This window comes from Trichosurus vulpecula, chromosome 5, assembly GCF_011100635.1.
Source record: "Trichosurus vulpecula isolate mTriVul1 chromosome 5, mTriVul1.pri, whole genome shotgun sequence".
Taxonomy (NCBI): Eukaryota; Metazoa; Chordata; class Mammalia; order Diprotodontia; family Phalangeridae; genus Trichosurus; species Trichosurus vulpecula.
The window spans coordinates 152934698-153078876 of record NC_050577.1 but is presented as its reverse complement, the minus strand read 5'-3'; the positions used below and the strand labels follow the sequence as shown (position 1 = coordinate 153078876).

General features: G+C 36.1%; 1 protein-coding gene across 1 annotated transcript; it reads left to right on the top strand.

Annotated features, from left to right (window-relative positions):
* Window positions 1-25936: 25936 nt before the first annotated feature.
* LOC118851096 (membrane-associated guanylate kinase, WW and PDZ domain-containing protein 2-like) lies at window positions 25937-120982 on the top strand. Its single transcript, XM_036760649.1, has 5 exons — window positions 25937-26012; window positions 41588-41803; window positions 99670-99880; window positions 120450-120529; window positions 120972-120982. Exons 1-5 carry the CDS (start codon window positions 25937-25939, stop codon window positions 120980-120982), a joined length of 594 nt encoding a protein of 197 aa, XP_036616544.1.
* Window positions 120983-144179: the final 23197 nt, after the last annotated feature.

The window sequence follows — 144179 nt, the reverse complement described above, 5'->3', positions numbered from 1 at the left end:
CTACATTGCAGGGTTTGTAATCTCCTAAGTTTGACCTCCCAGGGTTCAATGGATGTAGATTAAAAAAAACCTATTTTTTATTTCAATGTAATTGGATTATTTTGTAGTCTTTTGCATTTTATTTTATGTATTTAAAAGCATTATTCTGAGAAGGGGTCTACAGACTTCACCAGATTGTCAAAAGGGGTCCAAACAAAAAAAGTTTAAGAATTGTTGCCCTAGAACTCTACTTGATAAAAATCTTTCAATGTGGCTAGCAAGCACCAATAACTCTTTTAGAAACACTTTCATGGCTGCTGTCAGCGTATTACGTCCAAGACTATGTTCTCTTGCTTTGTTGCTAAAGATTTCCCTTGATGGTGAATCAGAAGTCTTAAAATCAACTTGGATTACATTTTTCTTACTTAAGTCACTATAGATTACATGTAGCACTTTTATTTTGTTTGCTAGATTGTAAATGTGTTACAGAAAGAAATGAAATTGTTGCAGAAATAATTTTGCTTCGCAAAAACATGCTATTTCCTACTATCTTTGGTACTTCTAAATATCTAATTGATCGATGGTTTTTCCAGTATCTTTCTTGGTAAGAGTTGACTGTAAATGAACCATTTAATCAATTAATAGTTCCTACTCCAATAAAGCTCATATTTACTTCTAGAAAGACTTTTTGGCAACAAAAAGAATATAGGGAAAGACATATCTCTGTAACAGAGTTGTTATTGCATTCATTTCACTGAAATATGCCTATAGATGGTATTTGAAATTAAAAATATTTTCTTCTTAAGGATTAAAAGTAGGTAAGTTAAATGGCACTTGGAATTTTGCTCTGTTTTCATTTGTGTGCCGTATTTGGATTGAAGGAATATTTTCAGAGAGTATCAGATTCTCTGCCTCCATCATTAACTAGTTATGTTAACTTGAAGCAGATCAATAAATACACAGATCATAATACCTAATGAACTTAGTAAGGAAAATGACTAAAGTCTTCAGACATCTTTGTCATAACACTAAAGTTTCCCAGTAAGAAGGGATAAAGTCTTGGTTAGCCATGGATATATACACAAATTATAATTACTTCTGTCAGTTTCTTATACCCTGTTGTGTAACATTAGGAATGATGCCTTTACTTCTCCTTTGATCTCTTCTGGATATCCCTATGTATCCAGGCACCATTTGCTTTTTAATTTGCAGTCCCTATTCTAGCTTTTGGGACTTTTGGAAAAATCAGCTGTCTCACTTAAGAATTCACATAAGTGATAACATAGTTCTACCTTGGGAAATACTTGAGGGCCCAAAAATCAGTATTCCCTTGAAATAGCACAGTTCTGCAAAAGATGGTTAAATAGATGCTTGTGATAGATACAGGTTCTGTTGTTCCAAATCCTTCCTAGCCTTGTTTTTAGTACCACCTCTTCTATTAAAAAAAATTCCTCAGTTCAGTGGGTGAAGCACAGGCCTGGGATTCAGACACTGAGAGTTAGAATGCCTGATTTCTACTTAGTTATCTTAATAAAAAAAATTTTCAAAGTCCTCGGGATGTTACCCCAGCAAACTTCAGTTTGCTGACATTTGTAAAATACCAATAATCATACTAAACCACCCTAGTCACTGTATATAATAAATATTCAAAAAATGAAGCTATTAAAAGTGATGGAAAGTACTTTACAAATATAAACTGTTCTATAAACACCATTTCCCAGTTGTCTATAATCCATTTGTATATTATTTGATCTGGCATAATTTGCTATTTCAGATAACTTTGAGTCATCATAAATTTGGATATCATCCTTACCTGCTGGCTTTTAAATTCCACCAATTCTTATTTATTGAAATCCAATATTCATCCCAAAGGGTACTGAATTAAAGTTAAATGTGGACACTAGACAGGAAATTTCATTGTATCAGTAATTTCTGCCTCATTGGTATTAGATTCAGGAGATCTCATGTGATTAAATTACATTCTAGGGGGATTCTGTTGTTTCCCTACACATGAAACCTAAGAAATAACTTATTTAGGCGCATCTTTCACTGAACAGATATCTAATTAGCTAGTATCCCCCGCCCTCAGCATCTTGTCCTTTGGTATTTATCTGAAAATATGTCTCTCATATTATTTGCAAAGTGGAGGACCAGTCTACTGGAACTTCAACTACCTAACAAGTTGACAAATTGAGCTCAATGAATGTGGATCAAAATGACTGAGAAGATTTTGCTTCAAAGCAGTAGCCGTGAAGAGGAACCTGACATTTGATTATGGATACATGTGTAGAGGATATATATGATCTCAATTGCCTAACAATAAAGCCAAGAAATTCATGCTTCCTGTTTTCCTATGATAACAATAAATAATTTTTAAAGCCAGTTTAACTAAACTAATGAAATAGAATATGTTACCATTGAAAGAGTACTAGAGGAGCCATTAAGTCTATTCAAAATATTGTCTGATCATTGGATCAAAGGATCATAGATTTTAAAATGGAAGGGGTCATCTATATTGTACCAATTCAGACATGGTGTGATTTACCTTTTAGAGTATCCTTGCTGTGTTGAAGAAGGATTTTGAATTATATATTTTGCCCTTTGTAATAGAATATGTTAGTCTATGTTTCCCATATCTAAGAATATACAGGCGATTAAGGGATGATTTTTTGCAGCAATAAGTATTTTTGAATTATTTAAAAGGCAATGGAGTGATGTATGACAGGCATGTTAAGTAGGATACAGCATGTTATCGATGATGATTTTGCATGTGAGAAATGGTGCAAAAGATGCCTAAAAGGTATAACATGAAAAGGAGTTGGAATAGTTATAAATTCAGAATTAAAAACAATGGATGGGATGGAGTATTAAATTTATACCCTCAGACAGGCATACATGCGTTTCATATATGTATATATGGGTACATATACACACATATCTTTTAAGTACTACTGAGATTGTAATAATAATTGTATCTTCTAAGTTATGTGATATATATGTATGTCTTTCACAAATTCCTGGGTTTGATAACATGAATTTTCACAACTCTCCACGTTATTATAACTTTAGAAATGGTTGTCCACCAAAAAGAGATAAGTAGAGCTTAAAATTATCTACAACAGCTAAACAAAGATAGAGATTTTTAATAGTATTCTACTTATAAAACTTACTGATTACTCTTCACAAATTATTAGGATATACTTTTTATATTTAATTTATTTATTTTCAGTTTTCAACATTCATTTCCATAAGTTTTAAATTTTCTCCCCCTCCTTCCCCAAGACAGCATGCAATTCAATATGTGTTCTACACACACATTTCTATTAAACACATTTTCACATTAGTCATGTTGCATAGAAGAATTATAACGAATGGGAGAAACCATGATAAAGAAAACAAAATAAAACAAAAGAGAAAAGAGTTTGCTTCTCTCTGCATTTTGACTCAATAGTTCTTTACCTGGATGTGGATGGCATTTTCCATCATGAGTCCTTTGGAAAAGTTTTAGGTCCATGAATTGCTTAGAAGGGCTAAGTCTCTTAAAATCAGTCTTCACACAGTGTGGCTGTTACTGTGTATAGAATATACTTTTTAAAAACTACCATTGCATGACTATGGTTAAAAAAATTGCATGTCAAAGTTCTTTGCTTTCTATCAAGTAATTGCCCTTTGCATTCAATTTGGCAAAGATTTGTTAACCACTTACTATGTATAAGGCATTGTGTTAGGCCATGAGGATATAAAAATGAAAAAAAAATGCCACTTCCTTCAAGCAGCTTACATTCTACTGAAAGATTTTTTTTTAAAACTGAATATATAATTAAATACAATATAATTTGATGAAAGTGAAGAGCACCAGCCACTCTGAGAATCACAAAAGTTATCACTGCTGTAAGATAAACCGTGAAGGAAACTAGAGATTCTAATACACCAACATAAGGAGAGAATACAGTCCAGGAATAGGGCAGGGCCCCAATGCAAAAGAGGCAGAAGGTAGAATGCTCTTTTTGGAAAGAAGCAAGGAGAATAATTTAACTGGAGTTCTTGATGTGGAGTGATTTAAATAAATCTGGAAATGTTGGCTAAAGCCAAATTGGGAAGGACTCTAAATAATTATTGTGAGGAGTTCGCATTTTACTTTAGAAGCTAGGGAACATTGTTGATCAAAGGAGTAACATAGTCAAACCTACACTTTCGGAAGTTAACTCTGATAGGTATGGAAAGGATGGATTGGAGAAATGAGATTCTGGAAGCAGGGAAGCAACTGTAATAATCCTGGTGAGAAGTAATAAAGATCTAAACTGGGGTGATGTCCGTGTGAAGAGAGAAGAAAGATGTGAGATGCTAGGAAGGTAGAATGAACAAGACTTGGCAGTTGGTTGGATATTACCAGGGTTGGGGCGGGGGCAGAGAGAAATGGGAATCATGGGGAATTACCCTGAAGTTGCTAGCCTGAGGTTCTAGAAGGATAGTAGGTGGCATCCTCAATAAAAATAGATAATTATAGAGAAGTGATGAATTCATCTGGGAACATAGTAAATTCTATTATTGACATATTGTATTTGAGACGAAATTAAGACTAGATAAGTATAGATTTAAAAAAAAATTCTTTATTTTTAGTTTTCAACATTCGCTTCCCTAAAATTTTGAGTTCTAAATTTTCTTCCTCCCTCTCCCCTCCCCAAGATGGCAGGCAATCTGATATAGGCTATACATGTACATTCATATACATGTGCATTTAAGAGTCAAATGCATAGAGATGATAAATGAGCCCATAAAAGCTGAAGATCTCTAAGAAAAAGAAAAGTAAAAAAGAAAAGAAGTATGGGGAAGTGGAGAAGAGAAAGAGACAGAGAGAGAGTACTGAGAGCAGAGCCTTGGGGGACACTCGAGGTTAGAAGGTTCATTAAAGGAGCCTAAGAAGGATTGGTGAGATAGAAATGAGAAAAAACAGAAAAGAGTAGTGTCAAGAAGTCATCAAATCTGAGGAAGGAAAGTAGAGATGAGATATTTCTGAAAATAGCATCAGTAATAAGGCTGTACTTCCAGGACAATACTAAAATTGAATGAAAAAGAAATAATTTAGATACATTTTCCATACAATACTGAAAGTCTCAATATTGCTAAAGACAAAAATCTTGATTTATTTTTATCAGGATGTCTGCAGTAACATAAGATAAAATATTTTAAAACAAAGTTAAAATGGACTTAAAGTCCATGTAACATTGATCTCATTTAAAATGTCCATTGCAGTTCTCAGATTTGCAGTGATCTATGTATGTCTGGTAGCTTTGTTTTCAGTTTTGTGATTAATTTGTTATCTTGGCCTTGTTATTTGTAGTGTCTTCAAAGCTGCCAAAACTCTTTTCAGGGGAATCCCTACTGATCTGCTTAAGAGAATCAGCTCACCAAATGTGTGCATCAGACAACCCCAACAAAATCTATGTCATATTTCATTAATGAAAGGTGCCTTAGTGATAAAAACAAAACCTTAAACTGACAAAGGGGATGATTGAGACCTATTGGTAGTAATCTCTCCTTCTTCTTCCTCCATTCTTACTTCCTTCCCTATAACTTGCTCTCCTTTCTTCTCTCTCTCTCTCTCTCTCTCTCTCTCTCTCTCTCTCTCTCTCTCTCTCTCTCTCTCTCTCTCTCTATCTCCCCCTGCCCCCCATCCCTCCCTCCCTTTATTCCTTCCCTTCTTTCCTAACTTCCCTTTTCCCTCTCTCCCTCCTTCCTTCTCTCCATCTATCTTTTTTTTCTTTGTCTCAGCACCACCATTTCTCCCTTTCTTCCTCCAACTCTGTGTTCAGTGGTTCCCTTCAATTCTTGTTTGATACCCCTGGTTTCCTAAACTCATAATCGTATAATCATTGCTGTTTTGCCTCATAAACCTAATGGCCACTTGCTCGAGAAGGTTTAACTAATTATCACAGTGGCCTGTCTTACTGAGGGTGCAGACCACACAATGCTACCATTGAGCCTTGAACTAAGTCCTTTATGGACTCTGGGCAATAGCTCTCCCCAAATGAATTTTCTCCTCAGCTGGTAATTGTTTTGCAATCATCTTTGGGCCTCACTTCCATAACATTAGGAAACTAGTTCACTGCCATCTCCATCATCTTTCCAGGGTGTCTCACCAGGATACTAATATTTTAATAGAGACCTTGATAACATTCTTGCTGAATTATATAATTGTATATATTTGAAAATATTTTCTGTTGTTTCCCCACCCAGTCCTAGCAATTGTATTTTATGTGAAAGGGAATTCAACAAAATTATCTCTAGGCTTCTCATTCCTGCACAAAATGAGAGGAAAGGGGAAAGAAAGAAGGTGTGATCTGATATAAATATGAACAAAACACCCAACACCTAAGTGCCTAAAAAAGAGGAAAGTAAAACTACAAAGTAAGAGCAGCTAAGGGAAGAAAAGAAAATACGGAAATTCTGAGAATTGCATTTGGGGGCAGGGTAGAATCAGGAAAACAAATGCATTCACTACCACATTTGCCCAATAAGGCTCTCTCTAAATGCTCCCTCAATCTAATTTTGTTACCATTACTCTTTAAAACATTACCTCGTGGTGATTTGAACACCTATTTGCTTATGATTATCAGATCCCGCTGACAGTGAAAGGGTTCTGAACATATATATTTTGCTGCACCGAATGACATATAGGACAATTTTGCCCATTTCATCAAGAAACTGTGAAATATGATTTCAAAGTTTGGGAGCACTTAGAATGAGCTTAGCTACCAGTTTATAAATAACACTGACACCTTTTAATCATTTATTTTTCATTACCGTACATTCTGATGAGATGCTTGTGATTCTTTTCTACTGTTTGGATTAGCCAAACTGCTAAAAAAAAAAGTCACATGAGAGGCAAAGAAAATTCTGAGAGCTTTTGTGTGGTTATTGTTGCTAAGGCAACCACTTCCTTTTCATTTCAGTGTATGGGACATCTGTGTCACTTTGAGTCTGGCTTTCAGAAAGACAACTTCACAGCAGGCTGTGGAGGGTGATGAGTAGCAGTGAGAGAGGAAGGAGGAGAATTAATGAAATAGGAGGAATTAGTGCAAAACTCACTTGATTTATATAAGGTTCCTCTTAAAGACATTTACAAGTAATTTATCATGCTTTTTTATTTGAAGCAGAATTAAACAGTGCTTAAGTATGTATGTGTGTAAATGAAATTCTTTGGAACTTAGAATGTGCATTATCTCACCTTAAAATTTTGCTTCAATTTCTATTTCATTCATTCAACAAATACATATTTACTAACCTACTAAGTCATTCATTTCAGCAAAAGGGAGAGGGAATAAAGACCCCAGTCCTGATTACACCTATAATATACATTTATAGTATTTGCCATCACCCGGAAAGAAAACAATTGAACCAGTACTCATATTACCTCCAAAGTTCACACATGAACACCTTTCCAATGATCTCATTCATGTCTACGGTCTATCCTTAACTATTTCAAACATGTCAAGTCAAGAAGAATTTTATAAGCATCTACTATGTATCAGACACTGTGCTAATCTCTGAGAAAGGCAAAAAACAGTTCTTGTTCTCAAGGCATTAATAATTTTAATGGAGGATTGTCAGAGCTTCAAGACCCAGCTGAGGCCTTCTCCTTCATGAAGCCTCCCCTTCTCTTCACTAATGCATTTACATCATTCTGATTTGTTTTATTGAGGCAGCTAGTTGGTGCAGTGGAGAGTGGCAGGCCTGGAGTCAGGAAGACTCATCTTCATGAGTTTAAAGCTGGCCTCAGACATTTACTAAATGTGTGACCCTGAGCAAGTCACTTAACCCTGTTTGTCTCAGTTCCTCATTTGTAAAAAAACAAAACAAAACAAAAAAGCTCCCAAAAAAAACAAGCTGGAAAAGGAAATGGCAAACCATTCCTGCATCTTTGCATAGAAATCCCCAACTGGGGTCACAAAGAGTTGAACAAGACTGACATGACTGAATAACAACATTTCTTTTATAATAATTTTCATATTTGTCATTTTCCATATTCCACCATAAAGATTGTATCTTAGACATATTTGGATTCTTATCTTATATGTAGTAAACACTTCTAAATATTGAGTTTAGTGGCATCACCTGTCACCTCTACCTCTCTGATACTGACCTCAGGCCTTCATGTCAGTCTTACATTTCTACCTTGCTGATAGACATCTCCATCTGGGTTTCTGCCATTATCTGAAATTCCAACATTCTAAAAATAAAAAAATGAACAACCTCATTTAGATGCATCCCAGGATCAGGTAAAGTTCCATGTGCTGAGTTAAGAGACTTGAGTACCATGACACTAATGGCTTGACTTTAGACAAGTCACTTATCCTTGAATCATATTGATCAACAAATCTGGGTTGAATCGTATATGATCATCCAAGGTTTCTTCCAGATCTCAGTTTTTATAAATCTATTCTAATTGCTAAATGAATGATCCAGACAACCAATCTTGTGGGGAAAGAGTGTAGAATTTGTAGTTAGAGGTTCTGATTTAAAATTCTACCTCTTTCTCTAACTACCTATAAGAACTTTTCCCAATTACTTTTTCTCGTTGAGCATCAGTTTTCTTATGAAAATTCAGAAGAGAGAGACAACGGCAAGCTGTGGGGGTCATGCAAAAAGATTTCATGAGGAAGTTCTGATCTGTCTTGAAAAATGGATGGCTTTTAGATTGGGAATAGAAGACAGAGGTTACGAGTAAGGTTGGACATTGTAGATGGTAAAAAAGGCATGAGGAACAAGCTATATCCAAGCATGTTCCAGAGACAGTGTCTAGACCAATCTTGCTGGAATCTCCTATCCTCCTGCTCCTTTTGCTGTGCATTTCCTATCATAGTTGTTCTCCCCATCACAGTGCCTATCCAGTGTCAGGCAGGAGAGATGTGACAACACCTGTCCATGCCTACATCTTTTGTGGTCACAAGTATCAATCCTATCATCTTTTTTTAATGTAAGAGATGCAAATCTTTCCAAACCAGCTACTGACAAAGCTCCTGCTGCTACAATTTCTATAAAATGATATAGAGAGAAACAAGAAGCTATTTTGTCAACTTCCTCCTTAGAATGCATCAGGATCATGGACCTGAAGCTGATGCCTTCCATGCTTGCTTTTATTTTTATCCACTATCTCTTTTTGAAAAGTGTGAGATATGATATGACTGGACACTGGACTAGGAGGTGAAAATGTGTGTTCTTCTCTTGGTTCTACCTTTGAGTAGCTGTGTGACCTTGGAAAAATCACTTCAACTTTCAGTGTTGGTTCCTTCATCTGGATTATCTTTGTGATGAGGGAGATTTTCTAGGAATCCCAATGATGGAGCTGATAGTAAAGTGGATAGTGCTCTGGGCTGGAATCAAAAAGACCTGAGTTCAAATTCAGCCTCAGACACTTACTAGCTGTGAGTGCCCGGGGTAAGTCATTTGATCTCTGTTTGCTTCAATTTCCTCTACTGTAAGATGAGGAGAGGGCAAGTAGGTGGCATAGTTGATAGAGCACTGGGCTTGGAATCAGAAAGACTCATCTTTTTGAGTTTAAATCCTGCCTCAGACGCTAGCTGTGTGACCCTGGGCATGTCACTTAACCCTGTTTGCCTCAGTTCCTCATCTGGAAAATGAGCTGGAGAAGGAAATGTCAACCTACTCCAGAATCTTTGCCAAGAAAACCCTAAATGGGGTCAGAAAGGACTGGACACAACAGAAAAACGATTGAACAGCAAAAACAACAAAATGAAGATAGTGATAGTACTTACCTTTCAAGGTTGTCGTGAGGGTCAAATGAGATAATATCTGTAAATGTGCTTAGCACAGTGGCAGGCACATAGTAAGCATGATATAAATGTTCATTCCCTTCCATCCCCATCTGTCAAATAGATGTACTAGTACATCCCTGCCTACCCAACATGATAGTTGCCAAAGAACTGCCATATCTGCCTACCTAACTACCCAACATGGTAGTTGTAAATATCATGAGGGGGTATAAATGAAAATAGAGGCAGCCAGATGGCTCAACAGATAGAATATTTCGCCCAGAGTCAGGAAGACATAAATTCAAATCCAGTCTCAGACACTTACTAGCCGTGTGACCCTGGGCAAGTCATTTAGCCTCTGTTTACCTTAATCCACTGGAGAAGGAAATGGCAAACCACTCCAATATCTTTGCCAAGAAAACCCCATGGACAGTATGATCCATGGGGTCATAAAGAGACAGATATGACTGAATGACTGTAAAAATAATTTGAAAACTAGGGATTACTCTATGAAGGAGGCATCATTATTGAATATACAGGAAACCTTTTGGAACAACAGCTCAGAGATTATAAAAGAGAATAAAAGGTGTTCAATGGCTGTCACTAGGCCTCCTTGAAAAAACATCAGCAATAACGTTACTGATATTTTAGTATGCAGTGATGTTTCCCAAAACATGTGCTGGTATATGTATTAAATGCCCTGCAGTATCTACTTACCTGGTAGTAGTGAGTATGTCAAGGAAAGTTCTATATCAGAAACATAGATAACGGCGATAAATGCATTCACACTAACAGGTAAGGCTCAAAATACTTTTCCAGATGAACACTACAAAATGTTAAGTCTCCCATTTGTTGCCCACTAAAGTAGTTCATTGGCGGATGCTTTATTGAATTTTTATGTATAATATAAGGAGATTAAATTTCCTTTTTCTATAATGTTTATAAAGGTTAGCATGTACTTTATTTCTATGATCAAACAGTAGTATAAATAATGATGTATATTTGAACCATTTCAAAAAAGCTAAAGAACCTGTTTTTGGTTATACAAACACAAGATATTTGGCTACATTTTAATTGCATGTACATGTATTTCATAATTTATTGACATCTCCAGGGGCCTCATGTTGGCACCATCACAATTCTCACACCAATTTCCTCTTTTTAAGCTGCTTTGCAGTTGTCAGCTCATTATCTTGTAAATATTAGTTTTTTTTTAATTTCAGGTCAAGAAAATGTAAAATGATAATTGGAATCATCTTATAATGATGTGTGTATTGTTAATAGCTGTAATGAAATGTATAGAACTTGACTCTGACATGTTTGACTACATGGTAAATGTTAAGCAACTAATTGTCAGATACCTAAAAGATTGACAGTGGTTGATAAAATCTTGAGAACAATACTTTTTTTTTCTCAAATGAACATGTGAAAATGACATTATAGCTATGTCAAAAATGATGAGTTAACTAATTGAACCCCTTGGTGGTAGCTATTATTATCATTTTAATTTTAATGTATTTTGTAGTTCTTAAGGAAGGGCAGCAATTCTCCAATAGTATCAGTGTTTCACCCTTTGCTATTGTTACACAATGTTAATGATGGTGCTTCCTTCCTTATCCAGTCATGTGTCTCTAGGATGATATTATGCTGTTTCTTGTGTGTAAGTTATCAATGATAACATGCTGTAACTTACTATGCCCAATTCAATTTTTCACCCACAATTCAGATTCTTCAGCTCTTGTGCTGCAGTCCATGACTCAGAGCTATATTACATGAGGGGAGGACTATCGGTATTAAAAAGTTGAGTTTTATGTTTTAAGGAAAAGTTTGTTAGGAAGACATTAAAAGTGCTTCTCTGTTTCCCAGGAACAATCCAGCATATGAATTATTTTATTCAATACTCTAGCGATTGTCTAACAACATTGTCCCTTCATTTAAATATCTTTAGGATCTATTATTCAGTGCCCTTAAAATTTTGCCACATTTATGTGGACCTGCTCTGTATGTACCTAGTTCAATCAAAAAACTTTTTCACCTATTTTTAAAAGCTGTATTTCTGCTTTTTCATATAGCATGTCAAATACTGAGATGTTAGAGACAATATCATGTTTTCTACTGTCATTAATGAAGAAAATAGTTTATTATAGAAATGTTGATCCCTTTCATTTTTCACACTTCTTGTCCTCTGCTGGTTCCATTTTTTAAATGCTCTTGATATTATCTGGCTTAATTGATATTATTCCTAAGATTTCCCAAAACTTGCTTTTCTTTCATCATATCTTATTGTTTGATTCAAGGGTATTGTTTATAATCCTCTACTATTTTCCTTCTATATATTTGCAAATGAGTTTATATTCTAAATCAGTATTACCTTTGGCTTTCAAGTGTCTCTAACCATCAAGGAGATCAACTTTTTGCTGACTGAATTTTAGTATCTTAGGTCTTTCACTCTCATTATTTCTGATCTCTGCTTTATTATCAATTAGACTTCCAGAGGACATATTGATAATGATAGTCCATGTTGATATCTTTTCATATATCTATTTTCAATCAATACAATGGTTGAAAAGTCAAGTAGAGCTATTTTAATCATATGTCCTATCTTCTCTTTTTTATTATTCTGACTGTACAGAGAGGTGATTCTTAAATGATTCTCTCATCTGTAACTAGTCACTTCCATTACAGAAGCAATTTCAGTTTGGTTATGTTGTTCAAGGTTGACTATATCGACCACTTTCTGACTCTCTTTTCTGAAATTTTATTAATGCTATTCAATGTTCTATTCCATTGGTATTGGAATACATCCTTTCCTACCTACTATACGTGGTAAGTGTTTTCATATAAGAAGACCTTTTAAAAAATCATTTGTTATGGTAATTAGAGTGGGACTTTTTTTTACTGTTTTCTCCTTTGGAATGCTGAGGTAATCAAGTACCTTCGATGAGTTTTGCTTTTCAAATGTAATGGCAATCAAAGCAGACTTTTTATTTTCTTTGTTTTGGAGTGCTTCTCAGCACTAAGGAATATTTGATTGAATTGGGAGTCTTTGATGACCTGGTTACATCAAGGAAAAGCCTAGTTCCCCTACTCTGACCCTGAGCAAGCATTTAAGTCACAAGAAGGCCTGAGTCACATCGGTTTGAGTTGCATGGTTGTGACGCCCTTTGACCCTGAAGAAGTGTATATAAACTCAGAGGTTAGTGTTCTGCCTTTGGGGGCACACTCATTGAAAAGAGTGCTGGTAATGAGACTCTGGGCAAGTCATTAAAGCAGCCCCCGTCCCTGTCCCCAGCTTTGAAAGCCCGGATTTTTGGTGCTTTTCGAGGTATTCTCTGTAACTATGTATTGTGATTTGGTTAGAGAGAAATGTTGTTATGTTTATATTGTGTCTGTTTGTAATTTCTGTTCGTATTTGCTCTGAAGTTCAGGGTACTGGCTTTTCCCCCTGAACTAAGTAAATGGTGTATGTATGTTTAATTAAAGTAAGATAGTTAACCCTTTAAAGTTGCTTTCCTTAGAAAAGCAGATCAAAGAACATCTGCTAGCAGCCCTCTTGTGTGCTTTTGCTGTTGGTCTTTCACCTTCACAGCAGCTGCTAGCAACACTGTTCTTACATCATTCTCACTTCTTGAAGAAACTATTTATACAACATAGTTGCAAGGCCACTTTGTGTTATGTAAGTTCTTAACCTCTTTTGTTTCTTGATCCTGAATCATAGTACTAATATACTTTCAATTCTGCTCTCATACATGTCTTGAAAATGTGAATTTTGTTTCAACTCAGTTGATATGTTAGGGGATGATTTGAGCATGGCTCAGATTTTGTGTTTGCTTATTTCTGATTTTGTCTGTACAATGATTCACAAGCTGTAATCCTTCTGAAGCCACCTCTGTGAGAAAACTTGGGGTCTTTTTCAAAGTATAGTGCCACATTTATTGTATATCTTCTTTTGCTAGTACAAATTGTGGGGTGAGGAGGGCTGGTAAACCTCAACTCTTTCTCCCACTTATCACAGAGGCCCCCAGTCTCAGATCTGATGCCCACTGCTTTCTCCCAAAGAAACTTGACTTTGCCAACTCAAGCTCTCTGAGAAATTGGATGTAGTCCAAGCTACAAGCCCACGGCTTCAGACCCTATCATGATTCATTGTAATATATGTATTTCTTAATTATTTAACATGCATAAAACTCTACTTCCATTTCTATTAGATGCCGTTTTTTCATGTATCATTGATGAAGTTTTGAGTGTTGTGCCCCAACCCTATTTCTCCATAAAACCTGTGGGTTTTGTGGACAGTTTTGATATTTAGGAATGGAATATGCATTATTACATAACTGAGTTTATTTTCACCACCATTCTCTCCATTCCCTCTTTTTGGACTAAAAGGAATTAACATCAAAGTATATGTTGATTTTGGGGGGAGGATGTTATCAAGTTCTTCATGTAATTTTCCTAATTTCTCATCCCCTGCAGCATATATATATAAAAAGACCATTGCCTTTTGCCTTATGGTCACTATGAGCACTACAGGGGGAGATGAAAATATGTTTCTCTTTACCTTTGGGCACATGATGAAACCAGCTGCCTGTCCTTTGTCTGCCTCTCCAAGGAGAGCTTGTGAAAAACCTTCTAATTCTCAGCATTTTCCTTATCTTTTCTATAATGAGACTGCCAATATTGATAAGATTCCATTCTCTAGTAGTTTATTTACTCAATCACTTGTTTTCACATTTAGAATACCAGTGTTTAATGTTTTTAGATAGTCTAAAACTATGATTCTTGGCACCTTCTGCCTCCTTTTTGCTTCACTCCTACTGCAAAAATAGAAAGGGGCTTCAGGAGACTGAGGGCCATTTTGTATTTTTCTCGAGTTCATGAGTTGTCAGAATATTCAAATAGATATAGAAGTTCATCAGTTCACGAGTTCCCTTCATTGATTTCAATCACAACACATCCATGTCTGCCCAGCTGGTATAACCCTCATCTATGTCTTCCCAAAATTTCACCACGGAAATGGGTTGACATGGTTCAATGGTTAATCACCAGAATGCTGTTTACCTTGTAATGAGCCTCCCAGTACATAACTACCTTAGTCTTCAGATAGGAGATTAATTCTGGCACCTTTCTAGAATCGGTAAGAACTTGTGTCTGATGGTATAACTTTGCATGACCCTATTATTATTTGTGTGCCAAATGAGTCATTAGAGTGGTACTTTTGTGATAAATTCCCATATTTTACGTTTCACTGGTTTGATATATCACCAGCAGTACTTTAACCCTACATAGCACTTGCATAGTGCATAGTTGATTGGTTGATATGATAGGCTCTTCAAACAACATTTAGATTAGACAAGGTGAACTCAGTTTTATTTCACTATGATCAAAAGACCTCTCAGTAGAATTCTTTCAATGATGAAATCAAATTAATTTGATATGAATACTAGGTTAGGAATTCTTTTTTAATGATTTAATTATTTCATAAAAATAATAACTATGAAACTCCTTATATAACTTGAAAGTTCTTTATGACCACATGGCTGTGCATATCAGTTTTTTTTTTGTAAAATCACCATATTCATAAAGAGGGCAAACCTGACTTTTTCAATGTGTAGCACCTGGCATGGATGCTGGTTCCTGAGAAAGGGTTACTGTATTATGGTGACAAAGAGTTCTCTTAAATCAGGGAAATCTGAAGATTCTCAGATTGGTTCTCTGATCAAGCTCAGCCAGCTCTTCAGTCAACAGGATTCTGTGTCACCCAATAAGATTTCAGATTATGTTTATAGCAAAACAAATATAATGTATATCTTGCCCATATGCTTTTCCTTCTCAAACCAGAGGGGAGCAGTATAAAGCAACCAGTTACCTCTGACAGGCTTCATTTCTCTCATACCGAAGACAGACTAGAAGGGGCATAAGCTGAAACTACAGCAACATCAAATTCTTTTCCAAACAGCAGACTCCCACTGCTGTCTTCAACCTATCTTCAAAATGATACTTCAGTCATCAGCTTTTCTGTCAGCTGGCTGGTCCTGCTGTTGTGTTCTTCACTGCTCTCTTCCTGTGCTCTCAGGTCTTCTCCTGTTTCTTCTGAATTGTGTACTGCCTCTATTGAGATGAATCATAGCCTGTCGCAATCTTTTCCTTATGACGTAAAACTCATAATTCTCTATCATTTATGAAACCAACAGTTTATTTAGTCTTCCCTTTGTCATAGTTGTTTGATTTACCACTGTGATATCTTTCCAACTCTAAAAATAGAGAAATGTAAAACAGCTGAGGAACCACCAGACTCTGCACCCTCACTTATTTCCTGGCCTTCAGACAGTTCCAGTCAGTCCATTTAACTGCAGGGCAGTTTGCTTTCTGGTCTTCCTTACACTTTGTGTGTCTCCCCACATTTTAATGAAAAAACTGTTTCTTCACATATAGATTTTAGTATTTTGTTGTATAAAAGTTTTTTCCTGTCCCTTTAAACAATCAAATTGCTCATATGTAAGAGTGGTAGTAGTTTGTATATGTATTTGGACATTTCTAAAAGTTTTAATCAAATTTAAAATCAGTCCCCTAAATAATCTGGGTCTGATTCATTGCAATAGTGCTCAAACCTGTGTTTGCAGTTGTGATAGCAATAGCCTCATGCCTGACAATAGTACTGTAGATTTAGGAGCCTTTATGTAGTCTTTTTGGACTTCATTTCATTTTCTGTTTTTTAATAAACAGTTTTATAGGGCTATATGTTTCAAATGCAACAAATGTTTGAGGAACTAGGGGAGAAAAGAGCTATCTAAAATTTCTAGTTATATTTATTTGTATATTCATTTCAACAAACATTCATGCAGATATTCATTTTTATTTGAAATTTTGGAAGTTATTCGACTGAAGTATGATTTTTCTTAAATATGAGGAAAAGAAGACTTTTATCAGAACAAGGAGATAGAATAGTATATCCACCCCTCAATTGGGATTGGAAGGATAGAATCATGATCAGACACAAATATCATTTATGCTTGGCTTTGGAATGTATTTTGAGGATTCTTGTATAATGGGGATATCTGATTATTATGGACAATTATGCAAAACAAAAAAGAAACAACAAGGCAGGGAGAAAGGAAGGAAAGAAACAAAGAAAGAAGGAAAAGAAATTCAACCCTTTGTAACAAATATACATAGTCAAAAAAGTACCAGAGGTACAAATAAAGGCACTGATGTAGCCTGACCAGATCTTATTCTTCCTGAACCTTGTTCAGCTTCTCTTTGCAAACCTCATTATGCTGAGAATTCATAGCTCTGAATTTGGAACCTCTTTGTACTTGTCTAAGCAGAGCTGACTCATATTAAACCATACTTATGATAGAAAAGATGGCTATGTATTCTAGTTTCTAAAATCTTCCTTTAGATTATCCAAGGTACATGCAAATCATGTATATGTAGAACTACCCAAAAAACAGTTTGTTAGATTTTGTTTAAATCTGTTTTAAAAAGTTATATTCTGACACATGATGAGATTGTTCTAGCTCTGATGTCTTTTAACCGAAGTTCTTTCTTTAAAAGAGCAGGGGTACCAAATTTTTTCTTAGGGATGATTGTTAGGCAATCATTTTATGCCAATTAATCAATAAACATTTAGCTACTTGGTAGGAGGGAGAATTAGAATGACTTAAAAGCTGGCTGCCAGGAAAACCATCGATCCGAATAACATGATCACAGGGGTCCACAAAATATTCACAATTGATTTTGTTGAATACAGTCACACATTTTCTTTTCTTGCTCTCCTCAATATATCATCTCCCCCCAAACCCCCCTCCTCTTCTCTGTGACAAACGGAGAGAAGAAACAAGGAATTTGGAAGGGTAAAGTGAAACATTTCCCCAAAAAATGGTAAGCCAGCAATTTCTTACAGAAGACTAAAGACCAATAGGAAATATACCAGGATTTTCAATACCTTCCTCCCCATGAGATTTTATTTTTATTCCAAAAGTAGCAAACACCAAATAAAATGTTCATTTCCATATACACTGCAGTACAGGATAAGGGGATTGTACGTGAAACTGACAATCTCCATTATGTAGAGTTTGTTTTTCTTTTTTAGAATAGAATAAATTCAGCAAGTAGATTTGAAAGTTGTCCCATCCGTGATATTTTGGCCTTCCTTCTATTCCCTTCTCTGTATCTTTTTGGGATAGAGACCCAATCCCTAGCCGCTTTCTCTTTCTTCCTAGGAAAATAGAAAGGAAAGAAGGAAAGAAGGAAGGAAGGAAGGGAGGGAGGAAGAAAAATTCAAACCCTTATAACAAATATAGAGTCAAAAAAGCACCAGACATACAAATAAAGGCACTGATATAGCCTGACCAGACATTGATCAAAGGACAGATATGATTGCATCTTCAAAGACTCAAAGAATGAATAAAATTTAAGCAAAATTGGAAGTTCTTTTTAAAATGAAAGAAAAATTGTCATCGATCATAAATGAAGTAAAGATGTCTGAAATGATTTGACTATACTGGGAATTATTTACACACACACACACACACACACACACGTGAATGAGAGAAATAGGAGCCCAATACTAGTGGGAATACCAAAGTTATATTAATTCTATAAGAATAGCATCACCCCCTGAATGAGCTAAGGAGTACACAAAAATTAAATAATAGCAAAGAAAGACTTTTTATGTGTATTTTTATGTGAAAAATATCAGGACTATTGCTTGGGCATATATTGCATGTTAACAGATGACAGGGACAAAGTAGAACTGCTTTTTTCCCTTTCTGTTAAGTAGAATAATCTTAAAATATACATGTATAATGCATAATTAACAGGAAAGTGAAGCCCAAGAATTTTCAAGACAAACACAAAAAGAATGCCTAGATGCTTTCAATGAATTCAAGTCTTTAATCCAAAAGGAATTACATTATATTCCAGTTACATTCCCAGAGTGTAAAAAAGTGTGATGTGATCACTGAACTACAGTAAGAAGTTGATCTCTTCTAGGTCCTTCCAGCTCTAGATCCATTATCCTATGATTCTAAACTTTGTCAGTTAATGAAGAACAGGAGAAGTTTCTGGAAACTAAATGGGCAAATAATCCAGTTTTCCAAAAAGGTGGATTCTACAAAGTACAAGCCTTTGAGCTTGATGTTGATGCCTGGAAATATTATCAAACAGGTTATTGGGGAAATGGTTTAGGATCATGAGATTTAAGGCTAGTATGAACCTTAGAGATCATTTTGTAGCTAAGAAAATTGAGGCCCAGAAAAGATGTTATTTAGCCAAGGTCATAAACCTAGTGATTAGCAGACCTGTATTCAATATCAGGTACTCCAGTTGAAAATTTTAAAGATCTTCTTCATACTGTACTCCCTCTTAGAAAGGGAAAAATAGATAACGAGGAGAACGCAGAGGGTTGATAGCCAGAAATATTTTAAAAGACATGCTTTACATATACTGCAAAACCTCTAAGGTATGAGTTGGAGATCCTTAAACTGGATTCCATAGACCCCCCACCTGTAATAGTCCACAGATAGATTTCAGAGGGTCCCTGATATTGCATGGGGAAAAAAAAACTACATTGCTATTTTCACTAACCTCCAACTAAAAACTGGCAATTCAATTATTTGAAAACATCATTCCAAAAAGGCAGCCACAGACTTCAATAGACTTCTTTTGTTTGTTTGTTTGTTGGTTTTTTTCAGGGGGAAGGCAGGGCAATTGGGGTTAAGTGCCTTGCCCCAGGTCACACAGCTAGTAAGTGTGTCAAGTGTCTGAGGCCGGATTTGAACTCAGGTCCTCCTGACTCCAGGGCTGGTGCTCTATTCACTGTGCCACTTAGCTGCCCCTTTCAATAAAGTTCTAAAGGAGTCCATGGCACAATAATGTTAAGCCCCCGTATTCTAAGGTTTCTTGCACCATTATATTCTTTGATTCCTTGATTGTAAAGATGTTGCTATCTGATACAAGCTGAAAATCAGTTGGGATCACAGGCGTGGAAGTCAATAGAATATTATGACTCAGAGCATGCCAGAAGTCTAGCAAACAGGAAGTCAGAAAAGTAAGAAGGAAAAAAAAAATTAGGATTGTAGAATTATAGATTAAAAACAGGAAAGTCATATATAGAGACCATTTAATACAAGTCCATCATTTTACAGGTGAAAAAACTGAGGTCAAGTGAGGCTAATTGACTTCCCCATAAAGTAAATTGTGGATCTGGGATTTGCACATAAGTCTCATAGATAAAAATCCAGGACTCTTTCCACTGTCTTTCCCTTGGCTTTGAGAGGTGAAATCCAAGGATGTGAATGGATCTTGAAAGTCCAGTTATCGAAAAATAAAGTTCTAATGAAAAGAATGCAATTAAATGAATCTATGAGTTCTTGGTTCTCTGCAGTCTTTATTCCCTCTGCATAAGTGAAAACAGGTCTCAGAATCTGAGTCCACAGAAGTGGCATAAGCATTTATAACTGGTTAAGGAAAAAAGGCTCAGGAATCAAAGCTATTAGACTCTAGGAAAACACTCAGAGTAGAATAGAAAGTATATTCTTTTTGAGTCAGAGGGAAAGACAAAGCTAGATTAAGCATTGACTTGAGAGCTACTAAAATTAATGAGACAGATACCTGATTGTACCTATAGGTTTGTATTTCTTTTAATCATCCTCTATATTTAGTATCATATTTTAGACAGATAAAGCATTTATTAAGCATTTACTGTTATGTGACATTGAGCTAATCGTGCTTTAGTATATTACCCTAACAACAGCTAATATTTGTAAATGAATATTTTGATGGCTTAAATTTTAGATCCAAATGTCATAATTAAATGCAAAAGCATATACAATCCTTGTTTCTGTAATTTACAGTTATTATAACTCTACTGTTTAGATCATGAGGCCCAGCCCAGGCCTTATCATAGTCTTGATGGCATCCTACTTGAATTGTAAGCATAGTCTCTAAATACAAATTAAAATAACAGAACAACATTTGCTTGTTTTGAAAATCTGACATAGTACAAATAACTGTGAAGACTCTACAAGCTTGTGGGGGAAATGAGCATTTTAAGTTCATTCTCCTCAAGTTTATATGGTAAATGTGCACACAAATGTATAATTCTACATGACATAGAATTCATTCAAGCAAAATAATTGTACAGTAATGATTATCATCCCTAAGATTATATATAAGAAGTCAAAAGTGTAGCTCTCATGATTTATGTTTAAGATTAACTAGATTGTAATCTCCATGAGGGGCAGCTTGGTCATTCAGTGGATAGAGTGCCAGGCCTGGAGTCAGGAAAACTCTTCTCCCAGAATTTAAATTTGGCCTCAGAAACTTAGTAGCTGTGTGTCCCTGGGCAAGTCACGTAACCCTGTTTGCCTCAGTTTCCTCATCTGTAAAATGAGCTGGAGAAGGAAATGGTAAACCACTCCAGTATCTCTGCCAAGAAAATCCCAAATGGGGTCATGAAGTGTTAGACACTACTGAAAAATGACCTAATGACAACAAAGCTCCATGAGAGTAAAGACAATGTCTTACTTGAATTTTGAAAGTTTCCCGGTACCTGACTCAGGGTTCTGTATATATAGACTCAGAGTATTTGTTGAATGAATTAGTGAATCTTCTGTGCACATAACATATGTAATAGTTTTCCTATCTCCATGACACGCTATGTATCCCAAACCAAGCATAGTATTGTCAGGAAAATGTATGACCTTTGGGTAACTGTGACTATATGTATCTCTACTGGGGATTATTGTAAGGAAGTAATAAAGTTTACCTTATGGAGAATGTTCAATCATTGAACCTTTTCTATGTTAAAATGAAAGTATCAAGTCCCAAGGGCCATCATTGCTGAATTTCAGACTAAATAAGTTGTTAGCTTAGAAAAATTAATATATTTTAGATTTCCTTTGGGATATGATGAGTATAAACATTAAAACCAACACAGTAATAACAAAACTTTTCCAACATATTTCACTTAATCTCATATCAGCTAAAGTTAATTTAAAAGATTATATATCAATAAGCCTTCTACACAGTTTGAAAATTGGTCTGAATATTTAATTTTGAAACTGTTTCAAGTTTAGAGCAACATATAAATGATAGTTTGCCTTCCAGCATCATTAAGTCTTGTTTTAGCAATTTGCCTCTGGCTAATGACCCAGGTTATTCACATTAGCTTCTGTGGTTTCTCAAGCAAAGACTAGCTATTTGAAGTTTTTACCTGTAAGAGTGAGACTGTTTTACCATCTCTTACTTCTAGCAAATCCATGGTGCTGGTCTTTTCAATTCAGGTCCATTTATTCAATAGTATTTATTGTGGACACCCGCTATGAAAATGCCATTGTTTTAAGCACTGTAAGAATCCAAGAGTATTGTAAAACTGATCCCTGTTGTCTGAAGATTTTCAATATTATTGGGGAGATAAAACACGAACAAACTCATTAACACCTTAATTCTGAATGGTTTTATAAATATCACTTGGTTTTCTGTGGACAAATGATCTGTTATCCTGTTTTCATGTGCATTTGCCATATGAGCTAGTGGAGTGCCATGAAATGTTCTGTTGTCTTTGGATGCCCAATAAAATCAGCAATTCAAACTCCTTTTGTTTGTTTCACCAAGGGGAATCTCTGCACCCTTAGTTTCTTAGCTGCAATGTCTTTTTGCTTTTTTGGTTTCATTTATAGAAAGAAGGTTAGGTTGATATATCAAATTTCTCTTCTCTTTTCTCTACTCCTTTGTCACTATACCAATACTCATGTTTATTAAGATATTGTGTGGAAATAGTCAAAAGCTCTGATTCTTAGCACCTTCTGCCTCATGCTTAGTATTACTACAAAATCAAAAGTCAAGGCCACCACATATACATGCATGCATATGTGTGTAGACACATATGTACACGTATATGGGAGCAAAGGGGAGCGTAGGAGAGATGACCATCATACATATGTATGTGTGCATGCATATAGATTCATACAATGTATGTGTATACATGTATACATATACACAAGTGTATACTCATATGTGTGATTGTACCTATGTGCATATATATGTGTGTATATACCTATAAATATATATATAAATATACATATATATATATATGCATACACACACACACACACAATGGTCTTCACTCCTTTGCTTCCATACACACACACAGGTCTCTCTGAGGCAGCTGGGTGAAACAGAGAGCACTGAAACAGGAGTCAGGAATACCTGAGTTCAATTCTTGGCTCACATACTTACTATCTCTTTGACCTTAGCCATGTCACTTCACCTCTGTCTGCCTTAATTTCATCATCTATAAAATGAGGAAAATAATAACATCTCTCTCCCAGAGTTCTGAGGATAAAATGAAATATTTGTAAAGTACTTCGCAAAACTTAAAGCACTGCATAAAATCTAGCTTTTATTATTATTGTTTATATATGTGTGCATACATGCACAAATCTTATGCTACACAGATATATAAGTATACACATATGCATACACCATACATAATACATATACAATGTGCCCTGGAGCCAGCTCATACTGGCTTGCGAGACTCGGTTCTTACATTTGAAGTGCGAGCATTTACGTCTCAGAAACTGGCAAATGTTACAAATTGGGGTTTGATTTATTATTGTGTAGACTTAAGAAAGCCATGGGGAGAAGGTTAACAGTGCAGATTAAAATTTAAAATGTCATATATTTTTTCAGAGTCAGTTGTTAAAAATTGACCAGGACAACATCCCTGTTTGTATGTGTATATATACATATATATATATATATATATATATATATATATATATATATATATATATATATATATATATATATATATATATATATGTCTCACTATATGAACAGAAACTGAAAATGTTTCCATCTTTTCACTACTAAGAATATGAAATTGGCAGCAGGAAAGGAAACTGATAGGTTAGACATATATATATATATATATATATATATATATATATATATATATATATATATATGTACATATATACACATACACACATGTATACATATACACACACATATATAATATATATGTGTGTGTGTATATATATATAAACGTGTGTATATATTTATATATACACACACATACATATATGTTTCATGGATTGCCAACTCCCAAGAATTCATCACCAACAGCCAGCCCTCTCTGATGATCCTCTCTGTTCTCAGGGTAGCCTCTGGAGAACAGACATAGACTTTGGCTGAGTCCAAACTTCAAATCTTTCTAGCATGGTAGAACTTCTGTATATGTTCTTTGACTCTATGATACCTCTACCAAGTGTATATTTGAAGGAAGTCAAGGATGGAGTGAAAGGTTCCATGCATACAAAAATATCCATAGTGGCACTTTTTGTAGCAGCAAAGAAGTAGAAGGAAAGTGTGTGTCCATAGATTAGGAAGATGGAAATTGTGATATATAAATGTAATGGAACGTTATTGTACCATAAGAAATGATGATTTTGAATAATTGAAAGTAATTTAGGAAGACTTATATGGTTTTATACAGAATAAAATAAGCAGAACCAAGAGAACTCAAAGTCAACTCCGTGTTACTTTTTGTGAACAACAGCCCCTGCTTTCTTTGTGCTTTGGATTGTGTGAGGGATTGATAGAACTTAAGGGAGCTACAATACACAATTTGACATTTTTAAATTGTGGTATTATTTCATATATTTATTTTGGTGCAAGAGCTTATGCTACACCCACATAGGTTTAAAAAAAAACCCAGAGTGACCTCCAGGATATTTTTGACTTTGTAATTAAATTGATGTTTAAAGCATTCAATTGAGAACTACTATAAATGCTTTTAAAATTCATTGTAGAGGTAACTCTTGCTTCACAAAAAAATATACTATATGGTAAGTTGCTTCTGTTTGTCTTCTGTAAAACAATGACAGATTGTCAGGAAGTATATTCAAAAATAAATTTATTCATTTGTAATATAGATATTTGGTGAAAGGAAGAGCCCAAGTGGTAGCTTATCCTTAGAAAATGAGAATTTCTTTTCACCGAAGTGGGTCTTAACAAGTCATAGTATCATAGATTTAGAGCTTGAATTAACCTCAGGGGCCATTGAGTCCATCTCTCATTTTACAGATGTGGTAACTGTGGCCTAGAGAGCTGAAGTGACTTATTCAAGGTCACGCACCTGGTAAGTGTCTGAGGTAGAATTTCACCTCAGATCCAACTCCAAGTATAGAACTCTAGCTACTCTATTGCCTAGTTCAACAGTTAATAAAAAGTTATCACTTTGATATGAGTTTTATTACTGTAATAAATACTTTTTAAAAAGTGTAATAAATTTTTATTTAAACTATTCAGGAGTGATTTGTAACAGTTTATCACATAGAGTAGGCAATTGATAAATATTTGGTAGTTTTAAATGAATCTGGTTTTACAGACATATGGCAATATAATTGTAGTTTATGTATATTTGTGACTAGTACATGAGTAAGACACTTTTTTTATTTATCTCCTATATGAAAGAGATGATATAATAAAAAGAGTGCCATATTTTAATTCAAATATGTAAGTTTAAATCCTGGCTCTGCCAATTACAAGGTATGTAATTCAAGCACATAATAGATACATCAACAATCTCAGCATTTCTATCTTCTTATGTCTAAAATGGGAGTAGAAATGCTTTTGTTAGATACTTCACATGTTTGGAGAAATGCTTTGTAAAGTTATACACAAATGTGAGCCTGTAGACATTTAACCTACCATGGGCATGGTGGTACTACAAACCAAGCTGTTAGCAGGAAGCCAAAAATACATCTCATCTGGCTTAGTGTATCGCTTTGGCAATCTGCCTCATCCCAGGAATTATACACATAACAAGGAGCACTCCTAAAGATTCTGATGAAATCCACTCTAGGTTTATCTGGATAGTCTTGAATTTAAGAACCTGTTTTCTGGATAAGAACCAGATTAGCCGGATAAATGCATTGCTCTTAATCTAGCCCTCCAAGAGTCCCCCAGCTCTGGCAATTATGCTATCTCTACATAGATGCTCACTCAAGCAGCAGTGCTGCCAATTCAATCACAAAACTTTTCCCAGCTTTAATCTGAAGTGACCACTTATAAAAGGAAGAAGGCGATGAGATGTCCCTATTCACCTTATGGCTTAGCCTCTGTCCAAGACTGTTCACCTTGATACCTAGAGTAATTGTGGGTACTGCGACATGGATGCTTGTCTATTAAGAATTATGCTGAAACCCTCAACTGATTTTGTAACAGCTGTAGCACAGCTGTCTATAGGTAATAACTTTTAGTCACTACCAATCTAGGTCTGATTTGAATCTATAGGTGAAAAGCTCCATATTCCATTAGCAGTCCCTTGAGGTATCAAGTGCCCTAGGCAGAATTATTTGTGATTCATGAATCTCAGCACCTTGCCTCTAGCACTGTTTTCAGAATTTCCTAGTAACTTTTGCCACTCAAAGCACAGCAGAGACCACTGGTTATTCGTGATATGAATGCAATAAGTATCGGAAATATTCAGTGAAACTTTGTTTTTCATCTAAGCAGTATTTCCTATGACTGACAGAAAGCTTACTTAGAAAAGTAGCCACTAAAAATAACAAATCAGGAGAATGATAAATGCTGGAAAGGATGTGGGGAAATTGGAACATTGTTGCATTGCTGGTGGAGTTGCGAGCTGATCCAGCCATTTTGGAGGGCGGTGTGGAACTATGCCCAAAGGGCTATAGAAATGTTCATACCCTTTGACCCAGTAATACCACTTCTAGGGTCGTATCCCAAAGAAATCACGCAAGCGGGAAAAGGACCCATATGTACAAGAATATTTATAGCAGCTCTCTTTGTGGTAGCCAAGAATTGGAAAGCAAAGGGATGCCCATCAATTGGGGAATGGCTGAACAAGCTGTGGTATATGAAGGTGATGGAATACTATTGTGCCATAAGAAATGGGGATGATGCAGACTTCATAACAACCTGGAAAAACCTACACGACATAATGCTGAGTGAGCGGAGCAGAGCCAGGAGAACGTTGTGCACAGCCACAGATATGTGGATTCCGTGAGGACCAACCCTGACATACTGCGCTTCTCTCAGCAACCTAAAGGGGCAAGGACAACTCCAGGGGACTCACGATGGAGAATGCTATCTTCATTCAGAGAAAGAACTGCGAAGTTTGAATACAGACTGAGGCACACTACTACATGCTCGCCTTTTTCTGCTTCTCTTTTGTTTTGGTTTTGGGTTTTTTTTTTTTGTTTTTTTTTTGGTTCTGTTTCTTCTTTCTCATGATTCATTCCATTGGTCAAAATTCTTCTCCACGACTTGACTAGAGCATAAATTAATTCAATGCGAAGTTATACATGACAGTTATATGAGACTTCATGCCGTCTTGGGGAGGGAGGGGGGAGGGAGGGGAGAAAAACTGGAACTCAAAACTATGTAGAACCGTGTGTGGTAAACTAAAAATAAATAAAAAATTAAAAAAAAAAAAAAAAAGAAAAGTAGCCACTAAATTGAATATAAATCAATCCTTCATGGTTTTTCTATGACAATATTATTTAAAAAGAACGTTACTTAGCTTAAATTGGATGTCTATATTATTCACACATACAAATGGCACACATACATGCATACATACATGTACATTCCTGCTTGTGTGTGTGCACACACATACACATACAAACACACACACGCACAATTTGGTCCATATCTGTACTAATATGATCTCATCAATGTAATTAACTCTTGGTTAGGAAGTGCCCTCCACTAAGCCTTTGATTTCACGAATACTTGCTTATCTGCATTAGTGTAGGAGAAAGGCAACATATCCCTGTAGATGAAGGACTATTTTTAGAGTCAAGATCTGCCTACTTTCTCCCTGACTCTTCCTATGTCATTATTAACAAGACCCTTAGCCTCTCAAGGCAACTTGTTAAGATTATGAGATATAGAGAAGTTGCTGATCTATATTACTATTGGGAGTTTCCACACTGGTAGCGCTCCAAACTGATGAAATAACTTCAGACCATATTAAAGTCATATGACATGTACAGATTAGAAGATTGCCTATGAAATTGAATTTAAGATAGCTGTTTCCCTATATGAACAGAAACTGAAAATGTTTCCATCTTTTTACTACTAAGAATATGAAATGGGCAGCAGGAAAGGAAACTGATAGGTTAGACCTATAATGTTGTCTTCACTTAAAATTTTGGTCCTGTGGAGTAACTGCCTTAATTAATAAGAATTTGCCCTTTCAAACAGAGGAGAAAGTGCCTGATCCAAATGGCCTCATAAAAAGGAAATTGCCGAATGAAGTCATTACCCTAATTAACATTTATGCCTCCAAAGTTAACAGTATACCTTTTTAAAAAATTATGTCTGATACCTTCCTACTTAAATCATTCAGGAGTAGTTTGTAGTCTGAGTGCTGATTTTAATTGTCCTTTCAATATCAATTTAGACAGATCTACTAATAGGGTCATATTATGAGTCAGATGCCACCAGTAATCGAAAGAAAGTCATTGCAAAGCTAGGTCGAATAGATGTTAGGAGTTGTGAACAGCAAACTATCACGGCCTATTCATTCAGGAGTTTACTCATCTATTCAGAGTTTCTGCTGCTGTCTAAATTCATAAGAGGAATTGCCCACACACTAGATGCTATGGAATGCTGGATTAGGCTTTACCTTCTCAAGAAGAGTTCATTAAAGATGTGTACATAGTGTAGGGATCACATCTCATTACAACCAACTCCAAAGGGTTGTCCCTATTCCTTACTTGTAAGAGAATGTCATTGAATGGAACAATGCCAGAATAGGGCCATCTGTTTAACTTTGAGGATTTTTTTAACAGACTAAATATCATATGGGGCAGCTAGGTGGTACGGTGGATAGACTGTTGCGCATGGAGTCAGGAAGACTCATTTCCCTGAATTCAAATCTGGCCTCAGACACTTTGGCTGTGTAACCCTGGGCAACTCACTTAACCCTATTTGCCTCTTTCATCATCTGTGAAAAGACCTGGAGAAGGAAACGGTAAATCACTCTAGTATCTTTGCCAAGAAAACTCCACATGGGGTCACAAAGAGAAAGGCGCAACTGAAATGACTGAACAGCAAAATATTGTCTAAAGACAAAAGTGATAGAGTGTAGTAGAAAGGTTTCACTCTTGTATTTCAGTCAGGAGACCTGGCTTCCTTTAAGTCCCAACTAAATTCCCACCTTCTACAAGAAGCCTCCCCCAAGCCCTCTTAATCCAAGGTTGTTCTCTCTATTCATTATTTACTATTCATTCTGTTTATAAGCTTGCTCTGTATATACATACATACATACATATATATATATATATATATACATATACATATATATGTGTGTGTGTGTGTGTGTGTGTGTATATATATGTTTGCCTTCTGTCCCCTCTATTAGACTGTAAGCTCCTTGAGGGCGAGCATTGACTTGTGCCTTTTTTGGTATCCCCATCACTTAGCACTTAATAAATGTTTATTGATTGGTTAATTGATTACAGTGCCTTTGCTAATGATCCTCTCTGGTAACCTTAAGCAAATCACTTTATATCTCTCAATCTCAGTTTCCTCACTGGTAAAATGAGGAAGTTGAACTAGGTGATCTCTAAGATCTGTTTCCAGCTCTTGCCATTTTGTGAACTAGAGATATAATATAATTCAAAGAAATAGAAGGATTGTGAGTATATGGTTCTCATATAAGTCTGAAATCATTGTACTTTTTGAGATACAAGGTGTAAAGTTATCAGACTCTGTCTTTCTGCTATAGGTAAAACTATGTCAACCTTGTTGGAGGCCAGAGTTGTGGTAGAAACATTTTGTGACTGCTTCTCCAGGGGGAAAAGGTATACGTGACACTTTTAAGTTTAATCTGCATTATTTACATTTTTAATGTCTAGGCAATCAATAAGATAGGAAAATCCATATGATGTAACACTTGCTGATTTCTAAGGTGTAAACATTCACATTATAATTTAACAATTGGTTCTTATCAACTGGCTCCAGTACATCCCTGGTTGGCTATGACTATCCTTCGTTCCAGTTATTTTTATTCAGTCACCCAAATCCTAAGCTAAATTATTTGGAACAGGTAAATAAAAAGTTTTATTTCAATCAATCAACTTTTCTACTGGATGGATCTATCACTCCACATTTCAGGCATAGGTCAAGCAATTTTTAAGAAGTTTTTAAATGTTTAAAAAAACATCATTTATTCAGTCATTTGCAATCATGCCCAACTCTTCATTACCCCATTTGGAGTTTCCTTCACAGAGATACTGGAGTGGTGTCCTTCTCAAGCTCATTTTACAGATGAGGAAATTGAGCAAACAGGATTAAGTGACTTGCCCAGATAGTAAGTGTCTGAGACCAGATTTGAATTCAGAAAGATAGGTCTTCTTGACTTCAGGCCTGGCACTCTATCTCTTGTACCACCTAGCTGCCCCTAAAACATTACTGCTCCTTCCTGAACAATGAAGGAATTGAATGAAAAATGATTTATTAAGTGATTGATATGTGTAAAGCACTTTCCTAAGGGCTAGGGATACAAATAGAAGCAAGACAGTTCATGTTCTCAAGGATCTCATATTTTAATAAGGGGAAACAACATATGTAGAAGGGCTTACTGTGGCGTGGATGGCAAGGCCCTCTGGTCCTTAAGGCATAATAGCAATGGAACTGCTAAGATCCTAGTCCTTTATACATTACTCCTCTCTTTGTTTTTGATAATTTAAGTGTGAAAGATTATATTAGGTTGTATAAAAGAAGAATTTTGGAAATTCATCATTTTGGCCTCAGGTTTTAAAAGGTAATTATACATAAATTTTAAATATTAGTATTTAAACTAGAGGATTGGACTAGAAACAAAGACTGAGAGAGATTGTTTCCATGCACAGTTCTGAAAACTTCTTGAAGTTAAATCAGTTTGTTCCTCTTTGCCCATTTCCATAGGTCATATTCACTAAATAGTGAATAAATATTTTAAGAAGAAATTAACAATTGTTTTCTTATTTTGGGACCTGTTGCTATAAAAATCAAACTGATTCTACAAGCCTCTGAGTTTTGTCTTATTGAGGAGAAATTTTATCTCAACATCCCAAGAATTACTAGCATCCAGGCAGATGCCCAATTTCTTGAGCTGTGTAACTCTGAGAAAATCTGATTTCTAAATCAATCTAAATAATCTAAATAAATATAAATCTAAATAAAAATCTAAATTCTCTTAGATGGCATCTCCTCTTATATAAATGGCAGAAAAGCTAAGGTCCATAAAGCAACAAAATGTAGTGCCCATTATCCATGATGTCCCAAAATTCTCAGTACTATTTTAAGGTGTTTCCATTTTTGTCCTTTTCATTCTCCTTTATTTCCTCCCCCAGTTGTCTGTGTCATATGTTTTAAGTTTGCCAGTGGTAGGAACAAATTTTATTTAAATTCAAAGTTGTCTCACAGGACATTACCGAATGCTGGTAGGGAAAGAGAAAAAGGTGTTGGGTCAAATGAAGCATTAAAGTTTGAAAATTATTATCTCATTTATATGCTTTCAGTATATGCACACACATACACACACACACACACACACACACACACACACACACACCCTTTTGGGGGCCAACTGTGTGTTGCAGTAGATGGTGTGCTGGCCCTGGAGTCAAGAATACTCATCTTCCTGAGTTCAAATCTTACTTCAGACACTTACTAGCTGTATGACCCTGGGTAAGTCACTTAACTCTGTTTGCCTCAGTTTCTTCATCTGTAAAATGAGCTAGAGAAGGCAATGACAAACCACTCCAATATCTTTGACAAGAAAACCCCAAATGAGGTCATGAAGAATCAGACATAACTGAAAACGACTGAATAACAACATATATGTTTTTACTAAGGTAGCAAGAGAAAAATAGCATATGGCCACCATCTCCTGACTTATGAGTTGGAAGGAAAAATCAAAGTTTGAGCCCATCCTTTCTGGATTATACATGAGAAAAATGAGGTCCAGAAAGATTAACTTGCTTAAGATTATACAAATATTATTAATCATGGCAATACCATCCTTTTAATCACTCAGGTTGATAGCCTAATTATCCTCCTCAGCGTCTCACTCAGCCTACATTTGACAATCGGTTGTCAAATCATCATTTCTATCTTTGATGTCTCTGGTATATGTCCCCTTATTTCTGCTCACCAACCACCAGCCTAGTTTAGGCTTTCATCAATATCCTATTGGACTATTTTAGCACTATCCTAATTGATTTTATGCACCTCTAAAGTCTCTCCACTCCAAATCTTTCCTCAACACAGCTGCCAAAGCAATTTTTTTCTTTTTTCAACACTCAACTCAAATCCCACCTTCTGCAAAAGGGCTTTTCCCATTCGCCACAGTGTTTTTCCCTGTTTAGTTTATTTTTTTTTCTCTATGATTGTCTTCTACATACTGTGTATATGTCTCATATGTACCTCATTATTTATGTGTCATCGTGTCCATTCTTGTGTGAGGCCTTTGATGACAAGGACCGTTTTTTCCTTTTTAATTGTCTCTTTAATGATAGCATAGTGCCTGGTGCACTATGGTGCACTTATTAAATTCTTATTGATTCATCAATAGTGGCAGAGCCAAGATTAAAAGCAAAGTCTCTTGATCTCCCTCTTCTTTTTCTACCAGGTCACTATTTTGGAAAGCTGATAAGTTCATCATGTATATTTAGCATCACCTTTGTTTAATATCCTAACTCTTTTATCTGGTATAAGAGTTTTAGAGGTTAGGGGTTTTTTGGCAGACTTCTCTAGTCACAAACTAAAAATCAAATTAGGATTAATCAAGTATTTCCTTGGGTGCCATGCTTGCAAATCAGGGACAAAAGAAAGTCTGCTCGGTCTCCTAATTTCATAGTAATTTTACTGTCTCAGTTAATAGTACCTTAGGGAGAAAGAAGTTATATGGCAAACCATAAATGTTAGGCTAGAAAAATAATATTGTCCTTGAAAGGTTTAGTTTCCCTTATCAATTATTGAATAAGTAAATTTAATCAGGATGGCTATGTATGAATAATCTGTTGGGCATTGCACAGATGCTCAATTTTAAATTGGCCACGATTTCACTTCCACTTTTGTCAACTTTAGGCATAAAGGGACTCTCTGATTAATGCTAAACACATTAGGCACTTACTAACTTTTAAACAATGGCAATTTAAAAAGAGAATATTATGAACTAGTTAAATTTAATGAGAAATAGTCCTGATTGATTAGTAACTGACATTTTGGTTGTTGCTTTTTTTCTAGAAAATTATCTCAATATTCTTTTAGTTCAAGTTTTATTTGAGTTCTCATAGGAAGCATTTTCTCCCCTTCTGTTTAATCCAAAGTCTCCTCAGAATGGTCATTCACATTTAATTAAAAGTATTACCTAACACATGATCGCCAGCTATTTATAAAAACCTCATCAGACAGCCTTTTTGCTTTCTTGCTCTCATTTTTCTATGGAATATTTTTTATTGCTTCCTTCTGTACAATATTATGAACCTCTGTCCATAGTTCTTCAGGCACTCTTTTTACCAGATCTAATCCCTTAAGTCTATTTATCACTTCAGCTTTATATTCATAAGGGATGTTATTTAGGTCATGCCTATATGATCTGATGGTTTTCCCTACTTTCTTAAAGTCTGAATTTTACAAGTAGCTCATAATCTAAGCCACAGTCAATTCCAAATCTTGTTTTAAATGATTGTGTACAGTTTCTCCTCCTTTGACTGCAAAGTAAATAATCTTATTTCAATATTGACCATCTAGTGATGTCCATGTGTAGAGTAGCCTTTTGAGCTATTGAAAAAGAGTGTTTACTCTGACCAGTGAGTTACCTTGACAGAACTCTATTAGTGTCTTCCTTGCTTCATTTTGTACTGCAAGCACAATTTTGCTTGTTATTCCAATTATCTTTTGATTTCCTACTTTAGCATTCTAATTCCCCCATGATGAATGTGACATCTTTTTTTGGTGTTATTTGTAGAAGATGTTGTAGATCTTCATAGAACTGCTCGAATTTGACTTGTTCTGTATCAGCAGTGGGAACATAGACTTGTATTACTGTGATGGTAAATGGTTTGCCTTGGATTCAAGTATATAGCATTTATCATTTTTGAGATTATGCCCCAATACTTATTTTCTCACCCTTTTATTGAAAATGAGGGCTACTCCATTTCTTCTAAGGGATTCTTGCCCAGAGTAGTATATATAATGATCATCTGAATTAAATTCACCCATTCCAATTCATTTGAGTTTACTGACACCCAAGATGTTAATATTTAATCTTTCCATCTCCTGTTTGACCACATCCAGCTTACCTTGATTCATAGAGCTTACATTTCACATTCCCATGCAGTATTGATCTTTACAGCAACAGACTTTCCTTTTGACACCAGGCACATCAAAAGACAAAAATAGTAGGGACTTAACAAAGGTAATAGAGATTAAAAGGAGGTGGCAAGGATATACAGATGAATATGCAAGAAAGATCTTAATATTACTGATAACCACAATGGTGTGGATACTCTGAGAGCCAAACATCTGAAAGAATAATGTTGAGCGGACCTTAGGAAATATTGCAAACAATATGGTTAGTGGAGGTGATGGAATTCAGGCTCAGCTATTTAAAATCCTCAAACATGATACAGATAAAGTGCTGCACTCAATATGTCAACAAGTTTGGAAAACTCAATAGTTACCAATGGATTGGAAAAGATCAGTTTCTGTCCCAATCCTGAAGAAAGACAATGCCAAATAATGTGCAAATTACTAAACAATTGTACTCATTTTATATGCTAGTAAGTTTATGCTTAAAATTCTGCGAGCTGGACTTCAGCATTATGTGAACTGAGAATTACCAGAACAGGCTGACTTTTGAAGAAGCAGAGGAATTAGAGACCAAATTGCCAGCATTCTCTGGATTATGGAAAAAGCAAGGCAGTTCCAGAAAACATCTACTTCTGCTTCATTGACTACACTAAAGCCTTTGTGTAGATAACAACAAAATACAGAACATCCTCAAAAAGATGAGAATGCCAGATCATCTCACTTGTCTCCTGAGGGCCAAAAAAGCAAAAGTTAGGATTAAACATGGAACAGCTGACTGGTTTGAGATTGGTAAAGGAATATGAAAAGGCTGTATATTGTCACCTTATTTATTTAACTCATATGCAGAGTATATCATGTATAATGCCAGGAATTAAGGTTGCCAGGAGAAATATCAATAATCTCAGATATGGTTGTATCACTTCCTAGCAAATAGAGGGAGAAGAAATGGAAGCAGTGTCAGATTTTATGTCCTTAGGCTCAAAGATTACGGCAGATGACAACTGAAGCCACAAAATTAAAAGACGGTTGCTCCTCAGAAGGAAAGCTATGGCAAATCTGGATAGAATACTAAAAAGCAGACATCTCCTTGCCAACAAAGGTCTATATGGCCAAAGCTATGGTTTGTTGAGTAGCAATATGTATATGTGAATGTGGGTCTGTAAGAAAAGCTGAACACTACAGAACTGATGTTTTTGAATTGGAATGCTGAAGAAGGATTTTGAGAGTCCCTTAGATAGAAAGGAGATCTAATAATATTTGAAGAAATTAATTCAGACTACTCATTGGAAGGTCAAAAACTGAAGCTGAAGCTTAAATGCTTTGGCCACACAATGAGAAGACAGGACTAATTGCAAAAGACCTTGATACTGGGAAAGATTGAAGGCAAAAGGAAAGGAGGATGGCAGCAGATAAGATAGATAGATAGTCTCATAGAAACAATGAATATGATCTTGGATGGACTTTGGGAAATAGTGGAGTATAGAAGGCCCTAGCATGCAATCTCCCATGGGGTCTCTAAAAGTCAGATGTGACTGAACAACTGAACAACTACATGATCAGTAAAAATAGAGATTAAAGGTTATACCTACCTCACAAGGTGGTAGTAAGAATCAAATGTGTTAATATGCGTAAAGATCTTTATAAACATTAATATATTATATATTAATATTACATATTAATTAATCATATGTTAATATATGCAAACATATATATATGTTGCCTATTGCTATCATCATCATCATCGTTATCATCATTATTCTTTTGTAAATAATTTTCCCACTGAATTGTCAAGGCATCTGAAAATTCAAATACTACCTCCTTAGCCTAATGTACTGATATGCCTATTGAAATATAGTTTTTCATGAAACTATTATCAGTAACTAAACTCTTAACTCATTAATTCATTCTGATTGGTATATAAATTGTAATGGTAGAAAGAAAGTTTGGAAAGTTTCAAAGCATGAGATGTCCAGGAGGGCAGTTCTGGGCAATTTACCATAGAATGTCCTGGCCAGCCAGGGGCCATATAAGGATTGGGTAACTGGGGTCTATGAGCTGTAAAGGGGAGAATGAATCACAGAAAGGAAGATGAAGATACCATTAAATGTTTCTTCTTTCCCGGCTTTCAAATACTTAACTATATTTAAGAGTGCTCCTACTGGCTGGAAGAACAATCTCATATTCTGTCTGAGATAAATACAGAACATAGGAGAAGTAAAAACTGGGCTCATCAGGTCCTGGAACATGTGATATTCATATTTGTCTTTGTTTTAGGCTGGTTTGGACTTTAATTTCCTTTTTCACCTCTCCAAATAAAAGGTCAGAAGTTAATTTTGAAAAGGCATAGGTTCCTTCTAGTGTTAATGTATGGTCATAAAGTACTATCAATGATTTTTAACTATAAATACAAATATTGGACTTTCCACATTAGACTCATTTTATATATTACAATATTGGAGTAATACTAGTGATGCTGATACTGTCACAGAGCATAGCTGAAATTCAAATTGAAAAAAACATCTCACTTTATGTTATATAGTCTTCAGTAATCTGAAGCAGAAAAAGTGACTCAATTTGGGTTCCTTGGAAAAAAGAATCACTTTGCTAATTGTACTTTACCCTAAAATCTTCACTGTTAAAAGAGATTCTCTAGTTTCCAGCCTTATTAAATGAGGAAAATGTTTAAAAAGCTAGCCAGTTAAACTTATTAAATTCTCAAATGCTTCATATTGAAATCATTGCCTATTGGCATCAAAACATTCTCTGTGGCTCCTCTCTAGTTACTTTAGGGTTTCTCTGTATAACTTCTTTATGTGCTCTATTTGGAGCATGTGGGAAGTGTTCTGATCTATTCTGACAATGCCTAAAGGGAAGAGGCAACTACAGGAAAATTATCTGACTCCCTCTAAGTGAACATACCAACTACGCAGGCCAGTCTGCAGACACCATTTTATTTAGTACACAAAGATTGCTGGCATGCCTGTCCAACTTGGCTAGCTTCAAATAGTACTTGAATAAATGAATACTAAATTTGATTGACTACAGGGAACTCAGTGAGTACTTGCAAACACATCTAAGAAAATGTCAGCCAAATTAAACTATCTTGATGGTTTCCTTGAGGGTATTGAAGAGTATTGAGGGACAGTTGGATATGGTAGAATTCAAACTGTACTCTGTTGTGAAAACTACTGTAGAAACTCAACAAAATGGCCTATTTAGTTTAAAATAATATGATTGGGGGATTTTGTAGTTGTGGAGAGGTGGCTATTGAACTTGGGGAAAAATAGGATTTGTGACAGAAAAGTACAAGTTTTATGTATCTCGGTTAAAAGACATATTCTTTATCACAATTGTGGAAAAAAAAAACATCCTCCTAAGTTTCCATTTGGCGATGGGAAATAAGAAGTAGATAACATGGAATTATGGCCATTACCTATTGGGAAAGAATGCCACTCTATTAATCAATATTTTAAGTACCTATTATGTGCCATTATCAACAATTAATCTAATAGTGATTGCTCTCTCGTATGTGAGAAATAAAAGAGGAATTATTTTCAGGAAAACAGACAATATAAAGACATTAACTTTGAAGGTCAAATTGTGAGCATTTTGCTTTAAGGGTGCTTATGGCATATGACATGTTTAGGAAAGGGGTATATTCTAGAGGACCTCATTTCAACCTTAATATCATTCAAGAATATGTTGTTATAAAGTTGATTTGAATGAATTGGATGACATAAATATTCTTAAATCAATTTTTGTTGCCTTTTAGGGGTAGGATGCAGATTTTGCGGTAGGATGCAGATTTTCTTATTAAAGTATGTTAGTTTTGGGCACATTGTAATAATAATAGTGTTTACTTGATTTTCCTTAATATCACTAAATAGGATTCTTAAATATATATAGTGACATAATACTTTAAGCCCAAGTGGCTTTTCTTTCTCCTTCCACTCCTGCCATGGTTTAAATAATTTGAATAAGAATTTTCCAATCACAATTACAACTCATCACTTTCTCTTATATATTATTTTCATAGACACATACCTCTAAGAAGACCTGCTTGAAAGATTAAATTTCAAATCTTTCCATGATTCATTGGGTTGTATCCATAAATGAAACCTCTGACTTGGGTGAAAATGACTGTTTACTTATGATCTGGCAGGTTTTCTAACATAATTAATTATGATTGGGTCTGGAGCTCTGAATCTCTTCTCTCTGTTTAATGTCACAGTCTAACTCGGCAGGTGCCTTTGCGAATGCCAAGTATCTAACTAAGCATTTGTTCCGTTTATAAAACTGTAAAAACAAATTATAAAATTCTCAGCAACCTTGATTTCTCCATATACTGTTTCCAACACAAGGGTATATTTTCAAGTTATTTTGGGATCCCAGTGATAGGTTTGCTATATGTACCTCCCCAGAGTACCTGATAGGCAATCATCTCTGTTCTACTAAGCCATTATCCAAAATTGATTCCTTCTGCTTACTAAAATGGAAATAAAAGCACTAAGAATATTGGGGAGGAATAGGGGTCAAGACCTTAATCTGTGAAGAATCTTGAGGATAAGTATGTTACCTCTCTAAAATCCATCTCCACTTGAAGTGAACGTGAAATGATCTGCAGTTAATTTATATAAAGCTTACACACATTATTGCACATCCATAGAATTACAACTGCCTGCCCTAGCTACTTCTAAATATAACAATTCAGTAACAACGCATGTGTTCCTAGAGTAAAAACTTTGTTGTTGTTGTTTAGCAAAGAAACACTATTTGAAATAAATCAAATAGAAGTTGATAGTTATCGGAGGGCAGGAACTCTTTTATTTATGTCTTAATAAATATTTGTTCTTGAAGTATGAATTCAAACATGTTCTTCACATATTGAAGATAATAACATTATGCTTAAGATAGTCAATGTTTTCCTGATATAATATCACATTATAAGGACACAGCCATAAAATAGATAGTGAACTTTGGGAATAGGTCTTTGGTATCATTGTCCATTCAAGTGAAGTCTTAAGGAATTGAAAAACTGTGTAAGCTAAAATAGCAAAATATTTTGTCCCTGTTGCATTCATAACTAAAAGATGGTAGTGGAAAAATAAGCAGTGTGTCAGAAAACAGACTTAAAAGTGAATAAAAGCATGTAAAGTAAGTTCTAGAAAGGCAATAGGATTGTTTATTCTAAGGGAAAAAAAGACCAGATAATTTCACAATAATTTTTAAATAAATAAAAGGTTATTACTAGTCTTGAGACTCAAGGTCATTGAGAAAGATAATAAGCAACCACTTAGCTACTTTATAAGAGTTCAAGAAGCTAACACAATGTATGCCACAGTCAGAACCCAAAATAGATTTCAACAGGATAGCAATCAAACAGAATTTGATGAAATTAAATTCAGTGAGAATAAATGTAAAGTTCTGAACTGAAGTAAAACAAAATCAACTTTACCAAGTATATGATTGGGGAGCCATAGATAGACAGTCATTTGAAATAATGACCAAAGTTATTAAACTGTGTATACTCTTTGACCTAGAAATACTGCTACCAGACCTGTGTAGATGAAAGAAATAGGAAAATGATCCATGTGTACAAAAATATTTATAGTGAGTCTCTGTATAGTGGCAAAGAACTAAAAATTAATGGTATACCAGAAATTAGCAAATGACTTAACAAATAAATTATACAGTGTGAATGTAACATAATACTGCCATAGCAAAAGAAATAATAAAGGAGATAGTTTCAGTGAAACCAAGGAAGATATATGTGGGCTAAAATGATCAGAACCAGAAGAACAATTTGTACAATAACAGGCACTGTAAAATTAACTTTGAAAGACTTAAGAATTCCTATCAACTCACTGACTGACCACGATTCCTTAGGACTGATGATGAAACATCCTACCCATTTTGTTTTGAACATGGCCAATGTAGGAATTGGTTTGTTTGACTTTGCTTGTGCATTGTAAGAATTTTACTTTTATTTTTTCCTCATGGAGTGGGGTGGGGGGAGGGGGAGAGAGAGATGAAGCCAGAGGGAGGAGAAAAAGAAAAAAGAAAATAAGTCTTTGTTAATTGAAAAAAATAATTTAAAAGATGACATGGATAAATTGGAAAGTATCCAAATGATTTCTACGCTACTGCCATCCACCTCTTCCTGTGTTACCTCACATGATCCCTTCTTAATATGGGATGTTCCTCTATTGCCTGTTTTGTTTATTCTCTTCCTTTTGGATAAGGCGCATCCTTCCAAGGACACATCTTAGTTGACTGGTATCCCAGAAAACTTATGTTCTTTCCTTTAAAATTAATCCCAAACTTTGTATCATTTTTTTTCTGGAAATGCCTTATTTCTCCTTTTAAAGTTTAAGATACTTGAGAACAGCAGCATGTCTTCTTGACCCTTGTATTCAAAGCAGGGCTAAGCATATTGCCTTATACCTGTTAGGTAAACAATAAAAGTTTTGTTGAAGGGAAATGAGTTAAGAAAACCTTGAGTCAGCTGGACATCATTAGCGTTTTCATCTTGCTTCATACAAAGCTCAGTGGATATTTCTAGCCCATTTTGCATGGCAGTTTTTTTACATGCATGAAAATTACTAACTGTGAATAACTTTCTGTGGGCTGTGCCCATTCATGGTATTGTTAGCATATATAGTTTTCAGTCACTTCCTAGTGACATAAACTATTGACTGAGCTATATTATTTCTAGTCCAACAGAAGCATTGAAGATTGGGTTTAAATGTCAAAAAAGAAAAGGATGCTTCCTATTTTTTTTAATTCATCAGAACAGGTGTGTATTTTCTCTTGAATTTGGTGCTGTCTGTTGAAAATGTAAAGTTGTGTTCACATACTACCAAATGCTAAGTAGGAATATACAGAAAACTGGTGATTATTTAGACAAAATATAAAAGAGGAAAAACACTCTGCAGTATCCCAAAACATTTAATTTTCACATGAACATGACCCAGAGCTGAATGCTGGACAAAGCAAATTAAATAGCCAGTGACCTCTGAAAGCTTTGAAAATGTACATGGCCTGCCGTCTGGGAGAAGTAGAATATTATTTGATGTAGAAAAAAAATTCAAAACTAGATTCCAAAAGGACCACCCTCTAAACCCTCCCATTTTTCAATGATGTTATGATCATTTCATAAACAGCACAGATTATTAAGGATGTCAAACAATCAGATTTTTTGATGCTGTATACAATATTTGAAGAACACAAGGAAAAACTGGGAGATAAATTTTAACCTGCCCCAGGATGGGGAGTGAAAATTGAGAAAGTAAATCAGTGAACTTTTATTTCAGCCCTAAATCATAGCACAATTATCTTTAGTACCCATTACAATTTTCTGTCACTTTGTAGAGTAGGAAATAAATAGGTAATACAGTTACCCAACTTAGAATATGGCATGATGCCAAGAGAAGTAGGAGAGAGATATTCTAATGTGCTAAATTCTGGCCTTTTTGTGTTATTTATAGATAATTACTACGGTACCCCAAAGCCTCCTGCAGAACCAGCTCCCTTATTGTTAAATGTAACAGACCAGATACTTCCAGGAGCCACACCAAGTGCCGAAGGAAAACGTAAGAGGAATAAGTCCGTCAGCAACATGGAGAAAGGAGGGATTGAGCCCCCTGAGGAGGAGGAAGAAGAACAACCTGTGGTCAATGGAAATGGGGTAGTAGTAACTCCAGGTGAGTACTCATTTTAAAATCACTCATTCATTTTCCAATATTAGGATACTTGTGAGTGTTTGTGTGATGGAGAAAGACAGAAACCAAGTAGGGAAATAGTTAAAATTACTGTCTTAGAAAAAAAGTGAATACCTTTCAGGAAGAAAGGACATGGACCCAAATGGATAAGAATATGAACATGAACCCTTATTTGGAAATCGTGATATGTAGATTTATTCAGGATCTTATTTGGAAATTTTTAATTAGTGGGATTCCAGGGTTAGTTATGATTTGTTACTCTAATTTCATAGCTGAGTACTCCTTCCAATGCTGACTGCCATTTATCAATTTTTCATGAGTAGCTATGACCAAGAACAGTTTATTGGCCTGTTGCCATTCTTCTGAGCATGAACCCCTCTAAATTTAACTAGGCTGGCCCATTGATGACAAAAGTCTCTTTCTAGGACTGTACTTAAGGCCTTTCCAATTTTATAAGACCTACTAAAGTTTTTTATTTCTCTGACACTGACTTTGGGAAACCAGGGTCACCTTTATGCCAACATTAGTAAGAATTGGATGGAATGAAAAGAGCTGTAGGACATATTAAATAGATGCCCATTCATAAATAATTTGTGTGTTGATGAGAGTGAGGATTCAAGTAAAAAGGTGGTGTTGTTATTGTTCAGGTGTTTTCAGTTGTGTCTGACTCTTTGTGACTCCATTTGGGGTTTTCTTGACAAAGAGTTCTTTGCCATTTCCTTCTCCAGCTCATTTTAAAGATGAGGAAACTGAGACAAACAGGGTTAAATGACTTGCCCATGGTCACACAGCTAGGAAGTGTCTGAGCCAGATGCCCCAGATGAAATTTAAGATAAAGTCCAAGTGTCTTAAAGTCCAGAGGTATTAAATTAAGGTCCTGATCTTGCTTACTTAGAAATTGAGGTAATAGTGTAACTAACTGTTTTGACTCAGAGCTCAAATCTCAAAACATTAATCACTTCAGAAAGAATATAGGCACAAAAATATTACTTATCTCTATTTTATAAATTTATGTTGTGTTATAGGTCAATTAAAAGACATTACATAGAGAGCTAGTTTTGGAATAAAAAAGATCAGAGTTCAATACCCTGTATCTGACACATTCTGTCTGTGTGATGATGGGCAAGTCCCCCAAACAGTTAATGTCCCCAGATGATGCTTTTCTTTAAGAAAAAGGAAAGAATAATAATTTATTAAGTTCCTCTGTTAAGCACTGTGTATACATTATCTCATTGACCCTCACAGCCCCTTATAAGGTTGGAGCTATTATGATCCCCATTTTACAGTTGAGTAAACTGAGGCAGGCAAGTTAAGTGACTTTCTCAGGGGCAAACAGTAAGTGTCTTAGGCAGGAATTGTACTCAGGTCTTCCTGACTCTAGGCCCAGCGCTCTACCATCGCAACACCTAGCTGCCTCAAAGACTTTTATGACTCCTAAATGATAGATTAGTTGCCAGTGTACATTGGTGAGTTTCCATAACAGAAGTTCTTTACACTAATGAAATCTCAGGTGCTTACCCACCCACCCCCAGGAAAGACAATTAATAACTGGATTAGTTTATAGTTTTAAATGTGGCTATGTCTGTATAACACTGAAATATGGATGTTTCCATGGAAACATTATGTAGCAAACCATCTGTACCAATGACTGCATTTTTCACTTTTCATCCAAACGTGTTCACACAGTGAAGACATAACCAGCTTATGCTTCTGAACAAACAAGCAAAGTATTATATGTTGGGCTTATTACCAATCTATCATGCCACATATATGAAGTTAGAAATAGATATATAAATTGTGTTTTGTAGTTATTTTTTCCTCCTATGGGTGGCAGGCTAGATTAAAAGCTAAATGTCTCACTAAGGAATTGCTAACTAAACGAAATGCTGTTGTAATTTGTCCTTCATTCTCAAAAAGGACCATGGCATCAGGAAGATGATCCCATGACTTGCAAGTGAATTGGGTTTAAGTGAGGGAGGGCTGTGCAAGGTCACCAGCCTCACTTTCTCCTCCAGAGCCATCCAGATCAAGTGGCAAGATGTAGATCATGATGACTGGAGATCGCCCCCAAATAAAATGACTATATTCACTTAGTGAATGCTATTCTTTGTCAGTTCCACTCTTTAAAGCATTGCACTAGATACTAAAATTTCAAGATATGCAGATATTAGGCTCTTGAAATAATATGACCATGTATATCCAGCACAGCTATCACTGAATTTTCAGATGACAAAAGCTATATTGGATCATAGAATTTGTATGCAAAAATTTCACCTTAGGGTGGAACATTTGGCCAAATGGAATAACATAATACTTAATAATGATAACTGAAAAGTTTTACACTTGAGTCAAAAAAGTCGACTTCAGTACAAGAGAGGAACGGTGGCAAAATGACTGTTTAAAACAAGGTCTACAGATGTGATTATATGTTTAATATGAATGTATATGTAGAGCCTATATCAGATTGCATGCTATTTTGGGGAGTGAGAAGGGAAGGGAGGCAGAGAAAATTTAAAACTCAAAAGCTTGTGGAACTGAATGTCGAAAACTAAAAATAAATAATTTGATTTAAAAATAAAATAAAACAAGGTCTGGTCATTTTTAGTGGCTTCATCAAATCAATATGAATACTAGCCTGATTTAAACCCTCACCACCTCTTGCCTGTACTGTTGAAATACCTTCTATTGATATAAACCTTTAAACTCATTTCCCCATCGCAGCTCTCTCCACTCCTCATAGCTACCAGTGATTTTCTTAAAATGTAGGTCTGGCCATGTCATTTCCCTACAAAATAGACTGCAATGGATACCTGTCACCTCTAGGTTAAAATACAAACCCTTCTTTTTAGCATGTAAATGCCCTTCACAACTGAGCTCTGTCCCCCCCTTTCCAGTCTTATTATACAATACTTCCTTTCACATATTCTACGGACCAAACAACCTGACCTTGCTTTTCCTCACAGGCAACACCCCATCCCCTTTCTCCATACCCACGTGCGGATTGCTCTCCATGCCCAGAATTCATTCCCTCCTCACCTCTACTTCATAGAATCCCTGTTTACTTCGAAAATCAACTCAGATACACGTGATACCCTCTACATGACACCCTTCCTGATGTGCACTCCCTAATATTATCTTTTATTTATTTTGCAGTGTATCCATATATACACATATGTATCTTTGCATGGAGGTATATGTTGACTACCCCAATAGAAAGTAAGCTCCTTGAGGATACAGGTTCTTATCATTCCTGTCTTGCTATCCTCAGTACTTAAAACCTGACACATAGTATACAATTAAAGTTCAATGACCTATTGATCAGTTAATATGGCAGCCAAATGATCTATGGGTTGCATTAAGAAAAAGAGCTTCCTGGAATAAAAAGGTAATGGTTCCACTCTGCCCTGGTCAGACTACATCGGGAGTATCATATTCAGTTCTGAGTGCCACATCTTAAGAAGGGCATTGATAAGCTAGAAAGAATCTGAAAGATTTTGCAGTGCCTTATCATGTCATATTAAGGCTTATTAAAGAACTGGATATATTTATTTTAGCCTGAAGAAAAGTCAAATAGAATATAATAACTATCTTCAATAATTTGAATTATGAAAGAGGTATTAGACTGGTACTGTTTATCCTGGAGGGCAGAACTAGGATCAGTGGGTTGATACTTAAAAGTGGAAGTTCTGGGTTTATGTCAGGAAAACTGCTTAACCATGGGAGCTATGGAAAAATGGGATGAGTTGCCTTTGGAGGCAATGAGGCTTCCAAACAGAGTCTGATAACCATTTATCAGTTGATTTTTAATGGAAATTTTTCTGATATGCTGAGGACTGTGCTCCGTTTCAAATCTAAAATTCTGTAATTCTGTGTCTCTCTCAAGTCGTATATGGAGTGAGGCCAATGACCAAAAAGAATGTATTAATAGCAATTTATCTTAGATGTAAATGTAAAGTCAAATACAAATGTTGAATTTGTGAACATGGTACCAACTTGGATTTACTATTATAACTATTATGTCCATTATTTTACTTGTCAGTGCTGTAAAATTGACTTTATGCTTTGTAGAAAATGTCCAATTTTTCATTCATTGGCAAACACATAAAAGTGAACAATATATTTCTCTGTAGATGTATTGAAATTCCCACTTTTATATTATATTTTTTTGTGTATAAACAATTGGACAGCACAATAGTACAACAGAAAAAGAGCTGAACCCTTTTGGAATTATAAGACCTGATTTTGAATCTTAGTTCTGCCACTCACTTTGACATTTGTGAATTTTGGCATTTTACTTCTCTGGTTCTTGGGTTTCTTCATATTAGACACAATGGACTTTGAGGTTCCCATGTTTGGTGTCAAGAATGCCTAGGTTAAAATTCTGCCTCTGACATACTAGCTGTGTGCTTAGAGGCTTAACCCATACATAGCTCAGGCAAGCTCCTTTGACTTATTTAATAAGTCATAGACAGCGGCATTTTTTCTCCTCAGCCTTTGTATCCTCCCTCTATAGGTAGTGTATACTGATCTTCACTTTTTTATGACATAGACATATCAATCACAAAAAAATCCCACCAAACATCTCATTCATGCATAATTCTTTTTTAGTCTTTTGACACCTGTTTTCCTACTTTCATAATTCTTTAAATTGATTTTTCACTCTTTATATTTCTTAGATTATATCTATATTAGGACAATAACTCTCCTTTAGAATGTCTAATTCTATTTACATTACTATCAAAGTAAAGCCTTTAAAGAACCTATGTGTTTCATACCAACAGATTTTGTAAGAAAACTTCATAGAAGACATAGGCTCATTCCGTAGCTCTGAGTTAAGTCCTCCAATGGCTTTGATGGTTCCTCGGAAGTGTCAAGTTGACATTCCCAGACAAGGGTAGTCTCTTCAAGTAGTGTAGATCACTTTATTCATTCTTATTTGATGGTTGAGGTTCTACTCCCCACCTCAATTAAAGCAATCACAGAATACCCAAACACCTTAGATGAAACAATCCATCAATCAGTAGTATAAATTAGGAATTAAGAAGTTTTGCTACAACTCTACAACAGTGTTTGATGAAGACATTCGATTCGGGGCTATTGAATAAATTTAGTTTCATTTCTAAGTTTAAGCTTACCCTTCTAATGTACAACTGTATATGTGTGTGTGTGTATAATATGTATATGTGTATATATGTCTATATCTATTTGTATGTGTATGCATATGAACATATATACATATGTACACACATATACGTGTGTGTATTTATAAATTTTGTGGGAGAGAAGGTTGGAAGGTTGTTTTGTACTAACTTATTACTATACCATCCTAATAAGTAACTTTGCTAAAAAGCTAATAAATCTGGCTGACTAACTGTTAATGGATAGCACACTAAAGGTCTAGGGGCTTAGGACCTACAATAGTAGAAGTAGAGCTCCTCAGGATTATTCTTAGAACCCTTAGAAAATGATTGCAGTTTTTTGGGGGGAGGCCCAAAGTATATGCTGCATGCACTACTGGTATGAACAGTCATACCTGGAAAAATGAGTACCGTGCAAATGATTCCTATGACTAACAAGAATGATAGCAGTTCTGTAGAATTACTAAGGAAGGGAAGCATCAGGGTAACCCAAATAAACAGTATAATTAGGAGGCTTTAATTGGGCACACAATGGTTCATTAGAGCCAATACACTCATACCGTTATCTATTCCTAGTGAATCTTTCTTCAAGCCTCTGTATTCCCCAAGGTTCATTTCTCCATGCCTCCTTGCTCCTTTCTTTACATTCTCTCCCTCATTGATTGCATCCACTCCCATGGGTTCAACTCTCATTTTTATGCAGATAAGATCTATTATCTCCAGTCCTGACCTCTCTGAATCCTGAACTACAATGTAGTCCTACATTTTCAACTTCCTGCTTGAATGTATATGGTTCCATAGCATTTCAAACTTTTCTTTTTTGGATTAGGCCTGTTTGTTATATCAGCAGAATGCAAAACTCCCTGAATGAATTAAAATTAATCACGTCTAAACTTAACTTCATCCCTAAAAGCACTTATTCCTACCAACATCCATATTTCTGTTTAGAGCATCACCATTTAATCCACCTACAATTGAAATATTTGAGTTACCTTTTAGGAAGATCAAACACAACTACCAAAAATATCTAGCCCACCATAGATCACCAAATTAGACAATACTTTACATCCCACCCACCCCTCCACTATTCTTTTGTTTGCATTCTACCTCTTGCTTTAGGTTCAATAATCAAATCAATACTGCTATACTACTATTATTCCTAAAATGGGCACAACAGTTGACTGCCCTATTGATCAATTCACCATCCCTGTGACACACTAGATGCGTATATACATATATATTCATACACACACACACACACACACACACACATATGCAGTCTCCTCCTATACAAATGTAAGCTCCTTGAGGGTAGGAATTGTCTGGCTTCCATTTTTGTATTCCCAGGACTTAAGTACCTAGCAGAGAGCATATGTACTTAATCAATACATTTGTATTCATTCTTTTTTAAAATGTATTTATTTTTAGTTTTCAACATTCACTTTAATAAAATTTTGAGTTCTGTGTTCCCCCCCTCCCTTCCCAAGATGGCATGCAATCTGATATACATTACACATGTAAATTCATATTAAACATATTTACACATTAGTCATCTTATAAAAGAACAATCAGAGCAAAAGGGAAAAACCATGAGAAAGAAAAAAATGAGAGCGAGAGTAAATAGTATGCTTTGATCTGCATTCATACTCCATAGTTCCTTCTCTGGATGTGGATAGAATTTTCCAACATGAATCTTTTTAAATTGTGTTAGGTAATTGCATTGCTTAGAAGAGCTATGTCTAACAAAGTCAGTCATTGTATAATGTTGCTGTTACTGTATACAATGTTCTCCTGGTTTTGCACACTTCACTCAGCATCAGTTCATACAAGTCTTTCTGGGTTTTTCTGAAATCTGCCTGCTGGCCATTTCTTATGGAACAATGATATCCCATTACATTCATATGCCACAACTTGTTCATCCATTCCTCAATTGATGGGCATCACCTCAATTTCCAATTCTTGGCTACCACAAAAATAAAGCTGCTATAAATATTTTTGTACATGTGGGTCCTTTTCCCATTTTTTTGATCTCTTTACTATACAGAAGTGGTACTGCTGGATCAAAGGGTATGTACAGTTTTATAGCCCTTTGGGCATAGTTCAAAATTGCTCTCTAGAATGGATGGATCAGTTCACAATTCCAACAACAATATGTTAGTGTTCCAATTTTCCTATATCTTCTCCAATATTTTTCATTTTCCTATTTTGTCATATTAGCCATTCTGATAGGTGTGAGGTGGTACCTCAGAGTTGTTTTAATTTGTATTTCTCTAATCAATACTGATTTAGAGCATTTTCTCATGTGACTAGAGATAGCTTTAATTTCTTCATCTGAAAACTACTTGTTCATATCCTTTGACCATTTATCAATTGGGGAATGACTTGTATTCTTATAAATTTGATTCAGTTTTCTACATATTTTAAAAATGAGCACTTTATCAGAGACACTGGCAGTAAAAATTGTTTTCCAGCTTTCTGCTTCCCTTCTAATCTTTGTTGCATTGGCTTTGTTTGTGCAAAACCTTTTAATTTAATGTAGTCAAAATTATCCATTTTATATTTTGTAATGTTCTCTATCTCTTGTTTGGTCATGAATTCTTCTCTTCTCCATAGATCTGGCAGGTAAACTATTGCTTGCTCTCCTAATTTGCTTATGGTATTGCGCTGTATGTCTAAATTGCTTACGCATTTTGACCTCATATGCAGTGTAAGATGTTGGCCTATGCCTATTTTCTGCTATACTGTTTTCCATTTTTCCTAAAGTTTTTGTCAAATAGTGAGTTCTTATACCAGAAGCCGGAGTCTTTGGGTTTATCCAACAGTAGCTTACTGTAGTTATTGACTATTGTGTCTCATGTACCTAACCTGTTCCACTGATCCACCACTCTATTTCTTAGCCACTGCCAAGTAGTTTTAGTAATTGCCGCTTTATAATACCATTTTAGACCTGTTATGCCTAGGCCACCTTCCCTTACATTTCTTTTCATTAACTTCCTTGATATTCTGGATGTTTTGTTCTTCCAGATGAATTTTGTTATTTTTTTCTAGCTCTATAAAATGATTTTTGGTAGTTTGATTGGTACAGAACTGAATAAGTAAATTAATTTTTATTATATTAGCTGAGCCTACCTGTGAACAACTGATATTTTTCCAATAATTTAGATCTGACTTTGTGTGAAAAGTGTTTTATAACTGTGTCCATATAGTTCCTGGATCTGTCTTGGCAGGTAGACTCCCAAATATTTTATATTTTCTACAGTACCTTTAAATGAATTCCTTTTTTTCTATCTCTTGCTGTTGAACTTTGTTAGTAATATACACCAATGCTGATAATTTATGTGGGTTTATTTTATATCCTGCAACTTTGATAAATTTGTTTATTATTTCAAACAAGTTTTTACTTGATTCTCTAGGATTCTCTAAGTATACCATCATATCATCTGCAAAGAGTGATAACTTAGCTTCTTCTTTGCCCATTCCAATTCCTTCAATTTCTTTTTCTTCTCTTATTGCTAAAGCTAATATTTTTAGTACAATATTCAATAGCAGTGTTGATAATGGACATACTTGTTTCACCCCTGATCTTATTGGAAATACTTCTAGCTTATCCCGATTACATGTAATATGATGCTTGCTGATGGTATTAGATAGATGCTACTTATGATTTTAAGGAAAACTCCATTGATTCCTATGCTTTCTACCGTTTTTAATAGGAATGGATGTTGTATTTTTTTTCAAAAGCTTTTTCTGAATCTATTGAGATAATCTATTGAAATCATATGATTTCTGTTAAATTTATTGTTGATATGATCATTATCCTGATAGTTTTTTCTAATATTGAACCAACCCGCCATTTCTGGTACAAACCCCACCTGATCATAGGGTATTATGCTCAAGAGAAGTTGCTATAATCTCTTTGCCAATACTTTATTTAAAACTTCGCATCTGTAATCATTAGAGGAATTGGTCTATAATTTTCTTTATCTGTTTTGGCCCTTCCCAGTTTAGGTCAACACCATATTTGTATCATAAAAGAATTTAGTAGGATGCCTTCTTTGCCTGTTTTCCCAAATAGTTTATATGGAATTGGAATTAATTGTTCTTTAAATGTTTGGTAGAATTCACTTGTAAATCCATCTGCCCTAACAATTTTTTTTTCCTTAGGGAGTTCATTGATGGCTTGTTCAATTTCTTTTTATGAAATGGGGTTATTTAAGTATTTTTCCCCTTCTGTTAATCTGGGCAATTTGTATTTTTGTGAATATTCATCTGTTTCACTAAGATTGTCAGATTTATTGGTATAGATTTGGGCAAAATAGCTCCTAATTGTTGTTTTAATCTCCTCTTCATTGGTGGTGAATTCACCTTTTCATTTTTTTATACTGGTAATTTCACTTTCTTCTTTCTTTATTTTTAATCAAATTAACCAAAAGTTTACCTATTCTATTGTTTTTTTTTTTCATAAAACCAGCTTTTAGCTTTATTTATTAGTGCAGTAGTTTTCTTAGTTTCAATTTTATTAATCTCTCCTTTGATTTTCAGAATTTCTAATTTGGTATTTATTTGGGGATTTTTAATTTGTTCTTTTTCCAGCTTTTTTAGTTGAATGCCCAATTCATTGATCTCCTCTTTCTCTAGTTTATTCATGTAAGCATTTGGAGATATAAAATTTTCCCTAAGATCTGCTTTTGCTGCATCCCATAAGTTTTGATATGTTGTCTCATTATTGTTATTCTCTTGGATGATGTTATTGATTGTTTCTATGATTTGTTGTTTGACCCACTCATTCTTTAGGATTAGATTTTTTTAGTTTCCATTTAATTTTTAGTCTAGCTTTCCATGACCCTTTATTACATGTAATTTTTCTTGCATCATGATCGGAAAAGAATTCATTTAATATTTCTGTCTTTCTGCATTGGATTGTGAGGTCATTCATTCTTCTTTTGACTACCGTATGTTGACATCTCTAATTTACTGCTTTTTTGATGAGTTAGAATGTTGTTTTCTTTTATTGTATCCCCATTAACTAATGTAGCACCTTTCACTTAGTAAGGACTTATCTACAATTTTTATGTTTTTTCTTTCATTGTAAAGCTCTTCCAAACAGGGGCATTTCCTTTTATTTCTCCTAGTTTTTTGCCCCACAGTATCTGAGGCTATACATCTAGTGAATACTAATAAATGTTCTTTTTCTGAACAAAGAATACTACCTACTAGATAGGAGGTGTAAAGAGAATTAAATTTCAAGTCAATTACTAGTCTGGGCATTGCTAGCAACTTACTTTGTAACCTCATTCAAGCAAGCTTGTATGGACCACATTGTCCTAATAGTAGGAACAGGCACTCTAAGTCTTCCTCTGGTACTTATAATTTGTTATTATACACTTGTATCTTATATGATCAATATGGGGGCTTTTATTTTGTATAGAATATATGAATTTCCTCTTGTTACAATCTATAAAGGGAAATCACTCCACTTCAACATATATTGAACTATATATATATATATATATATATATATATATATATATTGTTTTTTAAAAGAAAATACAATTTTAGGTGATATTTGATAGAGAGACTGAGAATTCGGACAGTAATAGTTCTTGTGCCTAAAGGGGAAAAAAAGTAAGGATGCTGTGAAGCAACCTATTTGCACAGGGCATAGCACTGTACATGTGGGCATTTATGTGATTTGGAGGTATGTTGATTAAACCACATTAGTTTCCCTTTAAAGACTGTACCTTTCACAGAGATCTCCTGTTTTTTCTTAAAATGTCTAATCACTTTCAGTCTTGTACTCTACATAACATAGAAATTGTAAGTATGGGTTAAAGATTGAAATCACTGCCTTGAATATACAAAGATCTTTGTCCTCTGAGACATGAAAACTGAGTTGCGCTGAGGTTATGTTGAATTGTTAATGTTTTGTTATGTCACTGGTTAACTCAAGTTTTGCTCATTCCCCCCTACCCATTCTGTTCAATCAGCAACATTACCTTAACTCTGCTTGAAGCTTTCAGCGGCATCATTATTTTCCTTAGATCTAATAGATGCCTAATCAAACATTTATTTAAAAGAATATTCTTGGAGATGAAAAATCTCACTTTCTCCTACTTCAAAAACAACAGAAACATACTGCATATTCAAAAAGAAATGTTCTAGAAATTATGATAGCTGGTCCAGAATTTTTTCCCTCTATATCATGAATTATCTACTCTCACTTTCGAGTGAGTAATTCACCATTATACTGTAGTTTTTCTCTTCGCTCCTGGATGTTGGGAAACATGGTACAAATGATTAGAAATGCACATACATTTTAGAGGCAGCTAAAACTCTTTGTTAGCCCACAGAGAAAATGCCAGCAGAAACAGAGCACATGAGAGTGCCCTCTCAACAAAGGCAATACAGTAAGTATACAGAGCTGCCTTCTACAACCCTGCAGTCCTCAATCAGTGCAACTGAACTGCATCTCCCTGAGAGGAAACACAGTGTTCCTTATGAGATCACCCAGAGTCCTAAGTAATGATCTCAGTTCACCATTAGGGGCTGGCATCCAGATCCTGTGTTGCTTGGCACACTTACTGTTTGCGCATCATCAGTCCTAGTCCTGTGAATGAGATCCTGTCACAGGCGGAAGAATTATGTTCTCCGTAGTGAATCTCGCTGTTTTCCTGTGAAGAATGGCCTGCTCTGAGACCAACCCAAGCCCAGCCCTCTTCTGTGAGGAGCTCCTTTTTGTCACATCCCAGTCCCACGAATGAGCTTCTGATGTGTGCGTACCAGCCCTGCTCAGATCCTCATCATTTTCTGAAGAGCTTTATTTTTATGATCTAGTTCCAGGATGAGGAGAGTACTTAGTTCTAAGCCAGCACCAGACAGGAAAGGTATACACAGCTAACCCTTTTCCCAGTAGATTTTACATTTGGAAATTATGGGCACCCTACCTCTACTTTAAAGGAATATATTAAAAACTATGTCTAGGTGACAATTGTAAAAGTCTATGAAGATATCAGAGGCAGCTATAAAAGAAATAGGGACCTATTTTGGTAGCAGTCTTATTGATTTACAATCCAATGTCATATAGGCACTGTGCAGTATAATTTGTTATTGCTAACTCATTTTAGTCATGACTGCTCTTTGTAACCTTATTTGGGATTTTCTTAGCAGAGATACTGGAGTGCTTTGCCATTTCCTTCTCCAGCTCATTTTGCAGATGAGCAATTGAGGCGAACAGGGTTAAGTGACTTACCCAGGGTCACACAACTAGTAAGTGTCTGAGTCCAGATTTGAACTCATGAAGATGAGTGTTCCTGACTTCAAACCTGGCACTTTATCCACTGTGCCACCTAAACTAGAATCATTTCTGGAGTGCTATGGTAGCAGTGAAAAAATGAAAGATATAGTTATTTCATTTTGGTATTTGTTCTGAGTTGAAAAAATTGACTTGACTTCCCCTTATTCCCAAAATTGTCTTAAAACACTTTTATTGGGTGTGTGTATACATATGTGCATACACACATGTATAAAGATCTATACATATATAGTATTTAGACTTGCTACAGAATAACACACACATGCTCATTTCTGCACTTATTTTTAGAATTTACATAGTAAAAATGAATATGTTAATGGGTTAAGTAAATTATCTTTGGTTTGGATGATAATTGAACTTAGAGTCAGGAAAACCCGAGTTTGAATCCTGCCTTAGCTACTTACCAGACATGTGACACTGGGAAAACCACTTAATTTCTATCAACTTTCAGCTTCCCTGTCTATAAAATGGGGGTAACAGTTTATACCTTATAGGATTGTTGTGGGGATCAAATGAGATGATATTCAAGAAAGCATTGGGATTCTCCTCCTCACCTCAGTTCATGTAATCAGAGCACACAAAATGAGCTTTTATTATGTAAACAAGATCCACCTATATTATAAAAGGGTTATCCTTTTATGAGCTATGAACTCCTCTCTGAATCAAAAAGGGAACAATAAAATTACTCAAGGAAACAAACTGGCCAGTCTTTTGGGAGTCTTAGATAACTAAGCCCTGAGGGCATTCAAAGCTCCAAATGTTAGTTCATTTTCTAAGATCTCTACATAGGAGGGAGAAAATGATTTTTATTTCCTTTCACCTCCTTCCACCAGTCACGATGTATTGTAGTGACTTGATCAGAATGGGACACATTATTTACCAATTCATGAATTCCCTGGTTCAAGAGATCCCGATGTATAATTGAGGAAGAGAGATACATTTCTCCCAGAAACAGGGAGAAAAACACTCATAAAAGAAAGCAGATTTAAGGAACTATCCTTGATAACCTAAAGTTGACTAATGCAGGAGAAAGACTGTAGGGACCCAACTTGAAGAATCTGTGAGAAGGGAAGGGATTTCCAAGATTTCCAGTGTCAAGATTTGTGAGATGCCTTTGCCATATTTATCCTACATATATGCCTCACCACCATTATATTCTTTTTGGGCCCAATCTTCCCAAGGATGCTGTGTCTATTTATAGGAGAATGAACCCAGGTTTATGGAGGGAATATTTGGTAACTCCTCTTCTTACTACAATATCTGAGTAAACATCTTTGCTAAGATCTCATTAATTCTACTAGCTGATTATTAATTGGAAGTACATTGGTGCTTGTGACCTATACTCATAGGAATATTCACCTACTGGATTACCCCTAGAATTGGAGGTAACAGATACCACCATCTAGGAGCCCAACCCTTGAATACAAATTTGGGGAATAGCCCAGAAAGTAAGCTACATATGGGAAATACTTTGCAAGTCTTAAAGCATTATACAAATGTGTATTGTTTTATATTTACTCATGTTAAATGTTATTATTTATATATCATTATTGTTATATATTGGAACTCGAGTTTAAATACTTTTACACGAAATTGTTTAAGTAAACTCTACCATAAGACAAGTAGAGTAGTTAAAATCTTTGGGTCTTTCTCTGATGTTATTTGGATTTCTTGGTTTTAGGCTATATCTAAATTTAGACTTCCATTCTCTCACTGTGTTTGAATTCTCTCCATCTTCAGTTTTTTAGCTTTTATTTCCCTTCACAAATATGATTATAATGCTTGGTGTGAAGTTCCCAGCTGCTTTATTATCCAGCAAAGATTTGTTTTTGTTATTTCTGGCTCATGGATGGTCTTTCTCTCCAAAGGAAGGTCTCAGTGTATGCCCCTTCTTTACTGATTCCTTTGGTTGCCCATAATTGTTTGGAACAGAATTATTGACTTTTTAATCCCTAATTGACTCCATGGCTATCATAAAAAATTGTTCCCAATGAATTGCACTTAAAATGTTCTCATTAACAGCACTAAATGGGATCTTTTCTCTCAGGCCCTAATTTCCCTACTCATTTTTTCCTTGAACTCTGTAAAGTAGTGTTTAACATCACATTGTACCACTCCATTTCATTTTTTGAAGGAAAGAATACAAAATGACATCCACTAGCATTTTACGTGTTATTTTGATCTAGCTTTTTTCTCTATCTGAATATTTCTTAGATTCTTACCTTAGTTTTTAATGTCACAATATTCAGTGTAGTCTTTTTGGAGGGTTTCTGCTTTTATATAGCATACACCATCATGAAATATATTAAATATACTTCAAATATCACATAACAGAGAATTTTGGAACTGGAAGGATTCATCCTCTTTTGCTTTCATTTCCTCTTAAATGGAATGTTAGAAATTAAAGATGGGAGTATGGGATAGGAAATACACTAATTAAGTCATCTCATCTTTGTTACACTGAGAAGGAATAATTCCCTGAACTAAAATTTCTAGTGATTCTTTTCAATTTAGTTTTCTAGATCTCAAGAGATTTCTTTCCTTATTGTTTTCCTGACATAAAACACAAATTTTCTTTTCCAAAATCCCTACCTACATCCCCTTTATGACCTCAAACATCTTGTTGCCCATCTGAGTGTCAAATACCCATGAAAATCAATGTTAAGATCTTTTGTATGCTTTTACATGAATTAGTGGTTCCCTGGCTAGCTCCCAGGTAGAGTAAAACAGCAAGCTCACAATCATTGCAAGCATATAAAGGGTTGGTGGGCTGTATAAGGAATTGCCTGGTACCCTCAGCTGAGTCAGGCTGCCATCTCTAAGGAATTAGAAAGATAACTTACCAGCTAGCTTTCACTCTGCCTTTTTCCAATAATTATTTTTTTCAATATGTCTTTTGTCTTTTGCACAGTTTCAAGACACAAAGGAAAAAGAATTTGCTAACACCAAAGAACATTGTTCTGCACTTGTAATGAATGTTTCCCTCTGGACGCCAAGGAAATTTACTATACCAATTATGGGTATTACTACCTGCCCCTCTCTTTTATCAAAGGAAAGACCTGAAAGGCTCAAAACTATTAGAAAATTAAATTGACCCAGCAACCCATTGTTACTTCTCAAATGTGCTGAGGGGCAAGTTTCCAGAGCCCAAGTGTCTAATTATATGGATATGTAGAAGCCCCACAAAATAGATTGATGTTTCTCTTTCTTTTCTAGAAGTTTTAGGATAGCATCACTATGATTTGTTAACTATCCTGACTTCAATCAGAAAATTTCATCTTAGTCTCAAGTAGGAATCATGATGATGTCTTCTTCCCATTTTCCTGGAAGAGGACATGGCAACCAGGTTACTTTTTAGTGCCTGAAAGCACAAGGCTTTTGGTTTGTTCCCCGCTTGAATCAACAGTAAACAGATAAAGTATGCAAATACATTTTGTAATTTGAATAATTTCTATCTTTCTAACTGCATTATTATTATTATTTTGAATGATAATGAGTCTTGCCTAAGTATCAACCTTCAGGTATCAAGTTCTCTTTAAAAACAAGATTGAGGGGGGGGGGGGCGTAGCCAAGATGGCGGCTGGAAAGCAGGTACCAGCTTGAGTTCCCTGCCGAGTCCCTCCAAAAACCTATAGAAAATGGCTCTGAACCAATTCTAGAGCGGCAGAACCCACAGAACAGCTGAGGGAAGCAGGGCTCCAGCCCAGGACAGCCTGGATGGTCTCTGGGTGAGGTCTATCCCACACGGAGCTGGGAGCTGGGAACAGAGTGGAGCAGAGCCCAGCCTGAGCAGCGTGGATCAACCAGACCAGGAGCCGGGGGGAGCGGGCCCTGGTGCCCTGTGTCGGTGAGCTGTGGCAGTTGCCGGTCTTCTCAACCCACAAACACCAAAGACTGGGGAGATGGTTAGTGGGAAAAGCTGCAGGAGTGGAAGGAGTTCATGGTTAGGCTTCCAGCCCCGGGGGCAGCAGAGGTGGGGCAGCTACAGTTGCTGCTGCTTCGGGCCCCAGGCCCACCTGGTGGGAGGAATTAAATGGCAGATCAGAGCAGGAGTGCAACAGCCTGCTGAAGATCTAAGCCCAGTCCAGACTGGGGGTTCTTGGGGAAGGGGAAGTGTGGGTGTGTCAGAGCTGGCACCTCCTCCCCAAACATGGAACATAGAACTCGTTAGTCTACAAGCAGTCATTCCCCACTGAAAAACTCAAGGGTCAAGTTAGTTGGTTGGGAATATGGCCAGGCAGAGAAAGCACACCCAGATTCAGTCTCAGACTTTGGATTCTTTCTTTGGTGACAAAGAAGACAACAAAGTCATAGAGCCTACAACAAAAGCCTCCAAGAAAAACATGAACTGGTACCAGGCCATGGAAGAACTCAAAAAGGATTTGGAAAAGCAAGTTAGAGAAGTAGAGGAAAAATTGGGAAGAGAAATGAGAAGGATGCGAGAAAATCATGAAAAACAAGTCAATGACTTGCTAAAGGAGACCCAAAAAAATACTGAAGAATACACTGAAGAAAACAACACCTTAAAAAATAGATTAACTCAAATGGCAAAAGAACTCCAAAAAGCCAATGAGGAGAAGAATGCCTTGAAAGGCAGAATTAGCCAAATGGAAAAGGAGGTCCAAAAGACCACTGAAGAAAATACGACTTTAAAAATTAGATTGGAGCAAGTGGAAGCTGGTGACTTTATGAGAAATCAAGATATTATAAAACAGAACCAAAGGAATGAAAAAATGGAAGACAATGTGAAATATCTCCTTGGAAAAACCACTGACCTGGAAAATAGATCCAGGAGAGATAACTTAAAAATTATTGGACTACCTGAAAGCCATGATCAAAAAAAGAGCCTAGATATCATCTTTCAAGAAATTATCAAGGAGAACTACCCTGATATTCTAGAGCCACAGGGCAAAATAGAAATTGAAAGAATCCATCGATCGCCTCCTCAAATAGATCCCGAAAAGAAATCTCCAAGGAATATTGTTGCCAAATTCCAGAGCTCCCAGAACAAGGAGAAAATACTGCAAGCAGCCAGAAAGAAACAATTTGATTATTGTGGAAACCCAATCAGAATAATCCAAGATCTGGCAGCTTCTACATTAAGAGATCGAAGGGCTTGGAATGTGATATTCCGGAGGTCAATGGAGCTAGGATTAAAACCTAGAATCACCTACCCAGCAAAACTGAGTATCATGCTCCAAGGCAAAATATGGATTTTCAATAAAATAGAGGACTTTCAAGCTTTCTCAGTGAAAAGACCAGAACTGAATAGAAAATTTGACTTTCAAACACAAGTATCAAGAGAAGCATGAAAAGGTAATCAAGAAACAGAAATTGCAAGGGACTTACTAAAGTTGAACTGTTTTGTTTACATTCCTACATGGAAAGATGATGTGTATGATACATGAGACCTCAGTATTAGGGTAGCTGAAGGGAATATGCATATATATATATATATATATATATGTATATGTATATATAGGTGAATGTGTATGTATGTATATATCTATGTGTGTGTGTATATATGTATATGTGTATATATATATGTATATATATGTGTATATGTGTGTGTGTGTGTGTGTGTGTGTGTGTATATAAAAGAGAGAGAGCAGACACAGGGTGAGTTGAAGATAAAGGGAAGATATCTAAAAGAAATAAAATCAAATTAACAGATGAGAGAGCAACATACTGAGAGAGGGAGATAGGGAGAGATAGAATGGGGTGGATTATCTCACATAGAGGTGGAAAGAGGAAGCAGTTCTGTGGGAGGAGGGGAGAGGGCAGGTGAGGGGGGAATGAGTGAACCTTGCTCTCATCAGATTTGGCCTGAGGAGGGAATACCATGCATACTCAATTGGGTATCTTACCCCACAGGAAAGAAGAGGGAGGAAGAAAAAAAAATAAAAGGGGGGGAGGGCAGATGGGGGTGGAGGTAATCAAAAACAAACACTTTGGGAAGGGGACAGGGTCAAGGGAGAAAATTCAATAAAGGGGAATGTGTTGGGAAGGAGCAAAATATAGTTAGTCTTTCACAACATGAATATTGTGGAAGGGTTATACATGATGATACACATGTGGCCTAGGTTGAATTGCTCTACTTCTTAGGGAGGGTGGGTGGGAAGGGAAGAGGGGAGAGAATTTGGAACTCAAAGTTTTAAAAACAGATGTTCAAAAACAAAAAAAAAGTTTTTGCATGCAACTGGAAAATAAGATACACAGGCAATGGGGTGTAGAAATTTATCTTGCCCTACAAGAAAGGAAGGGAAAAGGGGATGAGAGGGGAGAGGGGTGATAGAGGGGAGGGCTGACTGGGGAACAGGGCAACCAGAATATATGCCATCTTGGAGTGGGGGGGAGGGTAGAAATGGGGAGAAAATTTGTAATTCAAACTATTGTGAAAATCAATGCTGAAAACTAAATATGTTAAATAAATTTAAATTAGAGAAAAAAAATAAAAAATAAGAAATAAATAAAGAACTTAAGAAACAGAAAATGAAAAAAAAAACCCAAAAAACAAAAAATAAGATTGAGCATTTTAAAAAGCAAATATGTCCTTCTTCTCTCTCTGGTTGCCTGTGTGCATCCGTGTGTGTGTGTGTGTGTGTGTGTGTGTGTGTGTGTGTGTTTGTGTGTAAAGGCCTATTCAAAAATTACTGCAGGCTAACAATAAAAGGAACAAAAGGGGAAATTATCAATAAAACATTAATGTTGCACCACTGTATTCCTGGAAACACATAATATTCATCCCTTTATTAACACTTCACTTTTCCTCCCCTTCCTTCCTTCCTTTCCCTTTTCTCCCTTTCCTCTTTTTCCTCTTCCCTTTTCCTCTCCTCTTTCCCTTTCTTGTTCCCCAAAGGAGGGCAAGTTGGAGGTTTTAGAAATGTTAGGTAATTCTGCTTCTGCACTTGAAATAGCCAGAGAAAAAAATATTTCCTTCCTCCCTCTGTGGTGTTGACCACATCTGCAAGATCAACACAAGACAAATATAAATGAGATGCTTTGATAATATTTCAGTGGATAAAACAGTGAGCCTGAATTCAGGAAGACATTTGTTTGAATTCAGCCTATAACACTTAGCAGCTGTGTCACCCTGGGCAAATCACTTAACGTCTGCTTGCCCTAACTTTCCTCAACTGTGAAACGGGGAGAATAACAGCACCTGCCTTCCAGCATTGTTTTTAGGATCAAATGAGATAATATTTATCAAACACTTAGCACAGAGCCTGGCACATGATAGGAAGTATATAAATGCTTATTCCCTCCCTCACTCTCATCATCCCCATTTTACATGGGTTCTACCCCTGATTAAACCCTTTCCTCACAATGCATTTATTTTAAAGTCCTTTGGGAGTGATACTTTCACTTTTTTGTAGAAGACATCTAGTGACTCCACAATAGTGCTCTTCTATGAAAGAAAAATCTGGTGGAAAATGAAGACTTAAGGAAAGCTTGATACGCTGCTGGTTTTAGAACAGGCACATCTCCATCACATATAATTTATCTTGGATGAGTTTAATGCCAGCATCACTGATGCAGTCCTTTAAAAATGAGACTCAAAGTCACGATTTTTCATTTCTCTTTTTTCTCTTAAATTCAGAATATGACAGAATGATGTAAAGTTTTCTAATTTTTTTTCTGAGATTATCCTTCTGTGATGACTACACTATTGCAATAAAATCCCCTGGCATCCTCAAAAGCTGAGTTTCTGTGAAGCATTAGAAAATTCCCAGAGCAAGTGCAACCCCAAACTACAGGTGTTTGACTAGAGAAGTCCCTCAGTGAATGGTAATTATTTCCTCATCTGCAGTCATCTCATTGACAATCAACTGTTGATAAGCTTATGCAAGGTCAAGTTTTGCAGAGATCTTCTCCCCAGCAGGAATCTCCAAGAGTTGATTGATTGCAGCCTCTTCTGAATGTGGGAGCTGTTGAAGTGCGTTATTAACATTGTACCGGTAATCTTCTGAAGCCTTATCTTATCGTCAGGATTAGGCCACCTCAAAACCCAGGAAGTTCCAATACCAGGCTCAAGGGCATCTTGTTTGATTAGCAGCTCAAGTTCATCTTCATGTTCTCTCTTTCTTAGGACAAAAAAGCACTTTTGTTGCTTTCTGGTGAACTGGTGCAAAGAATGAATCCAGATAGCACTGGCTCCTACTTCCTTAGAGAACACTGTGAGGATCCTATTGACTAGCTCCCCTTTTTGAGGTAGTCTATTGCTTTGAAAGCTTTGGACACCATTCCTAGTTGTGTGAACTACTTCTTCCAAGATTTTATTTTCGTGCTATTCTACTTTTCCCTGTCTTTCTGTAGGTGCTTTGTGTATTCTTATGTTGTTTTTTGTTATCTTCTCATTTTTTAGTCCTATTCAAATATTTGTGATCCTTTTGGGGGTTTTCTTGCCAAAGGTACTGCAATGATTCACCTTTTCCTTCTCCAGCTCATTTTACAGATGAGGAAACTGAGGCAAACAGCACTAAGCGACTTGCCCAGGGTAACACAGTGTCTGAAGCAATATTTGAACTCAGAAAGAGGAGTCTTCTTCACTCCAGGCCTGGAGTCACTTAGCTACCCCCCATCCTTTATGCTGTTTACCAATCTTATATAGTAATTATATAATATAATAGATATCATCAGCATATATGTATGTGTATGTTTGGATGTATACACACACACACATACATGTTTCCTCCCCCCAACAAAGTTTCTTAAGAGCATGGTCCGGGGGTGGAGAACCTGTGGCCTTAAGGTCACAGGTTCCGCATTCCTGTCATGCTCTTATAGGTTTCATGTTTTTCATATGATTTAAGGCAGAAAAATGATCAATATATTCTTTTTGAGCACAAGAAAGCTGAGTTTCAGAAAGGTGAAGTGACTTGCCTTAATTCCCACAAGTAATAAAGAGCTGTGATACATCTCTTCTCTTTAACCTCCAGCACAAAACCTACTGCCTTGGACATCAAAGGCAACTTCTAAGTATTTGTTGAAGTAAACTGAATTGAATCATAACTAGAGTCAACTTCTGTCTTTCATTGAGTGCCATTTATGAATGTCCTTGCAAATACTGCCATGTCTAAGGCTTCTTGGCATTTGCCATCCTAATAGAATAAAACTCTGATGTCTTAGTCAAAACTAAATAATCAAAATCATGTTATACTAAGTAATGTGAACCCTAATAGTCCTGGGCTTCCTATTAATACATTTCAAATGATGTACTGTCTCAGGTACTACTTTTTGCTGAGTCAATGTTCTGTGTCCTGGTAAGTTCAAATAAAAGGTCAGTTTAACTGTTCATGGCCACTGCTCTGGCGGGTCATATATTTGCCATATCTACTTTCATGACCCTTTTGGGTGTTCCTTTCTGCCTGAGTATGATGAACAGCATAGCATGTCTGTTAAAAAGCTTTTGTCTAAATTTCCATAACACTATGGTGTGGTTTTAGGGGCTATGATATTCACTGAAACTGTTTCACAAGTCAAGTTTGGTTGTATAGAGAGACTCCTGGAAGTCTTCAACATGAGTTCATCACACAAAACAGTTTGGAAACATATCAGAAAAGGAATCTCGGTGAATATATTGTTAAGACATATGGTGCAACTGCAGTATTTTTGCTAAACTTCTGATTCCTTTTTGACATTTGAATATCTGAACTATCTCTTATGGTGCTGGTAAAACAATTCCACTAGAACTGAGAAAAGATGGTGAACCTTCAAATCACCCATCATTATTTGTAGAGCTCTTCCTATCCTTCAGTATTCTGCCTGGACTCATTCCCCACTCGTTAGCATACTCCCACTTAATGCCTCTATCTTGGTGAGAATGAACTCTTGACTGATGAAGAACCAACCCTTCCTTCCTAACCTTTGCTTTCTGCTTTTTCATTTTTGTCCACCTCAACCTTACCTTCACCCACAATATTCCTCTCTGGATTTACATATCCCTTTCATTTTACCCACTAGAAATTAGGTTCTATAATTAGTAAACTTCCTTTTGGTTTAGATTCCTTTCTCTCTTATTCTCTCTTTCTTCTGGCACTCACTGAGAACAATCCTCCATCTCCCTCCACCCCCAAGACACTGCATTCCTGGCCATCCTTTACATCTCTGGTTGCATTTTCTCTCATACCCCATCTCCCCTCCTCCACCAACTTACTGGTCCCAATAAGGGAATGTACTCCTCGATCTCAGTGACACTTGAAGACTCTCCCTTTATCACCATCATTTAGAAACTATTCCTATTATGAGGTTTACTTTGTTTAGACTTATCATCCAACTCTGATCCTGTTGGCCGTTATCTTCCACTACCACCAGGAATGTTTCCTTCATTCTCAATAAGTTAAGTGCCTGGTTAATAATTTTTCTCTCCATTCCCATCCCTTGCCATAATATTAGGTGACTTTAACATATATACATATATACGTGTGTGTATATATATGTACACACATACACGTATATATGTATATACGTGTATATATACACACACACACATAAACATATATATGCATACATATACATACACATATATCTTTATATATAAACAGACATATAAGGATATAGATATGTAGATACACATCCTCCTCTGCACTCACATAGCTATCAGTATTGTTAAGGGATTCATCACCTCTCGCCAGGATTACTGCCTAGCCTCCTAATTAATCTCCCTGACTTGTGTCTCCCTATTCCAGTCCATATTCCACAGAGCTTCCACTTGAGGAAAAATGCTTTTCCTAAATCAAAGTTTGGATTAAATCACTTCAATAATCAGCAGCCTCATTACTCACTATTACCTTTAGGATCAATTATAAACTTCTTTTTTTAACATTTATAATCCTTTTCATCCTGGACCTTTTCTATCTTTATAATCTTCTTATATATTATTCCCCTCTACAGACTCTATGGTCCAATCAAACTGGTCTGTTTACTGTTCCCCAATCACAATGCTTCATCTCTGGTCTCTGAATATTTTCCCTGCATGTCCTCTATACCTTTAATGTTCTCCCTTCATCTTTCTGTCTCTTAGAATCCTCTGGCTTCCTTCAAGGCTCAGTTCAAGCAAGACTGTCTGCACTTGGCTTTTCAGAGTCCACAAGTTGCTAGCGCCTTCCCCTCAGAGCTACCTTATAGCCACTGCGTATATGTCTTATGTATAGGCATAGACACGTGAGTGTCTACATTTTTCTCTTTCATGATGATGTCAGCTCCTTGAGGATAGGGACTTGGCTATTTCTTCATATTCCTAGCATTTAGCATACTGCCTGGCATTTAATAAAGGATTAATAAATGCTTGTTTATGGATGAATTCCTCTAAATTATTAGTCCCTCTGGGGGTTCATGGGGCAACCTACCCATGCCTTATTCTATTAGAGTCTTGTCCATGCCCTCTTTTAAATTCTGTGCATTGGGTCTACATGATGTACGAGAGACAATTTTATGTATCTTTTTTTTTTTTACAAATTTGTGTATGATAATGCAATACCAATGCTGTCAATCTGTTATTCTAGTATCCAAATGGCCAGCCTATATTCTTTTCTCACCACACATCTACTAAATGATATTCTTTTTATGCCACTTTTTACATGCAACTAACAATAATAAGCTAAAGTATACCTACTATGAATCTTTCTTCTTAGCTATCCATATTTATGATTCTTTTGGGATTTTTGCTGTTTCATGATTCAGAATAATGGAACATTACTTTAAGAAAATTTACTATTAGAAGGATAGATTTTAGATTCAAAGATCATGTAGGGATCATTGAAAGTGCTACCCAGTTTTTAACATGTAGTACTGCCTGCTACCTTCCCCCAAATCAATTCTATACCCAGCTCATTACCCATCTACAGTGTTTGCTTGCCTCCTTGTCTACATAGCTGGAAGGACTTTGAGTGTTTTCCCATAGAGAGATGGTGCTGGTAGTTTAAAAAGTGATTGGGTGGTTATAGATTTAGAGTCAAAATGGAAAATTTTCATTAGAGGTATATTTGAACTGAATCTCTTAATTTACAGGTAAGAAAACTGAGGCTTTCCTGGGTAGCTCCTTTCCATTTCTGTGGCGATGGTGGCAGTGATAAAAAAAAAAAGTGGGTAGAGGATGCTAAAAAAAATATACAGTTTTAATATTGTGCCTAATCATTAACTGTTGTTACTTTAAATGTGAAATTCTCACCCTGTGAACTGACCTGCTAGTAGTAGGGGAAACATCTTTCATGAAACAATTGTTCATCTTGTTTTACAGTGCTTATTATTAGCATAAATTTAAAATATCACTACATGGATAATTTCAGCAACTGCTGTTAGGAAATGGGAGGAAGCATCTTCTTGTAACTATTCTTTGTGTTCAGACTGGTCATGATCATTTGAAAAAATTCAGTTTCTGTTGTTTTATTTTTGTTATTCTTTACATTTTCACTGTTCTGTTCTTATGTCTGTTGTTTTTCTGGTTCTTAATCCTTGACTTTGCGTTAATTCATGAATCTTTCCAAACTTTTCTGTTTTCATCATATTCATAATTTCTTACAGTATTTTAATTTTCCATCATATTCTTATACAATAATTCTCCAAGTAACTGGAAAAAATCTCATATGGCATTTCTTCCAAAAATAAGTGGTTGAAAGTACATCAGTGACTAAGATCCCATATAACCACTTTCTGATCTCTATAAATTTCCTTCATGAGAGTGATGTTCAATACATGTGTTGAAGGTGCCAGACACACACGCACACACAAACACACACACACACACACACACACACACAAGAAGGAAAAGACAGGTTAGCATCCACAATCATTTACTTCACACCTTATCTTAGCAATCACACAACTGAATATTTTAAAGAATAATTCCCTCAATTCTTGTCTTCAAATACTCCTTGAACACCATGTGCATTTCCCCATTGTCACCAATCACTCCCCATCCTGTAATATCAATATCTGTGTTTTATGTTATGTCTCCCTTGTAGACTATAAGGTCCTCAAGGAAAGGACAGTCGTTTTGTTCCAAACCAAAGCAGTTATTTTGATTTCTGAGCACCTAGCTCAGAATATAGTAGGCATGCAATAGTTTTTTTTTGGATTGGATTGGTCTAACTCAAGGATATCTGTCATGTCAGAGGAAAGAGGGAGGGGAGAAAAAGTCCCTCTATAAGAGTCACAACAAGTTTCCTGACTATCATTAAACTTATGCAAGCAGCCATTTTAAGCACAGATTCAACTCAGATCCTAAAACTGGGAGGTCATATTGAGTTTTACTACTCGAGGGTTAAGTTTGCATGTGGTTGACTACCTTTAACATATTTTCTGCTCTTCGCTAAAATTGGTGTTGTTTCATAACTTGCAGTAAGGCACTATAGCAGTAAACTTTCATATAACACTTTGTTTATTGTTACAAAACCCCATCCAAGGAGACACAGCAGCATACAGTTATGGGATCTCAAAAGGAACACAACACTAACAGGAACTCATTAAGAATAAAAACACTAGCATTGGAACAGAATGCTCCCTGGTATGTACAACCGTTTCAAATCATTTAATCTCACCCCCTGCCATAATTACTCTTTCTATAATAAATAGGGGTGAAATTATTTTTACTAAAGTTTTTTATATAAGGAATGTTGCCTATCTATATGAATATACTTTATATTTTTTCAGTAACACCCTAAGATCATTAAAGGTTGGATAGAATTCAGGAAATATGTCTATCAATAACAAACCTGTATCTTTTGATTCAGAGAACCCTCACTGCTAGGCATATATATTCCAAGGAGGTTAAATTTGTATTTATTGCCTAATACATACCAACACAACAGGATTTTTTGGTCATATCAAAGAGCTGGAAACATAATAAATGCTCATCAATTGGGGAACAACTGAACAAACTGTAAAAGAAGAATGTGGAGGGTGGAGCCCAGATGGTGGCTAGAAAGCAGGGACTAGCATAAGCTCCCCACTGAGTCCCTCCAAAAACCTATAAAAATGGCTCTGAACCAATTCTAGAACTGCAGAACCCACAAAACAGCAGAGGGAAGCAGGGCTCCAGCCCAGGACAGCCTGAATGGTATCTGAGTGAGGTCTATCCAACAGGGAGCTGGGAGCTGGGAGCTGGGAATGGAGCACAGCAGAGCCCAGCATGAGCAGATTGGACCAACCAGACCAGGAGCTGGGCAGAGAGGGCCCTAGCGCCCTGAATCAGTGAGCTGCAGCAGTTACCAGACTTCTCAACCCACAAACACCAAAGACGGCGGAGAAAGTTAGTGGGAAAAGCTGTGGGAGTGACAGGAGTTTGAGGTTCAGCCACCGCCCCCCGGGGCAGCAGAGGTGGGGCAGCTACAGCTGCTGTTGCTTCCGGCCCCAGGCCCACCTGGTGGAAGGAATTAGGTGGCGGATCAGAGCAGGAGTGCACACCCTGCTGAAGATCTAAGGCCAGTCTGGGTTGGGAGTTCTTGGGGAAGGAGGAGTGCTGGTGCAGCAGAGCTGGTGCATCCTCCCCAAACATGAAACATAGAACTCTCTAGTCTACAAGCAGTCATACCCCACTGAAAAACTCAAGGGTCAAGTTAGTTGGTTGGGAATATGGCCAGGCAGCGAAAACACACCCAGATTCAGTCTCAGACTTTGGATTCTTTCTTTGGTGACAAAGAAGACCAAAACATACAGCCTAAAGGAGTCAACAAAGTGCAAGAGCCTACACCAAAAGCCTCCAAGAAAAACAGGAACTGGTCCCAGGCCATGGAAGAGCTCAAAAAGGATTTGGAAAAGCAAGTTAGAGAAGTAGAGGAAAAATTGGGAAGAGAAATGAGAAGGATGTGAGAAAACCATGAAAAACAAGTCAATGACTTGCTAAAAGAGACCCAAAAAAATACTGAAGAATACACTGAAGAAAACAACACCTTAAAAAATAGACTAACTCAAATGTGAAAGAGCTCCAAAAAGCCAATGAGGAGAAGAATGCCTTGAAAGGCAGAATTAGCCAAATGGAAAAGGAGGTCCAATGGACCACTGAAGAAAATACTACCTTAAAAATTAGATTGGAGCAAGTGGATGCTAGTGACTTTATGAGAAATCAAGATATTATAAAACAGAACCAAAGGAATGAAAAAATGGAAGACAATGTGAAATATGTCATTGGAAAAACCACTGACCTGGAAAATAGATCCAGGAGAGATAATTTAAAAATTATTGAACTACCTGAAAGCCATGATCAAAAAGAGAGACTAGATATCATCCTTCAAAAAATTATCAAGGAGAACTGCCCTGATATTCTAGAGCCACAGGGCAAAATAGAAATTGAAAGAATCCACCGATCCCCTCCTCAAATAGATCCCCAAAAGAAATCTCCTAGGAATATTGTCACCAAATTCCAGAGCTCCCAGATCAAGGAGAAAATACTGCAAGCAGCCAGAAAGAAACAATTTGAGTATTGTGGAAACCCAATCAGAATAACCCAAGATCTAGCAGCTTCTACATTAAGAGATCGAATGGCTGGGAATACGATTTTCTGGAGGTCAATGGAGCTAGGATTAAAACCTAGAATCACCTACCCAGCAAAACTGAGTATCATGCTCCAAGGCAAAATATGGATTTTCAATAAAATAGAGGACTTTCAAGCTTTCTCAGTGAAAAGACCAGAGCTGAATAGAAAATTTGACTTTCAAACACAAGTATCAAGAGAAGCATGAAAAGGTAAACAAGAAAGAGAAATCATAAGGGACTTACTAAAGTTGAACTGTTTTGTTTGCATTCCTACATAGAAAGATGATGTGTATGATTCATGAGACCTCAATATCATAGTAGCTGAAAGGAATATGCATATATATGTTTATGTATATACATATATATGTTTATGTATATATACATATATATGTATATATGTATATATATGTGAATGTGCTTGTATGTATATATATGTATGTGTATGTGTACGTGTATATACATATATATATATATATATATATAGAGAGAGAGAGAGAGAGAGAGAGAGAGAGAGAGGACACAGGGTGAGTTGAAGATGAAGGGAAGATATCTAAAAGAAATAAAATCAAATTAAGGGACGAGAGAGGAATATATTGAGAGAGGGAGATAGGGAGAGATAGAATGCGGTGGATTATCTTGCATAAAGGTGGCAAGAGGAAGCAGTTCTGTGGGAGGAGGGGAGAGGGCAGGTGAGGGGGGAATGAGTGAATCTTGCTCTCATCAAATTTGTCCTGAGGAGGGAATACCATACATACTCAATTGGGTATCTTACACCACAGGAAAGAAGAGGGAAGAAGATTAAAAAGGGGGGGGGGATGATGGAGGGGAGGGCAGATGGGGGTGGAGGTAATCAAAAACAAACACTTTGGAAAGGGGACAGGGTCAAGGGAGAAAATTCAATAAAGGGGGATGGCTTGGGAAGGAGCAAAATATAGTTAGACTTTCACAACATGAGTATTGTGGAAGGGTTATACATAATGATACACATGTGGCCTATATTGAATTGCTTGACTTTTTAGGGAGGGTGGATGGGAAGGGAAGAGGGGAGAGAATTTGGAACTCAAAGTTTTAAAAACGGATATTCAAAAAAGTTTTTGCATGCAACTAGAAAATAAGATACACAGGCAATGGGGCATAGAAATTTATCTTGCCCTACAAGAAAGGAAGGGAAAAGGGGATGGGAGGGGAGTGGGGTGACAGAAGGGAGGGCTGAGTGGGGAACAGGGCAACCAGAATATATGTCATCTTGGAGTGGGGGGGAGGGTAGAAATGGGGAGAAAATTTGTAATTCAAACTCTTGTGAAAATCAATGCTGAAAACTAAATATGTTAAATAAATAAATTTTTAAAAAAAGAAGAATGTGATGAGATGCTATTATACTCTAAAAAGTAAAGATTAAGAAGAATACAAGGAGGCATAGGAGGACTTCTATGAACTGATACAAAGTTAAATAAACAGAACCAGAAAACAAATATGCAATTACTACAGCAATAGAAGTGGAAAGAAAAACAAAGTAAAATCAAAACTGAATATCATAAAATTATAATGACCAAGCTTGGCCTCGAAGAAGAGATATGAGAACTCATAATTCTCCCTTCTTTGGGGAGTTGGGAAATTATGATTGTAAAATGTCTTTTTGCTGTCAGACTTGGTTGATGTGTTGGTTAGCTTTCCTGGCGTGCTTTTTTCCTCTCTTTTTTATTCTTTGTTGTAAGAGATTGCTTTCTAAGTGGGGGAATAAGAGGGAGGAGGAATATATTGGAAAAGAAAGTGATGTAAAGATTTTAAACTTAAAAAAAATAAACCTGTCAATTCTTCTAGGAGGAAAAAGCATCTAAATTGTTTCATATGGTTTGTTACTGTCTTGGTCAGACTACACTGAAAGCTGTTTTGAAAATAAGTCCCATTAACTAGTTAGAGGAAAGGTAAAAATGAATAGCAACTTAAAAGATAACAGAGTTTAAGATGATACTTCATTCACTTGCAGTAGCTTCTTGTTAATTCTGAAAATATGGAAATAGATAAAAATGACTTCTAATATCACCATTTAAAAATCTTTGTTTTTCCCAGTTACACATAAAATGATTTTAACAATCTTTTTTAAAAAATTGTATTCCAAATTCTCTTCATCCCCATCCCCCACCAAGAAGGCAAGCAATTTGACATAGGTTATACATGCATATTCATGGAAAACATTTTCATGTAAGTAATTATGTGAAAGAAAACACAGAGAGAAAAAAAACAAGAAAAATTAAAAGTATCCTTGATCTGCATTCAGGCTCTACCAGTTCTTTCTCTGGAGATGAACAGCACTTCTCATCATAAGTCCTACAGAATTGTCTTGGATCACATTGCTGAGAATCGCTAAGCTATTCATAATAGATCATCATACAATATTACTGTTACTGTGTACAGTGTTCTCCTGTTTCTGCTCATTTCACTTTGCATTAGTTCATATAAGTTTTTTCATGTTTTCTTTTTCTGAGAGCATGCTGTTCATTATTTCTTAAAGCACAATAGTATCCCATCATAATCATATACTACAACTTGCTCAGCCATTCCCCAAATGATGGACATCCCCTCAATTTCCACTTTTTGCCACCATTAAAATAGCTACTATAAATACTTTTGTACACAAATGTCCTTTTCTTTTCTTTCCTTTTCTTTTTATCTCTTTGGGGTACAGACCTAGTAGTGGTATTGCTTGGTCAAAGGCTAAGCATGGTTCCATAGCCCTTTGGCCACAGCTCCAAATTGTTCTCTAGGATTTTTGAAACAGCACACAACTTCAAGAACAGTATATCAGTGTTTTAATTTTCCCACATCCCCTCCAATATTTGTCACCTTCACCCTCTGTCATATCAACCAATCTGATAGGTGTGAAGCCCAGAGTTGTTTTAATTTGCATCTCTCTCATCAATAGTGATTTCAAGCATTATTTTCATATGACTATAGACAGATTTGATTGCCTTGTCTGAAAACTGCCTGTTGATATCCCTTATTTCTACAAATTTTACTCTGTTTTCTACACATTTGAGAAAAGAAGTCTTTATGAGAGAAACTCTCTATAAATTTTTTCACATTAATGAATACCAATTATGTATTTCTCTCCATCTTATTTTCCCCCTGTTTATCCTATTCTCTCTCTCTTTTTACCTTGTCCGTTGTCAAGAGTTTGGCTTCTGACTTTTACCTCCCCCAAACTGCCCTTCCTTCTATCAGCTCTTCCTTTGTCCCCTTCCCTTCCTACTTTTCTGTATAGTAAGATAGATGTTCACACCTAACTGAGTGGGTATACTATTCCCTCTTTAAACCAATTCTGAGGGGAGTGAGGTTCATGTGCTCCCCTCCCCACTTCCCCCATTTCCCCCACCCCTGTAAAATATCTTTCAGGCTTCTTTTATGTCAGATACTTTATCCCATTCTACTTCTCCCTTTCCCTTTCTCCCAATGCATTCTTATTTCTCATCCTTTAATTTTATTTTTTTAGATAATCGTGCCATCCCATTCACCTCACACCTCTGCTTTCTGTCTATGTATCCTCCTTCTAAGTGTTCTAATAATGAGAAAGTATTTTAGAAGTTATAGATATCATTTTCCCATACAGGAATATAAACAGTTAATCTTATCAAATCCTTATAATTTCTCTTTCCTATTTGCCTTTTTACCCTTCTTTTGTATCTTATATTTGAAAGTCAAATTTTCTATTCTACTCTTGCCTTTTCATCAGGAATGCTTGAAAGTCCTCTGTTTCATTGAATGCCCATTTTTTCCCCAAAGGATTATGCTCAGTTTTGCTGGGTAAGTGATTCTGGGTTGTAATTCTAACTCTTTTGCCCACTGGAATATCATATTCCAAGTTCTCTACTCCTTGTAATGTAGAAGTTGGTAATGTTGTTGTATCCTGACAGTGATTCCACAATATTGAAGTGTTTTCTTTTTGCCACTTGCAGAATTTTCTCCTTTACCTGGGAGCTCTGTAATTTGGTTATAAAATTCCTGGAGTTTTTATTTGGGCTCTCTTCAGGAGGTGATCAGTGGATTCGTTCAATTTCTATTTACCCTCTGGTTCTAGAATACCAGGGCAGTTTTCCTTGATCATTTCTTGACAAAAAAATGATGTTTAGGCTCTTTTTTGATCATGACTTCAGGTAGTCCAATAATTCCAAATTATCTCTCCTAGATGCGTTTTCCAGGTCAGTGGTTTGCCCAATGAGATATTTCACATTTTCTTCTATTTTTTCATTCTTTGATTGTGCTTGATTGTTTCTTGATATCTCATAAAGTCATCAGCTTCCACTTGCCCAATTCTAACTTTTAAGGAATTATTTCTTTATTGAGCTTTTGTACCTCCTTTTCCATTAAGTCATTCTACTTTTCAAGTTCTTCAGCAATTTTTTTTGTTTATCTTACTTGATTTTTTTTAAATTTATTTATTTATTTTAGTTTACCACACACAGTTCTACATAGTTTTGAGTTCCAGATTTTCTCCCCTCCCTCCCCCCTCCCTCCCCAAGACCCCAAGATGGCATGGAATCTCATATACTATCATGTATAGACTTCGCATTGAATTACTTTATGCACTAGTCAAGTTGTGGAGAAGAATTACGACCAATGGCATGAATCATGAGAAAGAGAAACAGAACCAAAAAAAAAAAAAACAACCCAAAAACAAAACAAAAGAGAAGCAAAAAAGGCGAGCATGTAGTGCACCTCGATCTGTACTCAAACTTCACAGTTCATTTCTCTGGATGAAGATAGCATTCTCCATCATGAGTCCCCTGGAGTTTGTCCTTGCACGTTAGGTTACTGAGAAGAGTGCAGTATGTCAGGGTTGGTCCCTCACGGAATCCATATATCTGTGGGTGTGCACAACATTCTCCTGCTCTGCTCTGCTCACTCAGCATTATGTCATGTAGGTTTTTCCAGTGTGTTACAAAGTCGCATCATCCCCATTTCTTAGGGCACAATAGTATTCCATCACCTTCATATACCACAGCTTGCTCAGCCATTCCCCAATTGATGGGCATCCCTTTGATTTCCAATTCTTGGCTATCCAAAAAGAGCTGCTATAAATATCCTTGTACATATGGGTCCTTTTCTAGCTTGTGTGATTTCTTTGGGATACAACCTAGATGTGGTATTGCTGGGTCAAAGGGTATGAACGTATCTATAGCCCTTTGGGCATAGTTCCAAACTGCTCTCCAAAATGGCTGGATCAGCTCACAACTCCACCAGCAATGCAACAATGTTCCAATTTCCCCACATCCTTTCCAGCATTTATCATTTTCCTGTTTTGTTATTTTAGCCAATCTGACAGGATAGATGTGGTATCTAAGAGTTGTTTTGATTTGCATTTCTCTAATCAGTAGTGATCCAGAGCATTTTTTCATATGCCTATAGATAGCTTTAATTTCTTCCTCTGAAAACTGCCTGTTCATATCCTTTGACCATTTCTCAATTGGGGAATGGTTTGTATTCCTATATATTTGGCTCAGTTCCCTGTATATTTTAGAAATGAGGCCTTTATCAGAGATACTAGTTGCAAAGATTTTCTCCCAATTTCTGCTTCCCTCCTAATTCTTGCTGCATTGGCTTTTTTTGTACAAAAACATTTCAATTTGACATAATCAAATTATCCATTTTGCATTTTGTAATGCTCTCTATCTCTTGTTGGGTCATGAATTCTTTACTTTTCCATAAATCTGATAAGTAAACTATTCCTTGCTTTCCAAATTACTTATAGTATCAGCTTTTACTCCTAAATCATGAACCCATTTTGACTTTATTTTGGTGTGTGGTGTGAGATATTGGTCTATGCCCAGTTTTTGCCCTACCATTTTCCAATTTTCCCAACAGTTTTTGTGAAATAGTGAATTATTAGCCCAGAAGCTGGCTAAACTTGTGATTTCTCCTACTTGTGTTCCTATCCTATTCCACTGATCCACACCCTGTTTCTTACCAGTACCAGGCAGTTTGATGACTGCTGCTGTGTAGTACAGTTTAATATCTGTCCAGCTCAGTAAAATAATTTTTTGGTAGTTTGATTGGTATTGCACTGAATAGATAGATTAATTTAGGTAAAATTGTCATTTTTACTATATTAGCTCGGCCTAACCATGAGCAACTGATATTTTTCCATTTATTTAGATCTGATTTATTTGTGTGAAAAGTGTTTCATAGTTATGTTCATATAGGCCCTGTGTTTGTCTTGGAAAATAGACTCCCAAATATTTTATAGCCTTCAGTAACTTTGTATGGAATTTCCTTTCTATCTCTTGCTGTTGGGCTTTGTCAGTAATGTATAGACTATTGGGAAAATAGGTGAAGAAGGAGTCCTACCAAATTCTTTTTATAACACAAATATGGTACTAATACCCAAACCAGGTAGAGTCAAAACAGAGAAAGAAATTATAGACCAATTTCTAATGAATATTGATGCAAAAATTTTAAATAAAATATTAGCAAAAAGATTGCAGCAATTCCTCACGAGAATAATACACTATGACCAGGTAGGATTTATTCCAGGAATGCAAGGCTGGTTCAATATTAGGAAAACTATTAGCATAATTGACCATATCAACAACAAAACTAGCAGAAACCATATGATCATCTCAATAGACACAGAAAAAGCCTTTGACTAAGTACAACACCCATTCCTATTAAAAACACTAGAAAGCATAGGAATAAGTGAAACCTTCCTCAAAATTATAAATAGCATCTACCTAAAACCATCGACAAGCATTATTTGTAATGGGGATAAACTAGATGCATTCCCAATAAGATCAGGGGTGAAACAAGGATGTCCATTATCACCCCTATTATTCAATTTGGTACTAGAAACATTAGCTGTAGCAATAAGAGAAGAAAAAGAAATTGAAGGAATTAGAATAGGAAAAGAAGAAACTAAATTATCACTTTTTGCAGATGATATGATGATTTATCTAGAGAATCCTAGAGAATCAAGTAAAAAACTACTTGAAATAATAAACAACTTTAGCAAAGTTGCAGGATATAAAATAAACCCACATAAATCCTCAGCATTCCTATATCTTACTTGATTTTTAAAATTCTTTTTGAGCTGTTCCACGGCCTGAGACCAATTCACATTTTAATTTGAGGTTTTGGGTGCAGGAATTTTGACTTTATTGTCTTCTTCTGAGTGTGTGTTTTGATTTCCTTTGTTACCATAGTAATTTTCTATGGTCAGAATTTTTTTTGTTTGCTCATTTTACAGCCTACTCCTTAATTTTTAACTCTATGCTAAAGTGGCGATCTGCTTCCTAAGGGGAGGGGGCATTGTCCTAAGCTTCAAGTTATTTGTGCAGCTGTTTTCAGGGGTAATTCTGGGGACCTGTAAGTTTTCGGCTCTTCAAAGGTGATATGTTCTAGGGAGAGGTAAGCTTACTACTCTCCTGTATTGTGCACTGGTTTGTGAGTGACCACAAGCACTCTTTTCAGCCATGGAACTGTGACCAGAGTTCCTGTTCCCCTCTGGCTTGAAGCTCTGCTGTGCTAGTGCTCCTCCTTACACTGGAACGAAGACCCAGGACTGCAACCAAAATCCAAGTATAGGTAATGCAACCAAGTCCTGCCCCTGGTGCCAGTGAAAGGACCCCTATAAATCTCCTTCTGACCCATTATCTGATCCCCTTACCATCTGTGGGCCAAGAGGTCTGGAAACCACTACTGCTGCAACTGATTCGGTCACTCTGAGGCCTGCTTCTGGTTTTCTGGGCCTCTGTCTACACTGAACTACACTCCTGTCTCACCCTGGTCTAACAGACCTTTCCTGTCAATCTTCTAACTTCTATCTTGGGCTGTAAAATTGTTTCACTCCACCTTTTGTGGGTTCTGCTGCTCTAGAATCTATTTAGAGTCATCATTTAAAGATATTCGGAGAGGTTTGGGGAGAGCTCAGGCGAGTCCCTTCCTTTACTCCACTATCTTGGCTCCAACTCTATCACCATTTTTTGAGAGAAATAAGTTTAACTTATACCAAGCAGTCAACACAGGCAAGGGACCAAAAATCATATCATCTGGCAAATGCTTTACTTCTGTAATGGTAATCAAGGCAGGACTTTTGCAGTTTTCTTTTGGGATGCTAAGGCTATCAAGTGCCTTTAATGAGTCTCCCCTTTGTTTGAATGGGGCAGGTAAAGTGGGATCTTTTTGTTTTGGATTGTTTCTCAGCACTAAGGCAATTGGGAGTCATTGATATGTATGTGATATGGTGCTAGTGATTGAAGAACTTTCCCACACCCTAAATGGTAAGTTGGCCTCAGCCCTCAGGGTCCTGAACAGGGTATAATACCTCTGAGGTTGGTGTTTTGCTTTTGGGGGTATACTCATTGAGAAAGTGCTAGTGATAAGACTGTGCAAGCCATTGAAACAGCACCTGCCTGTTTGATAACCCAGATGTTGGTGCTTCTCTGGTGACTATCGTGATTTGATCAGACAAGATCTGTCTATTGATCTGTTTATAATGTATGCATGTAATTTCTGTTTGTATTTGCCCTGAAGTTCAGGGGGCTGATCTTTTCCCCCTGAACTAAGTGAATGATATGTATGTTAATTAAACTGAGATTGTTAACCCTTTAAAGTTGCTTTCCTTAGAAAAGCCGATCAAAGAACGTGTTGTCAGTCCTTCTGTGTGCTCTTCTTGTCGGTCTTACACAGCCACAACAGCTGCTAGAACCATTGTTGCTACAAATTCCTAGGGGGAAAAAAAGCACAAAGGATAGTTAAGGGCAGTATGAGCAGTATGGCTTGCAAATTATGGGAAAACAATGAAGTGGAAGATAAATTTGCAGATGATGTGATGTGAAGCTCAACTATCCTATGTTATACTAAGAGTCTGTATAGATGAAAATGGGAAGACTAGTTAAGCCCCAGAGGGACAAATCAAGTGTATTGGACAGAAGTTACAAAGAAGCCAATTTAGGTTTGATATCAGGAAAAACTCTGACTGGTTAGAGCTGTCCAAAAGTGGAATGACCAGACTTGGGAGTTAGTGAGTTCCACCTTCTTCGAGCAGAGACTGAACAATCGCTTATTCAGTATGACATAGTAGGAGTTCCTTTTGTGCATGGGTTAAATCGAATGTCCACTGAGATCTATTTCAACTCTCACATTCTGTGGTTCTGTAAAATAGTTGCAAAATGGAACAGTTTTGTCAGCATTTCTATATCCATCTATTCCAATAATGGATGACACTGGAATTATTACAATTATCCTATAACACTTCAGTACCCAGTGTACCACATGAAGAAATGGAATGGTCACTTAACAAAAATGAAATTGAGAAGAACAACTAGAACAGTCAGTGCACACAGAAGAAATATCTGCTGGAGTAAAAATATTTTTGAAAGCACTAAGGGATCAATTTTCATGATGCCTCAAAAAAAAGGTAGGATGTCAAAAGATTGGGGAGAAATCATGAATAACTTTGAATAAAAGGAGATTGAGAAGACATCAGCAATTACAGTACATATGTTGACTTTCTCATTTCTCTATAATCATCTTGAGTTTCATCTACATAGGTATGAAGAGGTGATATCCTTGATGAAAACATGAGAAGGGAACAGTTTGAAGAAAATTTTCTGTCAGTCAACAGCTTCACGTTTACAAATTAAGAAAGGTGTAAAGAATGCAAGACCCCATTGTGATGACAGCTTTTTAGTTATCAAAAGCAAGGGAGAAATGGGAAAAGCAAAATGGAGACAACAGGTTTTCCTCCAACAAAAGCAATCTGACTCCATTCTATGCTTCTAGAGTAATTGTACATTATTTCCCTCTGTGTAGTTCATCCTGAAGAGTAAAAGGTTGAGGGGTGCTCGGCACCCGAAATATTGATGCACCGGGTCCTGCCAAAAGAATTCGACTCAAGCCTTCTCAGCCAAGGGAAAAGACAAAGTTTATTAGGGATTCACCACAATGGGCTGTCTTAAGAAATTCCCCCTTGTGACCTGTTTCCACAAGTGGCCAGATTCAACCTACTGAATTAATTGAATCTGAGCACCTTCATGGAGGCAAGATGGAGATTATATACACAAAGATTGTAGGAGGGATTGAGGGGTGGTCTGGGGTGACTAGAGGAGGGGTTTAGGAAGGGTCTTGAGGGGAAGTCCAAGGAGGGCAGGGTGAGGTAATGGGATTAAGGGTGGGAAGTAGCTGAACAACAAAGGGCGAGGCTAGGTAGAGATTTGGTCCTAATGATAATGTGAGGCTTGTGGCCTTAGGGGAAGGCCAGATCCAGTTGGAAGATTCAAGGACAGTTCAAGGGGGCTCCCAGAGACTGTATTCCAGATTCAAGGGGGTTCCCAGAGACTGGGCCCTCATCAATCCTACAGGTAGACTGGTCTACTTGACTTTCCCAATAAATGACATCTCCTCTTTGTGCCTTTGCAAGTCTGTTCCCATGGAATTTTCTCCTTCCTCATCTCCATTTCTTAGAATCTCTAGGTCTCTTGGAAGCTCATTTCATGTTTCACCTCCTATATGAGGCCTTTTCTAATCCCCCATTTGTCAGTACTTTATCTCTCCTAAAATTAGCTTATATATTTATCTATGTAAATACTAACTCCCTCCAGTAGAATGTAAGATCTTTGATTGCAGGATCAACTTTCTTTTTTTTTTCCTTTGTATCCTCAGTGCCTGGCACAAAACCTATATATCATAGTAAGTATCCAATAAATGCTGATTAAATGGAATTTAATTGTAGGTTATATTAGATTCCTTGGTAGATGTGACCACAGAGGCAATTGTAATCCTTAGATTATCATAGGATCACAGGTGAGTTGGAAGGGACATGATATCAATGTCATGTGAGGCAGAAAGGGAGATGGATGTTGTCTAAAATTATTTGCAGTTTTTGTGAAAAATGTCCAAGATAAAGTCTAAATGCTAGAGGACTTCCTTATAGATCTTCTATTTCCTTCTTTGTACAAATGCTTTGTTTTTCGAATCTCAGAAAAAATAACCCATCCTTAGTAAGATCCACAGTCACTCATAAGACATCAAGTGAGATAACTATTAAGGTTTTTTCAAACTTAAAGTACTAGATAAATGCTGGCTATGAAGAGGTTTTAGGTTGAGGGGTGCTCGGCACCCCAAAATATTGACACACCGGGTCCTGCCAAAAGAATTCGACTCAAGCCTTCTCAGCCAAGGGAAAAGACAAAGTTTATTAGGGATTCACCACAATGGGCTGTCTTAAGAAATTCCCCCTTTGTGACGCCTGTTTCCACAAGTGGGCCAGATTCAACCTACTGAATTAGATTGAATCTGAGCACCTTCATGGAGGCAAGATGGAGATTATTACACAAAGACTGTAGGAGGGATTGAGGGGTGGTCTGGGGTGACTAGAGGAGGGTTTAGGGAGGGTCTTGAGGGGAAGTCCAAGGAGGGCAAGGTGAAGTAATGGGATTAAGGGTGGGAAGTAGTTGCACAACAAAGGGCGAGGCTAGGTAGAGATTTGGGCCTAATGATAATGTGAGGCTTGTGGCCTTAGGGGAAGGCCAGATCTAATTGGAAGATTCAAGGACGGTTCAAGGGGGCTCCCAGAGACTGTATTCCAGATTCAAGGGGTTCCCAGAGACTGTGCCCTCATCAGCTATAGTTATTGTTGTTATACATGTGTGTGTGTATGTGTACACACATATATCAACCTAGCAGTTTAATCAGCACAAACCACCTCAATAAAGTATGCTAATTGGTTAGATAGTCTATCAGTACGTATATCTTAAACAGATAATTTATATATCATTAAATGTACTGTTGAATGGGGGAAAATGATACACAAAAAGACAATGGAAAGTTGGGGCATATCCAGAGGCTATTCTGCACTTGGGGATAATGTTCATGAAGTTGAAACCAAGCAGAGTAGCTGAAGGAAGGAAACATTAAACTAGAAATCTGAAACACTCCTCAAGTAAGTGCCTTGGGCAAAAGAAACAAGAGAAATCAGCTGTTCATAGAATAGAATCTGCTCAATCTAATTGGCTTTCACTATCTTGGTATGGCAAAGGGAGCTCATGTCACAAATGTACAGTTTGGCTCTTTGGGCAATACAAAGAAGCTAGCCAGCTCTTCACTAAGCAGGATGCTGTATTAATCAATCATCACTTAGACTTATAGCAAAGCTGCTACATTTCATGTTTTCTTCCTCTGCTTTTCTCTATCAAACTAGAGAAGAAGTAGAAAGCAAACAGGACTTCTTGTGATGCTTCAAGTTTATCAAATTGTAGATGGTACTGAAGGACAGTACCTGAAAATGCTGCAAAGTTAAGCTCTCTCCGAATTAGCAGGCTCACACCTTATCGTCAGCTAATCAACAAAGCAATACTCCTCCCCCACCCCCCAGCAACCTTCCAGATGTAGCAGCTAAAGTCTTCCTGTGAGCTGACTATGCCTGCTGGTGTCCCTCTTAACTCTGTTTTTTTTTTTTGTTTGTTTGTTTTTTTCTGTATTCCTGTTAGAGATGCTTCATTCTTTTTAATGGATCAAATCACCTGTCTTGGTGGTCAATGACATCTTTCCTTTAGAAATTAAACTTGTGAAATGCAACTTTCTATCAGGAAATTAACAATCCTTACAGCCTCCAAATCTTTTGTTTGTCTCTATTTTAACTTATTAAGCTTTTAAAAAGTAACATGTAGGGGAAGCTAGGTGGTGCAGTGAGTAGAGCATTGGCCCTGGAGTCAGGAGGACCTGAGTTCAAATGCAGCCTCAGACACTTGACACACTTACTAGCTGCATGACCTTGGGCAAGTCACTTAACCCCAATTGCCATGCCAAAAAACAACAACAACAACAACAAAAAAGTAACATCCAAATAAGATGAGGAATCACAATATCTTGAAATAGCAATAATTTCTTTACTACAGTTCCTGGTATATCATAATCATTTAATAAATGTTGGCTGATGACTAATGTGGAAATATGTTTAATATGATTGTACATATATAGCCTATATTGGATTGCATGCCATCTTAGGGAGGGAGAAGGGAAAGAGGGGAAAAATTTAGAACTCAAAATCTCATAAAAGTGAATGTTAAAAACTAAACAAGTTTTAAAAAATAATAAATGTTGGCTGACTAAATGCCCTCGAACTGGTTTTCTCGGGCCATTCCTTTGAGGGGCAGTTCTCTATCCAGTTTTTAAAGTCAGTCTAGTCATTCAAATAGCATTTATTAAGTGCCAGAACTCTGTGCCAAGCTAAGAACAGAACTAGAAATGCTCGTGGTCACATACAAACAAATTCTATATGTGATAAATTGGAGATGCTCAACACAGAGAGGTCAGTAGCTTTAACAAAGATAGATAAAAGCTTTTTGCAGAGAGTAGGACATTAGGCAAGACTTGAAGAAAAACAGGGAAGCTGTGAGGCAGAGATGATGATGATGATGATGATGATGACAAGAGAGAAACAGAGACAGAGAGAGAAAGAGACAGAGAGACTATGTGTGTGTTCTAGTCATGCAGGACAGGTTGGAAAAATGCCCAGTGCTTGGAGATAGGTTGGGTTGTTTGAGATACAGCAAGGAAGCCAGTGTTACTGTACTACAGGGTATGTGGGAAGTGTATCAGATGTAAGGTGGATAAGTAAGAAGTACTGAAAGTTGATTAAACGGAGGATGACATGGTCACACTTGTACTCCTAGTCTGTGTCTCTCCTTACATTTAACCTAAAAGTTATGTTTCATCACAAGTGAATTTTATGCATTTTTCATGCCCCTTTTAGCAACCAAACTGTGCATATGAAAGGGGCAGCAACTTAAAATCTGTCACTAGTTTATTTGATCCTTTTTCTTTACATATAAGTTCATATTCTGACCTCAGAGAATTTTTCAGCAAGACAGTCCCATACAACGGGGAAAAAAGAACTTGCAATTTTAAAAATCTCAACCTGATATATTTAACTTGATGGTATCACTAAGGAAATGTATGCTTGAAAAAGGAGACGTGTGTGTGTGTGTGTGTGTGTGTGTGTGTGTGTGTGTTTGTGTGTATAAGCATATCCTCTTACTTTTTTGCAGACCTAGAGAACTGTGTTTGTGGAATGGTAACCATAATATCAGACTTTTTTCCAATATGTTGTTTAGTTTTGATGAATTTTCTTTTTCATTCTTTTTTTTTTTAAAATAAGGAATCAGAATCCTTAGATCAGAAGGGAGGGGCAATACACTTTAGGAAAGGTAGGTAATGTAAAACAAAGGACATCAGTAAAAAAGTAATTAAAAAAAGGAGATGGTCTAGTCATGAAGTGACAATGAGGGATAGGATGTAGGAGAGCCTCATTTATACCCATTAAGTGTTCAAAAAACCCTAGAAGAAGACTCTAGTTCATTCTCTCAGGAAGATTTATGGGCAGACTGAGATAAAAGTCACACAGGATGAAAAGCTATAGTTGGATATGGACTATTATTTTTTCTAGTGAACAGAATGCTCCAAATATTGAAGTACAAATTAACTTCATCAAAATATTAAGTAAGAAAAAAGTGGCAGTGGAGGCCCTTTGTTGTTATTTGAAAGGTTTCGAAGGTGACCATAAAAATACAACTTAATATGTCTTCATACCAATTGTGTAGATGCATTTCTAAAACATTTCTCCTTCGCCCCTGGTAGCTTGTTTCCTTTCCAGATACACACACATGCACACACACACGCATACATGAAATATGGAGAAACCATTACCAGAACTAATATCTTAAAATTTTTGTTAGTCTATGCTCTACTCTGAAAAAATAAAAGATTAATCCTGGACTTCTTTCAAAAAGTAAAAAATTAATAGATATTAAAATATGTTTTAGATAAAATGGGTTAAAATTGACAACCCTTTGTGGTTGATAACCCTCTTACTAGTTTTCCTAGAAGGATGTCAGTCAAGAAAAGATTAATCTTAATTATAAAAATAATCCCTAGAAGAAGAAAGGAAAAGAGATAGGATTGTTTCATTTTTTTTTCCCTCCTCTTGAGTTCAAAAAACTTAAAGCATGTATTGGTTTTCTCACTTTGTTTCCTTTTCTGACTGCTTTCCATACTTTTAATGATAAAGAGTGAAGAAATGCTTCAGAGAATAGTATTTGGTTTATTCACTGCCTTTTATCCTTAAAGTTTATGTAAGTCAAGAAGTTAGGTGCTAGCAGGGCAAGGACTATATAGGCAAGTGGAACATCTACTATATTTTTATATCTAATATGATCTTGAGATCAGCCAGATTTTTAAATTTATACAATACAAAATGAAAATTCACTCATTCCTCTACCAACAAAATATTTCAGCCCTTGTGTTAAGTCCAGAACTTTGAGCTCTCCCAAATTTATTAAAGGAACAATATATAATATTTAATGAAACTATTAGAGTGAAAGAGAAATTACATTCCATACTTCACTGCAATAAAACTGAATAAGATTAAATATGGTTTTATAGATTGCCTTTTTTGCTTTGTAAGATAGTGTAATACCTGGTTGGGACAAATATATTTCTATGGAGTTTGTTCAAAATATGATAGGCCATGTCCTATGAGAGGAAAAGGCATCTCTAATTTCCCCCTCTTTACTCTTTTTCCTCCAACCATGCTCAGGTCTCCTCTATCCTAAAAACAATCATCCACTTCGACACTGTTATTCACTAATCCTATATCCTTCATCTCTTCTTCCCATCACTGTTAATACTTTTTACAAATATCTACACCTTACTGTGCCATCATATTATACCCCTTTAATTGTTTGTTTTGTCCCCATCGTTGCTGAAATTGCTGTCTCCAAGGTTACTTCTGGCATCTTTGTTGCCAAATCCAATGACATTTCAGTCATCAACCTCCTTGAACTTCCTGAAGATTTGACAGTGAAATTATACTCATAAGAACATATTGTATACTCTTGATGCTCTTGCCTTTTGTGAATCTGTTCCATTTAGTTCTCCTGTTCAACTAATGACTACTTAAAAATCTTTTTCATTGATTTATCTTCTTTCTCCGGCTTCCTAAATATTGGTATCCCTTATTCTCCTTGACTATCCTGAAATTTTTGACAGTGTCAACCACCTTATCCTTCTTGATACTCGCTGCTCTTTCAGCTTCCTATCTTAATTTTATAACTGCTACTTTGAAGTACCCTTTTTTATTTAATCTCCAGATTTTGAGGTACTGGATGAACCTTAGACGCTATCTAATTCACAGAATCCTTGATCAAGTTTCTCCTCTATATGTCATCTTTGACCATTTCCCACCTAGCCTCTGCTTAAAGACCTTTAGTGAGAGAGAGAACTCATTACCTCCTATTGCTACTCACAGCACTTTTGATTGGCCACAACTCTGGAGACATTTCTTTATTATGTTGACCTAAAGTCTGCCTCCCTGCAACTACTACATATTGTTTCTACTTTTGTCCTCTAGGAGAGGTCTAATCTCACTTAAGTCCTGGACTTAACTCTTTGGAAGTACTTTCTTCCCCTGCCTCCTCTATTTCTTATTGGGTGGCCCTTCTTAAAATTTTTATTTTTAAGAAAGACATCTATGTCAGCCATCTCTTTGTTTCTCTGCAGCATGCATTGCTGTCTCTCTCAGACTTTCTTTACCGTGTCCCCTGACCTAATACCATCACATTTGCCTTGCTTCTGTATTTCAGCTTCCTTCAGGTTTTATGTAGTGGCTTCCCCCATTAGAACATAAATTCCTTGAAGGCAGGGACAGCCTTTTCTTCTCCTGTATTTTTATTCCCGGTAGTTAGTGCTTAAGTGCTTGTGGGCTGACTGTTGACTAGTCTCTTTTCTGAAAATCTTCCTACCTTGTCATTTCTGGGTTAATATCCTCAATTCTTTCAACAAGACAGTAACAGTTTGGTCACTGGGTTTTCCATCCCTCTTTTAGATATTCTACAACTTATCTTTATCTTTTCAAAAATGCCTCACTCAGAACTAAACAGAATAGTTATGCCTTCCACATCACCACTTTCCCCATTGAGGTTTCCATACATGGAACATCAGCAAGATAAATTAAATGGGAATTTGGGGGGAGTTTTGTAGAAACTGCAGACTACAATGCATAAAATATGTGTAGTACTAATAATATCTATAAAATTTATTCTTTTAATACCATAATAATTCAGATTTCTTCTCTGGTATAAGAGGAGGGACAAAAAAATTTTACTCAGACTTTGCAGATCACAGAGGTACCACACCTCTAACCCCAGTGCTGTGGAAGGGCTAATTGTACTCTAGATGAGGTCTCATTAAAATAGATTATAAAGGAACTATCAACTCCCTTGTTCTGAATACAACCTCTCTCTTAATGCAACCAAAGAGAGCATTAATATTTAACCACTGAATTCTATTCAAATGAGTTCAGTAATCATTATTAATTGATTAAACATTTATTTATTATATTGAGCTAAACTTCTAGAATTCTAAAGTCTAGAATTCAACCTTTTATATCTATATTTTATATAATGTTCAACTGTATTCAAATATGAAAAAATAATATAGTCTATCTACTAGGAACTCATAGTCTAATAGAGAGAAAAAATATATAGACAAATAAGCATTATACATATGAGAAATAATGTGATAAGGATAAATGGATCAGTAATCAAATTGATAAGACCATTATTTCTGGAAAGTGTATATCCATCAATTGCCCCATGGCTCAACAAACCATTCTTATGATGCCTCAGACACCTTATCTATATGTATTTTCTCCCCAGATAGAATGTAAACTTCTTAAGAGTGGGGACTGTCTCACTTATGTATTTGTATACCCAGATCTTACAATCAAGCCTGGCACATATTAAGTACTTATTAAATCCTTTTATTTCTTTTATTCATTCAAGGAGAGAATTAAACAATGATGAGTAATGAGAGCTTCAAATAACATTTTTTAAATGAAATTAATTAGCAGGGAAGAAACAAATGGTTCCTGATGTGATAATCATTCTTGAGTAAGATCACTATGTACAGAAAGGCCATTAAGTTGCTAGTATAAAAATAAAAATCAATACCAAATTAGAAAATAAAATTAAAATGAACAGAAATCTCAACTTGCAGCTAAAAAAATTAATGTTTTTCAATGACTTATCAGTGCTGGAAATGGGAAATGAACATTAACATAGCACAGAACCATTTTTCAATGAAATTTTAAGTAATATAAAAAATCACCACAGGTAGAAGAGTAAAAGAGACTAGAAACTGCATTAGCCAGCAAACACTTGATGCTCTTGCTGAGTACAGAGATATGGCCACTTAAATTTACCAACTTAGAATTCCAGTTTATTTGGAAAATATTATGGAAGAAGACTGGAAAAGATTATAATATTGTCACCTTATGAAATGGAAAGAAATGGTGAAGGGGGGAAAAGCAAGTTTATGGATAGCTTGATGTGAGTCCAGAGTCAGCCAAAGTGTTCTGAGAACACATTTGGATAAAACTGGAAGGACAACAAACAGTAAAAAATGAAAAAGATTTGTAAAGATTTTAAAAAGTTTCTTTAATAGGCTACATTATATGATGAATTGACAATTCTGTATTTATGTATGTAATACATATTATGTATTACGTGATTATGTATTACATTATTATGTATAATGAATTATGTAATGTTACAGAAAGAAGGTGATCAGAAAAAGAGGCATGCCGCATTAGATAACATGGACAGCCTGCATGGTTCATTAGCAGCAATGTCATGTAAAGAAATTTAGAAATGAGTTTCTAGCATGTCAATTGGACCCTTCATAGTAGATTCAAAGGAGTACTTGGACAGGAGCTGCCTTCCTTTCTTGACAGTTACTAGAATGTCAGACTAGCTCAACGCCATAAGATATCATCCTGGGATTTCAGGGAGACATTTGACAAAATTTATCATGCTGGCCTTTTGGATGAGTTGTAGCTATTTTAGCTACACAGTGGTACAATTAGGTAATTTAGCAATGACTAGATATAACTGGGTACAAAGAGTAGGAATCAACTTGGAGGGAAGTCTTTAGTGGAATACCCCAGGGATCTATCTGTAATTTTCTACTGTATTTAGTTTTTATCAATAACTTGGATAGGGATAAATAGAATTTATAGCAAATTTGCAAATGGCATAAAGAAAGATGAGATAGCTAATTGGATAAATGAGAGTTATGATCTCAGAAGATCTTGACAATTGAATAATAATTTCATTCTAATAAAATGAACTTTTAATAGTAATAATGTTAAATTTTGTACTTGCATTCAAAACATTCCACTAGATGAAGAAAGATTCAAGAGGCTATGGCTAGATTATGGTCTATGTAATAAATAAGTGAGGGTTTTAGTGTGCTGCAAGATTAATGAGTCGACAATGCTACATGATAGCCAAAAAACAGACTAATTTGATCTTATGGTCTTAGATCAAATTAACAAAGAATAGTTTCCATAATGCAGAAAATGATGGCAGCATTACTTTCTGCCATGGTCTGACTACGTATCTGCTGCATTGTACTTCATTGGTAATTCCATATTTTAACATAGCACCTATCATGGGTGGTGACACCCTCCAACAGGATCCTCTCCAATTCATAGCTCATAAACTCCCACTAATCAGTCAATAAGCATTTACTAAGATCTCATTGTATAGAAGGCACTATGCTAAGTGCAGAGGATAAAAAGAAAGGCAAAAAACACTATTCTTGTCATCAAGGAGTTCATATTCCAATGGGGAGGGGAATAACATGTAAGGAGCTTTGAACATATAAAATATAGACAGAGTAGATGGAATGTAAGTTCAGAGGGAAGGGACAAGAAAATGTTTCTGTTAGAGATGGGGTTTGAGCTGAGTCTTGAAGAGCCTCAGGGAAGTGAGGAGGCAGACTGTTCTAGGCATAGAGGATAGCCAGCGCAGAGGCATAGAATTAGGAGATACTATATAGAATCAGAAGATACTTTAAGAATACATAGAATTAGGACATGGAGCATCATGTGTGAAGAATAGAAAATAGACCAGTGTATCTGGATCTTGGAGTATATGGGGGGAATAAAGTAGAAGAAGATTAGAGAGATAGGAAAAGGCCAGATTGTAAAGAGTTTTAAATGCCGAACAGAGGATGGTACATTTGATCTTGAAGAGAATAGGGAGCCTCGAAAGTTTATTGAGTAGTGGGATGACTTGGTCAAACCTAAGCAGTTGAGTATAGGCTGGATTGGAGTAGGCAGAGCTTTGAGACAGGGAGACCAATGAGGCAATGAGGATTTGTGTTAGGATGGTGACTGAGAGTGGAGAAAAGGAGGTGTTCACAAGAAATGTTGAGAAGGTAGAAACACCAAGATGTTACAACAAATTGGGCATATGAGTTTTTAATCTCAGTGAGAAATTGAGGGTAACACCAAAGTTGTCAGCTCCAATGGCTTCCTTAAATGATAGGAGAGTTGGGAAAAGGACAAGGTTATAGCAGGATTGCCATAGTGACTTTTCTTGGACATATTGAGCTTGAGGTGAGCTCTAGATATCTGGTTCAAGTTGTTCAGAAAACAGATGGTTTCAATAAAATATACCAATGTGTTTATTTTTATTATGAAGAAATCACATAGTTCAAAGTAAAATAATTTAATAAGATGGTGTTTTTAATTAAAAATATTCATATTATATATTAAGAAAACTAATAACATTATGCCTCTCTCCTTAAACCTTGAATTCAACCACAAGTACCCAGTGTTAGAAGAATGGATGTGCACGGAGATTGTGCATAAGTCATATTCATGTATATGGAGAGAGAAAGACAGAGGTGGGGCAGGGGGGAGAGGGAGAGTACAGGGAAGGAAGGAGGAAGGGAGAGGTTTTAAATTCCTAGGAATTGTAACCATGACTTGCACCCTTTTTAAAGTATAATACTAAGCATACAGGAAATACTCAATACAACTTACTGATTAAATAATGATCATTGTTATTATAATAGACTTCATAATATAGAATGTCCTGTGGAAATTATACATGAAACTAACACTTCTCAGGTACCTATTTCTTTGGGGGAAATATAGGAGAAGAACAATAAGCAGACTTGGAAGGAGAAAACTTTATTATTTTTAGAAAACTTTGGTCTTTTGTTTCATTTTTTTCTTGTAATATACCCAAAGTCATTCTTAACTGGCCTCCAGTACAGCCCAAGGTGAATTTTTATGATTTCATAACTCTGAATCAATTAAATCCAGCTTGCTCCATTCACCTCAGTTCAACTTTGGTGTTCTTCTGCATGGTTACCCTTACACATTCCAAATGCTTACCAAAAATATATTACTCCATAATAAGTAGCTATTGTCAAGATCACAATCATAGAAAGTATTTAAAAATTCCTTTTTACATCTGACTAAAATTTCTAAAAAATATGATTTGAAAGTTGAAAGGACTATTTTCAATTGCTCCTTCAGAGTTTAAAAGAGTAACTTTATATAGCTGTAAAATAAAAATAGTGATGAGGTTATTTGGGTGTTTCCCAAGTTGGCTTATATTAAAGAAATTTCACAGGATTACAAATCTAACCTTTCTTTCTCCCTTCCCTCCTCCTCCTTTTCTATCCTTCTTGCCTTCCCTCCACCTCATTCTTCCTTTCCCTTCCTTTTCTTCCTTTTTATTTTCTTTCTTTATCTTCCTTTCTTTCCTCTTTCCTTTTTTCCTTTCTTCTTTCTCTCTTTTTAATCTTAGCCCTACCCCTTTTTTGTTGAGCTAGAAGAAAAGGAATCATAGACTGATGTTGGGGTCAACAGATAAGGTTATTTTCAGTAATTTTTTTCTCATAATTCCAAATTGCTCAGCAGAATGGTTAGACCACTTCACAGCTACGCCAACAGTGGAATGTTGCTTCTTCTATCTCCTGTTTATCACACACACTCAGTTACCACTTATTGATTCCATTGCCACAGTATCTTTTGAATCTGTCTACTTTTTTGCACCCACACAGACATTATCTTAGTTCCAATACTGCATCATTTTATGTGACTTTCTACAGCCTCTAAAATATTGTCAATTCCCATCTTTTGTCATTCTCTAATTTGCTGGGTCTGTATGGAATTCCAGGGCTGTTTTTATTTTTTTCTGTTATAACTAGTGGCTTTTTAGTTTCAAATAACATCCAAAATAATCTGATAGAATGTAAGCCCACTGAGGACAGAGCCTCTTTGATTTGTGACATTGTCTCACCAGTGCCTGTGTTGTTAGGTCTGAATCAGACTGCCCTTTTGTAATTTAGTTCTGGTATTGAAACAAAATGAGATAATCATAGGTCATTCAACAGTTAACAAAAAGAGATTTGCTTAGCCATAGCAGAGGAAGGATTTTCAACAAGGATATACTGTGAAGACACCACAAATTGATTGAGCTAAATTCACCTTATTTGCCTCTGGGTTCCCCATGATGGCTTGTCAGCCAAAGTTCAGAGAGGACCTAGAGCTCCCTGTTCCTATTTTTATTAAAGCAAAAATAAAGTAATGTCAGTTGTCCACATCTTTAGGCCCTTGACCCAATTAAATCTTGACAATAATTCCAATGAATTTTAAGGAAATGAACTAATCCAGTGCACATGGTAGGGTACTCTGGTAGATATTCTTCCTACTACAGTCTAGCCTGGTACCTGGCACATGTTAGGTATTTAATGTATGACTTAATAAATGCTTATTTATTGGGAAGCATGATTTATTAAAATAAATCATTGGTAATATCACTTTTTGATTCAAAGTAAACTCTTCAGTGCATTGTTGATACAGAAATGAGAAATATTGGCGTCATGGATCACATAGTTCAACTAACACATCATTTGGAACATATTCCTTTGATCTGTATAATCACTTCAATTCATGAAACACGTATTAATTTTAATACATTATATGCAAGGTACTCTGCTAGGTGCCAAGAATACAAAAAAGGAGGGAGGGAGGGAAGGAGGGAGGGAGAAAGGAAGGAAGGAAAAAGGAAGGAAGAAAGGAGAAGGAAGGAAGAAGAAGGAAGGGAAGGAAGGAAGGAAGGAAGGAAGGAAGGAAGGAAGAGGAAATAGTCCTACCCCTAAGGGGCTTACAAGTATAATGAGAACAAATATAAATAGAAATAACTTGGGGTAGCTAGGTGGTGCAGTGAGTAGAGCACCAGCCCTGCAGTCAGGAGGACCTGAGTTCAAATCGGCCTCAGACACTCGACACACTTACTAGCTGTGTGACCTTGGGCAAGTCACTTAAGCCCAGTTGCCTTACCTTTCCCCCTACAAAAAAGAAAAAAAGAATAACTATAATACAAGTTAGAAACTGATAAGACATAAATAAGATGAAATAGAATGCCATGAGAGACTTGAAAAGAGTAGGATCACTTCTAGGTGTGGACATCCAATTCAATAAATACTTATAAAATATCTATTATATGCAGCCATCTGTAGTAGATACTGGGAACACAAAAGCCAAAATGAAACAATCCTTGCCCTCAACGGGCTTACATGTACCAAATGATTTCAAGAAGTAATAACACAAACTGAGCTTCAAAGGTATAGGATAATTTCAGTAAGCAGAGAAGTTCAGAGCCCCTTCCAGAAATGGAAGACCATGCAAAAGCAAGGAGGTAAACAAGGGAAGGATGATTGGGGGATGGTTAAGTCAACTCAGTTTGGTTTGAGCAGAAAGTGTGTGAAGGTTAATATGTCAAATAAAAATATAAAGATAGATTAGAGCAAAGTCATTGAGGGCTCTGAATGTCTAAAGAATCATTAAGAGTATTTTTGTTTGGTTTTATCAGATATTTTTTATTAGAAAGATTGGTTTGGCAACTGTAAGTAAATTTTTTGGAAATGGAGAAACTGGAAGCAGGGAGGCCAATTAGAAGATGATTATAGTAGTCAAGGAGAAAAGATCTTCAACTAGGACAGTTGTAATGTAACTAGGGAAGATTAGCAGCTGTGATAGACATTGCAAAGATTCAATCAATAGGTCTTGGCAACTGAGTGTAAATGGAATGAGCTCAAACATGATCCAGAGATCTCAAACCTGGATGTGCCATATGGAAAAAGAGAAGTACAGTTAGAACTTTAATTGGCATATGCTCAGAAGATGGGAGGGTTTTTGAGAGATGATTAGTTTAACTTTTGCCTCTGGAGTTACCTAGGTTGAGCTGGAACTTTAGGACAGGAACTCAGGGGAGTGACTAGTGATCACTTAGAGATGATAGTTGAAGCCAAGCTAATGGATGAAATCCCTAAGGCAGCCAGGATAGAGACATGAAAGAGTTGAGAGTCCTTGGAAGAACAGAAGGATTCAGTGAGGAAGACTGAGACAATGGATTAAGAGGTTTCCTTAAAGAATGAATTATTAGGTTGGTTGTCCTTTATGCTCAAAGATGACCAAAATGACATCACTATGTCAGGGTCAAGGTACAGCGTGACCTGCTGACCTGATAGACTAATATGAGCTCAGAAGGCTTGACCATAGGTCATGCACAAATAATCTATATAAATTATTGGGACCAACAAGATGGAAGACTAGATATTTTCTCTGATCTCTGTGACTTCTCAACCCTGTCTAAAATAGAAATTATACACCAAAGATAAAGCAACTTCAGCTGTTTCTATGGTCTAGGGCAGGGCAAAGGTTAAAGGAAGGTTAAAAAATTATGAACTAACATCTATCCTGAACTTACTTAGCACCCCCTCTCCCACCTCCCATGCTACCTGTAATAAGGCTGCACTAGTGTACCTAAGGAATGATCATATAAGCTTGCAACAAAACCCAACCCCATACCTCAGTCCTACTTCCTCCCTCCAGTGCCATGGAGATCACGGTTCTAGACTATAGCAATAGGGCAGCAAAAAGACAGTATTCTGGTTGACAGCATTTCGTGCTTGAAAATATGCTTGTAGGAAAGCTAAAAAATTGGGAAAGGGGCAAGAGAGGTATCTGGGCTTAAAATGGAGCTCAACCCCACATTCCAGACACAACTCCTCCCACACCCTAAAACTCAAACTACAGAGTTCAGTCCTATAGCCCCTGTGCTTTCATGCTTGCACTAGCTGTACTGGTTCAGAAAAATGAGGAACAGAGGGAACGAGATAGGACACTGGAACAGGACGCAGGGGAGCACGGCGGGGGGGGGGGGGGGCAGAATATGCAGCACCCTCCTAAGCCTAAGGGAAAGAGCTCAGCATCCAGTTCTGTCAACAGCATTTCTATATAATAACAAAATACAAGAAACAAAAACAGAAAAGGAAATTCCACTCCAAATAAATTTAAAATGTATATAATATCTTGGAATCAATCTACCTTCCAATGCATGAAAAAGAATTGGACAGATTCAGTTACAAAGTGCTCTTTAAAGGAGTGAAGAACAACTTAAACAGCTGGAGGAATATTCAGTGCTCATGGGTAGGCCATGACAAAATAATAAAATAACTACAATACCAAAGTTAATTTATACGTTTAATACTATGCCAATCAAATTACCGTGGCAGGGGATACTTTTAAAATTTGATCATATAATAAATTCTTTTGGAAAAACCAAAGACCTAGAAAATCAAGGAAATGAAGAAAAGAAATAGAGATAAAGGAAAAATAATACTTCTAGGCCTCAACTATATCATAAATCACCTAGGGAAAATTTTTTCTTATTGGTTAAAAACTGCTGGGAAAAGTGAATAGCAATCTGCCAGAAATCAAGCTTAGACCAGCATTGATAGTATATTCTACAACACATTCTAAAAGAGTATGCAATCTTAATATTAATATCAGTCTATTTAAAAAAAACTAGAAGGGAAATAGATCATATACCTCTCATGACTGTGAGTAGACAAGGTATTCTTAACCAAAAAGAGAAAGTGACAATGACAGAGAATTTTAGATAGACAGATGGATATGTAGATATAGATATATAGATATCATAGCTTTGATAATATGAAACTGAAACATTTCTACACAGATAAAATTAATGTGCCTAGAATAAGAAGGGAAACAGTTGAATGAGGAAAAAAGATCTTTGTATCAAATTTCCCTGATTAAGGTTTGGCATCTAAGATATATAAATAACTAGCAAATCTTTTATAAATATATACATCATAGATATGCATGTGTGTATGTATGTGTATATTTATATAAAATATTATATTCATGTATGCGTACATGTGTGTGTGTATATACATATATTATATGATATATACATATATATTATATATATATATTATATATATATCTATATATATATATCATTAATAGCAATTTACCAGTAGATAAATAGTCAAAGGATGTGGAAAACCCGTTCTCAAAAGAATTTCAAAGTATTTACAACCACACGAAAAAATGCTCCAAATCACTAATAAGAGAGAAGATATCAAAGAACCCTGGGATTGCACCTCACACCCTGAGAATTGGAAATGCTGACTAAAAAATGGCAATAGTCAAAGTTGGAGTGGTTGTAGGAAGCTACAAGAACTTGTGAGTGTATTGTTAGTACAGTTTCTATAACCAAAAATTGTTGTAGAAGATAGCCGTACTAATACATTGTTGGTGGAGCTGTGAAATAGTACAACCTTTCAGAAAGGAATCTGTAATTATGCAAATAAAGTGAATAAATTGTTCTTTGAATGAGAGACTTCATTTACTGAGCTTATATCCCAAGGAAGGCATGGATGGTAACAATAAAGACCCCACCTACAATAAAAATATTTATATCAGAAATTTTTGTGATGGCAAAGAACTGAAACAAAGTGTATGCCTGTGAATTGGGGAATGGCTAAATAAATTGTAGTGCGTGAATGTGATGGAATAGTTCTCTGCCACAAGAAATATCAACATGTGATGAATTCAGAGAAGCATGGAAAGATTTGCGTGAACTGATGCAGAGAGAAGCAAGCAGAGCCAGAAAACAATCTATGCAATAACTAAAATAATATGGAAAAAAACCCACACACCAAAAAATCAGAAGTGAATATAACAAAATTATAAAGATCAAGCATGACTCAAACAAAGATACGAGAAGACACCCTCAACCCAATCCTTCATGTTCATGAGAAGTAAAGTGTTATATGTTGCACATATTTCAATTTTTTTTCAGTGTACTGATCAATTATGCTGATTTTTTTACTCTTTAAAAATATTTTGTTTTATGGGATGGCTTTTTAGTAGAGGGATAGGGAGGGACACTGGCAATAACTGTATAATATGAGAAACAGAAACCAATAAAATTTATTTTAAAAAAATTATCAATAGAAAAAAATAAATAATTGATTTTATCACTGCCAAAAGGGGGGCTTGAGAAGTGAAGATGAATCAGAATAGAGATAATCTTGTTAAAGAAACCAAGTTATCACAGCAGACAAGAAAGTATCAAATAGGAATAACTTGTAAATTATTCAGAAAAATCAGGCTTGATTAGGACTGAGAAGAAGCATTGGATTTGGCAATTGGGATTTTACTGGCAACCTGGGAGAATGTATCTCTATAGACAGTGAGAGTAGAAGCCTTACTGTAGGAGATTGAAGAATGAGTCTTTGTTGAGTTAATATTCAGTGAGTATAGATTATCTAAAAATTTGGAAGTAAAGAAAATGATAGCCTTAGCATGATTGATGGAATGTTAATATATAGTATTCACTACATATACATATCGTATGTGGGTATAAATAAGAAGAGTGTTTGTAAATAAAAAAAGGGCACTAGAGAGGTATTCAGCATGAGAGAATTAATCTAATGCTATAAATTATTGTATCAAAACTAAAGGAAAGTACATAATGATAAAAATTGCTAGCATTTATATAGTGTTTTTAAGGTTTGCAAAGAACTTTACAAAAATCTTTTTTTATCCTTGAAACAACCATGAAAGATAAGTACTTTTATTATCCCAATTTTATAAAAGATGAAACTAAGGCTAACAGAGATTAAGAGACTTGCCCAGGGTTACACAGCTAATAAGTACCTAAATCTGTATTTGATCTCAAGTATTTTTGACTCCAGGGGCAGCTCTTCTGTACATGGCACCACCCAGCTGCCTTTTTCATGTAACTATTTGAATATATAAACTGTCTGTTTGATACTTAGTTATTTTAGCACACTAATAGCCCATTGGTCTGAAAAGATAATTCTTTTGTTCTCTCCTCAGGATGTCAAGGCACAATGGCTTGCATTTGTAGATAGAGGTTATGATTTACTGGAAGAAAGAAAGTATGAATGAATGATGAGTGACAGAATGATGATGAGTGAATGAATGGAAAGGTCACTACCATGGAGTATTTATAGGATAGGAAAACATGTTTTAGTCATCAGTAGGTCTCAGAGATGACAATAAAAATAAATACAAAATAATACTAATTCTTTAAAATATTGATTTTTTTTCAAGTGGTACCTTATTCTATGAGCAATACATCACAACCAGACAGTGGAATTCCTTACATTTGCTAAGGTAGAAGCTATATGCACAGCCAGCTACAGGGTCTGATCACTTAGCATCACAATTCACTGTTTTCATGGGATGGTTTTTTTTTTCCTTTATAATAGGGAAAATAATATCCTGACAAAGGTTACATCTTTTCCTCTGGAAAATTTCCATGTCAGCATCCTGGATGGGTGACTGATAGGTGGGGGAAAAAATGGCACAAACCATTAAAAGAGGATAAATATTTGATGCTATGCCTTTCCGTAATTTTGATAGTTTCTACCTCAGATGTCCATAAACTGCATAAGACAAAAGAATTGGTTTTTATGGGTGGAGGGGGGCAGAATAATTTCTACTACAGCCTGAGAGGGTCACCTTTGGCTACATATTGTAATCATATCCTAAAAGAGTTGATGTCTTAAGGGCAAAGAACTTAGAAACCTTAGGCATTTTCATTAGCTGCCATGCATTTTGCTAAGTCTACAGGAGAGATAATTGAAGAGCAAACTTAAAAAAAAAAAGCTTTTTCGTTCTTGTGTAGTTTGTGTGCTTTTGTGTGTCTTTTTAGGCAGCTGGATTATAGTAAACTCATATTAAAGTTTCAGGTTTCTTTTTTATTTCTATTTTCAATCTAGCTGTGATTTTATTGATTTAGAGAACTCTTTGGGTAGAAACTCCCTCCACTTACTAAAGACTGACAACTTACCTGGAACATAATCTTAAATAGTTGCTTAGTTTTAGAGGCCAGCATTTAACTTGGCCAGCAACATATAAATTGTACATCTCAGAGGATGCACTTGAACATGAGACTTTACTGATTCCAAGCTTGTCCTTTCTCTACTATGTCATGCTGTCTTTCTTATGTTTCATTTAAAAAAGCCCTGGCTTTATAGCCAGAGGACACAGGTTCAAATGCCAGCTCTGACACGTTAGTTATGTGAATTAAGGAAAGCAATTTAATCTCTCCGACTTCAGTTCCTTCATGTATAAAATCATTGAGTCAGACTAGCTGACCACTGAGGTTCCTTCCAGCTCTCCATCCGTGAAACTGTTATCTCTGAGTGCCACCAACAGGTCACATGTGTCAGCAAGTTACCAGTGGGTTGGTTACCAGGCAGATGTAGTGGAATTATTAGTAGGGCTAAAATTGGGGAAGGTAGAAAAGAACAAGAAGATTTTTTTTTAAAAAAATGGTATGAGAAAGTGGAGAAAAGATGAGAGAGGAAGACATCAATGTAAAAGACAAGAACAAGATGATATTGTAAATTATCAATGGAGTACTGATCTGGTAGATTTAGAACGAAAGAAGAGAAAGAAACAAAAACTTTTACAGCTATTGTACAGATTTTTTTTCAATCTACAGAGTAAACCATTTTTCCTTCATTATAAAACGGACAAGGGATATTTCTTTTTTTGTGCTGTTTTCCTTAGATATGGAGAGGAGGGAGAGAAGACAAAGCCAGTGAGCTTAGGCCCAAAGACGCTTTCCTTGCCTGTCCCTAGACTCATTTCCCACATGCATTTGGGAAAGATCTCCACAGAACAAACTAAACTTTTTTTTATTATTTGTGTTCTTCTCTCCTAGAATCAAGTGAGCAGGAAGACAAGAGTACCGGTGCCTCAGGTGAGATGCCCTCCCAGCCTTATCCTGCACCAGTATACAGTCAGCCTGAGGAACCAAAGGAGGAGATGGATATAGCGAAGCCGACTAAACCTGAAGAAAATGATGAGTTGGGCCCATTGCCTGATAATTGGGAGATGGCCTATACAGAAAAGGGGGAAGTCTACTTTATTGAGTGAGTCTTATATATTTGCTTTCAACTTTGCCTTCAAAGGATCATGGCAATAGATGATAGTGACCGACCAGTATTGTGGAAAGGAAACACTTAATTCCATTAATTTTATGGGTTTCATGCCAAAGGATTATGTGATAGGACTAGTATGGGGAGGGTGAGAAAAGGGCAAAAAAATCAGTGGGGAATGCAGGTAATTTTTTCAAGATTCATGTTACGACTTTTTCTAAAAGGGCGATTGCCGACACAAGCTCATTAAATTAAGAGGATGATAAGTAGCATAAAAATGTGTACTAAAGTAACTCAGCATAATGAAAGGAAAATAACAGTTTTTGTACCAGAAAATTTGACTCCACATCTCCCTTAGCCACTTCCTAGCCATGTGAACCTGGACAGATCATTTAACTTGTCTAAGCATCAAATGCTTCATCTGTAAAATGAGGCTGTTGTTTTTACTACATACTTTTAAAAGTGTTGCTAGGAAATCACTTTAGAAACTCTAAAGTGTTATCAAAATGTGAGCTAATTCCATGTGATCAGCTTCTGGTGACCCGTTTTCCTTAGATATACTGGAATTATATTTTTTGTTTCCTCAAGTTGTTGAAAAATGGGAAAAAAAAAGAAACAGTGATTATGAGCCTGTGCCAACCTAAAGATAATTTCCTTGTTTGTCTCTAGACGTGTCATTTCTAAAATGTTTCTCATCACTTCTAAAATGCATAGACTCAACACCACTGCCTGATGAGAACTGAGGTCAATTACTGAGCATCTTTGTCTCTAAAATACAGATAATCACTTGTTGAAAATTGTACAGTGGATATTCCTTTTGTGTATACATTGCAGTAGATGTTCATTGAGGTCCCTTTTCAACTCTCAAATTCTGTGATTCTGTGATTCCGATAAGATCTTGTGTTTAATACAAATGCATACAAAATTATTACCAGCCAAAAGAAAATAATAATCTTAACCACATGACCCAGCAATGAAACATTAAGAAAATATTTTGTTTTTCCTCATGCTCTCTCCTACCCTTCCTTTACTTTATTTATTTCCATTTGTTTCATATCAAAGTCTATGATACTATCTTGATTTATCAAAATCATTCAGAATGCTAATCATTTAGCATGATGTAGCAGAAATAAAAATCATACTTTGTCTAGAGACTTGGGTTCTAGTCCCTGCTCTACCACACACTGACTAAATTACCTCAGGCATGTTTCTTAAGTAATCTGGACCTCATTATCTTCATCATAACTGCCTTCAGAATAGAGCTATTTTGAAAACTTAATGAGACCATGTATATATAAAATATTTTGCAGTTCTAAAGCACCATACAAATCAAAACAGTTATTGGCATTATTTGGACCAAATTTGTGATTTCAGTGTTATAGGAAATGTGAGAAAACTCCTTATATTAACACAGATTTTCACCTACCTGCCACTTGTGATCTTAGTCGTTTAGAGGACTGAGAGGTTAAGCAGCCCACCCACATTCATGCTATTACACTATATGAGAAGCAAGACTTGAACCCATGTCTTTTGCCTCCTAGGATTTTTGTCATTATTCCATGGTGCTTATTAAGATTGTTTTCCTAGTGTTTCTTCAAGTTAATGGTCATCCTATGCATTCTCTTCATTTTTTCCTACAAATTCCTGAATTATTCATGAATTTAAACATAACATTCTTTTGTACCCTTTACTCAGAATTCAAACTTCCCAGGTCTTCATCTTGCTCTTTTTTTTCCAAGGAACTTGGGAAAAATGAGGATTTCTAATGCATCTCTTAAAACTAGTAAGTAAAAACATAGTATGCATTAGCATATAAGAAAGAAGAAAAAGTGAAAATACCATAAATGAACACCAAGTATTGTACTCTGCAGGGTATGCAAACCTTAAAAAAAAGAAAAAGTGCTGAAGCAATAGTGTTTACTGCTAACAAGGGGAATAATATGAAAATTATGACTCCTCAGAAATTATTTGCAAAATTTAAGGACCATATAAATGTTGTTATTATTAATATCTTCTTTTCTTCTTCTTCACCCTAGAGCCTATACTATAACACTTTGCCTGGCCCATATTAAGTGCTTATAAATGCTTGTGGTTTTGTTTGGCTTCAATTGGATAATAGATTTTATTTTCATATTTTAGAGAAACCCACATACTCTTACATTAGTTTCAACCAGTATCCACACATATACTAGACAGATATCTACTTATTAGTTATCTAGAAACATAAATTACTGCCTCTCCTTAAACAACTTCAAAACCATGATCCTGGTAATAAATTCCCAAAAGCCCTCTGAGACTAAGATGAGTTCCATGGACCAAATATAGCCCATCTAATTTACATAATTTCTTAGCATACTTGAACTAGTAGGACCATAGGGCCTAACCACCTACCACTCCAGTTTTCTAACTGTTGCTGGATGTCATTCTTGCATCAATTAGTAATTGTAATGGAAGTTGAATATAATTAATTACATAATTAAGTTCACATAGCCTACACATATATGCATCTCTGTTCATAAAGCCCATTACCAAATTACTTAACGTGTCTTAATGGGACAACAATAAGCGCCAGATTAGAACATTGTAGGCTAAATGTCATAGAATTAAAGAAAATTTAGAGCTGGGAGTGATCTTAGACATTACTTAATTCAACTCCTTTGTTTGACTAATTAGAAAACTGAGGTCCAGAGAAGTTAAATTTGCCATAACCAGAAGAGGAAATTAAGGAGTTGCTATTAAATTGTGCTAAAGTAGTATAAAATCACAGCAAAAAAATGGATGATGAATAAATGCGTCAAATTTAAAAGCTATCTCACAGATTTTTTTTTACAACAGACCTTTCTAAAGGCAGTCTGTTATTCTAAATTTCATCATCAAATTCTCTGTCAGATTTATTAAATCTATGAACCCCACATTTTTCATCCAGTAACTTAAGACAGCAGGGTATAATGAGAAACACACTGGATCTAAATTCAGAGATTCTGAGTTCAAATCCTCTTTCTGACATTTGCCAATCATCTGTGTGGCCTTGGACAAGTTACTCTACCTCCCTGGGCCCCAGTTTCCTCATCTGTTAAATGAGGAGGTGGACTCAGTGGCCTCTCAGATCTCTAATCTGTGATTCTAAGATGCGACCCTTTAATCAATGACAAGACGGTTGCAGGAATCACGATAAATAACCAGTAATGTTCAAATTAGGTAAAAAGAGATATTTGATGAGGATAAACAAGCACATCGACTTTGAGAGGCAGCAAGATATAGTAGGCGAAGATACAGTAAATACAGATACAGATATAGTAGGGGAGATACAGGAATTGACTTTGGTTCAAGGTATGAGTGAATATTATTCATTTTGTCCACTATCATCCTCAGGTAAACAATTTCATTAAAATGCACTTAATTGCTTCATATCACTAAAGATCCTCACATGTGCCTCACAATGTTTTTTTTTTTCAGATTCTTCCTTGTTCCTTTGTATCTATATTAGTACAAATAAAAATCTATTTTTTTAAAAAAATCTCTGAATTAAAATACAATTCTTTAAAGCAACCCTAAAGTTGCAAGACACAAGCATTATTGCAAATAGCATGAAATTACATTGGGCAGCTAATGATACAGTGAACAGAATGCCAGCCTAGAGCCAGGAGACCTGGATTCAAATATGGCCTCAAACACTTAACTGTATGACCTGGGCCAATCAATTAACCCTATTTGCTTCAGTGCCTCATCTGCTGACCTGGAGAAGAAAAATGACAACCATACCAGTCTCTTTGCCAAGAAAAACTCAAATGGGGTCATGAAAGATAGGACATGACTGAAATGACTGAACAAAAAGTTACTTGTCCTGAGCCTAGTGACCCTACATTTGTATGAGATTGTGCTGGCTACCAGAGAGAAAGACATGTATAATATTGAATCAGCATCTATACTTTCTGGGTTTATATAAATTGGAGTGTGATTGGGGAGTTGTTCTCAAAGCACCTCTTGGTAACACACTTTGTTACCACCATATACTCTCTTTTTGGAACTTCAAAATATACTTTTCTTTGGATCTACAAAGATATAGTAAAAGGGCCCTAGTTTCCATGAAAATATTACAGTATTACAGCATAACAAAATAGAGGGAAAACCATTTTTTCACCTCACAGAAAATGAAGAACAACAAAATAGTCATGGTAGCTCTCTCTGTCATTTGAATGATAAAATCATAAGCCAAGTAAGTCCCACCTTCCACCAAATAGTGTATATAGGTCTTTAGCCAATAGAAGCTTCAGGATTACTCTAAAGGTTTGGACCACAGTGTAGAAAGAAATTACCTTATGGTTGCTAGGGTCTTCTGTCCTGTCCAATGAATTCTATTTCTACCACAGGATCCTTTATAGCCTCTAAACTTACAGAATTACCCTAGGAGAGAATCAACCTTAGCTATGGACTAAACCTAGAAGGAAAATTCGCTTGGCTTGTGCAAAAGGCAATGCTCTTCCTGTCGGACTACCCCACATGAATGGTAACAGGGGGAGAAACCAGGTTCACTGTGGGGAGACGGGGCTCCTGAGCATATACTCCTCATTGTCACCGGCTACACTACTTGGGAAGTCTCTGACTGACTTCTCCACCATGCCCCTGTGTCTATCCTTACATCTCCCACATGTATCGCACCTCGATTTCCAGCTTCTTTCTATGTTTTTCCTTCATTAGGTTGAAGCTACTTGAAGGCAAACTCATTTCTTTTTTGCCATATTTGTATCCCTAGCACTTAGCCAGTGCGTGGTACACTAATAGGTGCTTAATAAATGTTGCTTGATTAATAACATTTGCAGTTTCTATCTCAAATATATTTATTAATGGATGAACTTGGCAGGTTGTCTATCCAACCTACATATTGGAATCTGGATGAATTTTCATCTGCTTTTTTTTCCTTGTGTGAATAATTAAGCCATACACTCATAAGATGTTATGGATATCACTAGAAATCTCTGCAACATTCCAGTGCTTGACGTGACCAGCGTAGTATTTATTCTCACCCAGGAACTTTGCACTGGATCTCTTTCATGATTTTGTTGAGCAAATGTCTTCTTGCTTTGTTCCTTACTTTGTTTTAATAATCAAAGGGTCATTAAACAACATTACTTGTTATATCTCTTAAATCCCTAATATAAGATACGAGATTATTTACTAAAAGGGAAAGAGAATGGAGATTAAAGGAACAAGGAAGAATCTGAAAAAAAAAAAGCATTGTGTGGCACATGTTGAGGAATTCTTTAGTGATATGAAGCAAATTAAATGCATTCTAATGAAACTGTTTACCTGAGGATGACAGTGGACAAAAGGAATAATATTTCTATGTCTCCCCTACTATATCTACATCCGCATCTACTGTATCTTCCCCTACTATATCTTACTGCCTCTCAAATTATTGTCCTTTTTTATGTATGACACTTAAAAAGATTTTTATGCATGTTCTTATTTTTTAAAAAGAAATGAATGCTACATACTGTATTCAGGGTGTTCCAAAAGTCCTAGTGAAGTTTAGAATGTAAGCTTCTTAAGGGCAGAGACTGTCCTTCTGCTTCTATTTGTATTCGGAATGCTTAGCACAGTGCTGACACACAGTAATCTTAAGAAATGCTTGTTGACTTGTAATGGCTATTAAAGCTTTCATAGCTTAAAACTACACTGACTTTTGAAACACCCTATATTTTAACAAACATAAGGATAATAAAAAAAGTTGTCTGTGTGTTTTTTTTCAGCAAGGTATCACTTTATTATTAATGCTGTTATTCCCATGCAAAGCATTACTAAAACCGCAGTAGTTGTACATTTATTCACTAGTTAGTAATGATTATAATGATAATAGCTCATATTTATTTAAAACTTCAAGGTTTCCAAAGCACTTTACCAATATTATTTTGTTTGATCCTTAAAATGTCCTGGTGAGGTAGATTGCCATTATATACCTGGCATTCCTAGGTGATAAAGTGGGTAGAGAAACTGGCCTGAAGTCAGAAAGACCTGAGTTCAAAACCAGCCTCAGACACTTATTATACTGTGTGGACTCTAGGTGAGACATTTAACCTCTATTTGCCTCAGTTTCTTTAACTGAAAAATGAAGAACATAAGAGCACCTACCTCACAGGGTTATTGTGAGGATTCAAACGAGATAATATTTGTAAATGCTTGGCTATTACATTGGCTGGCACGCAGTATACACTGCTTCCTCTATTTCACAGTTCAAGGGTTCTATTCAAGGATTACGTAGAATAAGAGCAGCTAAATTATTTGCTCAGGGTCACATAACTTAGTAGAAAGCCTGAGAAGGCTTTTGAACCCTCCTTCCTGAGTGCTCTTCATATGCCACCAAGCTTTCCATGTATAACCACTTGTAATGCTCACACTTTTGGAAGCAATTTAAAATAAAATCAAACTAATTTATTTCTAACTCAAGCAAGCACATATTTATTAAGTTCCACATTCAGAACCATTTCCGTGATTATGAAGACTACAGATTTATTTTATAATTTACATGGGGATGCTTAATGGAATAATGTCGATACTTAAGGAAATACAATTAAATGGCTATATAAAATTCTTCAAATAATTGAGTTGCTAGATGCACACATGAATGTACCTTTCCAAAACAGCCATTAAAATTGTAAAGGGTCTACAAAAGTTAGTTAAAAACCTTTCTTCAAAATGAAAAAAAAGTTAGAAAATTAAACAAGCTTCCACATTGCTCATGGCATACAATACTTTGTGAATCAGATAACCAAAATGTCGTGATTTCAAGGATGGGATTCTTTATACTGAGTCTTGAAAGGAAGACATCATGGGGTTAATTTGGATTGACATGCTCTGGGGATTCTGTTAAATTACTTCTGTGTTTAGAAGTGAGTTTAGTTAGTGACCATAAAAGAGACTGTTACTCCTTGCCTTAGTGGAGAACAAAATGACAATAAGAACCTTGTTTACCACAATTTCTCTGACTGGCAGTGAACACTATGCAACCTTAAATAATAGATAAAAAGCAAACTTTTAAAGCTAAAAATTAGATTAGCCAAAAAAAAGTCATGGTTGTAGAGTAGTGTAGGTTGTTTTTTTTTTAATTTTTGTAAGGTTGAATTTCCTTTTTAATTTAAATTATAGTCCAGGTTACTTTTATCTTCATTATTTACTTACTCTCCAAACCTTTCTGGGAAATAAAATTCCCAATTATATAAAGTGTTACATTAGCAAAATGGAAGGCACCACTTTAGTACCTGTGGAATTTTTGCCTAGATAATGCAAAATTAATTGCTCAGTTGAGTCAAAAAATAGACAAATCCTTTTGTTCAATATGTTTTAGACTAAATAATGGGTTATTAAATATACCCTTTTACCATCACTCTAAATAGGGTAAAGGGTATATCCATTTGTCTATTTAATACATACTATGTCTTCTTTTGCTCCTTTCCCTTTGATTCCTTGGACATTTAGATGGCACAGTAGATAAAATGCTGGCCTTGAAATCAGGAAGTCTTGAGTTTGAATCCTGCCTCAGATGTTTCCTTAGCTATGTTACCTTAGTGAATCACTGAACCTCTTTCAGCCTCAGTTTCTTCATTTGTATAATGTACGTACTTCTCAGAATTGCCATAAAGATAAATAGAGTGCTTTATAACCTTAAAGCATTATCTGACTGCTACTTATCTCTCCTTCCCAGCTGTCCTTTGTTGTTCTCTGTTTCTTTAATCATCTCTTCACATATTGCCATTGGTATTATCTCTTTTGCCTCTATTCTTCTTCGGCCATTTTCCAAAATGCATGGTCCTTCACATCTGTTCTTTTCTTTCATCAACTTCCTTCACTTCTTCCCTTCTCTACCCCTACCCTATACAGCTGCATGTCATCATTGGTTAGACAATATTCACCTTCCATGTACTTGGCTTTCCAATGTGTTTGGTTGTATTTGTAATTGTCTAATCTAATTGTAATTCTTGCATGGGATACATACCTTGTTGAAGTGCCTTCAAGGCTGAATTTTGTTCTATCACATCAGATGGCTATTTGAAATCAATAAACACCTCAGTACCTGTTTTGCCCACTACTCTTGCAACTCAGGTGTGTGATCATAAAGGTATAAGCTATTAAAAAATATATATCCCTATGTATGTTTTCATCAAAGATACCCATCTTGCTTGCCTAGCTTATTTTCTTAAGAATATTATAGAGATGACAAATGGGGTGTTTGGGTCAATACTTGCTGAGGTCTTCTCAGTTACTAGCAGTATTACATAATGAATAGAGGACCAAAGTTGGAGTCGGGGATACTTGAGTTTGAAGCCTGCCTTTGATACCTACTAGCTGTTTATCTTTAGGCAAGTCCCTTGGACTTTTTATGCCTCAGTTTCTTCATCGGTAAAATGAGAGTAATAATAGCATACACCTCATGGGTTGTTGTTGAGATCAAATAAGATATACACATATATGTATTTGTGTATACATACATTTATGTATACATGTATATTTATGTATATACACATATATGTGTATGCATATATGTGTGTGTGTGTGTGTGTGTGTATCTTTGCAAAACTTAAAGCACTATATAAATGTCATATATTTAATGGATAGATCTTTGATCTTTATTGTTCTTTGGGAAGCCATGCCTCTTCCCTTTTGAGTTGAGATATCCTGAAAATGGCTTTTTGAAAGCCTTTTAAAATTGTGTCACTTCTAGCATAGACTTTTTCCTGTATGCTCATTGGTCTGGCTCAGCTTTCCTTCTCCACTTCATCTTCTACAAGGGCACTTGCTGCTACTTCCTCCTAAAGTATAAACAGGTCATGAAGTGATAAAGTTCAGATATAGCAGCTCTGTGACTGTTGTCTGTGAAGACACATTATCATAAAAACTCTAGTAGATCTATTCCATCTTGGGCTTGTTATCCTGCTCCTGGGTTTGACTGTACATATTCACAGAATGATCTGACTTAGTTGCATCTTATGGCCAGTGGTCTGTAGGCTCATTTTCTCTTTAGCTTGTTTGCATTGTTTGGTGAAACAATAACTGCTCATTTGGGAGCTTGGAAGGGACTTGAGAGATCATTTGAACTCATACCTTTTTAATTGTAATATTTTATTTTTCCCAATTAAATGTAAAAACAATCTAAACCTTTTTTTATAATGTGGAGTTCCAGTTTCTCTCCCATCCTATCTCTCCTCTCCCATCATTAAGAAGGCAAGCAATTTGATAAAGGTTATACATTTCAACATTAGTTATATTATAGAAGAAAATGTATACAAAAAATAAAAATAAAGTTTTTTTTAAAAAAATATGCTTCCATCTGCATTCATACTCCAGCAGTTCTTTCTCTGGAGGTGGATGGCATTTTTCATTAGAGGTGACTAAGAATTGGCTTAGGTTATTGTATTGTTGAGGACAGCAAAGTCATTTACAATTTATCATCGTACAATATTGCTGTTACTGTGGAGTGTTCTCCTGGTTCTGCTCACTTCATTTTGCATCAGTTCATGTAAGTCTTCCTCAGGTTTTTCTGAAATCATCTTGTTCATCATTTCTTATAGCACAATAGTATTCCATCGCAATCGTATACAACAACTTGTCTAGCCATTCCCCAATTAATGGGCACATCCTCAATTTCCAGTTCTTTGCCACCACAAAAGAACTACTAAAAGTATTTGTAGATATCAGTCCATTTCATTTTTATGTCTTTGGAATATAGGTCTAGTAGTGGTATGATATTTCTTGGTCAAATGGTTTGCACAGTTTTATTGCCTTTTGGGCATAATTCCAAATTGTTGTCCAGAATGGTTGGGTTAGTTCACAACTCCACCGACAATGCATTATTGTTCCTATTACACCACACATCCTCCAACATCTGTTGTTCTTTTCTATCATGTTAGCCAAACTGATAAGTGTATCACACCTTTCATTTAAGAGGGGGGAATAGATAAGTGAAAGGACTGATTGAAAGTGTCCACAGAGTTTATAAGTGAAAAGGCCAGGTGTTGATTCCAAGTCTGATGCCATATTGCCTCTCATTTTGTTTATACTCTAGATTAGTGTGGTCTAGAGTTGGCATGTTTCTCTTCTTGTCAAGAAAATGATTAGTTTCTGCACCTGAGGATGACATGAGATCAATGATGTTGATAGTACCTACCTCAGAGGATCATTATGACCATCAGTCAGTCTGTCACCTATCATTTATTGAAGAATCTACTCTGTACTAAATGCTGGGATACAAACAAAAAAATTTAATAGTCCTTATTCTCAAGAAAATAACAATCTTCTGTGGAAACCAGAAAGCAAACAACTATGTACAAACAGGATAGACACAGAGGTTATCAACTGAGGGAGTGTATACTGGCATTAAGGTGGATAGGGAAATGATTCTTGCGGTGTATATGACTTTAGCTAACATTTGAAAGCAGCTAGGGAGGTCGAGAAGGTGAAGATGAGGATGGAAAAACTTCCAGGCATGGAAAACAACAAGTAAAAAGACTTGGAATTGAGAGAGGGATGTCTTCTTCAAGGAACAGCAAGATTCCTGGTATAACTTAGCCCTGTTTGCCTCAGTTTCCTTATCTATAAAATGAGCTAGAGAAGAAATAGCAAAACACTCCAGGATCTTTGCCAAGAAAACCCCAAAAGGAGTCATGAAGAGTCTAACATGTCTGTAATCAATGGACAACAATAAGAAATGGAGGGTGAGAGGAAGAGAAAGACTGGGGAGGGTAACTAAGGTTTAAGACTAGAAAATTAGATCTACTTGGGGGGCAGAGCCAAGATGGCAGCTGGAAAGCAGGGACTTGCTTAAGCTCTCCCCCAGGTCCCTCAAAAAACCTGTAAAAATGGCTCTGAACAAATTCTAGACCTGCAGAACCCATGAAATAACAGAGGGAAGCAGAGCTCCAGCCCAAGAAAGCTTGGATGGTCGCTGGGAAGGGTATATCACATGGAGCTGGGAGCTGAGCAGAGCAGAGCTCAGCCATGGGCTGCCCCTGCACCAACCAGACCGGGAGCTGGGCGGAACAGGCCCTAGCAACCTGAATCAGTGAGCTGTGGCAGTTACCAGACTTGTCAACCCTCACACACCACAGACAACAGAGAAGGTTAGTGGGAAAAACTGCTGGAAGGGAGTGAAAGGAGTGCACAGTTTGCCCCAGCCCCAGGGGCATGGAAGTGGTGCAGCTCTGGGGCAGCTTCCGGAGCCACAGCTTCAGTTGTTTCTGGCCCCAGGTCTACCCAGTGGGAGGAATTAAGTGGCGGGATCAGAGCAGGAGTGCAGAGCCTGCTTGGATCTGAGTCGCAGTCCTGGTTGGTGGTTCTTGGGGGAGGAGGAGTGCTCGTGTGGCAGAGCTTGCTGTGTAGAAGTAGCTCTGAAAACAGCAGAGCAGCCCCTAAAGCTTGGGACAAAGCACACTCTACATGCAGTCATACCTAGACAAAAAAGCTTAAGGGTCAAGTAGTTGACTGGGAACATGAACAGGCAGCAAAAATGGACTCACATTCAGACTCAGACTTTGGAATCTTTTTTTTTTTTGGTGACAAAGAATAACAAAACAGACAGCCGGAAGAAGTCAACAAAGTCAAAAAGCCTACATCAAAAGGCTCCAAGAAAAATACCAAATGGTCTCAGGCCATGGAAGAGCTCAAAAAGAATTTGGAAAAGCAAGTAAGAGAAGTAGAGGAAAAATTGGGAAGAGAAATGAGAGTGATGCAAGAAAACTATGAAAAACAAGTCAATGACTTGCTAAAGAAGACCCAAAAAAATACTGAAGGAAATAACACCTTAAAAAATAGACTAACTCAAATGGCAAAAGGGCTTTAAAAAGTCAATGAGGAGAAGAATGGCCTGAAAGGCAGAATTAGCCAAATGGAAAAGGAGGTCCAAAAGACCACTGAAGAAAATGCTACCTTAAAAATTAGATTGGAGCAAGTGGAAGCTAGTGACTTTATGAGAAATCAAGATATTATAAAACAGAACCAAAGAAATGAAAAATGGAAGACAATGTGAAATATCTCCTTGGAAAAACCACTGACCTGGAAAATAGATCCAGGAGAGATAATTTAAAAATTATTGGACTACCTGAAAGCATGATCAAAAAAAGAGCCTAGACACCAACTTTCAAGAAATTATCAAGGAAAATTGCCTCGATATTCTAGAGCCAGAGGGTAAAATAGAAATTGAAAGAATCCACTGATTGCCTCCTTAAAAAAGATCCCCCCCCAAAAAAAGCTCCTAGGAATATTGTTGCCAAATTCCAGAATTCCCAGATCAAGGAGAAAATACTGCAAGCAGCCAGGAAGAAACAATTTGAGTATTGTGGAAACACAATCAGGATAATACAAGATATAGCAGCTTCCACATTAAGGGATCAAAGGGCTTGGAATATGATATTCCAGAAGTCAAAGGAATTGGGATTAAAACCAAGAATCACCTGCCAGCAAAACTGAGTATAATGCTCCAAGGCAAAATATGGATTTTCAATAAAATAGAGTACTTTCAAGCTTTCTCAGTGAAAATTTGACTTTCAAACATAAGAATCAAGAGAAGCATGAAAAGGTAAATAAGAAAGAGAAATCATAAGGGACTTGCGAAAGTTGAACTGTTTTGCTTACATTCCTACATGGAAAGATCATGTGTGTAATTCATGAGACCTTTCTTAGTATTAGGGTACTTGAAGGGAATATACATATACATAGACAGAGGGCACAGGATGAGTTGAATATGAAGGGATGATATCTAAAACATAAAATAAAATTAAGGGATGAGAGAAGAATATATTGAGAGGGGGAGAAAGGGAGAGATAGAATGGGGCAAATTATCCCATATAAAAGTGGCAAGAAAAAGCAGTTCATTGGAAGGTAAAAGGGGGCAGGTGAGGGAGAATGAGTGAAACTTGCTTTCACTGGATTTGACTTGAGGAGGGAATAACATACACACTCAATTGGGTATCTTACCCCTCATGAAAGTAGGGGGAAGGGGATAAAAAAGTGGGGACGATAGAAGAGAGGGCAGATGGGGGAAAAGTAACCAAAAGCAATCACTTTTGAAAAGGGACAAGGTCAAGGGAGAAAATTGAATAAAGGGGAACAGGATAGGAGGGAGCAAAATATAGTTAGTCTTTCACAACTTGACTGTTTATGGGAGTGTTTTGCATAATGATACATGTCTGGCCTATGTTGAATTGCTTCCCTTCTTTGGGAGAGTGGGTGGGGAGGGAAGAGGGGAGAGAATTTGGAACTCAAAGTTTTAAAAGCAGATGCTCAAAAAAAAAGTTGTTTTTGCATGCAACTGGGAAATAAGATATACAGGCAATGGGGCATAGAAATCTATCTTGCCCTACAAGAAAGTAAGGGCAAAAGGGATGGGGGAAAGGGGGAGTGGGGTGATAGAAGGGGGAAGAGGATAGTCAGAATATGTGCCTTCTTGGAGTGGGGGGAGGGTAGAAATGGGTAGAAAATTTGTAATAAAATCTTGTGGAAATCAATGCTAAAAACCAAAAAATATCAAATAAATCATAAAAAAGACTAGAAAATTAAGAAGGCAGTGGATTATAAAGGGCTTTAAAAGTTAAATAGAGGATTTTATATTTGATTCTGGAGGTAAACATAGGGACCCACTAGAGTTGTTTTGAATAGGAGAATGAGATGGTCAAACAAGATAATGTACATGCTTTAAAAACTGTTACCTGTTATACAAATGTCAGCTATTGGTAGAAATGGTAATGATGGAAGAAGCATATGATACAGTGCTGTTGGGTTGGCTTGGAGTTAGGAAAACATATGCTTGAGTCTTGCCTCTGACTCATACTAGCAGTGTGGCTGTGGACAAGTCACTTAATTTTCAGTTTGATAGTCAATTCTCTATGATGGGAAATTGCCAAGAAATTACATATAGATCTGTGGTTGGAGTTTGCATACCAGGAGGTCTTCATACTGATGAATTTTAAGCCATAGCCATACGCATGTATGTACATACATGCATACATACACATGTTAATAATAATAGAAGCAAATATGGCTTGAAAATATTTGCATAAGCAAATTGTGTACAATTTTACCAGAAGCCTCATTATTGGCTGTTGATTGATCACAGGTGACTGAATTCACAATCGATCTCTCTTCAGGTAGCTGTGTAAATTAAAAGGGACACAAAAGGTATTGTTTGAATGTTATTACCTCATGTGGCTAAGAAGAGTGTGGAGTTCTTGTATGTATAAAATAATTACCCAATGGTTTTAATTTCAATATCTTAAGATCTAATCAATACCTACCACGTTATGATCATCAAAATAAAGGCAGAAAAAAAATGTGTTTTCTCTATTTGTCTCTAAGATCCAAGTTACCATTATGAAAGAAACTTTAAAACACATAAACCTTTTGAGAAAATGTATCAATTAATGCTGTAATAGCGTCTGAAAGAACTTGTGTATCCCGTGTGCAAATGATAATGTTTTATCTAATACAGTGCTTTTGAGGCCAATCTTATTTCAGTCTATTCTTGTAGGATTTTTAGCATGCTAGAAATTTAATTTACCTATAGCATCAGAGAACTGAACATTCAAAATAAGTATTTTCAGGCATTTTCATATAACGTATGGATTATCCCTGTTTATGAGTCTATTCTTATTTTCCAAGTGAAACCAAAATACAAAAGACCATATCTATCTGTCTGGATTCAAACATACACATATACATATCTATATCTGTTCTCCTTCCCAGCTTATCTATGCATATTCTAAGAATGATTTGGTTTACCTGGGATCTCATGACTCTGTTTTTCTCTGCCCCCCCCCTCTCTGTTTCTCTCTACCCCTTGCCCCCCTCTCCTTCTCTCCCTCCCTCCATATATATGGGTGTATATAAAATATACATATGTACATATAAACACATAAACATATTTATGCATATGTACACACATATATTATGGGTATAATCGGTACCTGACACAATTCATTTTACATCTTAGTACATTGTAACAAATGTTTGTAAAATTTATGAATGAACACTCTCATTAGCAAAACTGCAATGGATTAAATAGTTTACAATTATTCCTGCAATAATGGAAACAATATATTACTTTGTGTTCCATTAAAAGAATGCAGAAAAGGAAAAGAAAGAAAGGAAGCTTATGCCTGAAAATCAATGTGATTTGCATAGGCTTCATATTAGACAAAATATTTCACCAATTTTTAATAAAGTACCTTTACAGCTTGAAAATGATTTAAATATTGATCCTATTTTATCAGGATAAAATAATTCTCTAACATGATTTTAGCTTCATGTATTTTCCTATGCCCTCTTTACACTAATACATAATAAATGCTAATTGAATTGAATTGTGAATATAAGCATACATGTAATTTTACATATGCATGAGTTTAATTTAGTATTTTAATGTAAAATTATAATTATAAAGTTGGTAAATTTTATATGGTTTCATGTTTAAAAATTTTATTGATATAAATGGTATTGACTGAACAGGAAACATAATTGGTACCATATAGAATATTTAACAAAAATATGACCAAATAAAAAGGGAAAAAGACACGAACCTCTGATTTTAAAAACTTGTTTACAAGGAAAGGTGAGCATACCTGCTCACCAATACAAGTGTTTTGGACCTTTTTCAGTACACTTCTAGACTGCCAGTAGACCTTGCCTTATAACAAAGAAAAATAGTTAAGCAAAAACTACTATGAAAGTAACTAGCTTTGACAGCATATAAAGTACTCTACACCTGCTGTCATCCACTTTTCTACCAAGGAAAGGGAAATGTATTCATCATTTTCTCTCTGATTCTGAAATTGTTCATTACAATTAATCAGCAGCTGTCTTTAAGTGTTGTTTCCTTTTACAATTTCCAAGTAATTCTGCTTATTATTTTTCTAGTCCTGCTAAGCACATAAGAGTCTTCCCATGTGTTAGTTTTTTTTTTCTAGGTTCCTTATATTCACCTTTTTTTTTTCCTTGTGGCACAGCATGTTCCACTAAATTTATATATAGCAATTGGTTCAGGCATTCACTATTCAGTGGGTACCTACTTTCTTACAAATAGTTTATTATATTTATTTTACTATACCTGAAAGCACTGCTATAACTATTTTGGTATATATTGGACTTTTTGTTATTGACCTCTTTGTATGTTTGCCTAGGAGTAGGATTACTGGGTCAAAAGTCATATACATGTCCATTGACTTTTCTTGAATAATTCCAAATTATTTTTTAAATGGTTAGAATGATCTACAGCTCTTCCATCAATATATTAGTATGCCTGTCTTCCTGTAGGACCTCCAGTATTAATTTTTCCCATCTTTTGTCATTTTACCAGATTACTCTATCTGAGGTATTGAGACCTCTGTTCTTTTCATTCTTATTCCTCTTGTTCATAATTTCAAGATTTTCTTATTATTCCATTGTTGATAGTTTGAATTTCTTCTTTTGAATGGTCTTCATATCCTTCGACCATGTATCCACTGGGGATCTAGTGCTCTTTCTATGGGATCCTATTCTCTCCTCTGAAACCATCTTCTATATAATTTCCATTTAAAAAAAAACTCTTAACAAGCATTATTATGATATCATTGGTGCTAATTGTGTTCCAAAATTCTTGGAAAGTATTCTTCCATTTCCCACCTGGAATAAGAAAATAGCTGCTTTGCACATTCAGACTATAGAAATTGTGTTTGTATTGCTGCTTCAGGAGCTGAAATTGGAATACAAGATTATAACCTTAGCATCTTATTTTCCTGTCACTTATATACATCCCACGCAACTTGGTTAGTTGTGGAAAATTTATGTCATGCATCTGGGGCTATATGCAAGCAGTGCAAATGGAAGAAATCTGTCCCTTCCCAAAAGGAGGGAGGACAATGTGCTGTAAGCAAATTGATCAAATTCTACACATTGTTCCCTGCCTACATTTTAATATAGTTCTTCTTAAACTGAATTGTTGGATTTCTAAAAGGTGGTGGCAGTGGTTGTTGTTGTTTTAAAAGAAGATAAAGACAAACTAATTCTACTGTATCCCAACCACATTATAAATATCTCCTTTGTAATGTATCTTGCAGGAACATGCAAATTACAAGGGTGGTGAGAGCCACAATTGAGAAATGGTCTTCTGTGTCTCCAAGAATTAACGATTACCGTAGGTAGCAACTGCTCCCCACAGATCATCTTAAAGAAGTTGTGCTAGGACTTCATCTGTCAAACCGTACTAAACTGACAGATTGTTAATTATAGTCCATCCCAAAAAGCCACTAAAATTAAATGCCTCATACAAACTTGCAAAAGCTAGAAATTCACATTCTATAGTAAAGTGTCCGATATTTTAGCACAATGGAGGTGCCACACAAGAAATGTTACTTTGACCCCCTGTTGCAGTGGCTCAGTAGTAGTCATACTGAATCGTGGACACATTCACATTCATCTGAGATGCTTAGAAGGTACTATCCAGTAACGTGAAGAGAAGGATGAGGAAAGAAGCTAGTCTAGGTGAAAAAAAAAAAAGATTGGCCTCCCCCTTGTTAAATGCTTCTGGCTTAAATGAATCTTGTACTAAATTTTTATAGGTATTCTGTTTCTAATTGTTTTTGTGCCCAGAATAATGAAGTAGATGAGAAAATAAAGCTATTTCCCTATTTATGTAAGGAGAAGTAAGGAAGTTTGGGATGGGCTGATGTTTTAAGTGTGTGTCTTGTCTTTTTTCCTTCAGCATAAAAAGCTTTGCAGGGCATAAGCAAGATTGGAAAGGCAGGTCAGATTGGAATGCAAGTGCCTCTCCATACCAGTCCTTTTAAAACTAGATGAATAAATAAATGCTGACTGATTACAATAGACTGTAAGGTCGTTGAGGGCTGAGACAGTTTCGTTTTTGTCCCTTGCCTTTCTTGTCTTCCCAGCACTTAGCAAAGTACCGGGGACATAGCAGGCAATAAATCTTTATTGATTGACTGATTGACTTTATACACACACACACACACACACACACACGCACGCACACATTCTCACACTCACACACTCACACATGCTTAATAAATGCTTTTTGGTTTGTTGGCTAGGGGAAACATTCTAAGGACCTTTCTTCTATATTGCTATTTGTACTAATACAGTCTTCAGTAGGACAATTCCAAAAAGTTGTGAGAAGCCCTTCCTGAGCAATCAATTTCTGATTTCTGTAAGATGAAGGAAAAAGTCCAAAATGTAACTCCTGCCACCCCATTTAGAGGGTAAGAAATAAGGAAGGCTTCTGCAAGAGCAGTGATTAATGCGTCCTTCAGCTAAAGAGCTTGAGCTTTTCCTTCTGTTTTACTCTACAAACCACATTAAGATATCATCCTGTGGAACACAGTAGGTACTTAATAGATAATTGTTGACTTCATTCAACCAGTCTGTGGAGGCAGGAAGTACAATCCCCTGCCCTATTTCCTGCTATTAATGATGAAATTGAGCACCAGAAAAGAGAAGGGACTTGGCCACAGCCACATAACTGATAATTGGTAATTAGTGAATGGCTGCAAAGGTCACATGGACTTTTGCTCCTGTTCTTTGTCTCTGGAATCAGGGAGGGGCTACACAAAGCTAGATTTAGTGTCCTCTACAATTGGGGATTTGAAGATAATGGGAGGCCCTCAAACATCTTCCCTGCTGGCTTACCATGCTGCTATCCTTCCCTCATTTCTGCTTTGAAATTCTCCTCATCAAGGTAAGAATCATCACTTTTAGAAGAAGACTTTTGAAATGCCCATGTCATGGGAGAACTTCTTGTCTCATAATAGAACAAAGGATTTAGAAAATTACTGAATCTTAAATGTACAAAGAACCTCAGGGGCCCTCTAGTCCAGCCTGTACCTGAACAGCAACCCCTTCTGTAACATCTCTGGCAAGCAGTCATCCAATCTCTGCTTGGATAACCCCATAAAAAATTTCCTATCTCCATTTAGAGTGATAAAGAACTTTGGACTTCATCTAATACAAGGTCCTTATTTTACACATTGTGAAAGAACAACTCAAAGGGATTAAATGACATTCCCAAGGTCACCTTTAAGTACTAGAGCCAGGATTCAAACCCAGACTATCTGACTCCCACTCTAGGCCATGACCTCATATTTGAACAATGGTTATGATACCAGAGGGGAAAATTCTAATGGAAAAGAAAGTGGCGTTCAGTCCTGAATAGCGACAAGTTTACTTCATGGTTTTTGCCAGAGGATTGAGATCTTTCTCCCTTGCAAACTACCATCAGCTTTTAGGTGTGATGGGCCTTCCCTCTACCCCCACCAGCTAGATACAAGAATTGACAAACTATGGTATAAAAAGCATGCTAACTTCATAGGCTGTACAAAATGCAAATAACAGGTGAGATTTGGCCTTCAGGCTTTAGTTTGCCAACCCCTTAGTTAAAATATGGGTCTACAACTTTTTCTTCATGAGCTGGTAGTGATCTTCTTCGAAGTCTGTGTTGGAGGTTGAGAAAGCCATAGGGAGGAACCGAGTAAGAATGCACTGCAGACCTGTTAGTGGTTTTAGAATATCTAAAACTGGTAGAGACTTTGGAGGGCATCTGGTACAGCCCCCTTATTTTATAGATAAGGAAACTGAGGCCCAGAGAAATTAAGGGACTTGCCCAAGGTTGCAAGTCACAAAGACTACATTCTCTGCTTATGCAATCAAAGGGATAAAGGTTATCATAAAACTAACAACAGGTAATTAAGTGACAGACCTTTGCAACTTCGTAGGTGTTTGACTTCTGTTTTATCTTTAAATGAAAATGTATAGTTACTTTCAGAAATGGTCTATATGAAGTGAAGATTTTTAAAATTCCCATTAGAAACTCTAGGCATTTTTGTTAAGATTTTTTTAATTGGCAGAATACTTTCCTGAAGGCAGGTTCTATAAATTTAGAGGTTATTGCATTATTAATTCCTGAAAGCTATCTTCTAGGAATAACCAAATAAAAATATTTTTCCTTCAAATTAAATATCTCTCACTTATCCTTTGACTGGTTTTAGAAATATTTAAAAGAAAAATAGCTAAAGGTTGCTTAATGAAATTGCTATTAATCATTATGGGAGAGAAAGCCGAACTTACAAGAACACGTTCTAATTTACATCACTTTTGCTATGCTTTTGCCAGCACTGCTGTTAAAGGGTAACAAACAAGTATTTATGAAAAGAGCAAGTTTGTGATTAAAATAATTCTTTTGCAAAACTCAGAAAACAGTATCAGAGTATGCGAACTATGCGCTTCCAACTGGAGAACCCTGTATTTGTAATAAATTCCTTTTGCTCTGGATGAGTTCTGAATTTTCAATGAGGTTAACTTGGCAACATTCTAGTTGATTTTAATAAAAATAGCTGCTTTGAGGACAGGGAGCTGAGGTTGCCAAATTTACAGCTGCCTTGAACAATTACTCTTACACCTCCTTCAGGGCTACTTAGAACCAGTAAGCAAATTAAGTGTATCGATTGCAATTTTTTTGGACTAACCTTTTTTTTAAAGGAATAAACTTGATTCCTTTCAGTATGTGTCTGTTCAGAGTGATCTCTTTTCTTTTCAGCCATAACACAAAGACAACATCATGGCTGGATCCACGACTTGCGAAAAAGGCTAAACCTCCAGAAGAGTGCAAAGAAAATGGTAGGTTATTAAGTTTTTCTGCTGTTTCTGGAATGAATTTTTAAAATTTTTGTCATTATTAAAAGCACACTTTACCTCAGGAAGGAGATCCTGTAGTTACTGTTGGGAGATAGATAAGAAACTCGGCATTTCAAGGATGCCATGTGGTTGGGCTTTTTCTCTCTGATGATACTGTGCTGAATATCACACCCGGGTGCTCTCTGTTGGTTGTGTTTGACTCCTGGACTGACTTCTCCACCTACCACGAAGGACTTTTGTTTGCAGAATGTCTCTCTGGGGACTCTGATCTTTGAATCGGAATGAGATATGGTGTGTGTGGAGAACCAGCATGTGTTTGGATTATGAATAGGATTTGATTTATTCTTAAAGGTATAGTACTTTACATACCAGTAGTTTAAGAGTGAGCAATAGTAATATTTGTGTCTTTAAAAATGTTTAATAGGCAACTTATAAATGAATATAAAATACCAGTCAATATAAAATACCAATAATATCATGCCAAACTTTTGGAATTACAACCCAAAAAATGATGAAATAGAAATAAGATTGGAAATATTTTAAATAAATCTTTTTTTCCTCAAAAAACAATATTATACTGGTAGTTACAGCAATAAAATTGACATTACTCTTTTCCAGATATCAACTTGATTTTTTTATAAATTAAGTGTTTAAATAAAAGTGCATGTTTCTGATTAAATCTACATTATGAATTGGAACCAAAATTCAGAAAAAAATATTTTTCTTTGTGTATATTATTATATTTCCAAAAGTTTATTAGTGTATTGGCATTGTTTTTGCTAAAAAGCAACTGTTTTGTGGACCTAAGGATAGTTTTCATCAGTTTTGAGTAATTGATGAATGTAGTCTTTGTTTATTTGATCAGCCAATTCTATTTTGCATAGATAAAAGACTAACACTGATGATATTTGTAATTATTCAAAATACTGGGTCACTTGTTTGTTATGGGGTCATTTCATACTTAGAGAAATAGCTCTGCTTTAAAGAGTTCCAAATTGTAAGAAACCTTTTCATTTTAGAAGTAATCCTTACTTTCTGAGAATCTACACTAATTGTTCTGTGCTTCCTCATGTTGTGTTCAGCTTGTACATAAGCTAGGACTATTAATGAATGAAAGCATGGTTATGTATATATTTGTGTGTAAATTCATATATAGAGACACTTATTTATATAAAAATAGTTTGCTTTTTTTCCCTAATGACATGCTTGGCTACTTGACATTATGGACTTTTAAGAGTGATTAGGCTGCATTGGGGTAATATAATTGTATATGGTGTTGTCATTTGTGATGGTATGTAAATTTAAGTTACCTTAGTTGTTGTATCTTAGAGTTACTTGGATCATAGTAATTACTAGTTTTTCCTTATAAGACTAATTATATTATTTTATGGTCCATTGATATTAAACTCCTCAAATGTAGTTTATTGACTTTTCTCTTGTCTGAGTTATTCATCTCATAATTCAAAGTTCTGAAAGTTAAACTTGAAGAAGATTCTGGGGAAAGATATGAGCAGCAAGTATATTTGACACTCCTTAATAGATAGTTCCTAATTTTTTGATGTTTATACTAGCCTTCTCCCTCAGAGAGTAGATACCTGATGCCAGCATCCTGTGTACCATACTGCATAGCTAGAATCCTATAGTTTAGAATGTAAATTAATTCCATTCATTGTTCCTATTTTGATTATTGTTTACTTTCATTTTCCATAAAGTAAACAACTTTGGATTGTAAAGTATGTGCTTAAAAAAAAACAAAAGGTCAACCAAAGGTAGCTGGCATCCTGTTAGACATAATTGGAAGGAGGCTGAGAAGCTTTGTGGCATAATAGAAAGGTCATTGTACTTGGAATCAGAAAATATAGGGTCAAATTCTAGTTCCGTCACTTACTATCAGGTCTTTGGGTTATGGATTATGAAATAACTCTAGGATAAGGAGTAGTAAGGCTTGTCTGGGAATAAAATATAGAAAATTCAGCCTTTTCCATGCCTAAAATTGTTGCAAGTTATATAGAGACAGAGGTATAAGCATGACATTATATATAAGTATCTTGGCAGCTACATGGCACAGTGGATAGAGTACCATGCCTGAAGTAAGAAAGTTTCATCTCATGAGTTCAAATCTGGCCTCAGACACTTACTAGCTATGTGGCTCTGGGCAAGTCACTTAACCCTGTTTGTCTTAGTTTCTCATCAGTAAAATAAACTAGAGAAGGAAATGGCAAACCACTCCAGTATCTTTGCCAAGAAAACCCCAAACAGGTCATGAACATGACTGAAATGACTGAACGAGAACAAAAATATATAAGCAGATATAATGTCACATATAAGTATATATGTACTTATATAAGAATATATAAAATATATAGTCACATTTAATATTTTACAAGGGGAAATATCACAACCATTGACTTCTCACAATGTCCCTATATAATAATAAGACCAGCAGATATCTATAGATTGCAGTTTTGCAACTATATAATACAAGGCATGGAGATATAGTAAAAGAGAAAGGAGGGATCAACTAATATAATCCATGTATAAACTTGTTGACCTTACAGGGACCAGGGTTGTGGGCAAACATTGTCTTATGACCACACATTGGACTAATATAATATGTAATATTCTTGTGGTTACAATGGGGAGGGAAAATATTAATGGCTCAATGTAACACAATGTCATTATTGCAAAAAAACATACATTATTAAAAAGTACTGACCACGAGTAAATAGCTTCACCTTGATATAGAAATAGCCACACACATATAGCTGTGTAAAGACATATACAACCTACTACCTGAAATACTAAATTTTAAAAGTACCTATGATTCAATGTTGAGTCAGCTTGTGTCTGTACATTTTTTTGGTTTGGGGAACCTAGAAAAATGGAACTGGCAAAAGTGTTTGGTTTTATGAGTATCTTCATGTACATGCTAGTCCCTGACTGTTAGCATATTTGTGTAATGGCTCCTTGGAGATGTCATGGAAATGCAAATGTCACCATTTTTCAAAACTACTTCATAAATTAGATCTGACTGGAAAGATCATATTAGGTTTCCGTTCTCATGAGAAATTTCCATTTTAATTTTAGTTCTGATTTGCTCTATTCTGAGGTCCTCCAGCATCAAAATTGTTCCTGGGTCAGGTAAAGCCAATCCATTCTTCTTTCTCGGGAAAGTCCTACAAGTAGTCAGCAGACTAGAAACATTCAAAGGCCCACTCCTCTCTTAAAATCCAGATAGAGCCACACCTTTCATCATACTCTATCTGTGAAACAGGTAGCACACACATATTGTTAAATTTGACAAAAACTGTCATCCTAGTTCAGTTTTCTTGATATTACTAAAATCTTCCATTTTTCCTTCCAAACTTCATGTTAATGGAAAGGTAGGGCATAATGTGATAATAGATAAGTGGAAATTTGGGTTTTTCAAAGAAGGATGATTGTCTACTGAATAGGACATGACTTTTATTGCATACTTAATTGGGTTCTGGTTGTTTCCTAAGTTAATTCTATGAAACTGACAGTTAAATTAAGGGATAAATAGCTTCCTTTTTGCAATTAAACTTCTCTTTTTAAGACAGCCTGGGGTATTAAGGTAGCTTTAGTGTAAGCCTTTATAAAATGTCTTGGTGAGGGAATCTACTAGAATTTGAACTATGCCGAACTTGCTCTACTAATAAGAAAACTACACTAGAAATTAGTTCTGTGGTTCATGGGCCAGCACTTATTGTTTTTCCCCTTAAAGAGTGGTTATGGTCTAGTTTCTTGCTTAATTCTTCTTGCATATTAGCAATCCTAATTTCACAAGAAGATTAAATATGGTCAAGGTAATTTCACATTTAAATAGCTTTTTTCTAATCTTTTAAGCTTGGTAAAGTGGTATTTGTGAAGCACCTTTAAATTCCCCCATTAGGAAGAGTAAAGTAGAAGATGAGTCACAAATGTTTAGCTATAGAAGTACTCTCAAAGGGTCCGTATTCATTTCAATTCAATTGGCTATTTACAAATAAAAGTTAATTTATGATGGCTTTTTTAGTTTTCGTATTAGTTTTGGCTAATATGGCAAAAATAATTTCTCAGTACACTGGTAAAGAGAAAGAAATTCCAGGGTTAAGCAATTTTCAATGGCCACCATATGGATAACTCATATTGTAGTGTTTTTTTTGGTCCACCTACTAGATTTTCTACTACTTGGCAGAATTCACTCTGATTGCTTAAACTCTGGTTCATCTCCTACTTCCAATTGGTGAATATTTCAAGACAGCAAAATAATTTAGAGCCATGGCTGTTCAAATAAATTTGACTACAGATGACTATAGTTTCATATTATTAACTCAAAATTCAAATATTACTCACTTTTGTACTATAGATCATTTTGTCATATTTGTGCCTCTGTTTCTTCAAGATGACTCTCATTCTCTCACTCTCTAGCTGTCTTTCTCTTCTTCCCTCCCTCCTTCTCTTTAACTCTCTCTCTATATATTTAATATTTATTTGAAATTCCCATGCAATATTTATATCTATCTCATTTTATTTGTGGTTTCCACTAGACATTTGCTTCTCTGAAGCTGAAAGAGATCAAGAGGTCACTGGGCTCAGTTTTCAATGCATAGTGGCAAAACCATTCCCTAATTCTTTCTTTAAGGCAATTTTTGGTAGAATTGATCAGCTGTAGTTAAAATTTGAAGGCCAAAAAAATAGTAAGAATATTTGAGGTAAAAATATGTTTTTTTCAAGAGCAGGTTTTTAGTATTCCCCCAGAATTGGGTTGGGAGAGAATGAAGGATAAACCATATGGTTATTCCACAGTTTCTCCTTTTTTCTAGTTCTTCATGTTTTTGAAATAAACTAGTTACTGTTCTTTTATTATTAAACCATATCACACAGTAACACATTTTATGTTTGTAAACTAATAAAGTATTTAAAGCTATACAGTGTATTAAAACATTGGATGTTTTTCCCATTTTCTCGGTGTTTTTACTTTTTTAAAATAGGACTTCCCCAGTGACTTCATAATTTCCATCTATGGTTTATCTCTAGTTCCAGCCAGTCTTTCTGCTGGAGAAATTGCTATACCCAGAGAGTACATGTTAATTTTACAGCCACAGCACTTGAGTTCAAATACTGCCTCTGACACTTATTAGCTACGTGACGTGCCCATGCAAACTGCTTAAGAATTCGGAGTCTCAGTTTGCTTATGTATAAAAGGGTCATAATCATATTTGTTTTACAGAGTGAGTGTGAAGAAAGTGTCTTGTAAATTGTAAGGCACAACACATACGTGAGTTATTACTCGGTTGGGGGCAGTCACAAAGTGTCTGTGCTTTCCAAAGGAGCTCCTGGCTTGGCAACTCCCTCCATGAACTGACAAGAGATAATTCTTAGAAAGTTGCCTGAGGTACATAAAAGTGAAGGGACTTGCCCCATGACTCATGGCTAATGGTCTGAGATAGAATTGGTACCCTAGACTTCCTTCCTTGAAGCTCACAACATGTCTACTGTGATTCCTGTTGCCATCAGTAATATCTCTGTATCAATGGAATGGTGCAATAGGGGGTAAATATCTCTCAACCCCATAATACATACAAAGCTCTGTAATATTCAAAAACAAACAAAAACTATAATTTGGATAGTTCTAATATTAAAAAATTAATTTAAACCTTTTCATAGTGGAAACATCTGTAGACCCTCAATCCAACAACTATGTCCTTAAAAGTTAGTACAGCATAGAAGTTAGGAAAAACAACCCAGCTCATTTTCTTTTGTTAATTTGGTCCTATCAGATTTCACTGTCTGTTCTAAGGTTGCTGGTGGAAGCAGAGATTCTACATCACCAAATGTTTGCAAACAAGCTGATGACTATAAAACAAACAAACAAACAAACTGCTTTTACCAGTTAGGAAAGAAAAAAAATGAGCTCTTAAGACATAATCCAGTGCATGATTGATGCCTAACCACTAAGCAGCCCAGAGTGCTTGTTACAATATGTGTTAAATGATGCTATTCTCGATGCTGTAGTTAAGGATATGTCAGTGTTACCATTATAAACCCATGTTTTCAGGGAATTATATTTCCAATAGCTCTTGGTTTTATGTGCTTTTTGTGGGAACTCCTGAAGCTTAAAATGTTCCTTTATAAGAAAAAAAAAAGGCAAACATTGCTTTTTTGTGGGCCATCAGTTCATAGGGCAGAACAGTGCCACTTGGTGTTTGGAGACAAAAGCCATATTAATAGATAAGGAGTTCAAATTGATATAAAGCAGCTGTTTTTCCTAATCTGAGTCTCAGTACCCTTGTGAAATTTGAATTGATTAGATTTCTTAATGTAACACTTAGCTAGAAAAGAAGAGGATGAGTTTTTATTCCTCAGACCAAATGATAACATTTCATATTTATGAAATATCTTTCTCCCAGAAATGTTAATAATCTTCACCCATTATATTTTAAACTTTGCTCCATGCTTTCTTTGACTCTAATTAATTTTTCCTTTTGAAATTCCCTGTATATTTCTCAGTTCTAACGTAAACTACTTTTTAAATTTTATTTGCCTTTGTAGTAATTCCACTATCTTTCTCAGAGGCCTGGTTTCTATGCCACTAGCCAAAGAATAGAGTCCTCTTCTTACTATTTCTGCTACTCAGTGGTTCCATGGTTTTGGACTAAACACTTTTTACATAGTTATTCTCTCGGTAAACACTGCAGACTCATTAATTATTTATTTGTACATTCAACAAATATTGAATTCCTCTATTATGAATTAGCAGTGTGCCAAGCACAGTAAAGGACATGAAGACATATCACACGTGGTCTCTGACCTCATGAGATCTTAGATTTGTAGATAGAAAGGGAATCTCAAAGTAAATTTAGCCTATCCTATTCCATTTTACAGGCAAGAGTAGTGGGATGAGAAAAAACATGGAGTCAGGAATATGAATATTGAGTCCAGTGAATAATTTGGATGGAGCAGAGACTTCGTGTTGGGAAATATTAGAAAATAAGATTGGAAAGGTGGCTGTGTCCATTTATGAGTAGGCTTTAATGTCAGTTTCTAGGAATTTATTTTATCAGAAGTTGGGAGCAAAAAGTATTTTTGTCCGAAGTATTTTAGTTATGGAGCAGGCTAGGGGCAATCTGTCAATTGACAAATACTTACTGGGTGCCTTCCATGTGCCTAGCACAGTGAGGGATGCAAAAGAAAAGTAGGATTATACAGCAAGTGGAAGTTAGTGATCCTAGACAAAAGCTAAGAAATTTCTCCCTGAGCTTCAGTTTGGTAAAGCTAGAATGACTAGAGAAAGCATTAAACAAGGAAAATTTGATAGGAGTTGATGGCTCTGACAGTGATGATATTCTAGGGATGTCAGGAATAAAGGCCATTTTGGGGATAGGGAGATAATAAGTTTAGTTTTAAATATATTCCAATTGAATCTAAGAAGTGACATCCACGTTTCAGTAGGCAAAAAATTCAGCTCTGGAGAGAGGTCAGGGTTAGAAATATCTATTTGAAAGTCATCTACATAACAAGAATAGTTAGGTCATGAAAGTGAATACATTGGCCAGGGAAGGAAGGAAGGAAGGAGGGAGTTTAGGGGCAACTGGTGTCAATAGAACTGCATGACAATATAACAGGGATAACACAAAGTAAGTACATAAAACAATATCTTAGGGTGGGGCTTCAGCACAAGCCCCCCATAATTCCTCCCTCAAATGAACGGGGCCCCAAATCCCTTGGGGTAAGGGGCAAAGGTCTCTTCTATAGCTGTTTCCTGCTGAAATTGGACATAGAGCTGACTGTGCCCCAAGAGGTCCCATTTGAAGGGTCAGTTCTTTAGCCAGCATCCAGAGTTTGGTCAATGCCAGGTTCAGGGATGACACAACACAGTCTTGGACAGGGGGTAACATCCAGCTCAAGTGGTCAGGCATCTACAGGTAGTAGGCACCCAATGTGCAGGAAACAAATCTAGCAAACAAGTTGAAAAGCCAAAAAGAATAAAGAAACAACCAGAGTTAGGGTAAATAAAGGGCCAGCTGTGCTTCTGGAGTCCATGAACCCACTAAAACTGTATTAATTCCTATCTTCCTTACTGTCGTGTATTTCTTTAATCTGAGCTGGGACTTGGCCAATTTCCTATTCTCCCTGAAGGTGTGACAAACTTAGATACAAGAATTCAGGAGGATCTATAGGAGCAGTTCTTACTTCCCTTTTCAGTCTCATATTAAGCCCCTTTTCTAGGTACATCTTATATAGCTCATTAGTTGGGATACCATCTATTCATCCAAAATCTATCCCTGCTCTTAAGAGAGTAGTAAATAATTCCTTTCTTCTTAATCTATTCTGTCGTTGAATCCACTGGCTATTTACTCTTCTCTCTCCAAAAATTTATCTTTTCCCCATTCCCATAAGTCACTTAACTGTGAAATCTTATCCAGCATCTCCAAGAGAGTTCCCTATTTCCCCAATTAATAGAGTCAGAATTAGGTGCTTATAAACAGGAGGGGCCATCTTCACTAATATATTTCTATGAGAAAATGCTAAGGGAGTACCATAATAGGCATCTGTGTCTCTGATCATAATTGCAGTTTTCATTACCTCTTCCTGTTAACTTTCTCATACAGTCTCTAAGTGAATACCAGGGTCTATCTTATCTCCACTAGGCCACACAGAGTCAGTAAGATACTGTTTGTGGCATACTTCTGCAGCTAAAGCTAAGGGATTAGTTCCATTGTTACCTTCTTGCATATGATAATCCCTAAAAGCTTGCTGTACAGAAGGATTCTGACTAATACCTATGAATTTCAAACAATCTATGTTATCTGTTACTACTCTTCCTGCCCCTTCATCACTGATTCTCACTATCCAAGATACTAATGATTCTCCCATTTGGGGCAGGGGCAGGGGGGAGCAGTGAATTGATTCAAAATATCTGTGACCTTCTATTGAGTAAAATCCTCAATTATTTCCCTAAACACTGTGTAGCCCCCTGGTTCTAATACTTCCCTGTTAGCATTGGATGAACAGAAGCCATCTCATCTAAGTTAGTTTCATTCTCCTCCAACATATCTTCCTGGCAGGTGTTTGGGCCCCCATCAAGACCACCCTGTGCAAGGGCTGCATGCATCTTCCTCTTACTTTTTTGCTTCTTTTCATGAGCTAAACTAACAGTCGCTGTCTCTTCTGCCACCTGAAACTTTCTAGCTTGCTCTTCTAAAGGAAAGTTTGAATGCTGTAGCACAGAAAGCTTCTCATACAAATCAGCTAACTCCCGTTTCATCTGAACCTTTTCCTCTAGCAATTTGTCTCTGCTTTTACGTATAGTATGATAACTTTTTAGCAAGGTCCAGCCTTTTCTGCACACCCCTGCCAGTTCTTTCCCCAGTTCTATTGGTATTCTTTGGAAACATCTTTCTAAATCTCTGGATCCTCCCTTCTATAGCTTCAGTTCTGGAGTCCTGTGCTTTTAGCCCATTCTCTCACCAGGGAGGAATAAGGTAAATCTTCCTATCCTTGGATATCCATTTCCTTCCCTAAAGCCTTCCTGCCTCCAAGTAGAGGTTTTATACCTTGCAATCCTATGCTCCTCGCCAAATGGAGGGCCAAGGTGATACCCACCATGGCTGTAGCTGCTATGAATATGCCAGCATAGTTCTGAATTGCAAAGTATAGCAGACTCTTTTCATGGAATACAGAACCAAAACATTTATTCCAACATCAGAAAGCCAAATCCATCATAGCAACAAAGAAATCAATACACATTATCAAGGCAGAGAGCACTGCCATCCTGAAACCTTCCCTTCATCAGGCCTCCCCACAAATGAACTCCCTTAAGCAAAATCACTCCCTCTCTCACACATGCCAGTTCCTCTGACTGCTCTCTCTTTCCCAGCTCTGACTGTTCTGTCTCACTTCCTGCTCTACCCCTTCCTGTTCCATCCATTCAGCATGCTTTTCCCACCATAGGTTCATGTGACTCAAAATTCCTTGTGACTCAGGCAGGTCACATGGGCCTATTAATGGATGGGAAAAACTTCCCATTGAATTAACAATACATTAATAAAACAACTTCCTTTTGAAGGTTCTATCTATACTTCTGCCAAGTTACTGGTGGTATTTTCCATTTTTTTCACTCTGATTTCTTTAAATGTATCCCTGTAATGAGAGGCGGCATTGCATAGAGGATAAAGATCTGGCCTAAGCCAGGGAGACCTGGGTTCACATCCCAACTCTGCTCACACTGGCTCTGTGACCCTGAGCATATCGAGCCCCCTTTCATTACCCTTTGACAAACTCCCCCAAACTATAAACTGTAGGATAGCTGTCAAACTGCATTGGCAAAGGCAATTTCCTCACTATGAAGTTCCCTATTCCAATGAAATGAAAGGTCCAACCACCAATAACAAAAATCTTTATATAATAACTTTGGGAATAAGAGCCATGTTGTTGAACTTATTTTAGTCTGGAAGATTAAATAAAATTCAGGGTTCCATCTTAACAATACAGAAGCCATCAAACACCACAGGTGCCATCTAAGAGGTTACTTGTTCAGTACCAAAAATAATAATAGAGGCTATGAGAACCATCATAATTTTCTCAAAGTATAAAAGTATATAGCATATAACTATAGTCCTGAAAGTGCCATCCAACTCTTTTAATTTTTTAAACTTAGTAGACCAAAAAGTGGTTTCAATTTCCTAAAACTTAAAAAAATTTTATATATATATATATATATATATATATATATATATATATATATATATATATATATATCATGTCCATCTTGCCATTCATTTTCTAAATACTTTGTCTTTGATTTATATGTTTGATACTGAATAAGCCATTTTTAAAAGAAGGTGAGTGGTATTTTCTGATTAGATTATCTGTATTTACTTCTCCCTAAGTAGAACCATCTCTGTGAACTTTAGCATTCTGTTAGTAGGGAAAGGGCCCTTAATTCACACTTACCTTTAGAGGTTGAAAAATTTCCCTGCCTTTTCTTTGTTCATGGACTTCCAAAGCCATTGGAAAATGATGAACATTTATCATTATCATCTTAAAATTAAATACATAAGATTATAAAAGAAATAAACTTATTAAAATGCATTTATTAAAAAAATCAAGTGAATTCATGGATCCCAAGTTAAGAAACCCTGTCTTTGAGCTTGTATATCAGTGTGTGTATGTGTGTGTATATGTGTATATATATATATATATATACATATATATATATATGTATGTATGTATGTATGTATATATTAAACACACAGGACAAGTTGGACCCAAAGTAGTTAAACAATATGAGAGTGGATTATATTACCCTTGGGAAATTCTAAAACTCCCACATTTCTCCCAAAAACAAGTGCCTAAATTTTTATACTGATATTCCACTATGGTTTTATACGACTGTGAATCATGTGAGTCACTAAAGTCTCAGAAGAATTAAAAATAAGTATCAATGAAAAAGAATTTTAAAAAATGAGGTGCCATGATAGATGCAATAGAGAGGCACTTGGTGAGGGAGAAAGGGGTTCAATATGTAACAAAAAAGAAATTCAAATAAGAACTGAAATTAAGAATATGATCTAAGAAATATATAATTTGTTTTATAAAACAATATATGTGCTGCTCATGTGGAAAAAGAAAGGATAATCAAAGCATAACTCAAATCATCCTACTTGTGATATTGAGAGAAAATGAGGAAGGCCCCCAGTAAGCTAGACTGAGCCCTTATGCTGAACGGGTGGGAGGCCATGGACAAGAATTGAATAGGATGGGCAAACAGACGGGTTGCAACATGTGTCATTGAAGAGAACATCCATGTCAATAAGGTCATTTTATTAAGGTTAGGAAACTGGAAGCTGTTGAAGGTCTTAAACAAGGGTCAAATATAACACACAGAATGGCTTGGAAAATGGGAAATTCTCCCCTTCCCCTAAATGTGTAATGGTGGCTACCTTGACTAACAGCCCTCCATTACACTTCCCTTTAGTGCTTGACACTGAAGGCTTATATAACATAATGTGCGTTTTCTTTCTCTACCAAAACAGAAAGTAGGTCTTCTCTTCATATCCTAGGGTACATTGCAGAAGAGAGTGGGTGCCCATGAAATAAATGTTGTTGATTGACTGACTCACTGCTTTTGGACTGAGCTGCTTCTAAACATAGGTTAGCCTCTTCTGCTGAAAAGTAGCTGCATGGTGTGAAACTGGGAAGGAGCTACCAAAATCTTTTCTCCATGTGACCTCATTTAACATTTCCACATATAGTTAACAGCAGCCCTATTTTGAGAGTTGAGTTGACTGTTCTGAAATTTACTTTCCCGTTAGTTTTAGAGGCACTGCGGGACAGAGCTAATAGATTGGGAGTCAGAAAATGTGAGTTCAAATCCCAGTTCTTCTATTTTCTCACTCGTGAGCTTCAGTAAGATACAACTTTTGCAGATATTGGTTGTCATATCTAAGGAGATGGACTAGAGAACTTTTTTTTTACCCTCTTTCATCCCTCCATCTTATTGGGTCACCAAATTCGGAAAGAAGTATTACTATGTTTTTACATATCTTCCCTAGTATACTTTTGTGCCAGTTACTGTTATTGTTCAGGCATTTCGGTCATATCCAACTCTTTGTGACCTCATTTGGGGTTTTCTTAGCAAAGACACTGGGTGGTTTGCCATTTCATTCTCCAGTTCGTTTCACGGATAAGGAAACCGAGGCAAACAGAGTTATGTAACTTGCCAGAGTCGCACAGCTAGTACCCTTATGCGGCTGGATTTGAACTCAAGTCTCCCTTACTCCAGGCCTGGCACTCTATCCACAGAGCCATCTAGCTGGCCATGTACTTTTGTGTAGATGACAATAAATTTCCGTCATGAAAAGCACAAGAAAGTTTGTCAGTTTGCTGTGGAGATTCAGTTTTACTGAATTGATGAGAAGAATTATTGTTGGTGATTTCATTTCCAAAGAACTTGAATGCATATTCATTTTTATTTTTACAACTCAGTAATATAGGGTACAAGTAATTTTATCTCATTTTAACAGTGGGAAACACCAACATAAACAAAGGTTAAGTATCTTGCCCCACTTAACATAACCTTAGTTAATAGCGGTCAGGACATGAATCCCTCCCTACACACTCTCAGTCTGAGGTTCATTACATTAGACTATGCCGTCTTTATTAATTCCCAAGTATCCACTGATTTGTTAGAAAACTGAAACTGATTTCTAGTGAATCTTTCCTTCCAATAGTTGCTTCTGCAGCTACCACAAGTAGAAACGAAAAACAAAAACATCAGCATATGTTTATGGGTGATGCACTTTCCATTATTGTGCATCTTGAGAATTCATGCTCAGTACATTAGCCAGTCAGGATGCTCGAATTCTCTCTCTCCATTCCATTGAGTTTATAACATGCCATTAAGTAGAATGGTATTGCCTTTACCATACTCTAGTAGCAGCCAGTGCACATGGTACCTGCCATTCTTAGAAATGCAGTGCTCCCTTAAGGATGGGGGAATTTGCCTGAAACTTATTAAATGCTTAGGCTGTTTCAAAGTGGAAGTGCAGTCCTTCTGAGAATTTCTTCTGTATTAAAAGCCTGTTCATTTACCTCTCTTTGCTGCCTTGGGACACATAGATTATGGCTCTTTAGTTCTTATTAACATTATAGTCTGTTGCATTGTCCTGAATATTCTTGATGACTGAGGAATCTGTCTTGTTGATTTGAAGGTGTTGTCTTCTAGTTCAAATAATTCTGTAATACCATATGTTTAGGTCTGATAACCTGATAGGCAGTTAGGTGGCACAGTGAATAGAATGCTAGACCTGGAGTCAGGAAGATTCATCTTCATAAGTTCAGATATGGTCTCAGACACTTACTAGCTCGGTGACCCTGGGCAAGTCACTTAACCCTATTTACCTCAGCTTTCTCATCTGTAAAATGAATTGGAGAAGGCAGTGGTAAACCACTTCAGTATCCTTGCCAAGAAAACCTGAAACAGTCATGAAGAGTTGGACACAGCTGGAAAAAACTCAACAACACCCTGGAAAATATACTTACTTCGGAGGCAATGAATCTGATTCTGAATCCTAGCTCTGCCATTTGCTACCTTTGAAAATAATTGGATCACACATCTAGAAATGGAAGAGAGCTGAAAGGCAATTTAGTCCCTCACTTTGTAAATGAAGAAACAGCCCCAGAGAGTTTAAAGGATTGTCCAAGGTCACATAAGCAATAAGCATTAGAGGTGGGATTTGAATTCAGGTCTTCTCTCTCCAAAGCCTATACCTTTTCAGTTGTATCCCCTCTTGGGTCTGTCATTTATCTGACTTTAGCCCCAGATTTTTTCAGCTATAGAATGAAGTTAGACTTATAACCTCTCAGGTTGCATACTGCTTCAAATCTAAGATCCTACATATGATATATGTATACAAACCTATCTTTCCAATGATACTTTAAAGGAAACATGGATACATTGTGTCAAGAAGCAGATATTTTGAGGATAATCTAAAGTACTTTGGAAAATTGAATTTGACATGAAAACCTTATAAACTATAATCATAAGAATTTATAGAGTAGTAGGGCAAGAGTGGCAGCTCACCTTGAGGAATCAATCATTCCCATTGGTCTTCGCCCAGAGAGAGGGGAAGGTCCAATAGTAATGCTCTCCCAGGGTATACCAGCACACTTGGCCAAAGCCATATGCTCATTTATTAATATTACTCTCAAAATTTTGATTGCTCATCTTAAGTAATAAAGAAATGTTCTTCTTGCTTCACTTAGGAGGCAGTTTAACCTCTACCAAGATACCTGTGGCATATGTCCATATGAAGGAAATCTTCAGTTTAACATTTATCAATAATAATGCATATATAGCCCATCACTTGGTCCCTTCTTGTTGTTGCTAAGTTATTTCAGTCGTGCCTGACTCTTCACGACCCCATTTGGAGTTTTCTTGGTAAAGATACTGGAGTGATTTGCCATCTCCTTCTCGAGATCATTTTACAGATGAGAAACTGAAGCAAACAGGGTTAAATGACTTGCCCAGGGTTATTTGACTAGTAACTGTCTGAGGCCAGATTTGAACTCAGGAAGATGAATCTTCCTGACTTTTGACTTCATCCACTGCACTATCTACCTGCCCCAACCAGGTCCCCGAATATGTATTAAGATAATTTTAAAATCCCATTAGAGATAAGTCTAATTATAAATCAAAATCCTAGAATAAATGTCTAAGTCCTGTTCTTTTCTTCAGCATTTTCTAACCCAATCCTTGACTTTTAAATGCTCACTAAGCCATGCCTAGAGGTAAGTGATCAATAAAAGCATGCCTAGGGGCAACTAGATAGCAGAGTGCCTAAAGCCAGAAAGCCTAAAGTCAGAAAGACTTCAAATCTGGCCTCAGAAACTTACTAGCTCTGTGACCCTGGGCAAGTCATACAACCCTGTTTGCCTCAATTTCCTCATCTGTAAAATGAGCTGGAGATGGAAATGGCAAACCACTCCAGTATCTTTGTCAAGAAAACTCCAAATGGGGCCACAAGGAGTCAGACATTACTGAACAACAAAAAGCATGCCTAAGTATTTCCTTAGCAAAGGAAACATTTAGTAATAAATTCTCACAACATCACTAACCTCCCCACTCCACTACATACACTGTTGTGAACATCTCTTGTTTCCCCTTCCTTCTCACTGCCTCAGTTGATTTTTTTTCAAAAGAAGACAAACATAACACGTTTTATTCACAAAGAAGCATCATATCCACATGTAATTAAGCTACAAGTGTTTTACTTTGGACCCAAAAGGATTGGTTCTCTGGATTGTTTGGGGGAACAGAAATGAAAAGCAAAAGTAGTCTTTGCCCACTAGGATGATGTTGCCTCTGCATGTAATCTCTTTAGACACGTTTTGGTCTGCCACTAAAAACTGCATATCCTTACAGGGTACAAAGAATTTGAATACATTCTAACTTCTCAGAACAGTTATTCACAGAACATTCATATCAGACCTTTCTCAAAAAAAAAAAAAAAGAAAATGTTATTGGCTCTTTTACTGAGGATCCTTTAATTCTTCCTTTTCTTCTTAGATAATATCCCCTTCTGTTGACCATACTCAAAGGATTATCCAGAAAATGGACCTCAGAGAGCTGTTCACATACATTTTGAACTCATTCCAATTTCGTGGAGTCAGAGCTCCACAATAAAATGAAATTTATTGAAAGATGTGAACTTGATGACTTTGTTTCGGTGGTACCATTGTTTCCAGATAATAGGTTGATTCAGCCCTGAAATAGATTTCAGAAGTCATTAGGCCCACAGAAAGTCTATTTCTATCCCAAACCTTGTACTGGTTCCACCCTACCATTTATAAATACCAACCCTCCACCTACTGCTTATCCCTACTTCCTTCTCTTGTTCCAAGCATCCTAAATTCAGACAACTACCTCTGGCCACTTCATTTGTCTTGCTCCCTAAAGCATGCCTTCTTTTTTTCCATTAGGTCCACATTTCTGATTCATAGTAATGTTGTCCTAGTTTCCATTAGGTCCTTGGCATGTGGGTCATTGTTTATTTCCAGGATTGAGCTAAGTGATGCTGTTTAAGTTTCCTTTTTCAGAAACTGCAGAGTTGCCAGACAGGACATAGTTCAAGTGAATGACCTGGTAGATCTAATTTCGTGTTGCTTTAAGCGAAAGTTATGAAATGAAGAAATCGCTCAGTACAATAAAGTCGTCTCAGAAAACCATAATTTACAATTGGGTCAGTGTGGGGATTATTAAGTGAAGGATTTAGTGAGAAGATGTGAAATTCAAGTTCAAACTCTAGTGTTAGAGGATAAGGAAATATATGTAAAAATTCTTGGAAAAATTAAAAGGTTTAATTAATCTTGTTAATCATACAGGATCACTTTTGTGGTCCCAAATATACAAATAAAAGGCTTTGGAAATAGCCATAGAAAGATTATATCTCAGCAGGAACAGATGAGTGTCTCTTAAATCATAGACTTTCCAATAGATTACACTTACTTCCTAATTTATAAATCCTAGATTTTTATTTACTAATTTTGTCTCTTTCCCTTTATTCTCTCCTTCTGTCAATTTCAGCTACATATATGACATCTTCAAAAACCCAGTAAACGACAAAATTCTTCACCTGATCCTCCAGAAAGAAACCTAATTCTTCCACCTTTGCTTACTCTTCTGGAGTATGTTTTTTTTTTTTTTTTTTGCCATCTTAACTTATAATTCAGGAGTGAGATTAATAGGGCTTATTACCTTGGGGATTTATGTCTGATTCTCTCTAAAATATTTCATAGGATTTATAGTAGTTAACAATGGTTCGAGAACATATACTTTGATATTTGTAAATATACAGTCATTATGTTTTAAATTTCATTTTCTTGTTCTAGTATTGACTGTACAAGCAATTTAAGACAGGGTTACAGAGCTTCAACTTTGAATATATTTGACCTCAGATGGTATTCTGCTGGTTATATTATTTTAAACCTCATATGTTAGGATTTATCTACATAAATCTTTAATGTTTTTGGTGCTTTGTTTCTTTTTATTCAAGAGGGACTTCAATCTTAGATAATGTTCACAGGAACATTAAGTGGAAAAGTGAAGAATTCATTCAAATAGTGGTATGTTTTTCCCTTTATATCACAGAAGGAATATTAGATCTGGGAAAGGCCTGAAGGATCATATAGCTCAAGCCTTTCCTTTTACAAATCAGGAAACTGAGATCTAAAGAGGTTAATTATGACTCTCCTGAAATTACATGACTTCTTTATAGCAGAAAAGGGACTGAAAACCAGGTTTCCTAATCACTTCCTGTCCAGTGATTTTTCTACTGTACTATGCCTGTAACTATAATCAGCTTGATTAATCTTTGATTGGATTTTTTTTCAATATACCAGTTCCTTCCCTGCTTACTAGAAACTGAATATTAACTTAGTGCATAGGGTTGAGAATCCACTTACATTTTGCTGAACTTAGCTGAGGGCTGTTTTGTTAATAGGCCAGACTCTGCCATTATTCAACTCAGAAGAGAATACACCGAGTCATTTCTTTCCTTCCTTCTTTCCTTTTTTTCTTTCCTTCCTCCCTCCATTATGCCTTCCTTTCTATCTCCCTTGCTTTCTCTCTCCTTTCCTCTCAGGTTGCCTTCTTCCTTCTATCCCTCCCTTCCTCCTTTCTTTCCTTCCTTACTTCTTATCAAAATGAATACATTTTGGGTACATGGAATTTTGTTTATTTTACTTAATTTTAATAGCTAAATTTTATTTTAATACCATACAAATATAAACCCACAAACTGAAACTGAAGTCTACTCCCTAAAAATAGTGCAGCAAAACAACACAAAAGACTGAATTTGACAGAACATTTCACCATATTTTTTAAATAATTTTATCTTGAAATTATAGAAAGATCAAGCATTTTAACTTTAGCAAGACTGTAACAACATCATCATATTTAAGCTGAATTTTGTCACCATTTGATATTTTATCCATTTTCATAGTTGTAGTCTAAGTACAGATTGTTCTCTGAGATTTTCTTTCCTCATTCTACCAATTAACATTCCTTCCCATTTTTATTGAATTATTCAAATTCATCATTCTTAATGACGCAACATTACCCTACTTACATGAATACACCACAATCTATTCCGCCATTCCCCAATCATTGGATGACAGTTTGCTTCCAACTTTTTTTCTCTCATACAAATAGTGCTGCTGTAAATTTTTGAATAGCTGGATCTTTTTTGTGTTATCAATAATTTCCTTTACATATAAAACTAATAGTGAGATCACTGTTCTTTCTCCTTTTTTAACTTTTTTTAAGGGGGAAGGCAGGGCAATTGGGGTTAAGTGACTTGCCCAAGGTCACATAGCTAGTAAGTGTGTCAATTGTCTGAGGCCAGTTTTAGGTCCTCCTGATTCCAGGGCCAGTGCTCTACTCACTGCACCACCTAGCTGCCCCTTTTTAACTTTTTAGGGGGTAATTTCTTCTAATTCTATATCACTTTCCAAAACTGCTTTTCCAAATTCACAGCTTTTTCATCAATGAATTAGCATGCCATTCTTTTCCACCATTTCCCCCCAACATTGTTATTTTGTATTTGAACCATTTATTCTTCCTCACTATACATATTGTTTAGCATTCATTTAGCCTACTCTGCAAATGAAGCTAATATTTTTCATCTTTGACTTCAGAAATAGAGGATAGATATGAAAATCCTCCCTGCCCATTAATAGACCTCACATGGAGCCCATTAAGGGAAGCTTGCTTAGAGGAGGCTTGCTTGTAGGAAGGCTTTCGTACTTTTTGGTACTAAGTCAATTAGGCACTCAGTCACCAGGGTTGTGATGCCTTCTGCCTCTGAGAAGTGTATATATACTCTGAATTGGTATTTTGCTTTGGGGTTCGCTTAGGAGGAGGATCTTTTGATTCCCTGGTCAAGACTCTGAGTAGCCAGCCATATGTTCAGAACTCCCCAACTGCTCAGATGTAAAGGGCCTCTTGGTCCAGTGGTATATATGAAGTATATAGCAGTATTGCTTTGATTCAGGCAGTTGAAAACCCTGTCTGTTGGTCTTTATGCTAATTTCTCTGCTTGTATTTTCTCTGCTTATATTTTCTCTGATGTTCAGGGGGCTGACTTTTCCCCTGAACTAGTGAACGTAATTAAAGCAAATTGTTGACTCCTTTAAAGTTGTTTTCCTTTAAAAGCAGATTAAAGAACCTGTGCTAGCAGCCCATCCTGGGTATGCTAGGGTGCTTGCTGCTACAGTAGAAAACCTAAGTTAAGAGACTAAAATCTCCATTGTTCCCATTACAGTTTGTTATTTCCATCCAATGTTTCTCTTTCTGACTGCGATATTGAAGTGTTTTGTATTAATTGTGTTGTTGTTGTGGAGTTGTTTCAGTCGAGTCTGAGTCTTAGAATTTTCTTGGCAAAGATACTGGAGTGGTTTAACATTTCCTTCTCCAACTATTTTACAGATGAGGAACTGAGGCAAACAGGGTTAAGTGACTTGCCCAGGGTTGCACAACTAGTCAGTGTCCTATGTGAGATTTTTACTTAGGAAGAAGAGTCTGCACCACCTAGCTACCTTTAACTTTAAAATTCCCTTTGTAAATGCAAATTTTAAAAAAGAAAAGAAAAGAAAAATCTAAGAGCAGATTTTGTATACTGCTACTCTGGCTAACAACTGTTGTTTTGTCTGCTATCTAGTGCTATATATCCAGAAATTGAGCTTTCTTTGGCAGATATATAAAAAAATGATTCAAAGTATTAATTAGCACATTCTAACCTGAAAATGAGAATGTTTGGGTTTTATCCATGGCTCTGATTTCATTTGAGATGAAGCAGTACGGAAGGCTCCTTTCCTTACATCCCATACCAAAAGGCTTAGAGTTTTTTCTATGGACTGGTCTCAGGAGCTGAGCCTCATCTTCTCCCCTGTACCCCACTTCACAGGAAGTAGATATTATAGCAACATACCCACTAGCCACTCCTCTTGAGTGAAACAGAAATTATTGCTTACAGAGAAATTATATAAAATTTCATTCATTCACCCAGTGATTATTTTTTCTATATAGAATCAGAATGTTAGAACAAAAAAGAACTTTAGAAAGCATCAGGTCCATTGGGTTTCTAAGTGAGTTGAAATCTTAACTGGTTATGCAACAAAATTGTGGATACTATGTTATTGTAGATCAAAGAAAATTCATAAATAATTTTCATCTAAATTTTATTTATCTAAATGGCAAGTATACTATCCTTACAAAAATGATTTGTGCCTATTTCACATATGCACTAATCTCAAAACATGTCACGTATTAAATTTGCAAAGAACTCAACAAAATGGCTACTCTTATCTAAGGTAAACTATGCATGAATGAGTCTCCCAAATTTCCTATAATATTGCAACCTTAAACATTTGAGGTTGACAAAGAATACCATGCTATGAGCAGAAATGTTGACAACAACCCATCTGCCCTAATCCATTATGTCATTTGACCTATGAGAATACTGAAGTCCTACTTTCTATATTCAAGTAGAGAAATAGAGCTGCCTAGATACTTTTGTCAAATTCTGGATTGAAGTTTTAGTAATTTCCCTGACTTCTTATTCATACTATTTTTATCCTGAATTCAGATTAATTTCATTTATGGAGGACTCTTCCTTAAGTTCACTTCAACTATCTTTCCAATTAATTTTCCAGGTAAGAATGTAAGTTCAGATATGACAGATATTAGGTGTAGCATATAAAAAAGACCAGCATTGGAGAAAGTGATTGACAATTCATAGTAGAAAAAATAATGTTTGTGTATAATACTTTATGATTTACAAAGTATTTATACTCGTTTTACTTATATAAAGATTATAGACAATAAAATAAACATAAATATTAAAAGCAAGAAGCAAATACAGCCTCAGATGTGAATATCACTTGGGATGAGACTCACAAGTAAAATATGGTAATGAAAGAGTATATCTTATCTGAAATAATATGTCACATGTTTACGTGGGTAAACTCATGAACTTGAAAAATGAGTCACATTAGAAAGACCCCTAATCCTTTTAGGACTCAGAATCACAAAAAAAGAAGTGATATCATTGGAGAAATAGCCTGCAGACTATCTATGTTGATCAGGGAAATGGATAATTTCCTGAAACAGATTTCCCAAAGGCAAGATATAATGTTCTTGAGAGATTTCAGCAATATAGATATTTGTTGAACGTCTCCTTCATATAAAAGCAGAACATTAATAGATTCATGATTTTCCTGTTGATACTTTCACCTCTTAGGATTCAGTGAACAAAAATACCAACTTTATCTAATCCCAACCAACAAGGATAAATTAGCTGGTTATGAGAACGGTGGGAGAAACTGACAAGGTCATCTTAAAATTAATGATAAGCAAGGAGAGGAACACTGTCAGTGCACAGTCTAACTTGCACACCGAACTATAGAAAAGACTATTTCTAGAAGTTCAAAGACCTAATAAGTATGATTCCCCATGGCTTAAGACTCTAATAAAGGAAAATAGTTCAAGAGGAATTGGAACCCTACAAAAAGAAACTCTGACAGTCATGGTTAATCCCAATGAGGAAGAAAAGGAAAAAACCATATAAAGAGATTGGTATGACTTCATAGGGAACAGATTTTAAAATAGTATGCACAAAATGGAGGCATAGGCACATCTCAAGGGGAGGAAATCCAAGGATAAGTAGGAAAAAAAAAAGATTTCCATAGACCTATAAGACTACACTTAGGAAGATTAAACCCTAGAATAACCTGAGACTGGGGAATGAGAAAGGAAATGCTAAGAACAATAATAAGGACTTTGTCAGGTGTCTGAGAAAGGAGGAATAGATCCACTACTGATAACAGACAACTGAGAGAGAAAACTATTACTATAAATCCTATTTTTCTTCTGTAATCTTATTCAAAGAGATTGTCAATTTCTTCTAGACTTGCTAATGAATTGGAGGGGGGGGTGGAGGGAGAGAAACATTGGTTGGGGAAAGCCTGGAATGTTGAAAAGTTGTCATTCAATTAAGTTAATAAAAGAGAAAAATTCATTTTTACAGATGACCATTAAGCTACTACAATAGCCATTAAATCTCTTGAATACAGAAATTATAGGAAAAGTAGAACTGATCAAATTAGTCGTGAAATTTAGTAATTTGCATCAACCTTGTCAATTTTGACTCAGGAATAGTGTGTAAAATCAACTTTCTTTTCCACTTTTCCAATCCAATTCAACAAACATGTTGAGTACTTACTACATGGCACAGAGCTAGGACCCAGCAACACAAACAAAAAACAAAACTGTCCCTGCCATTACAGAGTTTTCATTTTACTGTGGGTAGGGTGGGAAGAAGCAAGACATACACAAATAAGTATAATACAAGGTAGGGAGAGATGGATGAAAAAAAGAAAAATTCATACAAAGTAGTTCTTACATACAAAGAATATTTTATGAAGGAGAGAACGTGTTTTCCTGAAGGATTAATGAAGGCTACATGGAAAAGCCACCTGATAACAGGCTTGGAAGAAAGCTAAGGAGCCTAGGGCACAGCTGAGAAGGAAATGCATGCCAGTTATTGGGGACAAGCCTCTGTGATGAACAAAAGAAGAATGTGACATTGAGTTCCAGGAATAGATGGACATATTCGGGAACATGGAATATATAAAAAGTAATCATGGGAAATCAGGCTAGAAAGGTAAGCTGGAGGGAGCTGGTGGAAGGTTTTGAATGCCAGGCTAAAGAATTTTTATGTTATTTAAGTTTGTATTTTTTCCTAGAAGGTATGAAAGCCACTGAAAGTTTTTGAGCAGGAGTGTAACAATGATTTAGGAAGACTGTTATTTTTGCAATTGTGCAGAGAAAGAATAAGAATGGGGACCCCCCCCAATAGCTGAAGAGATCAGGCTAAAGTTTGTGAAGAGGGAAGGGAAGAAAAAAGACATTCAGCACCTTCTGTGTTCCAGGCTCCATGCTTACCCTTTTAAAAACATTATCTCATTGGAGCCTCACAACAACCCTATAAGAGAGTTTGCTATTACTATACCCATTTTACAGTTGAAGAAACAGAGGCAGACAGAGGTGAAGTAATTTGCCCAGGGT

Excerpts from the sequence above, each read along its gene's own strand:
- LOC118851096 (XM_036760649.1), top strand. The coding sequence starts at position 25,937 with ATGGATGCTTGTCTATTAAGAATTATGCTGAAACCCTCAACTGATTTT. Across the intron at positions 26,013-41,587 it reads TGTAGCACAGCTGTCTATAG|ATAATTACTACGGTACCCCA; the intron begins GTAATAACTTTT and ends TGTTATTTATAG. Across the intron at positions 41,804-99,669 it reads TGGGGTAGTAGTAACTCCAG|AATCAAGTGAGCAGGAAGAC; the intron begins GTGAGTACTCAT and ends CTTCTCTCCTAG.